Below are 144,179 nucleotides of genomic sequence, written 5' to 3' on the forward strand. Positions count from 1 at the left end.
ATTTATGTTAGCCATTAAAATACCACTGTCTTTAAAATAAAGGTGTCTGTTATGGTAATTTCTTATCAATATTGGGATATCTAAAATGTGTAACTAAATCAAAGGGGGGGATTGAGGTATTGTGCTAGAAGGGTATGGGTCGGAAATCAAACCCATACCGGTAGGCCTATACAGTTGAAGTCGGAAGTTTACATACTCCTTAAACTCAGTTTTTCACAATTCCTGACATTTAATCATAGTAAAAATTCCCTGTCTTAGGTCAGTTAGGATCACCACTTTTTTTTAAGAATGTGAAATGACAGAAAAATAGTAGAGAGATTGATTTATTTCAGCTTTTATTTCTTTCATCACATTCCCAGTGGGTCAGAAGTTTACATATCCTCAACTAGTATTTGGTAGCCCTGCCTTTAAATTGTTTAACTTGGGTCAAACGTTTCGGGTAGCCTTCCACAAGCATCCCACAATATGTTTGGTGAATTTTGGCCAATTCCTCCTGACAGAGCTGGTGTAACTGAGTCAGGTTTGTAGGCATCCTTGCACGCATACGCTTTTCAGTTCTGCTAACACATTTTCTATAGGATTGAGGCCAGGGATTTGTGATGGCCATTCCAATACCTTGACTTTGTTGTCCTTAAGCCATTTTGCCACAACTTTGGGAGTATGCTTGGGGTCATTGTCCATTTGGAAGACCCATTTGCGACCAAGCTTAAACTTCCAGACTGAGATGTTGAGATGTTGCTTCAATATACCCACATCATTTTCATTCCTCATGAAGCCATCTATTTTGTGAAGTGCACCAGTCCCTCCTGCTCTTCATACGAAGAGGAGGAGTAGTGATTCGACCAAAATGCAGCGTGGTTATGTGACATAATGATTTATTAAACAAGACGAAGACGAAACGAAATACACTTGATAAACTACAAAACAAATAAACGATGTAGACAGACCTGGACACGAACTTACATATAACGTGAAGAACGCATGAACAGGAAACAGGCTACATACAAAACGAACGAACGAACGATACCGAAACAGTCCCGTGTGGCGTAACATACAGACACTGACACAGGAAACAACCACCCACAAACAAACAATGTGACACCACCTACCTTAATATGATTCTCAATCAGAGGAGATGAAAACCACCTGCCTCTAATTGAGAACCATATCAGGTACCCATAAACCAACAAAAACCTCACGTCCTGACCAACTAACACATACAAAACTAACAGAAAACAGGTCAGGAACGTGACATAACCCCCCCCCCCCCCCCCCCCCTTAAGGTGCGAACTCCGGGCGCACCAGCACAAAGTCTAGGGGAGGGTCTGGGTGGGCATCTGACCACGGTGGTGGCTCAGGCTCTGGGCGAGGTCCCCACCCCACCATAGTCAATCCCAGCTTACGTCTCCCCCTCCGACTGACCACCCTCCTATTACACCCACTTAATTTACAGGATAACATCAAAATAAGGGGCAGCACCGGGACAAGGGGCAGCACCGGGATAAGGTAGCTCAGGACAGAGAGGTAGGTCAGGATAGAGAGGTAGCTCAGGATAGAGGGGCAACTCCGGGCTGAAGGGCAGCTCCGGACAGAGAGACAGCTCTGGACTGAGGGGCAGTTCAGGATTAATGGCAGCTCTGGGCTGAGGGGCAGCTCATGGCTGGCTGACGGCTCTGGACGCTCATGGCTGGCTGACGGCTCTGGACGCTCATGGCTGGCTGACGGCTCTGGACGCTCATGGCTCGCTGACGGCTCTGGACGCTCATGGCTCGCTGACGGCTCTGGACGCTCATGGCTCGCTGAAGGCTCTGGCAGATCCTGTCTGGTTGGCGGCTCTGGCAGATCCTGTCTGGTTGGCGGCTCTGGCAGATCCTGTCTGGTTGGCGGCTCTGTCAGATCCTGTCTGGTTGGCGGCTCTGGCAGATCCTGACTGACGAATGGCTCTAGCGGCTCCTGACTGACTAATGGCTCTGATGGCTCGGGACAGACGGGCGGCTCTAATGGCTCGGGACAGACGGATGGCTCAGACGGCGCTGGGCAGACGGATGGCTCAGATGGCGCTGGGGAGACGGATGGCTCAGATGGCGCTGGGGAGACGGATGGCTCAGATGGCGCTGGGGAGACGGATGGCTCAGATGGCGCTGGGGAGACGGATGGCTCAGGCCGGAGATGAAAACCACCTGCCTCTAATTGAGAACCATATCAGGTACCCATAAACCAACATAGAAACACAAAACATAGACTGCCCACCCAAACTCACGTCCTGACCAACTAACACATACAAAACTAACAGAAAACAGGTCAGGAACGTGACACCTGCAGCAAAGCACCCCCACAACATGATGCTGCCACCCCGGTGCTTCACGGTTGGGATGGTGTTCTTCAGCTTGCAAGCCTCCCATTTTTCCTCCAAACATAACAATGGTCATTATAGCCAAACAGCTATTTTTGTTTCATCAGACCAGAGAACATTTCTCCAAAAAGTATGATCTTTGTCCCCATGTGCATCTGCAAACCATAGTCTGGCTTTTTTTAATGGAGGTTTTGGAGCACTGGCTTCTTCCTTGCTGAGAGGCCTTTCAGGTCATGTCGATATAGGACACGTTTTACCGTGGATATAGATACTTTTGTACCTGTTTCCTCCAGCATCTTCACAAGGTCCTTTGCTGTTTTTCTGGGATTGATTTTCACTTTTTGCACCAAAGTACGTTCATCTCTAGAAGACAGAACGCGTCTCCTTCCTGAACGGTATGACGACTGCGTGGTCCCATGGTGTTTATACTTGCGTACTATTGTTTGTACAGATGAACGTGGTACCTTCAGGCATTTGGAAATTGCTCCCAAGGATGAACCAGACTTGTGGAGGTGTACACATGTTTTTCTGAGGTCTTGGCTGATTTCTTTTGATTTTCCCATGATGTCAAGCAAAGAGGCACTGGGTTTGAAGGTAGGCCTTGAAATACATCCACAGGTACTCCTCCAATTGACTCAAATATTGTCAATTAGACTATCAGAAGCTTCTAAAGCAATTTTATAATTTCCCAAGCTGTTTAAGGCACAGTCAACTTAGTGTATGTACACTTCCGACCTCTGGAATTGTGACACAGTGAATTATAAGTGAAATAATCTGGAAACAATTGTTGGAAAAATTACTTGTGTCATGCACAAAGTAGATGTACTAACCGATATTCCAAAACTATAGTTTGCTAACAAGACATTTGTGGAGTGGTTGAAAAACGAGTTTTAATGACTCCAACCTTAGTATATGTAAACTTCCGACTTCAACTGTAGGCTAGACCTACACAGTAAATCAACTAAGGAACCATGGATGGCACATGTATTTTTGGAAAACATTAAACTTTGAATCAACTCTCTCACCGTCATCTGTCCATCCTTGAGCACTTCACTTCTTGCTGCTGTTGCTCAGTCCCGCTTCGAGTGCCTCGAGCGCTATTGGCCAAGTCAGAGAGGGGGGAGACAGACGGGGGAAATTCCTTCGTGGTGCTCAAATTTCGCCAATCTAATTTTCCTATCCTCCTTTGTCTCGGTCTGAACACTGCCGTCTTTCCTCTGCCTTTGGGTCATCACCCGCTAACATGGTAAGTTTTCGGAAAAAAGGACATCTTAGTTTTCATCAATACTTAAGTTTCTTCAGTTTTGTTTTGACTGTCAAGCGGTCACTGTGTTATTTGTTTTCTCTGCAGATGTTCCGAAGTGTCCTTTTATGTCTACTAGTCGCAGTCGTTTGCTGTCATGCCGAGGTAAATGCTTTTTATTATTTAGATGTAAAAAAATATATACGCTCTAGAGGACGATTAGTCTGTTGACAAACGAATGTTTTCCTTTTTTTTCAACTGTATACTTTTTCATTATTTGGCTATTGTACATAATCCAACAGTAACGTGCTTGTCTGATTGGTCAATTTAACTTCGGACCGTCTGATGTGTGTACGTGTACACAGTAATTTAAAGAAGACAAAGAGTTCAGAAAAGAAGAGGCAGAGCCTTGCACATCTGTCCAACTTCAAAGATGCAATGTCAACGTTCACCAAACCAGTGCCTTCGAGTGCATGTTGTGTGTACATTATGTGCCAATGAAATAGCAGCCTATTCTAATTAGCTCCAAACCGTCAGTATCTCTATGAAACGTCTTTATAACACATACTTGATATGTAATATATTTTAGAGAACATTAGAAGATAATTAACGTGCTGTATGCCTGCCATTTACATCAAGCAAATCCTGATCACTGCTGTTGAATGTACTTCACTTCAGCATAGTTTTTTAGAGTTTTTTTTTTTTTTTTGGGGGGGGGGGGGGGGGGGGTAGTTTCCTGTAAACTACTTCTGATTGGTTGCCATGCAGGAACAGTTGTTCACACTTGTTTGTAGAGGTGGCCACTTTGGTCATTGACCACCAGTGTAGTGTTGTTGACATGTTGGAGGCTCTGGCTATGTTCATGGCACTTCTTAATGAACTGGTCTTGTGCTGTGGTGGCCAGAGAGGTGATTGATGGTCTCAGAGAAAATAGACCAATATAACAGACAATTGGAATTTTCTTGTTGTCACACCTCAACCACACACACACAAGCACTGCAGATAGGCAAGCGTGCACGCCCACACACACACATGCACAAACGTAGGCATGCGTGCGCACACACACACACACACACACACACACACACACACACACACACACACACACACACACACACACACACACACACACACACACACACACACACACACACACACACATACACACACTACCAGTTCCCTGCAATGAAAGACTCCAGGTGTTTTTTTTAGACTAGGTATTTGTGTGTGTGTTTTTTAACCCATCTCTACCTGTTTAAACAGCTGTGAAATACACAGCGTGGCAGCTCTTAGGTGTTGACAAACGCAGATGACAGATGTGTCAGTCTTTTCATCTACAGCCCTGGGGCCACATCTTCTATATTTGGATGTATGTGTGTGTGTGTGTGTGCCTGTGTGTGTCTATATCCTCATCTAGCTGCTCATGTACACTGAGTCAGAGAACATGCCCGAGACCTCAACATCCAAAGACATGCAGTCATGACAAGGAAGAAAGAGGAAAAGTGGTTGCTGTGTTCAATCATGTTGCTCTGTCTGTCTGGATATTCCAGTTGTTGGTTTAGATTTCTGAAGGTTCATTTCAAAGCCAGCCTCCTTTCCTACCTGTTTCCCTCCAGGTTATACAGTGGCGCAGACAGCAACGGCAATGTTGACTTTTTGAATACCATAGTAGTGAATGAGTATCATTGAATATGTTTTTTAAAAACATGCTGCTCCAAAAGCAGAAACTAGGTTAGTATTTCAGATGTCCTCATTTCAGTTGTAATCTGTTAGTGTGGACACGGAGTGTCAACATGGTCTCAGCTGTGCACAGTTTGTCCTGCTTCATCCATGCCCTCCCAGGCCCTGTTAGTTCATTCCCAGTCAGCCTGAGGGACTGAGTTATCCAACCCTGGACATGAACATGTAACGGCACTAGAGGAATACATGTCAAATCTGTCAAACTAAAAGCTGTATTTGTTGCAAAGGCCTTTGAAAAAGGATACACAGACAGGGCCATTTTCTATCGATTTCAGAATGGAAAATCAATGTGTTGTTGGAAGTAGGGCATAGCTCCATAACCTTTGACTGTTGTCTGAAAGAAAAATAGCTTTAGATACCAGCTACTGACTGGTAGCACAGTCCTTCTGTAATCTAAAAGCAAGCATTATAGGCAGTACCATGATGCCCATAATGGTGATATGAGCCATGGTGGCTGTTTGTCCTTCACCAGACTGAATTTACTGCTGTATGTCCTTTGGGCCGGTCCTACATTGAAGGCCAGGGTTCATGGTTTAGGGGTCAGAGTGGAGCAGGCTGGGATCTGACAGGCATGTGTGATGGCTGAGGAGCCAAATGCGCCTTAGACAATGAGGAGATCCAACTGCCTCTCTCTCTCTCCCTCCCTTCTTCCTTCTTGTTTTGTGAACATGGTTATTGTGTGTGTGTGTGTGTTGTGGTTGACAGGCGTGTGGTGTGGTGCAGTGCACCCATTCCCTCACTTCTGGCACTACTTCAGAGCCATCCTCAATGCCCTCAGTGGAAACGCTTGTTTGCTCTCCTACACAGAGCAGCTTGTGAAGCTCATTAAGGGACATATTTATGTTTTTCACTGTGTTTTATGCCAGTTTAAGGTTTCCCCCTCTCTTTCTTTATCTTTTGTCTCTGCCTAGTTTTCGCTCTCTCCCTGGCTGGCATGTTTCCCAGATTCATAGAGCGAGAGAGAAAAAAGGGAGAGAGAGAAGGAGACAGAGAGAAAACCAGACGATTTCTAGCCCTATTAGAGGGGGCAATTAGTCTCAAAATGTGATCTGGATGACTGAAGCTGTTGCCTGGACGGCTGATAAGGAACACAGCACAAATGAGTGCATAACCGCCAACTGATAAACACAACCTTGCAGTGCAGAAAGGCTATTTACAGCAAGGTTGTCTTGTATTAACACAATGGTCTATAGGTGTTTATAGCTGTTCATGGCAGTTTATACGTTTATTAAGTGTGCTAGCTTGGCCCTCCTCAAGAGTGTGTGATTGGAACAGTGCTCTGCTTAAGAATGCATGCCTTTTCCTAGAGTGTGTCTCCTTCTCCTCCTCCTCTAAACATCTGTCAGCCATTAGCTCACCCTCTCCGCCTGCACAGAGCAGCACAGGAACAAGCCCGTTCTGCCATGACACCACTCAGCACCAGCCAAGACTAGCCAGGAAGAGAGGGGGTAGAGGGAGATGAGTTATAGACAGAAAAAGAAGAGATTGAGACAGGAGGGAGGAAGAAAGTGGGTGGGAGAGAGAGAGAGAGTGGGATGAAGAAGTGAGAAACAAGAGTGGGAGAGAGTGATATAGGCGATGAGAGTTAGTCGAGAGACTAGCCGGGGAAAGAGGGTGGGAGGACGGGGGAGAGGAGTTGAATGGACTGAGCTTCCCAAGGATTTATGGGAGATGGTATATACAAGGCTTTTGGGTGGATGAGAGAAGCAATGTAATGACATTCACCTAGCATGAGAATGAACTTGAAACAATAAGGCTATAGGCTGATTAGGCTGTTAGAGCCCGCCTTTTTGCTCATGACATCACCTTGGCTTTTATTGGTTCAAACAGCCGTTAGGAACGAGACGCTCTATCTAAACCAATCACTTTTAATACGGTGAATGAATTAATGAATGAATCTGTAAATGAATGAATTTATGAATGAATTTGAACTTCCTCTCTCCTGAATTTGTCAGAGACCATCAAATAATGAATGCGATCCTGTGGAATGCTGTGGAATTTATAACCCCTCCAAGATCTCATGAATGAAAGCTTTTAATACATAATGCATGATGCAAATGCATCTACCAATATTCTAATTTAAATGCATGGAATTATTTAAATGCTAATTTTAGAGCGACAGACAAATAAAGAGAATAAGTTCTACAGCAGCAGCTAGGACACTGCAAATTCAGACGTGTAACCGATGTGAAACGGCTAGCTATTTAGCGCGCTAATAGCGTTTCAATCGGTGACGTCACTCGCTCTTGTCACGTTCCTGACCTGTTTTCTGTTGTTTTGTGTGTGATGGTCAGGGCGTGAGTTTTGGGTGGGCAGTCTATGTTTTCTGTTTCTATGTTGGTTTTGGGTTGCCTGGTATGGCTCTTAATTAGAGGCAGGTGTTTTGCGTTTTCCTCTAATTGAGAGTCATATTAAGGTAGGGTGTTCTCACTGTTTGTTTGTGGGTGATTGTCTTCCGTGTCAGTGTATGTGCGCACCATACGGGACTGTTTCATTGTCGTTAGGTATTTGTAGTCTGTTCCTGTTCGTGCGTTCTTCACGTTGTATGTAAGTTCGTGTCCAGGTCTGTTTACTTCGTTTTGTTGTTTTGTAAAGTATCAAGTGTTCTTCGTGTGTTTAGTTTCGTCTTGTTTATTAAAATTCATTATGTATTCACAACCCGCTGCATTTTGGTCTTTCGATCCTTCTCTCCTCTCCTCGTTTGAGGAGGAGGATTACGACACCCACAGAATCACCCACCAAACCCAGATCAAGCAGCGGGTTAACGGACAGCAACAACAGCAGCAGTGGGAAAAGGAGGATTGGACATGGGAAGAGATCCTGGACGGTAAAGGACCCTGGGCAGAGCCAGTGGAGTGTCGCCGCCCCAAAGCGGAGCTGGAGGCAGCGAAAGCGGAGAGGCGACGTTATGAGGAGGCAGCACGGAAGCAAGGCTGGAAGCCCGCAAGTACTACCCAAAAATTTCTTGGGGGGGGGGGTAAGAGGTAGTGGGCCGAGGGCAGGTAGGAGACCTGCGCCCACTTCCCAGGCTAACCGTGGAGAGCGGGAGTACGGGCAGACACCATGTTACGCAGTAGAGCGCACGGTGTCTCCTGTACGGGTGCATAGCCCAGTGTGGGTTATTCCACCTCCCCGCACTGGTAGGGCTAGATTGGGCATTGAGCCAAATGTCATGAGGCCGGCCCTACATATCTGGCCACCAGTACGTCTCCTTGGGCCGGCTTACATGGCACCAGCCTTACGCATGGTGTCCCCGGTTCGCCAACACAACACACTGGCTCCCTTGAGCACTGAGCCTGCCCAACCTTACCTGGTTGCATGCTCCCCGTAGCCCGTCCAGTGCGGGGAGGTGGAATAACCCGCACTGGACGGGCTACGGGGAGCATGCAACCAGGTAAGGTTGGGCAGGCTCAGTGCTCAAGGGAGCCAGTACGCCTACACGGTCCGGTATTTCCGGCGCTACCTCCTCGCCCCAGCCCAGTACCACCAGTGCCTACACCACGCACCAGGCTTCCAGTGCGTTTTAAGAGCCCTGTTCCTCCTCCACGCACTCTTCCTATGGTGCGTGTCTCCAGCCCAGTGCCTCCAGTTCCGGCACCACGCACTAAGCCATCTGTGCGTCTCCAGAGCCCTGTACGCACTGTTCCTTCTCCCCGCACTCGCCCGGAGGTGCGTGCCCTCAGCCCGGTACCTCCAGTTCCGGTACCACGCACCAGGCCTATAGTGCGCTTCGAGAAGTCAGTGTGCCCTGTCCCTGCTCCCCGCACTAGCCTTGAAGTGCGTGCCGTCATCCCGGTACCTCCAGTTCCGGCACCACGCACCAGGCCTACTGTGCGCCTCAGCAGGGCAGAGTCGGCCGTCTGCCCAACGCCTTCTGCACTGCCTGTCTGCCCAGCGCCGTCTGAGCCATCTGTCTGCCCAGCGCCGTCTGAGCCATCTGTCTGCCCAGCGCCGTCTGAGCCATCTGTCTGCCCAGCGCCGTCTGAGCCATCTGTCTGCCCAGCGCCGTCTGAGCCGTCCGTCTGCACAGCGCCTTCTGAGCCGTCCGTCTGCCACGAGCCATTAGAGCCGTCAGCCAGTCAGGAGCCGCTAGAGCCGTCAGCCAGTCAGGAGCTGCCAGAGACGTCAGCCAGTCAGGAGCTGCCAGAGACGCCAGCCAGTCAGGAGCTGTCAGAGCTGCCCTACAGTCATGAGCTGCCCTACAGTCATGAGCTGCCCTACAGTCATGAGCTGCCCTACAGTCATGAGCTGCCACTCAGTCCGGACCTGCCAGAGTCCCTCAGCCCGGACCTGCCAGAGTCCCTCAGCCCGGACCTGCCAGAGTCCCTCAGCCCGGACCTGCCAGAGTCCCTCAGCCCGGACCTGCCAGAGTCCCTCAGCCCGGACCTGCCAGAGTCCCTCAGCCCGGACCTGCCAGAGTCCCTCAGCCAGGACCTGCCGCCCCTTATCCCGGTGCTGCCCCTTATCCCGGTGCTGCCCCTTATCCCGGTGCTGCCCCTTATCCCGGTGCTGCCCCTTCATTTAGGTGGTTTTAGTTGGAGGGTGGTCATTGGGAGGGGGATACAGAAGCGGGGAGTGACTATGGTGGTGTGGGGACAGCGTCCGGAGCCTGAGCCACCACCGTGGTCAGATGCCCACCCAGACCCTCCCCTGGACTTTGTGCTGGTGCGCCCGGCGTTCGCACCTTGAGGGGGGGGGTTCTGTCACGTTCCTGACCTGTTTTCTGTTGTTTTGTGTGTGATGGTCAGGGCGTGAGTTTTGGGTGGGCAGTCTATGTTTTCTGTTTCTATGTTGGTTTTGGGTTGCCTGGTATGGCTCTTAATTAGAGGCAGGTGTTTTGCGTTTTCCTCTAATTGAGAGTCATATTAAGGTAGGGTGTTCTCACTGTTTGTTTGTGGGTGATTGTCTTCCGTGTCAGTGTATGTGCGCACCATACGGGACTGTTTCATTGTCGTTAGGTATTTGTAGTCTGTTCCTGTTCGTGCGTTCTTCACGTTGTATGTAAGTTCGTGTCCAGGTCTGTTTACTTCGTTTTGTTGTTTTGTAAAGTATCAAGTGTTCTTCGTGTGTTTAGTTTCGTCTTGTTTATTAAAATTCATTATGTATTCACAACCCGCTGCATTTTGGTCTTTCGATCCTTCTCTCCTCTCCGACAAAGAAATGATCAGTCTATAATTTTAATGGTAGGTTTATTTGAACAGTGAGAGACAGAATAACAACAAAAATATCCAGAAAAACGCATGTCAAAAATGTTATAAATTGATTTGCATTTTAATGAGGGAAATAAGTATTTGACCCCCTCTCAATCAGAAAGATTTCTGGCATCCCAGGTGTCTTTCATACAGGTAACGAACGGAGATTAGGAGCACACTCTTAAAGGGAGTGCTCCTAATCTCAGTTTCTTACCTGTATAAAAGATACCTGTCCACAGAAGCAATCAATCAATCAGATTCCAAACTCTCCACCATGGCCAAGACCAAAGAGCTCTCCAGGGATGTCAGGGACAAGATTGTAGACCTACACAAGGCTGGAATGGGCTACAAGACCATCGCCAAGCAGCTTGGTGAGAAGGTGACAACAGTTTCTGTGATTATTCGCAAATGGAAGAAACACAAAAGAACTGTCAATCTCCCTCAGCCTGGGGCTCCATGCAAGATCTCACCTCATGGAGTTGCAATGATCATGAGAACGGTGAGGAATCAGCCCAGAACTACACAGGAGGATCTTGTCAATGATCTCAAGGCAGCTGGAACCATAGTCATCAAGAAAACAATTGGTAACACACTACGCCGTGAAGGACTGAAATCCTGCAGCGCCCACAAGGTCCCCCTGCTCAAGAAAGCACATATACATGCCCGTCTGAAGTTTGCCAATGAACATCTGAATGATTCAGAGGACAACTGGGTGAATGTGTTGTGGTCAGATGAGACCAAAATGGAGTTCTTTGGCATCAACTCAACTTGCCGTGTTTGGAGGAGGAGGAATGCCATCCCCACCGTCAAACATGGAGGTGGAAACATTATGCTTTGGGGGTGTTTTTCTGCTAAGGGGACAGGACAACTTCACCGCATCAAAGGGACGATGGACGGGGCCATGTACCGTCAAATCTTGGGTGAAAACCTCCTTCCCTCAGCCAGGGTATTGAAAATGGGTCGTGGATGGGTATTCCAGCATGACAATGACCCAAAACACACGGCCAAGGCAACAAAGGAGTGGCTCAAGAAGAAGCACATTAAGGTCCTGGAGTGGCCTAGCCTGTCTCCAGACCTTAATCCCATAGAGAATCTGTGGAGGGAGCTGAAGGTTCGAGTTGCCAAACGTCAGCCTCGAACCCTTAATGACTTGAAGAAGATCTGCAAAGAGGAGTGGGACAAAATCCCTCCTGAGATGTGTGCAAACCTGGTGGCCAACTACAAGAAACGTCTGACCTCTGTGATTGCCAACAAGGGTTTTGCCTTGTCATGTTTTGCAGAGGCGTCAAATACTTATTTCCCTCATTAAAATGCAAATCAATTTAAAAACATTTTTGACATGCGTTTTTCTGGATTTTTTTGTTGATATTCTGTCTCTCACTGTTCAAATAAACCTACCATTAAAATTATAGACTGATCATTTCTTTGTCAGTGGGCAAGCGTACAAAATCAGCAGGGGATCAAATACTTTTTTCCCTCACTGTACATGTAGTTCAAGTTATGTGCTGTATGGAACGTAATTGCTGGAAAAATCAAGGATAATCAATGACTCAAGTAAAGGTGAAAGTCACCGAGTAAAATACTACTTAATTAAGAGTCAACAAGTATTTGGTTTTAAGCATACTTAGGTATCAAAAGTAAAATGTAATTCCTAAAATGTACTTAAGTATCAACATTAAAAGTGTAAATCATTTAAAGTTCCTTATATTATCCAACCAGACGGCATAGTAGTTTTTTTACGGCTAGCCAGGGGCAACATTATTTTGGCTACCATGGCTATGCCCCCATTAGATGACAATGCCCCCATCCACGGGGCACGAGTGGTCACTGAATGGTTTGACGAGCATGAAAACAATGTAAACCATACACCATGGCTGTCTCAGTCAACATATCTAAACCCAATTGAACACTTATGGGAGATTCTGGATTGGCGCCTAACACAGCGTTTTCCACCACCGGCAACGAAACACCAAATGGTGGAATTTCTCGTGGAAGAATGGTGTCGCATGCCTCCAATAGAGTTCCAGATACTTGTAGAATTCATGCTGAGGTGCTTTGAAACTGTTCTGGCTCTATTAAGATACTACGTTGGCAGTTACCTGTATATTCTCTCTGCAGGGAGACAAGAGGCCTTTCTTTGCTGTTTGTCCTTCTGTTTAGATGTATAAGGCCCCCTTCCCCAATAGCCACAGACATAGCCTTACATGAGACAGGGCTACGGTACAAAAACAACATTTCCTGTGCCTCCATCTCGATTCTTTTTTGGTCTGATTGCAAAGGACTAATGTGACTCATATGTTCAGTCCACTGTGGGTCCTCTGATTTGGGTCTTGGTGTGTTATGAAGTATAGACATTACACACACTCCTCTTCTGGAAGCACCTCAGAATTAAAGGTCTCAGCAGTCAGCCAGCTGGGAAGATTAGTCATAGAGTATAATCAGCCTCTACAGCCTTTTTACTGGCTTTCAAAGAAAAGTATGACATCGGCAATTACATTTTATGTCAAGTCTTTTGAAGCTTTGATGACGAAGGATCTTGAAGTTACACCTAGGGTGTGACTTTGGTTTGTCGTTGAACGGTATCTTTCCATTACTCATCCAAAGGAGTCCATGCATAAGCACACACACACACACACACACACACACACACACACACACACACACACACACACACACACACACACACACACACACACACACACACACACACACACACACACACACACACACACACACACACACACACACACACACACACACACACACACACACACAGAACAGAAAGGAGAGAGTATTTTCTTCCAATATGACATCTTAATGACCTAAATACAGTAATAGGTTATTATAACTCAAACCTTAACATTGTTGTTTATCAGTGACACTTCCTTTGTTTGAATCGAAGAAAACCGTGTTTGTTTGTTTTTGGGACTAGGTCTGTTTCTTGTCTACAGCTGGGCGCTGGAAGGTCTCTCCAAAGGGATCACTCACTGTTGTGCAGAATTGTGCACTCATTGTGTTTTGCTCACAGTCCGTCCACACTCACTTCCTGTGTTTGAGACCTACTGGTCTCTAGTAACTCTCTGTGTTGCTGGTATGAACCTCACAGAAACTCAGTGTTGGCCTTATAGTTCATTCTGTCTGTAAAATACCATTATCCAACATATATCCAATAAATTGACCTTTTGGTTGTCTGACAATGTATAGTCATTAGTCATAGTTTAGTGTAAGTCGTGGTCATCCACACTACAGTACATCCCAAACTCAATTATGGAGTTTTAGTCTTGGCACTGGTTTGAATATTTACCACCGTTGGAGAACACAGTTGCTCTCCTCACCCTGTGGAGTGACCAGACCAGGCCCGTGTTTGCTGTCTGTCTCTCTGCTAAAGTAATCACTGTTCCCTGTGTGTTCTTTCCTGCCTGGCCCCTTCTAGGCCTCTCCCTCCAAAAAAATCCAAAGCAGCTGTGAAATAAATAGCAGAAGCAGTTATACCTGTGTAGCCATTTTAGCATCTTCCCCTGAGTCACCTCAGAAGGTGCTGGTGGAGCCAGCCATTTTTTTTATTGTGAAAGCCATGTAGGCAGTGTGGTGTAGAATTGTGTACCCGTTATGTTTTGCTCACAGTCCATTCACACTCACTTCCTTTGTTTGAGCCATATGGGCAAAGATGGTGGATAAATAAACATAGTTCACTCAGGCCGTTTACCATTGGGGGAAAAGTTGTCAGTCTCCCATAGACACCAATGCAATAGCAGCTGGGTCTGGTCTAGTTAGTTCAGTGACTTTCATTGAACCAGAAAAAAAAACTGGGAAAAAAACAGCGATTGGGTGTCTCGCTTCCTTTTCCGTCTCTGTTATGGGTCTCAGTACTGGATACACCAGAGAGGAAGAGGCGATGCGTGAGCATTTACTCTGCCCAAAATCTGTCCACGAAAAATAATACCAAAAAGTGAGGGATTTTGGTATTAGGTCAATGAGAGAGTGTCGCATTTGGGGTTAACCGGAGTTAAGTTATACTCAGATAAGTAGGTCATTTAGAAACGAGGTTCCTTGGAAAACAGATGGAAGGCTCTCTCCCCAACTGATTGGTTCTTCTAGCGCTATTAAAGCCATGATTGGTTTGGTATGCCCCTGACTTACAGCTTTCTTTTTTCAGTGTCTTGACTTTGCCCTATAAAACAAGTTAGGATTGGATGGGAGAGTCACAGGTTGGACATGCTCCCAAATTCCTCATCTTGGCTCTGCAGGGGAATGTTTGCGCCCTCGTTTCCCTGAAGTGTCTTTCTTCTTGTTGTCTTCCACTCATGCTATCCATCTCCCTCTGGGCACACAGAGAGAGAAGTCAGTCCAGACCAGACCAGACACTCCAGCTGAGAATGCAAATCTGTGTGTGTGTTCAAGTCTGTGTGTGTGTGTGTGTGTTGATGTGTGTACAGCTCCTCTGTTAGACAGCTCGAAGATGAAAGTATTTTTTACCATCAGTTCTTGGCCTGTGGACCGACCCTGCCAAGTCTTCACGTGGACTAATGAAAATAACATGCCTGAGACAGGGGGTCTCGGCCTGACCTGCATATTGTACAGTGTGTGTGTGACTGCGTGCTATAGTGTGCACATACTGTACATGCCAGTGCGTGCATGTGTGGGTCAGGCCTAGGTTCAAATAGTATTCAAGAGAATTTCAAATGTTGGGTTTGATTGGGCTTGCCTAGCTCAATGGAACCAATAGAATCAAAAAACTGCAAACCCTCTTGATTGTTTAGCTTATGTATAAAAGAGTGATTATGTCTCTATAAGGAGGGATATATAGAGAGAGAGATTACACAAGGCTTCATATCTTTTGTCTGTGAAAATCTAAAAACACATGCCAGCTAAGCAGTGACATACCAGCAGATACTTATGATTGTTACTAATCATTTCCCGGGAAGTAGGGCTGTGTAGGGCTGTGCGGCCTGGCAGGAAGAGTAGCTGTGGCCGTGTGGACCCTAATGGGGATCCTAATAAAATACCCCAAAATATCAATGGTGAGAGGTCGGGGGTCACAAGGCTCAGGCAGCTGGTGCTCTCTGACCCTCAGTCATGCCTGTCATATCTGTGACACCAGGCTACAGTCTATACATGGTACCCCATTGGAGCCCCCTCATATATGCATAGAAAATATAATAACATATTGGTGCCATATGTTATATACACTACCGTTCCAAAGTTTTGGGTCACTTAGAAATGTCCTTGTTTTCCGGGAAAACATACATGAAATGAGTTGCAAAATGAATAGCAAATATAGTCAAGACGTTGACAAGGTTATAAATAATGATTTTTCATTTAAATAATATTTGTGTCCTTCAAACTTTGCTTTCGTCAGAGAATCCTCCATTTGCAGCAATTACAGCCTTGCAGACCTTTACGATTGTAGTTGTCAATTTGTTGAGGTAAACTGAGATTTCACCCCATGCTTCCTGAAGCACCTCTCACAAGTTGGATGGATGGGCAATTCTTACGTACCATACGGTCAAGCTGCTCCCACAACAGCTCAATAGGGTTGAGATTCAGTGACTGTGCTGGCCACTCTATTATAGACAGAATACCAGCTGACTGCTTCTTCACTAAATAAATCTTGCATAGTTTCATAGTTTGGAGCTGTGCTTTGGGTCATTGTCCTGTTGTAGGAGGAAATTGGCTCCAATTAAGCTCCATCCACAGGGTATGACATGGCGTTGCAAAATGGAGTGATAGCCTTCCTTCTTCAATATCCCTTTTACCCATTACAAATCTCCCACTTTACCACCACCAAAGCACTCCCAGACCATCACATTGCCTCCACCATGCTTGACAAATGGCGTCAAGCACTCCTCCAGCATCTTTTCATTTTTTCTGCATCTCACGAAGGTTCTTCTTTGTGATCCGAACACCTCAAACTTAGATTTTTCTGTCCATAACACTTTTTTCCAATATTCCTCTGTCCAGTGTCTGTGTTCTTTTGCCCATCTTATTTTTATTGTCCAGTCTGAGATATGGCTTTTTCGTTGTAACTCTGCCTAGAAGACCAGCATTCCGGAGTCGCCTCTTCACTGTTGACGTTGAGACTGGTGTTTTGCGGGTACTATTTAATGGAGCTGCCAGTTGAGGACTTGTGAGGTGTCGCTTTCTCAAACTAGAAACTCTAATGTACTTGTCCTCTTCCTCAGTTGTGCACCGTGGTCTCCCACTCCTCTTTCTTTTCTGGTTAGAGCCAGTTTGCGCTGTTCTGTGAAGGGAGTAGTACAGAGCGTTGTACGAGATCTTCAGTTTCTTGGCAATTTCTCTCATGGAATAGCCTTAATTTCACAGAACAAGAATAGACTGACGAGTTTCAGGCCATTTTGAGCCTGTAAACCCACAAATGCTGATGCTGCAGATACTCAACTACTCTTAAGAGGGCCAGTTTTATTGCTTCTTTAATCAGAACAACAGTTTTCAGCTGTGTTAACATAATTGCAGGGTTTTCTAATGCTCAATTAGCCTTTTAAAATGATAAACTTGGATTAGCTAACACAATGTGCCATTGGAACACAAGAGTGATGGTTGATGATAATGGGCCTCTGTACGCCTATGTAGATATTCCATTTTAAAAAATCAGCCGTTTCCAGCTACAATAGTCATTTACAACATTAACAATGTCTACACTGTATTTCTGATGATTTTTATGTTATTTAAATGGACAAAAAATTATCTTTTCTTTCAAAAACAAGGACATTTCTAAGTGACCCCAAACTTTTGAACGGTAGTGTATGTGTGGGTTTGTTTGTGTTCTTCAGTCACCTGGACACTCCATGACATATTATTCCAGTGTCTGTCTGTCTACCATCTGCCCTATAAAATTGTGGGTGTCTTTTGTCTGACTGCGTTGGCTGAGAGAACATGTGTCACTATGCGTGTGGGAGGGCATTTGCCGAAACATTGTTATGCTAAAGTCACTGTGGCTTAGCGGCCCTCGCTGTGAATGAAAGGTCACAGGTCAACGGGCTGTTCAGACTTCCAACTGCAACTGAGGGTCTGGAAAGCAGTCTGGGGGATTTAGATAGCAGACAAAAGGGGCAACACACTTCTCTCTCTCAATGTTGCTGTGTATGTGTTTGAGTGTAAAAATCGATATATATTGAAATGACGTAGTGTTTCTTAAAATGTAACATACTGTATATCAAGACATCTGAAACAGAACATAATTATAAGGGCACAAGGTGAGACCCAAATGCAGACACTGGAGGCAGATGGTGGAGCTCCGATTTTTATTATAACAAAGGGAGTAGGCAAAGGCAGGTCGGGGACAGGCGAGAGTTCATCAACCAGGTCAGAGTCCAAACAGTACCAGGCGATAGGCAGTCTCGAGGTCAGGCCAGGCAGGGGTCAGAAACTAGATCCGAGTCCAAAACAGCACAAGGGGATAGGCAGGCTGGTAGTCAGAACAGGCAGAGTGGTCAGGCAGGCGGGTTTGGAGTTAGGACAGGCAAGTGTCGAAACCAGGAGGACTAGAAACAGAGACTGGGGAAAAGTAGGAGCAAGGAAAACCGCTGGTTGACAAACAAGATAAACTGGCACAGAGAGACACGAAATACAGGGATATATACACCGGGGATAATAAGTGAGGGGTGGAAACAATAATGGGGTGGAAACATTCACAAGGACAGGTGAACCAGATCAGGGTGTTACAGTAATGGTATACACATTAGAAAACCCTACCGCTAGGAAGTGAAGGGCATTTCGCCATCTAGTGACAGCCTTCATGTCTGTCTGTCTGTCTGTCTGTCTGTCTGTCTGTCTGTCTGTCTGTCTGTCTGTCTGTCTGTCTGTCTGTCTGTCTGTCTCTCTGTCTGTCTGTCTGTCTGTCTGTCTGTCTGTCTGTCTTATACGCCAGTGAGTAAAATGTGGTCATTTACTTGTGATCACAGCAGAAAATTATCAATGTCAATAATATTATATTATTTTATTGATTTAATTGTGCAGTCTTTACAAATACAATGTTATCTGACTCAAGCCAAGTAGACCAGGTTCCAGTAAAATCACCCTTTTTCCAAATCTAACATTACTCAGGAGCTGTATAATAATGCATATTGCTCAAATAAACCTAAAATGATTGCATTCCGGTCAAATGTTATACCTGTAAATCTAGCTATTTTAGTCAACACTAGATGGCGATACCCACCTTCAATGAGATCGCTCTGTAGTTTACTTACGGCAGTAAAGAAGGACCCTTCCCTATTACTTATTATTGTTAATTCTTGTGAATTTCCTTAGTGTTTCCTTGTATCTTTCTGATCATGTAGATTAGAAGAATGCATGTAAGAAGTGTCATGTAATCTCAATTTCTTTGCGGGAGGAGATGTTAATTTGTGTTTATAGACATCATCACACAAGTAGAAGGCATCAGCTGTATAATCTCCCATGTCTTCTGTGTCTCTGTGTCCCTGTAGGAGGGGAAGAGCAAGTCCAAGGTGTGTGCCAATGTATTCTGTGGGGCTGGCAGGGAGTGTGCTGTGACAGAGAAAGGGGAACCTTCCTGCCTGTGCATCGAGGTGAGTCTTAGCCTATACACACACACAGGCATGCATGCACGCGCTCACACAAACACATATACACTTACGAGCATGCATGCGCGCATACACACCCACCCACACACATGCACACACACATACACCTTCCTGGCAAAAACCAAATGTCTCACTGCACAGATTGAAAACATGTGTACTCTCTCTCTCTGTCTTCAGCAATGCAAACCTCACAAGCGCTCTGTGTGTGGCAGTAATGGTAAGACGTACCGGAACCACTGTGAGCTCCACCGCGACGCCTGCCTGACCGGCCTCAAGATCCAGGTGTACCACGACGGACACTGTGAAGGTAGGGGACCCTGAAAATAATCCCTGGGTTGTCTTAAGGCATAGAAATGTATTACTAGAATGGACAAAGCCCCTCAGACCATGCACATTTCAATGAAACACATATGTACACTCAATATGACTGCTGCTCTTCCCATCACAGAGCATTACCTTGAATGGAACATCTGTTCTGGGAGTTCTATTTCTGTGTTCTAAGGAACATTCTGCAATAAAGAGGAGATTAAGCGAAGTGTTTGCAGTTGTTTTGATTGTGCTGTGATTTCTTTCAGAGAAAAAGACAGACAAAGCTGTTGCTGCTAGCCCAAGTAAGTATACTGCTCAAGGTCATGAGGCCCATTGTCTCAGAGAGGTTAATGAATAATTGATTAATAATAGCAGTATGTTCATTTTATACCATCCTTGCATGCATGTGGAAGATGTGGAAGATACACTGTTGGATATTCCTTTACACTATCACACGACAGCTATGCGCTCAAGGGAAACACACACATACACACTCACACCCAGCCCCCCTAACACACACACACACACACACACACACACACACACACACACAAACAGCAGTACTCTCACATATTTAGTTCCAGTAAAAACACGCAGTAAATATGAGCGAGTCTGTATAATCATTCAGCTGTCTGCAGTACTGACCCTCTCTACTCTCTCCCTCTCTGCCTGTGTAGTCGTGTGCTACCTGGCCAACAGGAACGAGTTGCGCAGCCGGGTCATCCAGTGGCTACAGAATGAGGTGGTCCCCGACGGCTGGTTCGCCAAGGGCTCCAACTTCTCCGACACCCTGCTCAAGTACTTCAAGGTAGGTCGGACTTGTGCGTGTTTGTGGGGTTGGGTGGGTGGGTGGTTAGGTGTGTGTGGTTGTGTGTCTGTGTGTGTGTGTGTGTGTGTGTGTGTGTGGAGAGGTAATGATACTTTCATAGTTTAACTATTGCTGTAAAATAATGGAAAACTGCAGGGGAAAGTACCGAACAGCTCACATTATTTAAAGTGGAATGGAGTTGTATTTATTTCTAGTCCTGTACTTCTAGAAAGTCCTCCTCTGTCCTCATCTTAATAAAACGGCTAAGATTACAATCCGTTAGCATGTATGGACTACTTAATGACTCCGTAAGCAGCAGAATGATACATTTCACTTGCAGCAGCTCTACTGAGACAGAATCTGTTGAAAGTTCACCGAGTTCTCCCCCTTCTGTCAGTTCGTTTTTTTTGGTTTGTTCTGTGGGCCAAGCTTCACAGCATAGAAAAGGCCCCACAGCAAGAACAGACTGTTTAACATTCTTCCCACTGCCCAGCACTTGAACACATAACAGCAGTTATGCAACAGCTCTCCTGCTCTGGCCCCCCAAAGAGTCAATATCATCTCCCACTGTTTGCCTGTGTGGTTAACACTTCTCACAGAAAGCCCATAGAGCTCTGATGGTCATCTCCACCATTTATTTTCATACTCCACAAAGCAAAAATAATCATACTAAAGAGTGGTGGAACTGCACTCCTTTAAAAAAAAAAAAAACATCTCCTGCATTCTCATAGGCTCAAAATAAAAATGTATGAATGAATATTCCTACAGGACTATGACAATGGAGACTCCCAGCTGGATTCCACTGAGTTCCTTAAGTTCCTCCAGCACAACGAAACAGCCATCAACATTACCTCATATGCCGACGAGGAGAACAACCGCCTGCTCAGGTGAGCCCCGACCACTGGCCCAGAGTCAGTAGCGCACAGTTGTCACTCGTCTGTCACGTTCCTGACCTATTTATGTTAGTTGTTATGTGTGTTAGTTGGTCAGGACGTGAGGTTGGGTGGGCATTCTATGTTTTCTGTTTCTATGTTGGTTTTGGTTTGCCTGGTATGGCTCTTGATTAGAGGCAGGTGGTTTGCGTTTTCCTCTAATCAAGAGTCATATTTAGGTAGGGCATTCTCACTGTTTGTTTGTGGGTGATTGTTTCCTGTGTCTGTATGTATGTTCGTACCACATGGGACTGTAGCGTTTGTTTCGTTTCGTTTCGATGTCGTCTGTTTCCTGTACGTAAGTTTATGTTTAGTTATGTAAGTTTATGTTCAGGTTTCGTCAACGTCGTTTTCTTGTTTTGTAGTTTGAAAGTGTTTTGTTTCGTTTCGTGTGGCCATCGTATTTATAATAAAGATGGCTTATTTCCCAAATGCTGCGTATTGGTCTGAAGATCCTTCTCTCCTCACCTCATCCGAGGATGAGGAGAGCACAAGCCATTACAGAATCACCCACCACGCTAAGACCAAGCGGCAAGGGAAAAATAAACGGAGTAAAGGACAGGAGAAAAACAAGGATTTCTGGACATGGGAACAGATAATGAATGGAGAAGGTCCCTGGGCTAAGGCAGGAGAAAATCGCCGTTCTCAGGAAGAGAGGGAGGCAGCTAAAGCCCAGGAGCGGTGGTTTAAGGAGGCAGCAAGGAGACGTGGCTGGAAGCCCGAAAAGCCATGGGAGCAGCTGGAGGCACTGGGGAGTGCAGAGGCTACCGGAGAGAGGAACCGGAGCTATGAGGGAACGCGTCTGGCACGGAAGCCCGAAAAGCCCGTAAGTAATTCCCAAAAATTTCTTGGGGGGGGGCTAGGAGGTAGTGGGCCAAGGGCAGGTAGGAGACCTGCGCCCACTTCCCAGGCTTACCGTGGAGAGCGGGAGTACGGGCAGGCGCCGTGTTACGCAGTAGAGCGCACGGTGTCTCCTGTACGAGTGCATAGCCCAGTGCGGGTTATTCCACCTCCCCGCACTGGTAGGGCTAGATTGAGTATTGAGCCAGGTGTCATGAGGCCGGCTCAACGCGTCTGGTCTCCAGTGCGTCTCCTCGGGCCGGCATACATGGCACCGGCCTTACGCATGGTTTCCCCGGTTCGCCTACATAGGCCGGTGCGGGTTATTCCACCTCCCCGCACTGGTCGGGCGACCGGGAGCATTCAACCAGGTAAGGTTGGGCGGGTTCAATGCTCAAGAGTGCCAGTACGCCTCCACGGTCCGGTATTTCCGGCACCACCTCCCCGCCCCAGCCTAGTACCTACAGTGTCTACACTACGCACTAGGCTACCAGTGCGTATCCTGAGCCCTGTTCCTCCTCCACGCACTCTCCCTGTAGTGCGTGTATCTAGCCCGGTGCCTCCAGTTCGGGCACCACGCACTAAGCCACCTGTGCGTCTTCAGAGCCCTGAACATACTGTATCTTCTCCCCCTACTAATCCTGATGTGCTTGTCCTCAGCCCGGTGTCACCAGTGCCGGTACCTCGCATCAGGGATAGAGTAGGCTTTGAGAGTACAGTGTGCCCTGTTCCTGCTCCCCGCACTAGTAGGAAGGTGCTTGTCATTAGCACGGTGCCTCCAGTTCCGGCACCACGCACCAGGTCTACAGTGCACCGTATCCGGCCAGAGCCATCCGTCTCCCCAGCGCCATCTGAGCCATCCGTCTCCCCAGCGCCATCTGAGCCATCCGTCTCCCCAGCGCCATCTGAGCCATCCGTCTCCCCAGCGCCATCTGAGCCATCCGTCTCCCCAGCGCCATCTGAGCCATCCGTCTCCCCAGCGCCATCTGAGCCATCCGTCTCCCCAGCGCCATCTGAGCCATCCGTCTCCCCAGCGCCATCTGAGCCATCCGTCTCCCCAGCGCCATCTGAGCCATCCGTCTCCCCAGCGCCGTCTGAGCCATCCGTCTGCCATGAGCCTGCAAAGCCGCCCGTCTGCCATGAGCCTGCAAAGCCGCCCGTCTGCCATGAGCCTACAGAGCCATCCGCCAGACAGGAGCCGCTAGAGCCGTCAGCCAGACAGGAGCCGCTAGAGCCGTCAGCCAGACAGGATCTGCCAGAGCCGCCAACCAGACAGGATCTGCCAGAGCCGCCAACCAGACAGGATCTGCCAGAGCCGCCAACCAGACAGGATCTGCCAGAGCCGCCAACCAGACAGGATCTGCCAGAGCCGCCAACCAGACAGGATCTGCCAGAGCCGCCAACCAGACAGGATCTGCCAGAGCCGCCAGCGAGCCATGAGCAGCCAGAGCCGTCAGAGAGCCATGAGCAGCCAGAGCCGTCAGAGAGCCATGAGCAGCCAGAGCCGTCAGCCTGCCATGAGCGTCGAGAGCCGTCAGCCTGCCATGAGCGTCGAGAGCCGTCAGCCTGCCATGAGCGTCGAGAGCCGTCAGCCTGCCATGAGCGTCGAGAGCCGTCAGCCTGCCATGAGCGTCGAGAGCCGTCAGCCTGCCATGAGCGTCGAGAGCCGTCAGCCAGCCATGAGCTTCGAGAGCCGTCAGCCTGCCATGAGCGTCGAGAGCCGTCAGCCTGCCATGAGCGTCGAGAGCCGTCAGCCAGCCATGAGCGTCGAGAGTCGTCAGTCAGCCATGAGCTGCCCTTCAGCCTAAAAAGGCTAGATACCCAGAACTGCCCATCAAGAACTGCAACGCTGCTGGGTTTTTCAACGCTCAACAGTTTCCCGTGTGGATCAAGAATGATCCACCACCCAAAGGACATCCAGCCAACTTAACACAAACTGTGGGAAGCATTGTAGTCAACAGCAACCATGTGGAATGTATTCGACACCTTGTAGAGTCTATGCACCTACGAATTGAGGCTGTTCTGAGGGCAAAAGGGGCTGGGGTGCAACTCAATAATGTTTTGTCAACGCAGTATATAGCTCCAGTGAAATGAGGGTAACAGTAGTCTGTTTTACTCTATTTCCCTCCTGTGTCTTATTGGCCCTATTGTTAATTCCCACACCTCTCCTGTTGGTCACTAGGAGCCTGTGTGTGGATGCGCTCATCGAGCTCTCAGATGAGAACACGGACTGGAAGTTGAGCTTCGATGAGTTCCTAAACTGCTTCAAGCCTGGCTTCAACCCACCAGAGAGAAGTAAGACTTACACCATATACAGTATCTTCCTGGTATGTTTTTTTTATGTCCAATGTTCAATCCTTACGTTTAAAAAAAAAAAGTGATTTGATTATTAGACCATTTTAAAAACACACCAAAAAAGACACGTTCATAAATAAAATACTGTTACCAAAGAAAATATACATGAAGATGTCCATAAACTGCTTCTCCAATCAAAATCCCAGATTACGCTTGTAGGCTATCTAAGGTTATGCGCAGAAACACATCATCGGGTCTAACGATGTGCAGGTCATCAAATCAAAAGCATTCCTTCGATATAAAGTTGTTTTTTACGAAAATGAAAACGTGTCAGTTTGTCACTTTCACAAAGTTGTAGTAATGACATGTTCAGCTTCAAACATTGGCTCGAATCTACTGTAGGATTTAAAGAAAATGTACAAATAAGGAAGAATTTTCTCCTACTGATTTCCCAAAACCCGGTCTGGTCCGTTGAGACTGCTTCGGAAGGCGCTCCCGAAAGAATTGACCACTCTCATCTCTGGGTTTGAAAACTGTGCTGTTACTGATCAACATGTAATTTCCTGTGATGTCCATTAACTTCCTGTTATCCACTTCCTGCTTCCTGTAGAGTGTGCCCTGGAGGATGAGACCTATGAGGACGGGGCAGAGACTCAGGTGGAGTGTAACCGCTGTGTCTGTGCCTGTGGGAACTGGGTCTGCACAGCTGTGACCTGCGAAGGTGAGACTAGCTGTCTCACACCTGCCGTTATAGTAGGCCCTTACTTATCTGGGTCATTGTGTGAGGGGATTTTGCGCTTAGATTAGTTATGTTCTTTCTCTCTCACTCTCTCTATTTATGTATGTTTGTTCCCTCGCTTTATCTCTCTCTTTGCTACTCTCTATCTCTGTCCATATTGGCTTGTGTCTCGCTTCCTCTGTACCCCCTCCTCTGTTTATTATTCTCTCTCTCTCTTTTTCTCTCTCTCTTTATTCCTCTCTCCCTCCCCGCAGGCACAGATAAGGTGCCTGCTGTGGAGAAGACTGAAGGTGCTGACCAGGAGATGACAGAGGAGGAGTGGACACGGAGAGTGGCTGAGCTCAACAAACATCAGGTTAGTCTTGCACCCTGAACAGCACATGACGTTTCACTGCTACTTGTTAAAGGGGCAATCTGCAGTTGCGACATCAATTTTTGGACTTAGAAATTAAGGATATGTACCCATTGATTCTTCAAGAGTATAGTTTGTAAATGCCTCATGAGCTTAGTTCAACTGTCACACTCCATCCGAACCCAACATATAAGCTTGTTTTACTCCAATGTTTGTGAGCAAAGTAAGTGTAAACAAACATTGTATCGCCTTAAAACATGGTTAAAACTATAATTCTGATATCATGGATGGTCTGTCCTTACATCCATAGCTCTGTCTATGAATTTGAGAGTTGTTACAGTACATTTCTCCAGCCCATCCCTCAGCTTTTAACCGAAACACTTGAGAAGTGTTATTGTTTCAATTGTGGATTGCCCCTTTAAGTAACAGTATAGGTCAATGAGGCTGTGTACTTATACAACACACACAGCTGAACTTAGAACTTTATGAGTCAATTACTGTAATAATCAGAGCCTATATTTGTCATAGTTTACATGCCCATGCTTCTAGGTATGTCTCACTTTTTGGCTGCATCTTTACTGTACATCAGACATAGGTTTTGCTTTATTTTTAGTACTAGGCACATTTGATTGAGCCTGCCTGAGGTGCCAGATTGGCGGGGTTTGCACATTTGGGACTATTTCATTGGTTCCATTGTGTCAGGCAAGCTCGATCAAGAGCAGCTAATGTATTTTAAAGAGGGAAAAACGATATGAAACCATGCTGTATACACTGTGTATCATAACTGTACTTGTACTACAGTAGCCAATAATCTTGTTCCTTTAACTTTTGTTAGGAAACTGTGGAGAAGATGAAAGTGAGCACTAAGGACATTTAAGAGAGAGAGAGAAAGAGAGAGAGCCCTCTTTCAGTCCCACCATCAACAAACACTATCTGGCTGAAGCTTTGGAGCTTGTACTGTTACTAAAGAAATGCATCGCTTGTTTTTAGTTTTTATATTTTACAATGTGAATTATTAAGATTTAAAAACTGTACCAATGTCTATTATAATATTATTGTGTAGAGGGGAGACTTGTGTGTACCTACAAACACAGTACTGTTATCCTATTTGAGTAACACTCCCAAGCCTTGGTAAGAATCCCCATCACCTAGTGGTGGGTTAATATTTGTATTCATTTGAGTTAATTTGTTGTTTTCGTTGTTGTTTCTGTCAGTCAAATTAGCTCATCTGTAGAAAAGAGAAGAGTGTGGGAATTGGAGCTATAAAGAAAGCACAAGTTGTAAAGAACTACTTTTCGCAGAAAATGACTTCACAGTGGCCACGTCACATACCCAACCACATCACAGAGGATTGAGATAAGCAATCCAGCGAGAAAGCATAATCAGATGCTTTGACCTTACAGGATGCTCTTCCAGACACCTGGGTATTTTATAGGGCCAGTAAATCACATGAAAGATGAACACATGGCTGAGTTGTAAATGTACCTGAATACCATTGTAAATCCATCTACAGTGCGATTACACTTTCCTGGCAGTATAGCTTCTCATATCATATCTGTAATATATACAGTAAAACCGACTGACCCATAACATCTGATGGTGCCAGGGTTCAATCTGTTAGGAAAAGGAAAATGAAGAGGGTCCGCACTCAGTCTTAGACAAGAACATGTATACCATCTCTATTTTCTTGTCTATGCACCAACAATATGACAAGAATCTATGATTAGATGTGTGCAGGGTTTCCTGCTTTTTCAAGGTAAAGCGATGATGCTAGGGTTCAACCTGTAGGCTTACGTGTCTACACTGATGAGGTAATGTTGTTCATCTATTTACAAATGGCTTTTCTATCATGAGGTTGTAGAGTTATTACGCCATAAAATGAATCTAATGCCAAAACACTAGCCTGGATACTTTTTAGGATTGTGAAGTGAAACTGAAGAATTCAGTATGGATCCAGGCTACCAAAACACATAGATGGTGCTTGTTTGTTTGTGATAACGCCTGTGTCTCCTCAAACCCAGCAATAAAGTTGATGAATTGTAGAATGTTCAGGGGGAAATATTTTGAGGATGCTGCAGATATGGACTAACTAATAGTACTAATAGTACTTGATAACACAAGTACTCCAGTGCTATGGGTCCCTCCTACTAGTTTGAAATACACAATTGTCTGGTCCCGTCTGAGACATACATCATCTGTGCATGCTTTGCCAACAGCACTGCAATCCGTTTCTTTTGGAAGCTGACGCATGTCGGTCTCTCAGGATATAGGTGCTTGGATTGGATGACTTTGTTAGGCACAAGGATTGGGAAAAACTGCCAAATCAACCACACAAAAAAACACATTTTAGATGGCATTACTTAAACCAAAGTTCAAATGCAAGATACCTGAAGTACAGTATGTGTCGTAACTTTTAGAAAGTAGGTTCACAGCTTAGACTTGAGCTTTCCTTCCTTTGTTCAGAGCTGTATGTCCTGCATGTCAATATTTGAATGTGGTGGATCTCATTTCAATGTCTTTATAATGTGTGGTATTCAGTGCCTTAAATGTTCCACTAAGACCTATGGGACATCCTGCTGTCGTTCTCTTAGAGCAATGACTGACACTATGAAACCATGCCAAATGGATGGTCTAATTGAAGTTAAAAGCCTGTGTTTCTTTTGTTTGTAATGTTTTATTGTCTCACTTTTAGAATAATACCAGCTCACGTTGTTCGCTGTTACAGTAGACTTTCAATAAAACATTTACTCCCTGTTGATTATTAACACTACTGTACTGTCAAAAAGGTATGCAAGCTTTATACATGTCAATAAATACATTTAATAGACGTACTGGAATGGTTAAGCACATTTTTACTGATACACTTTTGACTGAATGTGTGTGTTCATGCGTGTGTGCTTTGGATACTTAAGCTATAAGGTATGGGGGGGGGGGGGTGGTATACGGTCAATATACCACGGCTAAATACTGTTCTTAACCACGACGCAATGCAGAGTGACTGTATACAGCCCTTAGCCGTGGTATATTGGCCATATACCTCAAACCCCTGAGGTGCCTTATTGCTATTATAAACTGGTTACGAATGTAATTAGAACAGTACAAAATAAACGTTTTGTCATAACCGTGGTATACGGTCTCATATACCACGGCTTTCAGCCAATCAACCAGCATTCAGGGCTCAAACCACCCAGTTTATATTGGTCATTGTATCATTGCAAATGTATTTTATGATTTCACATGTCTCCAGACCTTTGTGACAATAAGGTCTACCACTAAAACTAGTAGGGCATATTACAAAATATTAGATATGGTTCCTCATAGGCTAATAGAAATGAGAGCTGTGGTTTCCTATTGCAAAGTTAATTGACCATATATTTCAGCGTGAAAACATTTACAAAGCATCCACACACGCGCAAACTTGATTTCTGGACATGGAGACCTGTGGCACCAGAGCAAGCAGGCATGCACGGGTTAATTTAAACTGGGGGCGGAGAATCCAAAGCTTGACCAGCCTTATAATACCGACGACATGTGAACTTGACGCAAATGTAACAGCTGTGCGTGTGCCTGTCTTTAATGGAAAAGGATTTGCACATGAGCAGAATGCATAAAGAGCCTTAATACGGTCGTGATCAGTGCTGAAAGAGCTTATACTTTGTAAAATCACATTGTAATTCATTCATATGTTTGAACTAGGTGGCTAGCAATTGGTATTGAATATGGAGCTATTTGCAACAGTTGATCAGGGGGGTTGCATTTTGGACATGTCCCATCTGAACCTGGAGAATTTAAATTTGGACACTGTCGGTGACGAACGGAGGAGAGTGACCCAACAACTCTACCTGTATAACAACCGACTGACAGTGTTTCCTGCTTCGGTATGTCTGTTCTCCAAATTGGAAGTTCTGGATATAAGCAACAATGGATTAACTGTTCTCTGTGAGGACATTCAACGTTTGTCAAACCTCAAAACACTCATAGCCAAGAACAACCGTTTGAACGAATTTTCGTTCCCGAAGGAATTTGGGTCCATGCAGATAAACACATTGAACTTCAGTGGGAACATGTTTGAAGAGGTGCCCATTCAGTTTCTAAAACTCCAGCGATTAAAATATCTGTCTCTTGGGGGTAACAGACTCAAAGCTATCCCCGCAGAGATAGAAAATATTACCAGGTAAGAATACCGATACATTATAGCGGTAACAATTTAGGCTAACGGTATTTGTTACAATGCAACTGCCTACACGGTAGTACCCCATGTAACGTTAATTACCATATATATAATCATAGGTTTTATAGCCACTTAATAAAGGGGGACTTTTAACAAACAACTATCTGTACACAGCTATGCATGACGAAGTGAGGTTGTTGAAAGTTAGATGAGCTTCTGAGCTTATAAACTCTTAGCTTCTAATAACCCAACGTTGGGACACTCAAATGTGAATAAAGAAATTGCCATATCAAGGTTATGTTGCCCTTATCATATATATTTTAGTAATTTAGCATACTCTTATCCAGAACGACTGAAAAGAGCCATTGGGGTTAACTGCCTTGCTCAAGGGCTCATCGGCAGATTGTATACCTAGGTCAGGGGTTCAAACCAGCAACCTGTCACTTACTGGCCCATCACTCTTAACCGCTAGGCTACCTGCCGCCCTACCTGATAATAGCATGCTCATAATAACCATTATGTAGTAGTAGGCTAGAATAATAAGCTCTGTTGGTGTCTTAATGAAATGACTGGGCCTCCAGTACTGCAGCCGTAATTTCATAGTGTGCATTCAGGAACTAGATGGTGAGGGTTAAGATAACGGGCAAATAAGTTTGCATTAAAATCAAAACTGTTGCTGTATTCACCTAGATAAGTTCCACATGAGCATGTGGTTCCTGATCATGTCCTGCATGATGGTACAGGAGGTCATAGTCTCCATCTTGGTGCTGCATCGACACACTTCTTTGGAGTCGGCTCATCAGTGTGGCTTAGCCTGTCTGGCTGGCTGTGTGCCATGTTACAAAATCAGGTCATTTGACATATTGCCTTACCACAGTGGGGGACTGGCACCGTGAGAGGAACATGGGGGTTCAGGATTTGGAACGAAGTGGAGAATAAGTTATAGAATAAAGACAAGATGAAAAGGTCCATTGGACACCCCCCAAAAGCCCACAGCATCCTTCAGACCGTATTATAGCTAAGTTAGCAGCTGTGCTTTGCATCACAAGGCCTTCCCTCTTGACGTTTCTATCATAGGATCTCTTTTTCTCTCTCTCGATCTTTCTAAAAAAGAGAAGACGTTTCAGAGTTATTTTTACAATCATCTCACCTCTTCTGTATATCTTCCGTTTACATAAAATTGTCAAACACTGGAGTTAAATTCCGAACGCTCCTTCTATCTCCTCTCTCTTTCTTCTGTTGTCAGCTTGATCAGAGAAAGTTGGCAGGTGTTCTGGAGGTGTTCAAGAGTGTAGTGTGTGTGTAAAATTATCACAGCGGTTCTCCAAAAACAAACAAATCACTCAGTCCAATACAGCCTGTCCTCCGGGATCTTTGAACCCTGGAATTTCAACATGCTTCTTCTGTATTTAGACTCAAACTGTTTGGCCATTCTTGACCTTTGAACATTGTGCATTATATAATCCACATGATTTTTTGGGGGGCTGTAGAAAACTGGTTCAATTTAAGATCCTATATCTGTATGTTAATTTAGCAATGTTCCCTGTCATTCCAAGTGTGAAGGAAAACACTTTTCTCTGATCTGATGCAGTCTGGAGATGCTTTATTTGGGTGGGAACCTCATCATCTCCATCCCCCCAGAGCTGGCCAACCTTCGCGGTCTCCGATACTTGGTCCTTTGTGACAACCGGATACAGAGTGTACCCCCCCAACTCACAAGGTGAGGGCCATCCCATAGGAGAAACACTGATTTTACTTTTAATTTGCTCATGTGACCAACAGTTTTTTGTCGTTGTTTTACTTAGGTCTCCTGTGTGTCATAAGACTGTGTTAGCCTGCTGAGCTAAAGCCATGATTCACGGTCATGTCTGAATATGTCTGTTTGTAGACTCTACTCCCTGCGCTGCCTCAGTCTCCATAACAACCTACTTACCTACCTACCACGGGAGATCCTCAGCCTGGTGCACCTGCAGGAGCTCAGTCTCCGCGGCAACCCCCTGGTGGTCCGCTTCATCAAGGACATGACTTATGACCCTCCCTCCCTGTTGGAGCTGGCCGGACGGACCATCAAGTCCCGCAACCTGCCCTACAACCCCAATGACCTGCCTGGAAACCTGGTGCACTACCTGGACCTGGCCAGCAAGTGTCCCAACCCTAAATGTACCGGTAAGTGGAGGAGAGGGGACAGGTTTAAGTTACATACTTAAGTACTAGTATTTGTGAGTGGATCAGAGGAGGCTCGTCCAGGGAGGAAGAGAAGGCTGGTCCTCCTTAATAATTTGAGGAAAAATTCAAATAAAACATTCTTTTTAAATAAAATCGCACCTTGAGATATTTCTATTGCTCTCATATTATTGTGCTACTTCTTCCTCTCAGGTGTGTACTTTGACTCGTGTGTGAGGCACATCAAGTTTGTGGACTTCTGCGGGAAGTATCGGCTACCCTTCATGCACTACCTGTGCTCCCCAGAATGCACCTCTCCCTGCAGCTCCAACCCGCAGAGCGACGCTGAGTCGGAGGACGAGAAGTGCGTGTCGGCCGACAGGCTGCAGAGAGTGCTCCTGGGATAGAAGAAAGTGAAAGGACCTCGAGTTCACTGACACACATACTGGATGATGGACAGTTTCCATGACTCCCCAACTGACCTGACTAACCCTGTGCCAAACACGATAAACACTGACACTGAGCTGTTCACCTATAATACAGTGCCACTTTCAACATGAGATGTAGGATTGCCTCAAGGACTGATTGTAACGTATATTAACCACAGTTTATTGTTGGTATTTCGAGCCGTAGTGTTTTAAACATCTAACTGAAGCTTATGGAGTACTGATTTTGTTGTAGAGCACTCATCAAATGTATTTTCATGTACATCCTCAGTTTGTAGTTTCTGTGTTAACATGAAGGGATGAATGAATTGTATGTAAAATTGATTTTCTTTACAATATAGATTCAGAAACACAGAATGTGTTTCATGCTTGTTTTAAATCACCTCTCTTAAGTTACCCTTTAATCGTCATACTTCTGTTGACACTTTGGCTGCTCGCACATGCAGTCCTAATATACAGTAGTCTCTGTCACATTTACACATCATGCATTAATGCCTTCCCTTACCTCACAAAACAACCATTTTTGTTGTTACTAACCAAGGGGAAAGATGTGTATGTTAATCTGATTTCTTGTTCAAAGAGACTAATCCAGAGCTTGTACTGTGAATTAAATGTTTGTTTGATCATTTATTTGAATAAATTGAAATGAATATTTATATATTCTGTTTTTTATACATACAGTGTATCAATGATATGAGTACTGTTCTGTTAACTGGATACATAAGATAATGCTGTTTTTTTTTTTTAAATGTATTGAACCTTTATTTAACTAGGTAAGTAATTTTAAGAACAAATTCTTATTTACAATGACGGCCTACCAAAAGGCAAAAGGCCTCCTGCGGGGACGGGGGCCTGGGATTAAAAATAAATAAAAATATAGGACAAAACACACATCACGACAACACTACATAAAGAGAGACCTAAGACAACATAGCATGGCAGCAACACATGACAGCAACACATGGCAACAACACATGGTAGTAGCACAAAACAGGGTACAAACATTATTGGGCACAGGCAACAGCTGCAGTGATGTGTCCTATAAAAGAGCATCGGTGTCAAATCTGATGACAGAATGGCAAAGAACATCTAGCCACATCTAGCTGTTCATACCCGTGGCAATAATTATTCCAATATGAAGAATTTAGCATGATCTACTTTCATTCATAAAAAAAAGTGTAGTATTTCATGATATTGTTTTTGTTTCATTTTATTCTATTTCTGTGTCCAGGTTGCGTTAAAGTTGGCCCTCAGGCAGCAAAGCAGCCCCAAACCAACGACTCTACCTTTGACTCATCTGTCTAGAGCACATTGTCCCAGTAGTTTTGGTCTTTACTCAGGTGTCTTCTGGAATTTTCTCCATTTGTAGATGATCTGTCAGATAGTGGAACGATGTACTTCGAATTGCTTAGAAATTGATTTGTAAACCCTCCCAGACTCACAGTGTCATGTCCTGACCATAGAGAGCTTTTTGTCGTTGTCTCTGATTGGGGATCAAATTTAGGTAGCCATTTCCCCAAAATTCCCCATGTCTTCTAGTTGCCTGTGAGCACTAGTGTTGAGCGTCATGTTTCGTTTATTTGCGTTATTGTTTTCCCTTTGAGTTTTCTATTCTAAATAAAAGGATGGAAACATACCACGCTGCGCCTTGGTCCAATCATTATGACGGACGTGACACACAGGCATCATTAATCTTTCTTCAGAGGGCCTCGGATAGGTATTTTGATCTTTGCATGATGTGTTACCACACACCCATATGGTTAAGACCAAACCAGACCAAGTTTCTAATCTTTATGGAAGGCTGGACCCTCCCAAGGTACTCTCTAATGATTCCCTAATCAGTGTCACCTGTTTTGGTGCACCTGATCCTAATTTTAGCCCTTTTAGGTAGGGGTGTACACATTTTTTTCTGCATATGGAAATTCCATTTTTGTTTATTTTAATTGCGTAACATTTTCAAAGTAAATGTTTTTGTGTGTGATTTGTTAAATTGGGTTACCTTTATCAATGAATGTGGTTGGAATTTAGCTCAAATATCCATGTGTACAAATACATTTAAAAAAATGAAGTTTTACTTTTTCACATGACTCTATTTCAGTTAAGTTATTTTGTCTTCCATATTGTTGATGAACATGTAAGGCAACAACAACAACAACAAATTAAGCTTTCATAATCTGATACCATGGCCATCCCTTTACCGTGTTCTTAAACGTCTCTTAATTGGGTGGTGAAGTAATCCTGCGGATAAAGAGATTGAGCTTGCAAAAATCCCCATTTCTCTGTGCCTGGCTTGCACTCTTCAACCCTACAGAACTGAAGTGGCAGTGCCAGTTGTATGATGACATCTCTATTGCGATATGCTTATAGGTGAGTGAAAAAATTCCCCATGTCTTCTAATTTGAAGGGGTGAGGATAGAAGTCGCAGGTGGCAAAGGGAAGTCAATAGACAATTGTATAAATGAAAAATAACACTTGCTTCTTTTGTTAAACTATCCACCGAAGGCTCTCACCAACTCTCATCAACTCCTGGAACTGTAGAATTCTGATATCAGGGAACTGTTATCTCATTATGGAGTTGAATTGCTTCATTTATGCATTCCAAAGCAATACTGTCACATTTGTGTCTGGGCTGAAGTACAGGACATCTATCTGGGCACTTTTTTTCAGTAGTGTTCAACTGGGAGGCAGCTGCGTGGGAAGATAGTTGAAGATGGTATGGCTCATAAAGATACCTGAGGTCATCTCGCTATGAGTTTCTATTGATAAGACAGCACTATGAATGTGTAGAACTGCATATATGGGAATGTGCTGACTACAGTGGGTGGGACATGTTACGTGACATTTTAAACTTAATGTGTAAAATCAGTGGTGGAACAAGTACTCAATTGTCATAATTGATAAAAAAGTAAAGATACTGTACCTTTTTAATAAAAAATGACTCAAGTAAAGTATAATTCACCCAGTAAAATACTACTTGAGTAGAAGTCTAAAAGTATATGTACTTAAGTACAGTGGTGAAAAAAAGTACTCAATTGCCATACTTCAAAATAAAAAAGTTAATGCTACATCAATTTCCTTATATTAAGCAAACCTGACAGCATGATTAACTTTTTTTTCTTTACGGACAGACGGGCACACTCCAACACTCAGACATAATTTTCAAATGCAGTATTTGTCTTTAGTGAGTCCGCCAGATCAGAGGCAGTAGGGATTACAACGTGTTATATTGACAGGTGTGTGAATTGGATCATATTGCTGTCGTCTGAGTAACGTTGTAATTCCCAGAACTGTAGTAGCCTATCACGTTTCCTCTTATGTTGTATCCAGGACTTCAATGAATGGAAAGCTGAGTAAATAATGCCCTCTTGTGGTGTAAAGGAGTCACGACACCACCACTGTAAAGTTGCAGCTCGACAGACCACGTGTTGTCAGATCCAGACCCTTTACCTGTCAATGGTTTGATCTTGTGAGTTGTAAGAAGAGGAGGTTTTTCCTATTGTTTAACAAAAACTACATCTCCACGCGCAGTGTCAAGAAGAGCCATGTCTCTAGCATATGTTCTCCAGTCTTTCTGGATCAATCAAGAGAAAAAAAGATCATAGCACCTGAAAAAGAATGTACCTTGTGTTGACTTGGGTTCTTATTCTTGTCCTTGAACATGAACCAATGGTAAATTAGCTGTACGACTCTGTGAAAAGAACCTGTCATTACGGTGCTTTGTTATGAGTTTCCCAAATTACATAATTAATATTCTCTGACAAGATACAGAGGGAAAGAGGAATGAGGAGCACACAGACATTGCAGGAGAAAGGATTGTAGCAACCTGGGGCACAACTTTCACTGGGGGCGGGACATGTCCCCCCCCACATTCTGAAATTGCGTTTCTGTCCCCCCCAGTTTTATAATTGGAATGTGATACAAAACGAGGCTACGGTGTACTTTAGGACCATGCAGACGCCTCCGAGCGGTCAGGGATATTATTTTAAAAATAATAATAAAATGTCCCCCCCCCCCCACTTCTAAAACCAAAGTTGAGCCCCTGGTAGCAACTATGCTTTGACTGTATTGAACAGCCTCACAAAGAGTCTGCATGGCATGCTGGGAAAGTATTCCTCAGGTCCTGCCACTGCATGAATACCAAGGCCTGTCTATGTAAAGCCTAGTTGTTTCACTGACTGACACCTCCCACTGGGCACACACTGGTTGAAACAACGTTGATTCCACGTCAATTCAATGAAATTATGTTGAACCAACGTGGAATAGACGTTGAATTGAAGTCTGTGCCCAGTGGGCTACGCTTCAGCAGCTCTGTAAATGTAAAAACACTATAATGAGTAGACCTACCAGACCTGACTTTACTGCAGCAGTCCACCCAAGTGAAAATATAGAGTAGGTCTAATCAGCACCATTTAAAAGCAGGTGCCCACCCATGATTTTATTAGGCTATACAATTCTTGGCAGAGTTTCCCTCTGTGGATTTTGTAGTACTCCCGGTTGGGATTGGAGATCCTCCTGGCATTTAAAAATGTTGATGGAATATGATTTATGGAACTCGTTGCTGCCCTGGCTCCATAATGACTCAGCAGGAATCCCACTCAATTACCTACACACATGGAGCTAAGCACCTAGTTACTGTGCAGAAGAGCCTCCTCACTCAAACTCAGTCTCATCTGCATCTGCAACACCTGGCAACACAATAGTCTCTCGGCAAGCCAACAACTAAAATACAGCAAATCTACCACTTATTGAACACTTTATTGAAATAGTGTGTCTTAGAGCATCAATCAACCTTGTCTCAATATACACTGTCCCATTGAATACTGACATAACTTGCCCAAGATCAAAATTATTATAGAACATTGTAGAGCCATCAATTTTGTTTTAGATTTTCTGCCATACTCCGGACAATGATTCTTTGTTTGGTTAAGGTGTCAGTTTCCATATATCTATCAAATAGAAATGTGACGTTACGAAATATACAAGCAATATTGCAGGAAAATACATTTTAGATACAAATGTTGCTTGTGAAAATTTACTGGGGAAGGTCAATCAAGATTTTTTTTATTCATGAATTCAAGACTTTCTGCGTTCCATTAGTCGTGTCCTGAACATCAGAAAACCCTCATATTAATTTCCTCAAGTGTTTTGCTTGATGGAATACCTTGACGTTTATTTCAAAAAGGTTTCTAAAATAATGACATGTCATTGTGACCAGAGCTTAGCAATTAGCCATTAGCTTTTCAACACATTTAGCTAAAGGTGGGTGAGAGAACTTTTTATAAAAATAAAAATAAAAATTGCGGGGGGAGTTTAAAGAGAGATGTGTTGATGATGATAGCTGGAGGCACTGTGTAACTATGAAGGCAACAGCTACATCCATTTACCCTGACTGCTCCCATTATGGATGCAGACTTTTTGTGCTGAATTATGATCGCCAAGAGCCAGCCTTAGAGACAGACATAAATATAGCCCACTGCTGCTGTGGGTTATGAGCATGTGCGTTTACAGCACTTGAATCTTAGATCGACTGGATTTCTTGGTCAGTGGGAATGTACGTAATTGTTTTCATAGGGCCTATTACACATTGGATAACTCAATAAAATCATGCATCTAAATCTAATATTTCTTCTAGTTTAAATGATCCTGTTGTCCAAGTCCAGATGTGTTTGCCAACAATGCCACCATAAATGGTCTAGCTAGCCTGTGTCCCATGCCATTTATAATCTGTAGCATAATGATAGGAACATTTCTCTCCCTTAAGATTTTCCATTCAACTTTAATGTGTCCCACATCTGTCATCCTTGAAGAGGACGGAAAGAGGAAACCCATCAACCTGCCTGTTACTCATACTAAGCTTACCTGAAGTAATTCAGGGTCTACTCACACCAGAATGGACAATGAATGGATGAATGAATATATCTGATTAATAAACTACACAGTTTACTTCTGGATTATCTTTCAGACTACAAGCTATTTAAAGAATGATGTAGTACAGAAACTAGCGCAGTCTGGCTGGTGCACCATCACCCTTCATGTCTACATCCTTCATGTAGCCTACCTGGTTCCACCGTTACAGTAGCGGTGTGTTGATATAATCACTGAGGAAGATAAACCAAGCCAGTAAAAGAGCCATATTACAACCTATGTTGTGATAATTGCGTTGTTTGCTCTATAACCCATTTGTTCATTAGCCACCGTGATATACAATAAGGCAGTGACAACAAAAAAGACAACTGTCACACAGTGGCAGAATATATTCAGCTACACACATAAGATTGTTTTATCCCCAAAAAACGGAGCGCAACATCTGTCCTGTGAAGTCCATAAAGCAAATATTTCATGTAACAAACAGCTATATCAGTTCATGTTTGACACTTTACTAATCAACTACTGATTTCGAACCACAGAGTTACTACAAGTCAGCACAAAGGCAACAGGAGCACTGCTTCCGCTATTCCAGCACCATTTTAACTTAAGCATCATCAAATCAACAAGGCTATATATGCTTCGTTTAATACACTGAAAACAAACTTAAAGATACCAAAAACAATTTAGTCAAATCAAGTGGCGATTTTAGCATGTCAATCTTGGTGGGGCAAAGCCACTACACAACACTACATTCATTGCACTATAATGGCAGGGGCGAAAATCTAATATCAACTTTGGAGGGGACAATTACATGAAATTTTCTCAAGAGCAATTCCTGAGGGGGACACCAAAAGTAGTGCTGTAACACATAGCCTACGTTGTAATATGTTTAATGTATATTGAGGAACCATAATCACTACTACTGGATAATTGATAGGTACAGTAGTTAACTGAAGGGTTGTCCCAACTTGTTCAAATGTTTAAATCATTATAATACTACTACTAATAATAGTTATAGCAGTGTTCCTTATCAGTCCAGTATGTATGCAGGTATTTGTGCTTACAACCAGCAATACCAAGAAAGGCCAGTAGGTGGCAATGGTACTGTACACTGTATGGGTGCAGTTTTCGTAACTACAATGAACATGGTGTGATCTCGTCTAAAATAATCTCCATTGAGAACCATCACAAAGTTGGTCTCCGTATTGAATTTACCTTTTAATTGTACTTTTTCTGATACATTTATATAGTCATTAAATATGTGCCACTGGCCTGAGTCTACTACAATAGCTTTACAAGAACAAAAAGATGCAAATAAGTACAGTTCTAAAGGCAAAATAACTACTTCAATGAATAACCAAAATAAATCAACCAAAATATCCTTCAGTCAGTGTCTCAACTCTTCAAACAGCAGCTATGGACAAGTATGTCACACAAAGTATGCAATTTTAAATAAAATAACATTAAATAAATAATTAGTAAGTGTACTGTCATGTACTGAAAAATACTAAACAAAAGAACAAATATCATACTATACACCAGGGGTTCTCAAACAGGGGTCCATGGACCCCTAGGGGTCCCTGGTGTAATTGCAAGGGGTCCGTGAAATAAAAAAGTGTAATGAACGTATTCAGTACCACAAGGTTCCCAGTAACTTTACATATAATATAGAGGGGGTGGAGGTCCCTGAGGACTGCTCAAAACCTTGCCTGCCTTGCCTCAAAATATGCAGGGGTTGTACCCCAAAAATGATTGAGAACCACTGCTATACACACTACTGAACAAAAGAACCGAACATATGTTTGTGGGTTTCAATGGATCCAACAAATTGCTGGCAGACATTTTCCCTCTTGAGACTGTCCAGCCTGTCTCTATGTACATTACAGACAACTACGCTGTTCAGTCTCTCTTGGCCCATGCTGGCCGGTAGCCAAGTCTTTAACCTGCAGAGTGCACTGAAACTCCTCTCAGCCTCACATGAAGACACTGGCACCACAAACAAAATTCTGATCAGCACCTCAACTTGGTCAAACAACCCCTGCACCTCCACTGGAAGCCTCCTGAGGACCTCTGCTGCCTCTCCACTGCTGCTACAGGGGTATTTGTTGTGAAAGAGAGGGATCTGCACTGAAAGAGAATCTATGTTCACCTCTGGGTACTGATCAAGAGACTCATCCAACTCCCCCGTGAGAAGCGCACTTTCCAACTTTTGCAGGACGTTTAGACTGTCCTGGTCAAAACAGTCGCCAAACTGAACCTCCACACCATCCAACACTTAAAAACATTCTGCCCTATAGTGATCCACTGCTTTGCCAGCAAATCATCTTGAATGCGTCTCAATGGATTCAATAGAGTCAATCAATGTTGTTGCTTTCTCATACAGTCAAAGGTAGCTTTCGTCATTTCTCTTGCCCCTAAGAGATGACCACACACACTCGACTGCAGCCTGCATACCAGAGACAGTCTGAGTTTTCTTCTGCAGTGAAATGTTTCGACATTCAAGCTCTCCAAGAACAACAGAGGCAAGTGTGAGGCCCAACACAGTCTTGCCTTTGCTGAAGTGCTCAAATATGCCACTGGCAGATGAAGCTGTCTTGGATGCAGTTTTTGCCATCTCCTCTAGGCTGCTTAGTACCCGCTCATACTGCCCTAGCACAGCTCTAATAGCAGTATTCTGCACAGTCCACCTTGTTGGACATAGGGGTTTCAGGGTGGTCAAATTTGTATCTTTGGACATGGCAATTGATTCAACATGCTCTTAAACTTTCCTGACTGGCCATAGAGGACACCTAACTGATGGACCCAAGAAAGGGAATCCCGGATCAGTGCGGAGGCTGAGCAGCCAGCCTGTGTAATCAGATTTACACAGTGTGCTCCACAATGTACATAGAGGGCTAATGGCTGCTGCCTCCTCATAATTGCCTTTGCACCTGTGTATTTTCCTGCCATGTTTGAGGCACCATCGTAACTCTGCCCACGTAAGCCAGACATGGGCAAATTGAGCCTCAACAACACATCCGTTGCCACTTTCGCAATGCCCTCGCCTGTTGTCTCCGACACCCTGTATAGCCCAATAAACTCCTCGTGAGGGACAAGGTCATGGTCAACATAACGCAGACAGACACTCTCCTGTTCAGCACCAGAGACATCTTGAGTACCATCAACAATTACAGAAAATTGTACAATCGGAAGAGACCTAATCTCAGCTGCAATGGCTCGAATGACTGTATTGGCAATGATGTTCAGAATTTCATTCCATGCTTTGGGGCCTGTGTACATTGTGGTACGCTCTGTTAACCACTTCAGTAAAATGGGATCATCCTCTTCTGCCCTAAGTTTCAAAAGCTGGTTTAAATTCCCACTGTCATCCGTGTGGCCTCTAAAGGCTTGTCCCTGTCTTACTACATGCCGCACCGAACTAACAATTTTCATCAAGTAATACCTTGCGTCCTCCTGCTGTTTACCCCACGCGCTGGATAACTGGACACTGATTGGATTTAGCTGGTGTGCTGTTACAGTTACAAAGTGGCGGTGGGTTTGGCAGTTTTGATGTGCTGTGAATTTTTCAATGGCTTTTCTCCAGTTCCTAAATCCTGCACTAATGAAGGCAGCATCTGCTCTTTGGCCAAAAGATGGCTGGCTTGAAAACCCTTGGCTACAGTGAAAACACAACACTCCTTTTATTGATGGATTATAATGTAGCCAGGGGAAATCGCGAAACCATCTCTCTTGAAACTTCAACACTCTGTTGGCAAGAGTTTGCGGTTCTATAAATTGTGGGTGTGGCTGATATAGTTTTGTGCCATCACTGAGGTAACTGGACAATGCTGTGCCACTGTCCCCTATACTGGTGCTGCTGGCAACAAGGGTGACACCTGGTCCTGCCGTGGCTGTGACATTGTTCTCTGAAGTCTCTCTCCCTGGCTCTTTCCCTTTCACCACCCTCACTGACTCAGTCTGTCTCCTAGAAAATAAATAAGGTGTTTGCCGTACTCGTAACTACCGGTACCCAAAACTACACAATTAATCACAACAGCAATACCATTGCCTTAAACTGGTGACTGAACTAAGATTTGTTTAAGTTGAGAGTGGGGGTATCCATGGAATTTTCAATTATGTCCCTATTTTACAACTAAAAAAAATTGAGAACCTTTCATAATGTTGCCAAACAAAGACTCAACAAACTTACCTGAGATTCCCTGTCTCTTCCAGTCTGTCCCTGCATATCTGTCCCCAACTCTGCTGTCTGTGTGCCATCTGTAGCCTGCTCTGCCTAATGACATCATTGTGAAACATTTTCCATTAGCATTTCACTTCTTTCTTATGAACATTTTATCAACTAGTCTTTGAGATATTAGGCTACTAGGGTTCTTACTTTGCGTTTTGGTGTACTGAAAAATACTCTGATGTCTGTCTTTTTTCTGCCATTTTTCTACCTGGCTGGCTGGCTGGCTACACACACACACAGTTTGTAGATTATTTACAGTAGGAGATGGGCTTCTATCATCTGATCTTCTATCATTCTATATGGGCTTCGATCTAAAAGGTAGCTATTGTGGGGTTTTTATAAGGTTTTTTGACATGCTTAACTAACTATTCTTATGCATTAAAGTTTGAATTACTGACTCTTGTGAACCTGCATTTTCCATTGTTCTCACTTTTACCAGTGCTCAGGGCCTAACCATGAACAAGCAGTCTGAAATGTGTGTGTGTATGAAATATGTGTGTGTATGCAACAAATGTATCAGTAGTGTGGGCGCTGTACTATGTGGCCGAGACTGTGCTAATCTTAGAGAGACACAGGAAAGGGGTGAATCAGGAGACTGCTGACCAGACAATAACAGATAAACTATACACACGAAAAACATATGTGAGGTTCTGAGTCATGCACTATAACCCAATACTATAAACGTGATCAGCAACTATATTATATGTGATTTAATACTATAACAAACGTGATTTGATATTGACAAACTGTTTGGGCACCTGGATGTCTGTGTGTGTGTGCTGAAAGTAACGGTTAGCTCAGATAAGAAGCTGGGAAGCTGTAGTTAGCCTTGAGCGAACAGTGGACAATGTATACAGGTGCAGATATCTCAGACAATGTTATAAAACTGTCTGACCTCAGTCTTTGGGGTGAAGGAGCGTAATCTACACAGCAACAGCGTCGGGACATCATATGCGCTAAGGGGCCAGGACTGGCTTAAGGCGCCAACATCAACGATAGGCTGGGTGAGTCTAAACCACGCCCAGTCTCTACTCTGACAGGCCGGCTCGGAAGCGGGAACTAATCTCTGTCACAAGTATAAAATACTATCTTTGTCAGAAACAAAGTAGTTGCTGTTGTTCCTTGTCCCACCCTGCGGGGTGGTGCAGTGACCCGGTATATACGAAAAATGTATTTGCCATTTATTAACTTTTGAATTAAACAAGTATTTTAACCAAGTTCAGGTGTACTATTGTTCCTATCTCAGTTGAACTTTCGCAACCCTAACACTAGCAAATGTGAAACGGATTGCAGTGACAAGAGTTGACAGCTGTATGAGTTCACCATTTACACAACATATGCTGCAACCTTTCGTAATTTTAACATAGTTTGTTTCATATTGGCTGGCTTCCAACAATAGCTGAATTTGCAAAGCTAGCGGGCACCAAGTCCGTTTCTGTGGTGTTTGCTATAATCTTTGCTACCTGGTTAAATAAAGGTGAAATTAAATAAAAATAAAAAAGTTCACTAGCGACAATTTAGCTTTTGCAACGAGACCATTAAATATATTTAAGACAATGGTAGAAGAGAGTGTAGTTCTGTTCAGTTTGGACTTCAGTTTATCGCTAACCTTATCACAGGGACTTTGAAGCACTCCAGCTGCATGCTGATCTTGGAATAAACTGACGATAGCAAAGATTCCATCTTTGACGACGCCACATAAATGGAATAGGTACTAGCTAGCTTGATGGTTAATGTTTGCTTTAGTTTGCGTGCTAGCTCTGCAAATTCAGCTTGTGTGTGTGTGAACCCTGCCAACATAAAAATCATTTCTATGGCCAATTGACTAGATAAACCTCACGTCAGTTACGTGCATTGAGTGCCTTTCACACAGTAGATACGAACCCTCTTTTACCTTGCCAGCTAAGGAGCTGGCAGTGGATCAAACCATTGTGAGAAAAAGGGCGGGGGTCGCAATCTTTTGAAACTTAAAAACGCGCTATTAAGTGTCTATAATCAGCATAAGTGCTTTCATTGCGTATTATTAATATTATTGAAATTACATAGTTATGTTTACAGTGATATATTGGGGGGGACAAATCATATTTTTCCCAGGATGGGGGGGGTCGTGTCCCCCCCGTCCCCCCTGGGATTTCCGCCTATGGTCCCGGTAACGGGACCGATATGACAACAGCCAGTCCAAGTGCAGGGCGCCAAAAACCAGAAATCTCATAATTAAAATTCCTCAGACATTCATGTGTCTTATATCATTTTAAAGGTAATCTTGTTGTTAATCCCACCAAAGTGTCCGATTTCAAATAGGCTTTTCAGCGAAAGCACTACAAACGATTATGTTAGGTCACCACAAAACCACAATAAGCATAGCCATTTATCCCAGCTAAATATAGCTTCACAAAAACCAGAATAGAGATAAATAATCGAAGGTTAGTGATTAATCTTTCATCAGATGACACTCATAGGACTTCATGTTACACAATACATGCATGTTTTGTTTGATTAAATTCATATTTATATAAAACAATCTGAGTTTACATTGAGGCGACTAGATTGACTAGTTGCAAAAACATCAAGTGACTTTGCATAGTCACATCGTTTCCACAGAAATACTCATAAATATAGATGATAATACATATATACACATGGAATTATAGATATACCTCTCCTTAATGCAACCGCTGTGTCAGATTTCAAAAAAACTTGCAATAATCCATATACCATGCAATAATCTGAGACGGAGCCACCATGTTGGACTCAACAGAAACCAGAAAATACATGATAAATGTTTCATTACCTTTGATGAACTTCATCAGAATGTAGTCCTATGAATCCCAGGTCCACAATAAATGCTTGATTTGTTTGTTCATGTCCGTTATTTATGTCAAATTAGCTACTTTCGAATTGTTTACCAAAACCCTAACCAAAGTCTCAAAGCGCGACCACTATAACGTGACGAAATGTCCAAACATTCCGTTATAGTCAGTAGAAACATGGCAAACGATGTACTGAATCAATCTTTAGAATGTAGTTAACATACATCTTGAATAACGTTCCAACCGGAGAACTATAACGACTTCAATTGAGAGATGGAACACAGCTGCCTCTCACGTGAACGCGCGTGGGGAATGCATGGTCACCTCATGGGACCTGATACTAAATTCTGTCTAATTCGACCCCCCTTCACATTAGAGTCATCAGACTTAGTTCTGTTGATTGCTGACATCTAGTGGAAGCCGTAGGAAGTGCAAATCCATCCACATCTCTCTGTATTTTGAATCAGCCCTTGGTTGAAAATTTGACACCCCTAGAAAAAATACAAACAGGAAGTGGAACTTCTCAGGTTTTTGCCTACCATATGAGTTCTGTTAATCTCACACACTTAATTCAAACAGTTTTAGAAACTTTAGAGTGTTTTCTATTAAATACTAATAATAATATGCATATATTAGCAACTGAGACTGAGGAGCTGGCCGTTTACAATGGGCACCTTTCATCCAAGCTACTCAATACTGCCCCTTCAGCCATAAGAAGTTAATAAACAAATTAGGCACATTTGGGCAGTCTCGATACAACATTTTGAGCAGAAATACAATGGTTCATTGGACTTTGCACATACACTGCTGCCATCTAGTGGCCAAAATCCAAATTGCACCTGGGCTGGAATAATACATTATAGCCTTTCTCTTGCATTTCAAAGATGATGGTACAAAAAAAGACAAAAGAACGGTTGTTTTTTTCTTTGTATTATCTTTTACCAGATCTATTATGTTATATTCTCTTACATTCCTTTCACATTTCTACAAACTTTGAAGTGTTTCCTTTCAAATGGGACCAAGAATATGCATATCCTTGCTTCAGGGCCTGAGCTACAATACAGGCAGTTAGATTTGGGAAAGTAATTTTAGGCGAAAATTGAAAGAAAAGGGGCGGATCCTTAAGAGGTCAATGAAAGTCATAACCTGTTGGGGATGGGGGCGCTGTTTAGACTATTTATGCTAATTTGGCTAATTTTTGAAACGGCTTCCCACAAAATCCTTGATCGTACAATATGCATATTATTATTATTATTGGATAGAAAACAGTCTATAGTTTCTATAGGAGTTGAAATTTTGTCTCTAAGTGGAACAGAGCCCATTCTACAGCAATTTCCCTGACATGGAGTCAGATTTGAGAAATGTTGGCCACTCTTCTGAAGTCAGTTAAAAGGGCACTGTCATTGCTATGACTACACGGACACTTCTTACGTCTTCCCCTGGATGCCTTTACGTGATGACGATTCCAATGGGGTCGATTGCGCGTTCACAGGCACTACAAATGAAAAAAACCTTTAGCTAGCAAGTCTTTTCTTGCTGCGTAACGCGCGTGGAAGACACCGACCCTCTCCTGTTCCAAGCGTTAGTTTAGCCTGTTATATTTCTCCGGTCATCTTTTCACTCGTTATAGGAGTTAAAAACATCATAAGGTAGTTAATTTAAAGCGTTTTATAGCAATTTATATCCGTTTAGTGCGATTTTGGGACATTTATTTTTGCAACGATGTGAAAAGTTGGGCACGCTTTTCAGTTCATCCCGAACGCAGTTGACATTTCCACATGGCAAGAGGACAGCTTTCCACCAAAAGACGATTTCTCCCAAGAAAGGATCCTTAGTAACAGCATAGTAACTAATATAAACAGATGTAGATCCCAGATACTACAATACGCTGATTATCTATGCCAGTTAGGATCTAAACCCCTGGTAAAGCTTAATTTTAAGAAGTTATTTGGCCACTTTAGTTGTGATACAAACTTTATCAAAACATATAAGCCCATGGGCTAGGCTAGATGAGGTGTGCGACTATGATTCGAAAAAGTTGCAAAAAAAGACATGCACTGTTTCTTGCCTTATGCTGGGCATCATTCACAAGTGAATATATAATTCACAAGTGATAGGCTAATATTGTCACCCATCAGACTATTCTTGATTTAATCTTGTCTTTACTCTAAATAATATATGTGTGAAGTTTGTTTTGATTTAGAATGGACTTGTCACGCCCTGACCTTAGAGAGCCTTTTTATTTCTCTATTTGATTAGGTCAGGGTGTGATTTGGGTGGGCATTATAGTTAGTCTATTTCTTTGTTGGCCGGGTATGGTTCCCAATCAGAGGCAGCTGTCTATCGTTGTCTCTGATTGGGGATCATACTTAGGCAGCCCTTTTTCCCACATTCAGTTGTGGGATCTTGTTTGTGTGTAGTTGCTTTCTGCACTGCATATAGCTTTACGTTTCTTTTTGTATTTTGTTGTTTTTCGGTGTCATTTTTAATAAAGAAAAATGTATGCCTACCACGCTGCACCTTGGTCTCCTTCTATCCACGAGCTTAACAGAAGATCCCACCACCAAAGGACCAAGCAGCGTGGCCAGGAGGAGCAGGGAACCTGGGCCCGGGAGAAAAGAGAGTGGAGGACATCCTGGACGTGGGAGGAGGTTATGGCAGGGAACAAGACCCTGCCATGGAAGCAGGTGGAGGCAGCGAGAGAGGAACGGCGACGAAACCAGGAATCAAGGAAACGACGGAAGCCCGAGAGGCAGCCCCCCAAATGTTTTGGGGGTGGCACACGGGGTGGCGAGCGGAGCAAAGGTGGGAACATGAACCAACTCCCTGTAATTACGATGAGGAGTTGATCACGGTTCAGATACCATGTTTTCCGGTTCTGTGCACCGTGCCTCCAGTGCGCGGTGCGTTCTGTGCCTGCTTTAGCCCAGTGCGTTCTGTGCGCTATGGACAATAACGTTGTCAATTTAAAACGTAAACAAGAAACGCACTCTCTCGGTCGCGCGCATGAAAAAGCTCTGTGACACTTTAGGGTCCACTCATTCAGACTGCTCTTACGTCCTCATTTTTCAGAATACAAGCCTGAAACAATTTCTAAAGACTGTTGACATCTAGTGGAAGGCATAGAAACTGCAATTTTAGTCCTAACTCAATGGATACTGTATTGGCATTGAATAGAAAACTACAAAACCAACACAAAAAACCTACTTCCTGAATGGATTTTTCTCAGGTTTTCGCCTGCAAAATCAGTTCTGTTATACTCACAGACACTATTTTATTAACTTCTCTAGGATAGGGGGCGACATTTTCACTTTTGGATGAATTGGTGCCCAAATTGAACGGCCTCGTACTCTGTCCTAGATCATATGATATGCATATTATTATTACTATTGGATAGAAAACACTCTAAAGTTTCTAAAACTGTTTGAATTATATCTGTCAGTAAAACAGAACTCATATGGCAGGCAAACTTCCAAACAGGAAGGGAAAATTCTGAAATGGGTCACTGTGAAAGTCATCGCCTATTCAATTCTCCCATATTTATGGATCTGTATGCACTTCATATGCCTTCCACTAGATGTCAACAGGCAGTAGAACGTGGAATGAAGCGTCTAGCTTGACGTGGGACCGGATGAGAGCCATTGGAGTGACTGGTCAGGCAGATTACCAGTTCTTGGTCACGCACACTGGTTATGTGATGTCCTTCTCTGCCATGGGTTATATAGACATGAAGAAATGCTCCGTTTGGGACTTTATTGGATATATATGAGAAAAACATCCTGAACATTTATTGAGTAAATGAATGTCTGGCTTACTGGTGCTCTTTCATGCCGTCCCTAGGAGGGGTGCGTCACTTGAGTGGGTTGAGTTACTGACGTGATCTTCCTGTCTGTGTTGGCGCCCCCCCTTGGTTTGTGCTGTGGTGGAGATCTTTGTGGGCTATACTCGGCCTTGTCTCAGAATTGTAAGTTGGTGGTTGAAGATATCCCTCTAGTGGTGCGGGGGCTGTGCTTTGGCAAAGTGGGTGGGGTTATATCCTTCCTGTTTGGCCCTGTCCGGGGGTATCATCGGATGTGGCCACAGTGTCTCCTGACCCCTCCTGTCTCAGCCTCCAGTATTTATGCTGCAGTAGTTTGTGTCGGGGGGCTAGGGTCAGTTGGTTATATCTGGAGTACTTCTCCTGTCTTATCCAGTGTCCTGTGTGAATTTAAGTATGCTCTCTCTAATTCTCCCCTTCTCTCTTTCTTTCTCTCTCTCGGAGGACCTGAGCCCTAGGACCATATGTCAGGACTACCGGGCATGATGACTCCTTGCTGTCCCCAGTCCACCTGGCCTTGCTGCTGTTCCAGTTTCAACTGTTCTGCCTGCGGTTATGGAAGCCTTACCTGTCCCAGACCTGCTGTTTTCAACTCTTAATGTTCGGCTATGAAAAGCCAACTGACCTTTATTCCTGATTATTATTTGACCATGCCTGTCATTTATGAACATTTTGAACATCTTGGCTTTCTCTAATTCTCTCCTTCTCTCTTTCTTTCTCTCTCTCGGAGGACCTGAGCCCTAGGACCATACGTCAGGACTACCGGGCATGATGACTCCTTGCTGTCCCCAGTCCACCTGGCCTTGCTGCTGTTCCAGTTTCAACTGTTCTGCCTGTGGTTATGGAACCCCTACCTGTCCCAGACCTGCTGTTTTCAACTCTTAATGATCGGCTATGAAAAGACAACTGACATTTATTCCTGATTATTATTTGACCATGCTTGTCATTTATGAACATTTTGAACATCTTGGCCATGTTCTGTTATAATCTCCACCCGGCACAGCCAGAAGAGGACTGGCCACCCCTCATAGCCTGGTTCCTCTCTAGGTTCCTTCCTAGGTTTTGGCCTTTCTAGGGGGTTTTTCCTAGCCACCGTGCTTCTACACCTGCATTGCTTGCTGTTTGGGGTTTTAGGCTGGGTTTCAACACAGCACTTCGAGATATTAGCTGATGTACGAAGGGCTATATAAAATAAACTTGAAAAAAGATTGATTCTCAACTGAGTTTGACCAGTTTATTCGATTTGTAATATCACTTTTTGAAGTTTTCGTTCATTAGCGTAAATGTGTATGGACACATGAACTACACATGCTAGCCAAAGTTGCTAATTCGACAGAAGTAATGGACATTGTAAAACAAAACAACGATTTATTGTGGAACTAAGATTCCTGGCACTGCATTCTGATGAAAGTTCATCAAAGGTAAGGGAATATTTATGATGTAATTTCGTATTTCTGTTGACTCCAACATGACGGAGAATGGCTGAGCGCCGTCTCAGATTATTGCATGAGATGCTTTTTACTAAAGTTATGTTTTAAATCTAACACAGCTGTTGCATTAAGAACCAGTGTATCTTTAATTATATGTAAAACATGTATCTTTCATCAAAGTTTTATGATGAGTATTTCTGTATTTCACGTGGATATCTGTAATTACTCTCGCTATTTTGGAGCCATTTCTGAACATGGCGCCAATGTAAAACCCCGATTTGTGGCTATAAATATGCACATTATCGAAAAAAACATAAATGTATTTGTCACGTTCCTGACCTGGTTTCTCTTGTTTTGTATTTATTTAGTATGGTCAGGGCGTGAGTTGGGTGGGTTGTCTATGTGTTGTTTTCTATGTTGGGGTTTTGTGCGTTCGGCCTGGTATGATTCTCAATCAGAGGCAGCTGTCAATCGTTGTCCCTGATTCAGAATCATACTTAGGCAGCCGGGGTTCACGTGTGTGTTTGTGGGTGTTTGTATTTCGTGTCAGTGTTCGTGCCACACGGGACTGTTTATCGGTTTGATTCTTTTTTGTTATTTTGTTTCTTGTAGTGTTCAGTTTATTTATAATAAATCATGGACACTTTCCACTCTGCGTTTTGGTCCGATCCCTACACCTCTTCAGACGAAGAGGAGGAAATCAGCCTTAACAGTATTGTATAACATGATGTCATATGACTGTCATCTGATGAAGTTGTTCAAAGGTTAGTGATTCATTTTATCTCTATTAGTGGGTTTTGTGAAAGCTATCTTTGCTGTGAAAAAATGGGGGTGTGTTTTTGGATATGGTGGTGAGCTACCATAAATATATGTTGTGTTTATGATGATGTTTATCTTTCATTTATATGATGTTTATCTTTCATTTGCTGTATTGGACTTGTGATTTCATGTTATTATATTATTTACCTGTGGCGCTATGCTAGGCTATGCTAGTCAGCGTTTCTGATGACAATGATCCCGGATCTGGGATGGGTGGTTCAGAGAGGTATTAAAACTGCCTGCTTCTCGGGCCCAGAAGATATGATATGCATAACTGGTAGATTTGGATAGAAAACACTCTAAAGTTTCCAAAACTAATTTGGGCATGCATTTCATCCAAAATGTCAAATGCTGCCCCCTACCCTAGAGAAGTTAAAGGCCAAATAGCATTCTAGTTTGCTCTGTTGGTTTGTTAATTCTTTCCAGTGTATCAAGTAATTTTTGTTTTCTCAAGATTAGGTTGGGTTTAATTGTGTTGCTGTCAAGGAGCTCTGTGGGGTCTATTTGTGTTTGTGAACAGAGCCCCAGGACCAGGTTGCTTAGGGGACTCTTTTCCAGGTGTATCTTTCTGTAGGTGATATCTTTGTTATGGATGGTTTGGGAATCGCTTCCTTTTAGGTGGTTGTAGAATTTAACAGCTCTTTTCTGGATTTTGATAATTAGCGGGTATCGGCCTAATTCTGCTGTGAGGGGTGAGGGGAACTGTGAGGGGAAATTATGTATGAATATTGATAGTTTACAATTAATAGGAAGATATTTTTTTACTAATGATGTGCTTCTGTAACGGAATGGTTCTCCTCTAGCTCCTAGCAGTTGGTCTGGGCGTATCGTCAAGACCATGGTGTGACTCGGGTTAGAGATAGTTTTACTAACAGAACAGACCTGTTATTGTTTCTGATAATCTTTGCTTCTGAGAAACTAAGCCATTGGGGGGGGGGGGGGGGGGGGGGGTAAACAACAACCGGTGCACATAACCACAAGAAGAACCCAAGGTAGTTTGTGATGCCCCGAGCTGCCGGGGAGTGGTGGAACCAGCCATGTGGAACCAGCCATGACAATAATTTTTTAGGTCTACTATATAAGACCCATGTATTCTTTGGATGTCTGAGTTCTCGGTCCAACACTCAAAAGTGTGGTGTCGACCAGCTTCATTATTGCAATAATTAATCAACATTAGGTAAAGATGATTGTTTGAAGAAATAACAAAGTCTCTCTTACTTGGTTAGAATTTCCACAACAAAACCTAGAAAGGAAACAGTCTCTGAGGGGTGCCCAGTCCTCTTCTGGCTATGGCGGTTGGAGATTATAAGAGTACATGGCCATTAAGGCCTGTTGTTCTTCAAGATGTTAAAACGTTCATAGAAGATCAGCAGGGTCAAATGGTTGTAGAGGGTGCAACAGGTGTGCCCCTCAGGAGTAAATGTTAGTTGGCTTTTCATAGCCGTGCATTCAGAGGTCGAGACTGCAGGTGCGGTAGAGAGAGAGAGACTCTCTCTCTCTCTCTCTCTGACTCTCTCTTTCTCTCTCTACCACACATGCTGTCTCGATCTCTGAATATTCGGCTATGAATAGCCAGCCAACTGACATTTACTCCTGAAGTACTGATTTATTGCACTCTATGCACGCGATGCACCCTGCACCCAACCACTTTTTCCTAGACACCGTGCCTCTATATCGGCATTGCTTGCTGTTTTAGACTGGGTTTCTGTGTAAGCACTTTGTGACATCTGCTGATGTAAAAAGTGTGTTATAAATACATTTGATGTGATGTATAAAAGGGGTATAACTGCAAAAAAATTGTAAATAAGGGGCTGTTTGAAAGGAGGTCATGTAAACATTGCCTTGTATTTTTTTGCAGGTAACCACTGTGTGAAATAGGTATAAGTGTATCACATAAGCTGCTACCTCCAGGATAGCATGATGGTCCTGGATCTGACACAGTTTGACAACGTTCTTGATCATCACATTGTTGTACTTCTCCATGTTCCACTTAGTGTAGAGGCCCATCAAGCTTTTCTTGGGGTGCGCCAGATTGCGCGTTATACCATTAGTAAAAATGTCTGAATTACAAGGACACAGATTCACATTAATGGGCACTCATGGTTGATCTATTTTTAAAACATTCAAACATCTACGCTGATCAAATAGAACATGAGTTGGAAGTGGCTGTTATAAATTGTACTGAAATCTTGTGTTAAAAATGAGACTGGAATGTAACATCGACTGCTCATGAAAGCTACAGTATATCCTTTCCAATTATTCATCAGGAGGCTGTAGCAGGTGCTGAATACTACCATAAATTGGCCTGGGCATATCTGTCAATTCATAATAACATTTATTAAGATTACTTTTCCCCCTGTTTTCTGGGCTGCAGTTTAGAAAACACTCTGGATTTTACATTTTTAAAATTGTTTATCCAGTTATGATTATTTTATTACATCTCTATGAAACTGACAGGAATAAAATATCACATAACAGAAATAGAATATAAATATTAAAAAAACGCATTACCTGGAAAGAAAGGAATATCTCTCAGTAGATCTTTATACTTTCTATATTTACTCATAATGCTGTGGAAGTATTTATCTTTCAGGGGTAAAAACAACAGAGCAAATAATTAAAGTCAAGAATTACACATATAGGAATCTTTTAAAGCAAAAGCATTCTGACAAGATTTCTTTAAAAAAAACAAATCCACAAAGACACAAGTCATTCTAATGTAGTCTACAAATGTTTGATTGAAATGGGAACAATGAATGATTCACTTGCTCAGACATTGATTGAATAAATACACGTATCAGGTAATATCTCACATCTAAACTGCTATTCTACACAGAGTTCCTAGTTTTGGGAATAAAAGGAAACTGACCTGATTGGTTTGAGGGGATCTGGGTTCAGTTCAATATGGAATCCCTCGTAGTAGCAGATCAGAGAAGACCGAACTAACACATAAAACAGAATCCTGGTTTGTCTGACTTACTGTCCTGTGAATGTCCTGTAGCATTCTTTAAAAACATGTATCAACTCTCTATCTCTGATTGTGCAGTCTCTTAAAGTTACATTCGGACAATGAAAATGTCTTCACATTATGTTCCTCCAATATGATAATATTGTAACAGTCAAATTTGCTTTGAAAGACAGCTTGTAGTACCCTCCGTTTGCCTCAACAGTCCTTGACTAATGAATAGCAGCAATACCCTGGTGCCATTTTCAACTCCGTTACATACATTGTATAGGTTGCGATTAATCTATATGATTAGACATTTACTGATGATATACACTGCTCAAAAAAATAAAGGGAACACTTAAACAACACAATGTAACTCCAAGTCAATCACACTTCTGTGAAATCAAACTGTCCACTTAGGAAGCAGCACTGACTGACAATAAATTTCACATGCTGTTGTGCAAATGGAATAGACAAAAGGTGGAAATGGCTACTTTCCACTGGAACACATCCAACTTTGAGCTAACAACAAACAGGGTCGTGCTCAGTAGGGAATGTACTGTAACAAATGTTTTGCAACGGAATAACAAATACCTGCATTCTTATACAAGTTCAAGTAACTCAGTTTCAATGTTTTCTCTGTTCCAAACACAACCCAGGTAGCATATGAGAAGGTAACAAAAGACATGACACAGTTTGTTCGTTTCCAGGCTAACCTACTGTTTATTTAATGCAAATTACAGTACCAGGTAACTATTTCTCTGAACCAAGTCACATAGAGACAGAAATATTTACAGGGAGAGGGGACATTAAGCATACCTTCACAGAACAAAAGGTTTATATTCAAAATTAAATCAAAATTTCAGTCACAGAGGCATTCAAGTAGTAGTAATGTTAGTTTTTTTCTGTTGTAAAGTCTTAATTTCTGAATATAACCCAGTCCTTTTTCCTTTAATTTTTACATATATATTTTTTTAAACATTGTGTTTTGTACATATATTATCCTTAAAGTCACAAGAAGTGGTCACATTGTTTGTTTTACAAGCCAAATGATTGGATAGCAACACATTTACGGATGCAAATATTACAAGCAAGCATACAAATATATGCTTTAAAAAATGTAATAAAAAAAACATGAAGGATCGGTGCTACATGACATCTCTCCCAGAGTGCTGTTGAGAATGTGGACACACAAATCCTACAGACAAATTGTTTATTGCCATAGTTGAGAAAGTAATACTGAATACGATAAGACTTCCCCCCCCAAACCATGTGGGGTTGTACGTGCATTGCTCATAAAACCATAAAAACACATTTTAAAACCCACCCCAAACCTTCCTGGAAAGAGAATGTATTTTTAAAGTGTCTGAGAAAATCAATGCTACAACTCCCCCAACCCACCACCATCAAAGGGGATCCCAAAGTCAAAGACACATAGCCAATCGTACAAAAAGAAACAGTGACGAGGTGGAGGGGTGATGTGATGAGTGTGGTCTGTGTGAAGCCTGGCTTTGCAGTGAATTGTGGAACATGAACGATCAGAGAGGTGGAAAGGGGAAGTCAACAGCACTCCGCGAAGGAATAGGGTGAAGCTGCCCTGTACGCTGGTCTCGAGTCAGTTTTGTGTTTTCACACTATGATTAGGATTTCGGGGGGCCAAGCTGATCCTAGATCTGTGCGTAAGGGCAATTTCACAACAGAGCCTCCAGGTAGGACCATAGAGGGAGGAGACCTGGGGAAGAGAGGAGTGAACGAGTGGAAGCAAAGGCACTCCAACCTATAGATACACTATACATTACTGGTTATCCTTACAATGATACAGCCGGCACCTACTGTACAGTCGAGATTGAACTATATGGCTGGAGGAGAAAAACAAAGCTGATCTACAGTTTGACTATACAATAACTTTTAACCTGAATGTTTTTTTCTTTTGTATTCTTCTTTATACCATTCATTTTTGTTTTGTTTTTACTCGTTAACAGTTCTTGGGTCTGCCTACTTACATACCATACATACCACAGGAAGACACGCACACGTAAGCCAGTTTGGTGAGGAGCATCTACTTACATAAATACATACACATTTGTGTGTACTTCTTGTATAGGTCTTCAAACTGTTGAGGGATGGGATGGAAGGACTTTCAGTTGCAAAAGGAGAGCAGGAAAGGGTGAAGTCAGAATGAGGAAGGACTTCCAACAGTGGTTTAAAATGACATGGGGGCTGCGTCTGAAATGACACCCTATTCCCTACTACTTTTGCCCAGAGCTATGTGGACTGTGGTCAAAAGCAGTGCACTAAATTATAGGGAACATTCGGACACAGAATGGTAACAAAGAAAGATTGTGATGAAATGCAGCACAATCAACAGCATACGCCCTCATCCAAGCATCCTTCATAGCCAGTCACCGAAACCCACCCCACCCTAACAAGAAATGGAACAATACCAGGCGTTACTAGTCATAATGTCTATCTGACAAGCAGCAGGAAAAGTAAAACAGAGGTCGTGGTCTTCATTGAAATCACATGAAAGACCAGCAGAATATCTTGCTCTTAGGTCTGTTCTGGCAAAGCTTTGTCGGTACGGCATTACCCTTAGGGGAAAAACGGGGTAAAACTCATTTCTGCACCGCTTCTGGCATCTAAAACGGGGACATGCGGAGGTGCGAGACAACTGTTGCCTTTCGAGCAGAATCACAAAATGGTGCTGCATACAGTAGCAGAATTGTGATTTCTGAAGCGGGAGAGAGAGAGTAGCTGACACAATTCTACAATATATCAACTTTGTATGTGTACATTGAACACAGACAGATATCGAGGTCAACCATTAAAAGTCACAATGTCATCAAGGTCCTCAGATGTATATGTATGAATGGGTGGGATGGGGTCGACAGGGGCCCCAAGGGGCCACAGTCTGAACGTAAGGCTGTTGCAGGAGGCATGTAGAGGCCTCCCCTACACAGAGAGAGTGGGTGACTATACCTAGCGTAAGAAAAAAGGAAGATTGTCTATGGAAACAAACACGTCAGAGTACTTTTGTATACTTATTTAGCTATACATTATCTCTACACTAAACACACCCGTACTCAGTCTTCTCCTCTTCAAAGCACAGAAAGATGAAGAGCAGCTCTGAGAACATATCGCGGTTGTCCTTTTTGTACAAATAAATAAACAAACATTAATACGATGGGAGAGGGTGGAGGTGGTAGGGGAATAACGAAGTTCCGATTCGGTTTTCCTTGCGTTCATCTTTATCGGGTGTCAGTTTTCTTGCTTTGCTTTATTAGTTGTTTGGTGTGCAGCCATGCCACTGTTGTTGTCCAGGAGCTGGGGCAGGGGCAGCGGGCAGACGGGTCAGGAAGAGGGCTCAGGTGGAGGCGTTGGAGGCCGAGGCAGCGTTGGTGGTATGGCCACGGTCTCCGTTGTTGGCATCTGGAAATGGAAGCAGTACGTTACACTACTCGCCTTTAATGAGGAGAGCTCTGGGCCCTTATTCACAAAGCGTCTCAGAGTAACAGAGCTGATCTGGGATCAGGTCCACCCTTTCCATATCATGTTATTAATTATTTTCTAAAGGGGAAATCTGGTCCTAAATCAGCACTCTAGACGCTATACTCTGGGACGCATTGTGAACACGGGCCCTGGTTAGTACTGAGAAGAGACTAGCCAGGAGTACTGAGAGGGAGGACAGAGAGGTTCCCAATCTTCCACTGACCCCTAGCCCCTGCCACAAGAACCCTAGTTTACACCTATCCAACCCTGTCAGATATACAAGCGTGTCTAGGGGTTGATTTAGGAATGGCAATAGTGGGAGAGGCAGGGTGAGAGAGAGACAGAGAGGCAGGGTGAGAGAGAGACAGGGTGAGAGAGACACGAGAGACAGGGTGAGAGAGAGACAGAGAGACAGGGTGAGAGAGACACGAGAGACAGGGTGAGAGAGAGACAGAGAGGCAGGGTGAGAGAGAGACAGAGAGGCAGGGTGAGAGAGAGAGACAGAGACACAGGGTGAGAGAGAAAGAGAAAGACAGGGGGTTGGGGGGTGTACTGACCTGAGGGTGCGGAGGCATTGGTAGGGGTGAAGGCCCCGGGCTGATTCCGGGCGTGGGCGGGGATGAGGATGGAGGCTAGGGAGGGGTTACTGGACAACTCTGGAAGCAGAGAGAAAAAAACACCACGTTAGACACAATCACCTATAGACAGAGAGCACATCTTAGATTTACAACTACAGACCCGACTATCACCACCATCCTACCGGAGTCACAGCATGCATTGATGACCACATCGTAATCAATCACCATCCTCAACTTCAGTAAGTCACATTCTGTGTCTATGGAAAAAATTTGCATACGCCCAAAGTTTACACTTGCACACTCCCCATCATGGATTTAAAAGAGTTGGATTGGTGTAAATAGTGACTAGAGGGTGTTTCCAACAATGTCACATCCACGACAAGAAGTGTGAAAGTGCACACTTTGTGAGAAGGGTGGAGAGTCAGGATACAACCACATCTACCAGTTACAACCACAGATCCAACTACCCAAATACAGTTACCTATAGACACACATTCTACCATTTGGCCTACAACCACAGATCCAACTACCCAACTACAGTTACCTATAGACACACATTCTACAATTTGGCCTACAACTACAGGCCCAACTTTCACATTCACCATCATAGCATATTTAGCCTTTATTTTAGCAGGGCCATTGAGACCAAGCTCTCTTTTACAAGGGAGACCTGCATTACAAAGCAGCAAGGAATAGTGACACAATTACATCAATCATAGTCACAGCATTAATTCGCTGTGATCAAATTTCAATCTTAATCACAATTATCTGATGGATTAATAGTCACATTCCCCATTATCAACCACCACGCTAATCAGGAGTCAAATTTGGCATGTATAGAAATATAATTACTAGAACAGACATTCCTATTCAAGTCAAAGTTCTCTGATGAGAAGACTGGCATCCATATTTAGTGGTCCCATGAGTGTTCCAGTCAAATTTGCAGTCGTCTGAGGGGCTTTGTCCATTCTAGTAATTCTGTAGGAGATACAGAGCTGTGTCTGAGCTCCATCCATACCCTGTGTGGAGAAGTTGAAGAGGAGGGGCTTCTCGCGCCCGTTGGGCAGCTTGAGGTTGGGGTCCCGGAGCTCGTCGAAAAAGGTGTGGGCACAGGCCTCCAGGGGCGTGAAGCGCGCTGTGGGCGTGTACTCCAGCAGCCGCGAGCACAGAGCGATGGCCTCAGGGGGCGTGCGCGGCCGGAACACCTGAGAGCCAATCACACAAGGCTGAAACCGGTCAATGACACAGGTTAGAGGTGACATGTCGGCTAAAGCTCCTGGGTGAAGATTACCCTAGGTACAGATCTAGGATCAGCTTCCCCCAATCCTAACCTTAAGCATTAGTGGGGAATATGCAAAACTGACCAAAGATCAGCGTCCAGAGACATCTTCACCCTACACCTGCTAAACCAATGACAGCTAAATATTATACAGTGCCTGTGCAAAATCCCAATTCATTTTTAATTAAAAAAGAAATCTAAGGCTGCAAAATGTGAAAACTGTGCAAGGGTGAAGACTTTCACTAGGCACTGTATATACACACGACACTACAAATGGAATGACAGGGTTTTAAAATCTTGCTCCACTTTAAACAACTTTACAAAGCCTTACATACACTATACATATAACCTAATATATATATATATATATGGTTCTTACATCTGGTGTATTTTTTGCCTATGAATGTTTTCTGAAGCATTTATAGACTTATAAAGGCTTCATTAAACCTTTGAAGTGACTGTTTAAAGTGGGACCTAAAATGTCTTGTAGATTCACTTTTATTCAGACACCAACAGGCCAGAGGACAGTGCAGTGCAGTACTACACCACCAGAGGGAGTGTAAACATATCTTAAAGGGGCTACATGGTCAATCCCGATCTCTGCATTGGCCGTGCAGCGTTTAAGGTGATATGGCCTCTGCATTCATACTTCTTGCGCTTCACTGAGCAGCCCAAAGCTGTTTTTAAGGAAGAAGTGAGTTTGTGTTTATACAGGACCTCCCGCCTTCACCTACCGTCAACCAATCATGTCAATGCGGAGCCATACGGAGCCCTCCGCATTGTTACAGAATTTGAGAGGCGCAAAGAGATACGGAGCTCAACTTGGCCACACCACCCACACGGCACCTCCGACCACATTTTCAGATCAAGCATAAATTGTCTCTTGCAGAGGAGAGCTGGTGTAAAACCGTGGGTCAAATATTGCGGTCCCAATAACCTCCCTACATGTATCTCTTCCCCTTGGCCCTAACATGCTGACCAAACCGCACGCGTACGCCATAGCGCGCAAGTTCATTTTGTTCACCCACACCAGAAGCAATCAGGACACGCAGGTTGAAATATCAAAACAAACTCTGAACCAATTATATTAATTTGGGGACAGGTCAAAAAGCATTAATCATGTACGGCAATTTAGCTAGCTAATTTGTCCTGGTATATAAACATTGAGTTGTTATTTTACCTGAAATGCACAAGGTCCTCTACTCCGACAATTAATTCACAGATAAAACGGTAAACCGAATACGTTTCTCGTCATCTCTCCTCCTTCCTTCAGGCTTCTTTGGACTTTATATGACAGTTGGCAACCATTTTTTCAATCACCCACGTGGGTATATGCTCCTAAAAACCAATGAGCATGTAACCCTTCGATGTGTGCAGATTTGTAAAGGTGGAATACTTATCCAACCCTTCAGATGTGGAAACACTCAAGGGTTAGAGCCTACGGGGAGAGCAATAGTCACCGAATTTGGACCAGCTGTCCCTTTTGTCACCAATGTGGTGAGGTACATTGTGAGTCCTGCACCCACTGAGCACATGCTGTTCAACCTGCAGATTCTAAAATGAGCTCTGTGTGAGTGTTTGTGTGTACACTGCTGTTCCTCTGCTTGCCCCTGGGGCTGGTGACCGTGTGAAAGTGTTTAACATGCTTATTTCAAAAACACTGGAGTTCACTGATGCATGAGTGAGATTTGAAGACGGGGAGAATCTGAACTTCCTCTTAAATTACATTTTCACTCAGCGACAGAGAAAGAGACACTCAGATGTAGGCGACAGATTTTAAAATAGTAAAAAACGGTTCCTGTACCTGTTGACTCACCTTAGTCCATGGGTGTGCCTTGATCTGAGGGAACTTAAACTCAGTGTAGTTGGGATTCATCTCTCTGATCTGTTCCCGAGTGGGAGTGCCGAGAACCTGGGGAGACACGGAGACAGAGGAACTGTTTTCCCATCGATATGTACAACTATGTACTTTTGAAGTATCAGGTGTGTACTTAGTACAACACAGAAGTTAATCACTTATTACATTAGTTACATTACCACCAGGGTTGTTCTCAATTCAGAATTTGGGAATTGACTCCCATTCAATTGATCAGCTGAAATTCTAATTGGACTGGCCACACCCCACAGGATGTAGAATTTGAGTGGCAGGAATATAATTTAACTCAAAGAAATTCCACTCAGTCATAGAACATGGGAGATTCATTGAATCTGACAGGTCACACAGACACCAAAGAATACATTGGTTTTCTCTGGAAACAATGTTCATACTCTTAACCTTAGTGCTTAAAATAGCCAATTATATTTCCACCACCCATTTCATTTCTTTGGCTTCTTTTTGAAGGCTCTAGGGTCAACTTGAGGGATAAACTGGGAAATGTAGTACTTAAAAAAATGTGAGTGATTAATGACATATAAACATTTTAAGAGTGTGTCCTGAAAATACATTTTTTCATCAATATTTTATATGCGAGTATATAACAAATATTTGATGTTTTATGTACAATATGTACACTGAACAAAAATATAAAATGCAACATGCTAAAATTTTAAAGATTTGAGTGAGTTACAGTTCATATAAGGAAATAAGTCATGAATAAATGAATAAATTAGGCCCTAATCTATCGATTTCACATGACTGGGAATACAGATATGCATCTGTTGTTTACAGATACCTTAAAAGAAAAGGTAGGGACGTGGATCAGAAAACCAGTCAGTATCTGATGTGACCACCATTTAACTTAAGCACACATCTCATGCACAAATCTCCTTCGCATAGTTGGCTTTTGATTGTGGCCTGTGGAATGTTGTCCTACTCCTCTACAATGGCTGTGCGAAGTTGCTGGATATTGGCGGGAACTGGAAAGAGCTGTTGTACAGGTTGATCCAGAGCATCCCAAACATGCTCAATAGGTGACATGTCTGGTGAGTATGCAGTCCATGGAAGACCTGGGACATTTTCAGCATCCAAGACTTGTGTACAGATCCTTGTGACATGGGGCCATGCCTTATGCTGAAACATGAGGTGATGGCGGCGGATGAATGGCACGACAATGGGCCTCAGGATCTCGTCACGGTATCTCTGTGCATTCGTTTGGTTGACGGTCCGGCTTACCGTCCGTCTGTCCGGCTTACCGTCCGTCTGTCCGGCTTACCGTCCGTCTGTCCGGCTTACCGTCCGTCTGTTGACATTTGAAGGCAGGTGTTTTTACCTTGATGATCTCCACCAGCTGATCCACCCCACTGTCGCCGGGAAAAATGGGTTGCCCTAGCAACAGTTCTGCTAGAACGCAGCCAGCGGACCATACATCTGCAGAGGATGGAGAAATACTGTGAGGACTCACACACAGACTCGCGCACCCACACATACACACTAGTAGTGGGAGTGTACATATGCTGGATGTATAGTTGGTGTAACGTGTAGGTAGTCAGTGTAAGGTGTTAGTAATGGGATGTGTAGTCAGTGTAAGGTGTTAGTATTGGGAGGTGTAATCAGCATAATGTGTTAGTAGTGGGAGGTGTAGTCAGTGTAAGGTGTTAGTAATGGGAGGTGTAGTCAGTGTAAGGTGTTAGTAATGGGAGGTGTAGTCAGTGTAAGGTGTTAGTAGTGGGAGGTGTAGTCAGTGTAAGGTGTTAGTAATGGGAGGTGTAGTCAGTGTAAGGTGTTAGTAGTGGGAAGTGTAGTCAGCATAATGTGTTAGTAGTGGGAGGTGTAGTCAGCATAATGTGTTAGTAGTGGGAGGTGTAGTCAGCATAATGTGTTAGTAGTGGGAGGTGTAGTCAGTGTAAGGTGTTAGTAATGGGAGGTAAAGTCAGTGTAAGGTGTTAGTAATGGGAGGTGTAGTCAGCGTAATGTGTTAGTAATGGGAGGTGTAGTCAGCATAAGGTGTTAGTAGTGGGAGGTGTAGTCAGTGTAAGGTGTTAGTAATGGGAGGTGTAGTCAGCATAAGGTGTTAGTAGTGGGAGGTGTAGTCAGCGTAGTGTGTTAGTAGTGGGAGGTGTAATCAGTGTAATGTGTTAGCAGTGGGAGGTGTAGTCAGCATAATGTGTTAGTAGTGGGAGGTGTAGTCAGTGTAAGGTGTTAGTAGTGGAAGCGTACCTATGCTGGAGGTGTAGTCAGTGGCCCCAAAGATGAGCTCGGGGGCTCTGTAGTACCGTGAGCAGATGTAGGACACATTTGGCTCACCACGGACCAGCTGCTTCGCACTGCCAAAGATAACCAAGGATGAAGGAAGGAAGGAAGGAAGGAAGGAAGGAAGGAAGGAAAGATGGTGGGTAAGGATGGTCAAAAGGAGGATTTGAGACTTCAAACTGCTCTTTCTTTTATGTATACCAGTTAGTAGTTTGCTCTATTCCTCTCAAAGGAAAACAGGATGGAGGAAGCAAGGTAACGAAGCTAGTAATGTTCTCAGACACATCTTCAGACACAGCCCTAACCTAGTCCATCTCATAAAAAAATTCTTACTAGAACTCAGGCCCAGACCACAGCAAATTGCTGTTGTGTAAGCCTGAGGGGCTTTGTCCATTCTAGTAATTATATTTCTATGAGCTGGGCTAGGTTGGGTCTTTGTTCCTCCATCAATATGGCTTTCAATGTTCCAGCCCACCTGCCAAAGTCACAGAGCTTGAGCACGGCTGTCTCCGGGTCCAACAGAAGGTTCTGGGGCTTGATGTCTCGATGGCAGATCCCAAAGGAATGGATGTAGGCCAAGCTCCGGAAGAGCTGGTACATGTACATCTGCAGAGAGAAATGTGGACACACACAACTTAGTACATGCTCTAAGCTAGCTACACATAATGACATGAGTGGTAGACCTATAGAGTAGAGGCAATTCCTGTTCCCTTGTATTCAATGGGCTAAAAATAACAGCGTGCCAGTGTCCAAATCCCCCAGAAGCCTCAGCCAGCGGTCCCTGGCTCTGACTCCAGTCCAGCCCTTTGTTTATGCCACTACTTCCACTTCCTTAAGTGGCAAGTTGGAAAGGCAGAGACGGCGGGGGCGCTATAATAAGGCCGCTGATGCCATCTCAACTGGCCGCTACATGATGACGCAGGACAGCATGGTGAGGAGGACGGGAGGGAAATGCCCAAAGGAGTCTGTCTGCCTGCCCAAACACACAACCATCCCACCACCACTCATTGCGCGAGACTATTCTGTTGGTTCTACAGTACCAGGCAAACATTTTTATTTGTACCCCTTTTCCCCCCCAATTTCGTGATATCCAATTGGCTTGTCCCATCGCTGCAACTCCCGTACGGACTCGGGAGAGGCAAAGGTCCAGAGCCATGCGTTCTCCAAAACAAGACCCCACCAATCTGCACTGCTTCTTGACACACTGCTCGCTTAACCCGGACGCCAGGCGCACCAATGTGTCGGAAGAAACACCCTACAGCTGGCGACCGAAGTCAGCAAGCACGAAATTGGCCCGCCACAATGAGTCGCTAGAGCGCGATGGGACAAGGACATCCCGGCTGGCCAACATGCTGGGCCAATTGTGCGGCGCGTAATGGGTCACAGCCTGGGATCGAACCCGTGTCTGTAGTGATGCCTCTACCTCTGCGATGCAGTGCCATAAACCGCTGCGCCAGTCGGCAGGCCCTGTACCGAGCAAACTAAATCAAGAACAGCTCAAGTATTTGACGTTTGTAATTGACCCAGGTTTACCACATATTGCATCTAAAGCAGTGTTTCTCAACTCCAGTCCCCAAACAGTACAAATTTTTATTAAAAGGCCTGGACAAGAACATCGGATTCAACTTGTCAATTAATCATCAAGCCCTCGATGAGTTGAATCGGGTGTTTTTGTCCGGGGCTACAACAAAAACGTGTGCTGTTGGGTGCTCGACCTGAGTTGAGAAACACTGAACTAAAAAGAAACATACAGAGAGTAGTATCTTGATGAAGCGATAGACTTGAGGGGGTCTTACCTTCACATAGACCATGGGGAGGGTCTGCTTGGCTCGGCTGTAGTGTCTAGCCACTCTGTACACAGTCTCAGGAACGTAGTCCAAAACCAGGTTGAGATACACCTCGTCCTTCTGTAACACACACGCAGAGACATTTAGAGTATGGGTCAGACTTGGGACAGTTGGCTGAGGAGGTTAGGGAGCATGTACGAATTCCTTTGGAGTGATCGCAATGTAACATGGGTCTTGTTCGTTAGGCACCAAATGGAAGAAAACGGACTGAAACGTTGAGGGGCTACCAATAAGAAAGGCAAATTTTCGTTTTCCGTTGCAAAACATATTTTCCATTGTGTGCCTAATGAACACGACCCAGGGCTCGCTGGATGACTAAGCAGGCCAGACATACAGTGAGAGAGAGAGAGAGAGAAAATAAGAAAAACGGTTACTGTATGATCTGGCAGAGACACGTAAGCTAGACTTAACATCAAGGGAGTCAGATGGTTGTTTTTTTTGGCAGGGCAACAGAGGAACAGATGACTGATCTAGTTAGGTAAATGGGATATCACACTTTGTCTACGAATCCGTCCCAGCAGATGTCTTTAATGAACCACTAAAATATTAAGAATGATCACATAACACTGAGTGTACAAAACATTAAGAACAGCGTCCTAATATTGAGTTGCATGCCCTCCACCCAGCCTTCCCGTTTGCCCTCAGAACAGCCTCAATTCGTCGGGGCATGGAATCTACAAGGTGTCGAAAGCGTTCCACAGGTATGCTGGCCCATGTTGACTCCAATGCTTCCCACAGTCGTGGCAAGTTGGCTGGATGTTCTTTGGGTGTTGGACCATTCTTGATACACACAGGAAACTGTTGAGCATGAAAAACCCAGCAGTGTTGCAGTTCTTGACACAAACCGGTGCGCCTGGCACCTACTATCATACCCTGTTCAAATCCCCCATTTGTCTTGCCCATTCGCCCTCTGAATGGCACAATCCATGTCTCAATTGTCTCAAGGCTTAAAAATCCTTCTTCAACCTGTCTCCTTCCCTTCATCTACACTGATTGAAGTGGATTTAACAAATGACATCAATAAGGGATCACAGCTTTCACCTGGTTAGTCTATGCTATGAAAATAACAGGTGTTCTAAATGTTTTGTGTATATGTTTTAACTGTATATCATCTGTTCCTACCACACAGGAAATTAAAAAGGCCAAGTCAGGCTTAGAGATGTTTGATCCCTGTGCCTTATTAAGTCTTCTCAAGACACACACAGTCACAGTCGTACACACACACAAACACTTCCTGATAGAGCCATGCTCTAAAATAAGCCTCACACAAAGGATGACTCACTCTCCTGCCTTTCTCACTACGGCAACAGCAGCCCCTATATTACACCTCTGATTGGCTCATCGGCTCACACAAAAGGCAGGTGATTGGATCCTTCTCTTGTTCCCTCCTGACCATGTAAATAACTGACTGGTTTGACAGCAACAGGTAGTGACTGCTCAGTGCTCTGCCCCAAGTAACAGCGTGTGTGTGTCCGTCTATTTTATACATTTGCCAGTATTCGCTGAATGAACTCAGAAAAATGTCATAACAATTTGTGATTTTTTAGATGGGGTATGTCGTTTATGTGCCAATTTGTGCCATGGCTGCATGTCTGCATGTTGTTTTCCAGAGTCTCACTACAAGCCTTGTATATGCTTATAAATGACACAAAGCTGTGCTTCACCAATCAAGAGAAAAGGCAAATCTGTTTCAACCAGACCACTTAGGACCCTGATTAACCATTAGAAGTGGGAATTAAACAGTATACAAGTAGCAATATACCACTAACTACCGAGGTGCCTTATTGCTATTAAGAACTGGTTACCAATGTAATTAGAGCAGTAAAATTACATGAAATAGCACGGCTTTCAGCCAACCAGCTTTCATGGCTCAAACCACCCAGTTAAAAAATATATAATAATCTGTTGCATGCCCTAATGAGCACCACCCTCTCCATGGAACGACAGTGACTCCCCTTCCACAGCAGACAGTCTCGTGTGTCTATGAAGTCACAGTCAGAAGAGGGGAAAGGGCAAGCAGGGACACAGATCAGTGTACAGACCTCCAGACACTAGGTCCTGGTGTTCGGTCTGGCTGGGGCTAAAGGGTCACATCTCAACAGTGTAAAGTGGCTTCCTCTCCTAGTCCACACCCAAAATAATTCCCTAATAACTGTATACATGTTTTCTCCCATCACAAGAGGAGGCGAGGAGATGAAGCCCCTTGAGAAGCACCCATGGTCAGCCAGAGAGACGTAATACCGTCACTGGGCAAGGCAGGGCAGAATAGGAGCCGGCTCTTCTAAGGTAGAGCAGCAGCCTTTAGTCTGGTGACATAGCAGGCTCCGTTTCCCTCTGGCCCACATCCAGAGGCCAGACACCCAGTGTCAGCATGCCCACCACTGTGCCAGGCTGCAGGATCACATCACATTAAACACACACTACAGGTCATAGTGGCAGACTGACTGTGTCACTTTATCTATGCAAATAGACCTACACTGCACACCATCATAGGCCACAATGTCAGTCTGTCTAGCCACAATGACACAAATATAAATGCACCACATGCCTTTTTTCTTTTGAACAGGTATTAATGCCACAACCCTAATGTCCCCTTGTTCACGTATATTCCAACTAGGGCTGACCCCCCCAAAAAAAGAAATATTGGTTGATCAAGAGTTGTCTGTTCCAATCGATGGGTCGAAATTTTAAAATGTGTATTTTTCCATATATTGACACATCCTATTTGTTTTAATCAAATCAAATCAATTCACTGAGCTTGTCTGATGCTTTAAGCACACTGTTTGATTAAATAATTAAGACACACAAATGACTAGAAGGAGTTCGACCAGCAATTGATTTGATTGTGCCGGGCCAGGCTCAGACTTGGTGTGCTGTGTAAAAAAAAAAGAAGCAGTAACTGTCTCTCTCTCCTCCCCGCTGCAGTGACCACCACTGAATATCAAAGTGTTTATCGTATTGTCCGTGTTGCTGAAGCTGCAATATAATTACAGCCATTTCTGACTGTAAAGTTATGTTACCAAAATCTGTCATTTGTTTAGGAAGAACATTCCCTATTCCCTCAACCCTTGCTCTCTTTACGTGACACATGTATGTATTGCATGCACTTGAACAAAGACCTATTGGCATGGGACTAGTATTACTAGAGAACATTGGTTATGTAATTATAACTCCAGAATGTCCGTCATTCCAGAGGACGATATGGGCGGGATTAGATTTTTTCAAAACTGCCCGCTGTAATTTTTTATTTTTATAAATACATGAACAGTTATGACAGAAGCCTGGAGGTTTTTATTCTAGGCATGAATATATAATATTTCAATATGTCCAGGTGATAGGGCCACACTGATAACTCGAGACTGGTTCCCAAGGATTTAAACCATACCAAACCATCAATAGGATATTTTAGCGATCCGCAGTACGTCCTAAATGTAATTGTTACTCCCCTGCCATGTAAAAATTACTAACATGGCAGATTTGGACGGGACTAAAATTACAGATGTGGTGTTTTGTGATCGTGCACATAATTACATTACCCGACCTCCCCCAGTAAAACTAATCCCGTCTGAATTGGGCACAATGGGGCCTGATTTATAGCATATCATAATCACATCAATACATTGGTCATAAACTCTGAACACCATAACAGCGAAACGGATGCAGAAGACACCCCAACCCGAGCACTCCATTCTGCCACCTCAGGTTCTCTTGGCCCTCCCACTCAGCCCAGTCCAAGCTCTTCTCAGTCCTGGCACCCCAACAGTGGAACCAGCTTCCCCCTGAAGGTAGGACAGCAGAGTCCGTGCCCATCTTCTGAAAACATCTGAAACCCTACCTCTTCAAACAGTATCTTAAATAATCCTTCTCCTCACCTCGACCCCCCCCCCCCAAAAAAAAACTATTATACACTTAACCAGCACTTGACCCCCCCCAACCCCCCTTCCAGCTCTTACTCTGATAGCTATGTTGAGGAAAAATGTACTTTCTATTCCTGTGATATGTGGTTGCCCCACCTAGCTATCTTAAGATGAATGCACTAGCTATAAGTCCCTCTGGATAAGTGTCTGCTAAATTACTAAAATGTACATTACATGGCAAATAAACTCGAAACAGGGGAATGTTTACTGGTTGCTGAGGAGGTAAAGGGCAATTCAGATGTGTGGAATAAATTTGACTAGTTGTGGATAACACTGGAGATCAAGAAAAAGAAGGTAAGGAGCAAGCGCTGCGTGTATATTATGTGTGCCAAACAGATGCTGTATAGAGTACAATATAATTTTTCTGACCGTTTGGAACAATTGTAAACAGTAAATAAAGTCTGTTGTAGCGTTTTTTTTGTTAGGCCTTTATTACAGCAAAGACTAAAAACAGTCGCATTCATTCGTGAATGCAATTTCCAAAATGGAACGTTTTATTTATTGTTTAAGCTAATTATTCAAGGCTCGCTTTAATTTGACTAAAATGCTTGACTGCAATTCAAATCGTGAATGACTCGTATGCTGTGTGATGACATGAACAATGAATGACTGATTGATAGATACAGTAGACTATAAAAGTATTGAAATATAGGCCTAAGTAAGTTACGATATTAAGACTAAACAGGAGGCGCTTTTAGGCCAACAGCTCAGTCACTGGTGGTTATACAAGGCTGCTATACTATGCCTTCCAATGATAATGACATTACTTATGATCATAATAATAACAATAAGGAGATCAAGAAAAAGGAGCCTTATAGTTTTGACAATTTGGAACAGTGTAAAAACTAAATGAATGATAATGTCAGAGGGGATGTTCTAACAAAAGAAAAGTGTAAAGCCTTTATTACAGCAAAGATTAAAATCAGCCGAAATTGTTTACTTGACATGTTGCGTGAGCACGGAATCAGTAGGCTATTAAACACTCAAACAGGTAACAAAAGCAGGACATGTCTTATTTCTGCAGATATATTGATGATTTATAAAGCCAGGCACATTTAAGAGTTAGGCTATTGATTATAGACCTAATTAAGTTGGGGTTTCTTCTCTCCTCACCTTTCTTAGACAATAAGGCAAGGGCTGTTGTCTCATCTCATTCTGCTGCTGCCTCAAACGCATTGTTCTCAACACCAATATGCTGGTTAACTTTGCTATTATGCACATATAAACATGGTCTAGGAAAAAGGCACCAATTCAACAGCCCATTGATGTGTTTCTGAACCGTGGACAGCGACCACTATCCAACGCGGGAGAAAGCGCATGTTATAAAATATTATTTTTATTAGTGTTGCACCATTGTTATTATGTAATATAACCATATACAATTTCAGGAGCATGTCTTAGAGCAGGGGTGTCAAAGTCAAATGGACGGAGGGCCAAATAAAAAATTTAGCTACAAGCCGAGGGCCGGACTGTTCGAATGTTCATTGAAAATTTTTTAAATGACGCATATAGTCTAGTGAACCTAATTGAACCTACTGAAAACCTAACAAATATATTCCAATATGATCAGATAAATAAAGCAATATTTTCTTATGGCTCTGTCAGTAATCTTTAATTTTCAACAGACACAAAAGACAAATTTCCTTTATATAAAAATCCCCATAACATGAACATTAAATGAAAGAAACCGGTATTCAAGGCACCATCAGTAGCCTATATTTTCTATTTTAGCAAAAGTGGGCTAAATTTACTTCAAAGAAAAAAACAATAATAGCAATTTTCTATCATCCACTCAACTGAAATATTTTTAAAATATAATTGGATTGAAATACAATAAAATAAAGTGCAAAAATCTATTAATCAAAAACAACACTTTGTTTAAGGAGAAGTAACATGCAGTGAAAACAAATATTAAACTTTAACTTTTAAACTTGAACTGAGTAAAAACTCTAAATATGTGATTGCACAGTAATGTTCACTTGTTTGAGGTTGAGGGTGATACTTGGTGGTGTCCCATCTTTTCCACAAGTTCATCAATGTTCGGGGTAAGGCTCTGAGCTGAGGAAATCCTCAGAATTGAGTGGAGGTGTTCAGCAGTAAGTCGACTTCTGTGTGATGTTTTGTTCAGGTTCATCAAAGAAAACAGTTGTTCACACAGGTATGTGCTGCCAAACATAGACAACGTTTGAGCAGCCTGGATGCGCAGCTGGGGCATTGTGTCGGGGAGGAAACGGGCGAACTCCGCAGCACCCACTGCCGCATATTTTGCCCTCAGTGCATCATTGCATTGGAGGTCAATCAACTCCATTTGGAGGTTTGGTGGTGAGCTTTCCACGTCAACAGCAAATGGGTTACCGAGCAGTTCCAACCTGCTTTTTTGTGCTTCAAAGTCAGCAAATCGGCGTCGAAAGTCAGCGGCAAGCATACCTATTTTATCAGCCAACTGTGCGCTCGGGAACGCACTGGTAGAGAGCTTCTCTTTCATGGTCTGGCAGCTGGGAAAGTGGCTCAAATTTTCTTTCCGCATCTGCATCTCCCACAGAGTCAGTTTGGTTTTAAATGCCTTCACTGTACTGTACATATCAGAGATGACATGATCCCGACCCTGCAGCTGCAAGTTCATTGCATTCAGATGACTCGTAATGTCACACAGAAAAGCCATTTCACACAGAAACATTTCGTCTCGGAGTTGTGTTGTGTCTTTCCCTTTGCTGTCCAAGAACAGACAAATCTCCTCACGAAGCTCGAAACATCTTTGAAGCACCTTTCCCTGGCTTAGCCATCGCACCTCTGTGTGATAAGGCAAATCACCATGCTCCGTTTCTAACTCCGTCAGAAATGCCTTGAACTGGCGGTGATTCAAACCTTTGGCTCTGATAAAGTTAACTGTGCGCGTGATGATGCTCATTACATGCTCCATTTTCAAGGCTTTACCGCACAACGCTTCCTGGTGTATGATACAATGATAAGCTGTCAGCTCACCTGTCGCGTTTTCCTCTTGCATCTTTTCCCGTATCTTCGCCACCAGTCCGCTCCTGTGTCCACACATCGCAGGTGCTCCGTCGGTTGTCAAACCCACGAGTTTTTCCCAAGGCAGCTCCATCTCATTTACACATCTTGACACCTCTTCATACAAATCATGCCCCGTAGTTGTGCCATGCATAGGACGTAAAGCCAAAAACTCCTCTGTCACGCTTAGGCTGGAGTCCACTCCGCGGATGAAAATTGACAACTGGGCAATGTCAGAAATGTCGGTGCTCTCATCCACAGCCAAGGAATATGCAATGAAATCTTTTCCCTTTTTCACAAGCTGCTCTTTTAGATTGATGGACAACTGGTCTACTCTCTCGGCAATGGTGTTTCTGCTCAGACTCACATTTAAAAAGAGTTGCCTTTTTTCTGGGCAAACTTCGTCACAAACTTTAATCATGCAGTTTTTGATGAAATCCCCCTCCGTAAATGGCCGGGCTGATTTAGCGATCTCTTCTGCCAAAATAAAACTGGCCTTGACAGCAGCCTGGCCTTGTGATTTGGCTTTTTTGAACAGAGCCTGTCGAGATTTGAGGCCTCGTTTTAATTCCTCTGCCTTTTGTAGCCTTTGTTCCATGTCCATATTCTTGTTTTTGTCCGCGTGTTTCGTTTCATAATGTCGTTTTCCAGCTACCTCCGTGAACATATACTCCGACTCCCACCTTGTTTGAAACCCCCGGTTCTCAGTGTCCACCTTCCGTTTTGCCATTTTTGATGGGTATCTGAAAGTTAATTTTACTGTGATGCTGACGACTGCTGTGCCAATAAATATTGAAATGAAGCAGCCTACTGCTCGGTGCGTCACCGTTGCATTGTGGGAAATGTAGTATTGGTGCGTGTAAAAGATCTGCGGGCTGCCGGCTTGCTGCGGTCTGCGGGCCGGTTCTAATAATAAATCAAGATCATCCCAGGGGCCGTAAAAAACCTTCTCGCGGGCCGGATGTGGCCCGCGGGCCTTGACTCTGACATATGTGTCTTAGAGTGATGGACCGTGCCATCACCATGACCTCCACAATGGATCAGTCAACTTCAGACAGGTGAGAAATCAGTGTCTTGTACACCATGATATATATAGTATCAATCAAAAGTTTCAGAACACCTACTCAAGGGTTTGAATTTTCTACATTGTAGAATAATTGTGAATAATGTAGTATCCCACAAAAAAGTGTTAAACAATTCAAAATATATTTTATATTTGAGATTCTTCAAAGTAGCCACCCTTTGCCTTGATGAGAGCTGTACATACGCTTGCCATTCTCTCAACCAGCTTCATGAGGTAGTCACCTGGAATGCATTTCAATTAACAGCTGTGCCTTGTTAAAAGTTATTTTGTGAAATTTCTTTCCTTCTTAATTCAGTTGTGTTGTGACAAGGTAGGGGTGGTATACAGAAAATAGCCCTATTTGGTAAAAGACCAAGTCCATATTATAGCAAGAACAGCTCCAATAAGCAAATATAAAACGACAGTGCATCTTTAAGACATTTAAGACATGAAGGTCAGTCAATACAGAACATTTCAAGTACAGATGCAAAAAGACGCAAAAAGCATTGAGCGCTATGATGAAACTGGCTCTCATGAGAGCTGCCACAGGAAATGAAGACAGAGTTACCTCTGCTGCAGAAGAAGATCAGCCTCAAATATCAGCAATTAACTGCACCTCAGTTTGAAGCATTTATTTGGGCTGCAGAGTTCAAGTAACAGACATCGCAACATCAACTGTTCAGAGGAGACGTGAATCAGGCCTTCATGTTCGAATTGCTGCAAAGAAACCACTACTGAAGGACTCCAAAAAGAAGAAGAGACTTGCTTGGGCCAAGAAAGATTTTTCGTTCCAACCGCCGTGTCTTTGTGAGACGCAGAGTAGGTGAACGGATGATCTCTGCATGTGTGGTGCCCATCGTGAAGCATAGAGGTGGTGGTGTGATGGTGCTTTGCTGGTGACAGTCTTATTTATTTAGAATTCAAGGCACACTTAACCAGCATGGCTCCCACAGCATTCTGCAGCAATACGCCATCCCATCTGCTTTGCGCTTAATGGGACTATCATTTGTTTTTCAAGAGGACAATGACCCGAAACACACCTCCAGGCTATGTCAGGGTTATTTGACCAAGGAGGAGAGTGATGGAGTGCTGCATGACCTGGACTCTACAAATCACCCAACCTCAACCCAATTGAGATGCTTTGGGATGAGTTGGACCACAGAGTGAAGGAAAAGCAACCAACAAGTGCTCAGCATGTGAGAACTTCAAGACAGTTGAAAAAGCATTAAAATAAAAATGTATTGGTCACATACACATGGTTAGCAGATGTTAATGTGAGTGTAGCGAAATGCTTGTGCTTCTAGTTCCGACAGTGCAATAACACCCTAACAAGTAATAACAATTTCACAACTACCTAATACACACAAATGTAAAGGGATGAATCAGAATATGTACATAGAAATATATGGATGAGCGATGGCCGAGCGGCATAGGCAAGATGCAATAGATAATATAAAATACAGTAATTACACATATGAGAACAGTAAGGTAAGATATGGAAACATTATTAAAGTGGTATTTTTTAAAGTGACTAGTGATCCATTTATTAAAGTGGCTAACGATTTGAGTCTATGTAGGCAGCAACCGCTCTGTGTTAGTGATGGCTGTTTAACAGTCTGATGGCCTTGAAATAAGCTGTTTTCAGTCTCTCGGTCCCAGCTTTGATGCACCTGCACTGACCTCGCATTCTGGATGGTAGCGGGGTGAACAGGTAGCGGGGTGAACAGGCAGTGGCTCGGGTGGTTGTTGTCCTTGATGATCTTTTTGGTCTTCCTGTGACATCGGGTGATATAGTTTGCCCCCGGTGATGTGTTGTGCAGACCGCACCACCTTCTGGATGATAGCGGGGTGAACAGGCAGTGGCTCGGGTGGTTGTTGTCCTTGATGATCTTTATGGCCTTCCTGTGACATCGGGTGGTGTAGGTGTCCTGGAGGGCAGGTAGTTTGCCCCCAGTGATGCGTTGTGCAGACCTCACTACCCCTCTGGAGACATTGACATTGAGTGAGAGGGTGTTTTCCTGACACCACACTCCGAGTGCCCTCACCTCCTCCCTGTAGGCTGTCTCGTCGTCGTTGGTAATCAAGCCCACTACTGTTGTGTCGTATTCAAACTAGATGAGTGAGTTGGAGGCGTGCATATCCACGCAGTCATGGGTGAACAGGGAGTACAGGAGGGAGCTGAGCACACACCCTTGTGGGCCCCAGTGTTGAAGATCAGCGAAGTTGAGATGTTGTTTCCTACCTTCACCACCTGGGGCCGGCACGTCAGAAAATCCAGGACCCAATTGCACATGGCGGGACTGAGACCCAGGTCCTTAAGCTAAATGATGAGCTTGGTGTTGAATGCTGAGCTGTAGTCAATGAACAGCATTCTTACATACATTGGCTTGCAAATAATATTCACCCCTCTTGGCATTTTTCCTATTTTGTTGCCTTACAACCTGGAATTTAAATACATTTTGGGGGGGGTTGTATCATTTGATTTACACAACATACCTACCACTTTGAAGATACAACATATTGTTTATGTGTGAAAAACAAGAAATAAGACAAAAACTTGAGCGTTCACCCCCCCAAAGTCAATACTTTGTAGAGCCACCTTTTGCAGCAATTACAGCTGCATGTCTCTTGGGGTATGTCTATTTAAGCTTGGCACATCTAGCCACTGGGATTTTTGCCCATTCTTCAAGGCAAAACTGCTCCAGCTCCTTCAAGTTGGATGGGTTTCTCTGGTGTACAGCAATCTTTAAGTCATACCACAGATTCTCAATTGGATTGAAGTCTGGACTTTGACTAAGCCATTCCAAGACATTTAAATGGTTTCCCTTAAACCACTCGAGTGTTTCTTTAGCAGTATACTTAGGGTCATTGTCCTGCTGGAAGGTGAACCTCCGTCCCAGTCTCAAATCTCTGGAAGACCGAAACAGGTTTCCCTCAAGAATTTCTGTATTTAGCGCCATCCATCATTCCTTCAATTCTGACCAGTTTCCCACTGCCTGCCGATGAAAAACATCCACAGCATGCTTCTGCCACCACCATGCTTCACTGTGGCGATGGTATTTTCAGGGTGATGAGAAGTGTTGGGGTTGCCCCAGACATGGTGTTTTCTTTATGGCCATAAAGCTCAATTTTAGTCTCATCTGACCAGAGTACCTTCTTCCATATGTTTGGGGAGTCTCCCACATGCCTTTTGATGAACACCAGACGTGTTTGCTTATTTTTTTCTTTAACTTCTTATGGCTGGGGGCAGTATTGAGTAGCTTGGATGAATAAGGTGCCCAGAGAAAACTGCCTGCTACTCAGGCCCAGAAGCTAAGATATGCATATTATTAGTAGATTTGGATAGAAAACTCTGAAGTTTCTAAAACTGTTTGAATGATGTCTGTGAGTATAACAGAACTCATATGGCAGGCAAAAACCTGAGAAAAAATCCAACCAGGAAGTGGAAAATCTGAGGTTTGTAGGTTTAAGTCCTTGCCTATCCAATATACAGTGTAAAATTTGGTCCGATTGCACTTCCTAAGGCTTCCACTAGATGTCAGTCTTTAGAACCTTGTTTCATGCTTCTACTGTGAAGGAGGAGAGAATAAGAGCTGACTGAGTAAGAGGTCTGGCAGAATGCCATGAGCGCAGTCAGGCGCTCGCCCGTGAGAGTTAGCTGCGTTCCTTTTCCTTTCTAAAGACAAAGGAATTGTCCGGTTGGAATATTATTGAAGATTTAGGTTAAAAACATCCTAAAGATTGATTCTATACATCGTTTGACATGTTTCTACAAACTGTAATATAACATTTTTGACTTTGTCTCGACTAAGTGCCAGCGCCTCTTGAATTTGGATTTGTGAACTAAACGCGCGAACAAAAAGGAGGTATTTGGACATAAATGGTCTTTATCGAACAAAACAAACATTTATTGTGGAACTGGGATTCCTGGGAGTGCATTCCGATGAAGATCATCAACGGTAAGTGAATATTCATAATGCTATTTCTGACTTCTGTTGACTCCACAACATGGCGGGTATCTGTATGGCTTGTTTTGGTGCCTCAGCGCTGTACTCAGATTATTGCATGGTGTGCTTTGTCCGTAAAGCTTTTTTGAAATCTGACACAGCGGTTGCATAAAGGAGAAGTATATCTTTAAATCCATGTATGACACTTGTATTTTCATCAACATTTATGATGAGTATTTCTGTTAATTGATGTGGCTCTCTGCAAAATCACCAGATGTTTTGGAAGGAAAATATTACTGAACATAACAAGCCAATGTAAACTGAGATTTTTGGATATAAATATGAACTTTATCGAACAAAACATATATGTATTGTATAACATGAAGTCCTATGAGTGTCATCTGATGAAGATCATCAGAAGGTTAGTGATTAATTTTATTTCTATTTCTGCTTTTTGTGACTCCTCTCTTTGGCTAGAAAAATGGCTGTGTTTTTCTGTGACTAGGTGCTGAACTAACATAATCGCATGGTATGCTTTCGTTGTAAAGCCTTTTTGAAATCTGACACTGTGGTGGGATTAACAAGTTTATCTTTAAAATGGTGTATAATACTTGTATGTTTGAGGAATTTTAATTATAAGATTTCTGTTTGAATTTGGCGCCCTGCACTTTCACTGGCTGTTGTCAAATCAATCCCGTAAACGGGACTTCATCCATAAGAATTAAGCAATGGCTTTTTTTTGGCCACTATTCCGTAAAGCCCAGCTCTGTGGAGTGTATGGCTTAAAGTGGTCCTATGGACAGATACTCCAATCTCCACTGCAGAGCTTTGCTGCTCCTTCAGGGTTATCTTTGTTGCCTCTGATTAATGCCCTCCTTGCCTGGTCCATGAGTATTGGTGGGCGGCCCTCTCTTGGCAGGTTTGTTGTGGTGCCATATTCTTACATTTTTAAATCATGGATTTAAATGGTGCTCCGTGGGATGTTCAAAGTTTCGGATATCTTTTTATAACCCAACCCTGATCTGTACTTCTCCACAACTTTGTCCCTGACCTGTTTGGAGAGATCCTTGGTCTTCATGATGCCACTTGCTTAGTGGTGTTGCAGACTCTGGGGCCTTTCAGAACAGGTGTATATATATACTGAGATAATGTGACAGATCATGTGACACTTAAATAAAGTCCACCTGTGTGCAAACTAACTAATTATGTGACTTCTGAAGGTAACTGGTTGCAACAGATCTTATTTAGGGGCTTCATAGCAAAGGGGGTGAATACATATGCACGCACCACTTATCACTTTTTTTTGTTGAATCTTTGAAACAAGTTATTTTTTTCATTTCACTTCACCAATTTAGACTATTTTGTGTATGTCCATTACATGAAATTCAAATAAAAATTCATTTAAATTACAGTTTGTAAAGCAGCAAAATAGGACAAACGCCAAGGGGGATGAATCATTTTGCAAGGCACTGTAGGTATTCCTCTTGTCCAGATGGGATATGGCAGTGTGCAGTGTGATGGCGATTGCATCGTCTGTGGACCTGTTGGGGCGGTATGCAAACTGAAGTGGGTCTAGGGTGGCAGTCCTTGACTAGTCTCAAAACACTTCATGATGACAGAAGTGAGTGCTACGGGGCGAAAGTCATTTAGTTCAGTTATCTTTGCCTTCTTGGGTACAGGAACAATGGTGGCCATCTTGAAGCATGTGGGGACAGCAGACTGGGATAGGGAGTGATTGAAAATGTCCGTAAACACACCAGCCAGCTGGTCTTCGCATGCTCTGAGGACGCGGCTGCGGATGCTGTCTGGACCAGCAGCCTTGCGATGGTTAACACGTTTAAATGTCTTACTCACGTCGGCCACGGAGGAGAGGGGGGGCCCGCAGTCCTTGGTAGCAGGCTGCGTCGGTGGCACTGTATTATCCTCAAAGCGGGCAAAGAAGGTGTTTAGTTTGTCTGGAAGCAAGACGGTGTCTGTGACGTGGCTGGTTTTCTTTTTGTAGTCAGTAATTGCCTGTAGACCCTGCCACAAACGTCTCGTGTCTGAGCAGTTGAATTGCGACCACACTGTCACTACACCGATATTTCACTTGTTTGATTGCCTTGCGGAGGGAATAACTAGTGTTAATATTCTACAATATTCCTAGTCATCTTTCCATCGTTGAATGCGGTGGTTTGCACTTTCAGCTTTGCGCAAATGCCGCCACCTAGCCACAGTTTCTGGATAAGCTAGGTTTTAGTCACAGTGGGTACAACATCTCTAATGCATTTCCTAATAAACTCACTCACCGAGTCAGCGTATAAATCAATGTTATTCTCCGAGGCTTCTCAAAATATTTCCCAGTCCGCGTGATCAAAGCAATCTTGACGCGTGGATTCCGATTGGTCAGACCAGCTTTGAATGGTTCTAGTCAACAGTACATCCTGTTTTGAGTTTTTGCCTATAGGACGGTAGGAGCAAAATGGAGTCGTGGTCAGATTTGCCAAAGGGAGGTCGGGGGAGGGCCTTGTATGCATCGCGGAAGTTAAAGTAGCAGTGATCCAGTGTATTGCCCGTGCAAGTGCTACAGTCAATGTGCTGATAGAATTTAGGTAGCCTTTTTCTCAAATTAGATTGGATAAATTCCCCAGTTACAATAAACACAGCCTCAGGATATATGGTTTGCAGGTTACATAGAGTCCAGTGAAGTTCCTTGAGGGATGTCGTGTTATCTACTTGGGGGAGATATACACGGCTGTGACTATAATCGAAGAGAATTCTCTTAGGAGATAATGTGGTCAGCATTTGATTGTAAGGAATTCCAGGTCAGCTGAAGAAAAGGACTTGAGTTCATGTATGTTGTTATGATTACACCATGAGTCGTTAATCATGAAGCATACACACCTACCCTTCTTCCCAGAGAGTTGTTTATGTGGGAGCAACGCATGACGAAACCCGGTGGCTGTACCGACTCCGGCAACATATCCCGAGAGAGCCATGTTTCCGTGAAACAGAGAATGTTAAAATCTCTGTTGTCACTCTGGAAGGCAACCCTTGACCAAATTTTGTCCACCTTGTTGTCTAGAAAAGGGACATTGGTGAGTGGGGTTGCACATTTTGGGGAATATTTAGAGATGGAAGCTTCCCGTGGGAAATTAATATTAATACCATTTAAAATGTTGATGTTTTTTTGCATTGGATATATTTACCATATCATTGGGAGACAAACCTTTTACCTTATCATAAGTAGACATAATTACAAATGATTAAATCCTTCCAATAGAAATAAAACAATTTAGTTACAAATTGTACTTTAAATGAGTTGACTCTTCACATGGGATGATTTCACTGAACAACAAAATGGAATATTGAATGATCCCCAATGATCCATCGCATCTCCCCAAAAAGTTTAACATATCTGTAAAATGATCGTCTAGAAACTAAAGCTTTGGTCGTCTTCCTCTCAGCCTTCCATGTCTTCTCCCTGAACCTCCTCAATGTCCACCTCTTGAACATCAGACTCTGAGGCCTCATCTTCACTGTCACTTTCCAACCTTGTTGAGGATGGCTTGTTGTCAGGCACACAAAGCCTCAATTTCCTGAATGGCCACCAATTTTTCAACCCTTGTATTGGTCAGCCTATTGCGTGCTTTGGTGTGTGTGTTCCCAAACAAGGACCAGTTGCACTATGAGGCGGCTGATGTTGGTGGGATTTGGCGGATGATGGAGGCAGCAGGGGAAAGAGTCTCAGAGCCTCAGATCCACAAAGTCCCATCCACCAGGTGGCTGATGAGATATGTTGGCACGACTGCCATATTGCATCTCCATCCCAAAGCCCTTGCTTGGAAGTGTACTTCGCCAGACTGCCAAGAACCTTGTCCTCATCCAGGCCAAGGTGGCGAGACACGATAGTGATGACACCATAGGCCTGGTTGATCTCTGCACAAGACAGGACGCTCTTGCCAGCATACTTGGGGTCCAACATGTACGGTGCGGTGTGTATGGGCTTCAGGCAGAAGTCTTAACGCTTTTGATGCATTTCAGAACTGCAGTTTCCTCTGCTTGGAGCAACAGTGAAGTGGGGAGGGCAGTACGGATTTCTTCTCTTACATCTGCAAGCAGAGTCTGAACATCAGACAGGAGGGCATTGTCTCTCTCAATCCATGCAATGGCTACTGCCATAGGTTTCAGGAGTTTCTGGCTGCTTACCACTCTCTCCCAAAATACATCATCCAGGAGGATTCTCTTGATGGGGCTGTCCATATCGGCAGACTAATATGGCCATTTCTTGGAGAGACTCCTTCCCCTCCAGGAGACTGTCAAACATGACACGACCACCCCAGCGGGTGTTGCTGGGCAGCTTCAATGTGATGCTCTTATTCTTCTCACTTTGCTTGGTGAGGTAGATTGTTGCTTTAACTTGATGACCCTTCACATACCAAACCATTTCCTTGGCTCTCTTGTGGAGTGTATCCATTGTTTTCAGTGCCATGATCTCCTTGAGGAGCAGATTCAATGCAAGAGAAGCACAGCCATGATGTGATGTGAGGGTAGGACTGCTCCACTTTAGACCAAGCAGCCTTGATGTTCGCAGCATTGTCTGTCACCAGTGCAAATACCTTCTGTGGTCCAAGGTCATTGATGACTGCCTTCAGCTCATCTGCAATGTAGAGACCAGTGTGTCTGTTGTCCCTTGTGTCTGTGCTCTTGTAGAATACTGGTTGAGCGGTGGAGATGTAGTTCATTATTCATTGCCCATGAACATTCGACCACCCATCAGAGATGATTGCAATACAGGCTGCTTTCTCTATGATTTGCTTGACCTTCACTCAAACTCTGCATCCAGCAAATGAGTTGATCAAGCATGTCTGGTTGGAGTGGTGTATGCTTGGCAAAGAACATTCAGAAATCCCTTCCAACACACTGCCTGTGAGCATCAGAGGTGAACCAGTTACATTCATAGCTTGAGCAAGACATTCAGCATTTCTCTGACTACATTCCTCCATTGAGTCAAAAAAAATAATCTAATTCCAGGAGGACCATGAACTGTTGCTATCGATAAGGTGTCGGATTCATCATTTTCACCTCGAACAGAATTCTGCATCTTGTTGCATTTTCATATATAGCTTGGCACAGTATTTGCAAATGTACACAGCTCTTCCTTCTACATTAGCTGCAGTGAAACGTCTCCACACATCAGATAGTGGCCCCGGGGCATTTTCCTGTGAAGATTAGAATAAAATTTAAAATAAATTTAAAATAAAACACAATTCCATGTACATATAAATAATTAAGCAGTTAGATTAAACAACTCCTTTGTAAGAAAGTTTATAAAAAAATGTAACCTGTATGGAAACAGGTGAATTAACAGTCCTCAGTTAGCAGGCTCAAGCAAGCTAAAACCCACATGGTAGCAAAACCTAACTAGCAGAAATTGTTAACAATTTAGAAATGATTTGAACACTTTGTTGTAGGCTACTATTTACTAGTTAACAAAAAAAGAATGTATGTCATAAAATATATTCACCCCACCCAGTATTGTAATCAAAACTTACCAGAAAGCAGTCCTTGGCTCAGATAGTGTAGTAATCTGGGCTCAATAGCATCTCATTAGTGTGCAAGATCTTGAGAATCAGCTGCACATGTGATGGAAGAATGCACTGTGCATGCAGAGGGTTGCAAGTCCATTGAATTGGGGAGTTTAAGCAAAATATGCCACAAGACCTAGAATTGCCTTGTGTAACCCGCAAAAAAGGTTCACTGTTATAAGTAAACTTTTTTCATGAATTTAAGCAAAATTCCCGGGCTTAACCTCCCATCAAAAATGTACGGAAATTTACTGGAAAGTGTCCGACCCTTTGCAACCCTATTGGCGAGTAATATACTCAGAAGCGGTGGGTGGTGTGCATGGCTTCGAAGTCTGAGCAGGAGGCTGCTCCGTCTACCTCTTCTATGAAGACATTGTTTTGGGCCGGCCTATAGGATTAGATCCAATGTCCTGGGTGGTGGTCCGAACAAAGGATCCACTTTGAGAAAATCGTATTCCTGGTCGTAATGTTGGTAAGTTGACGTCGCTCTTCTATCCAATAGTTCTTCCCGGCTGTATGTAATAGCCCAGAAAATCTTAAATGTTAACAATGTAAGAAATAATACATAAAAAAACGAAATACTGCATAGTTCCCTAAGGACTCGAAGTGAGGCGACCATCTCAGTCGGCGCCATTCCAGGCAAGTACCTCATGAAGCTGTTTGTGAGAATGCCAAGAGTGTGTAAAGCTGTCATCAAGGCAAAGGGTGGCTACTTTGAGGAATCTAAAATATATTTTGATTTGTTTAACACTTTTTTGGTTACTACATGATTCCATATGTGTCATTTCATAGTTTTGATGTCTTCACTATTATTCCACAATGTAGAAAATAGTAAAATAAAGAAAAACCCTTGAATGAGGTGTCCAAACCTTTGACTGGTACTCTTTAATATATATATATATATATATATATTACTTCTTTTTTTTTGTTACTACTTGACTAAAGAAATCTTGGTCGACCAACAGCTTATTGAACAAATAATTGACCAGTTTATTAAATGGGGTCAGCACTAATCCCAACAATATACGAGTATAAACCTAAACAGCTTACCTTAATATGAAAATATTCACAACGGAAAGCCTAAGAATGTAAGTGGTAGAAACAGAAGTTCAGGAGCAACATTTAGCCTAGCCAGTGTCAAACAAAAACTTGTTGAATAGGGTCTCCATCACCTGCAACAACACACAGACTGACATATGAGCAGCAACCACCCACCTTGTCTCCACTGGAATAGAAGAAGTAGCGCAAACGCACTATGTTGCAGTGGTCCAGTTTCCTCATGATCTGCAGCTCCCGGTTCTGAGACGAGATGAGACAGAGAAACATTGATCAAATCTGACAACCAGTGAGCATTAGACAAGTTAAACAGGCTAGAGAAGCTAGCTTCACACTGAGCTAGCTGCACTCTCCCAGAATAAACTTTGCTCTGATTCTGGACCAGTCAGACACTCTCTCTTAAATGAGTCTTAAATGACTTTTGAGGGTCATCTGAGATGGGATTAGAGAAAAGGCTGTTGAGAGCGCAAGAGAGGAAGCGAGCGTGCGAGCGAGAGAGGAAGCGAACGAGCGAGCGAGGAAGCGAGCGAGCGAGGAAGCGAGCGAGAGAGGAAGAGAGCGAGCGAGCGAGAGAGGAAGAGAGCGAGCGAGCGAGGAAGAGAGCGAGCGAGCGAGCGAGGAAGCGAGCGTGCGAGCGAGAGAGGAAGCGAGCGTGCGAGCGAGAGAGGAAGCGAGCGTGCGAGCGAGAGAGGAAGCGAGCGTGCGAGCGAGAGAGGAAGCGAGCGTGCGAGCGAGAGAGGAAGCGAGCGTGCGAGCGAGAGAGGAAGCGAGCGTGCGAGCGAGAGAGGAAGCGAGCGTGCGAGCGAGCGAGGAAGCGAGCGTGCGAGCGAGCGAGGAAGCGAGCGTGCGAGCGAGCGAGCGAGGAAGAGAGCGAGCGAGGAAGAGAGCGAGCGAGGAAGAGAGCGAGCGAGGAAGAGAGCGAGCGAGGAAGAGAGCGAGCGAGCGAGGAAAAGAGCGATGGAGCAAGAGAGCGAGCGAGCGAGGAAGAGAGCGAGCGAGCGAGGAAAAGAGCGATGGAGCAAGAGAGCGAGCGAGGAAGAGAGCGAGCGAGCGAAGAAGAGAGCGAGCGAGCGAAGAAGAGAGCGAGCGAGCGAGGAAGAGAGCGAGCGAGGAAGAGAGCGAGCGAGGAAGAGAGCGAGCGAGGAAGAGAGCGAGCGAGGAAGAGAGCGAGCGAGGAAGAGAGCGAGCGAGCGAGCGAGGAAGAGAGCGAGCGAGAGAGGAAGAGAGCGAGCGAGAGAGGAAGAGAGCGAGCGAGCGAGCGAGGAAGAGAGCGAGCGAGCGAGCGAGGAAGAGAGCGAGCGAGGAAGAGAGAGAGCGAGCGAGCGTGCGAGAGAGCAAGCGAGAAAGAGAGCGAGCGAGCGAGAAAGAGAGCGAGCGAGCGAGAAAGAGAGCGAGCGAGCGAGAAAGAGAGCGAGCGAGCGAGAAAGAGAGCGAGCGAGCGAGAAAGAGAGCGAGCGAGCGAGAAAGAGAGCGAGCGAGCGAGAAAGAGAGCGAGCGAGAAAGAAAGCGAGCAAGAAAGCGAGCGAGCGAGAGAGGAAGCGAGCGAGAGAGAGAGCGAGAGCGAGGAAGCGAGCGAGAGAGAGAGAGAGGAAGCGAGCGAGAGAGAGAGAGAGGAAGCGAGCGAGAGAGAGAGAGAGGAAGCGAGCGAGAGAGAGAGCGAGCGAGGAAGGGAGCGAGCGAGAGGGGAAGCGAGCGTGCGAGCGAGAGAGCAAGCGAGCGAGCGAGAAAGAGCGAGCGAGCGAGCAAGAGCGAGCGAGCGAGCAAGAGCGAGCGAGCGAGCAAGAGCGAGCGAGAAAGAGCGAGCGAGCGAGAAAGAGCGAGCGAGCGAGCGGAAGCGAGCGAGCGAGAGGAAGGGAGCGAGCGAGAGGAAGGGAGCGAGCGAGAGGAAGGGAGCGAGCGAGCGGAAGGGAGCGAGCGAGCGAAAGGGAGCGAGCGAGCGAAAGAGAGCGGAAGGGAGCGAGCGAGCGAAAGAGAGAGGAAGGGAGCGAGCGAGCGAAAGAGAGAGGAAGGGAGCGAGCGAGCGAGCGAGCGAAAGAGAGAGGAAGGGAGCGAGCGAGCGAGCGAAAGAGAGAGGAAGGGAGCGAGCGAGCGAGCGAAAGAGAGAGGAAGGGAGCGAGCGAGCGAGCGAAAGAGAGAGGAAGGGAGCGAGCGAGCGAGCGAAAGAGAGAGGAAGGGAGCGAGCGAGCGAGCGAGAGAGAGAGGAAGGGAGCGAGCGAGCAAAAGAGAGAGGAAGGGAGCGAGCGAGCGAGCGAAAGAGAGAGGAAGGGAGCGAGCGAGCGAGCGAAAGAGAGAGGAAGGGAGCGAGCGAGCGAGCGAAAGAGAGAGGAAGGGAGCGAGCGAGCGAGCGAAAGAGAGAGGAAGGGAGCGAGCGAGCGAGCGAAAGAGAGAGGAAGGGAGCGAGCGAGCGAAAGAGAGAGGAAGGGAGCGAGCGAGGGAGCAAGAGAGAGGAATTGAGAGAGGAAGCGAGCGAGAAAGAGAGGAAGCGAGCGAGAAAGAGAGGAAGCGAGCGAGAAAGAGAGGAAGCGAGCGAGAAAGAGAGGAAGCGAGCGAGAAAGAGAGGAAGCGAGCGAGAAAGAGAGGAAGCGAGCGAGAAAGAGAGAAAGCGAGCGAGAAAGAGAGAAAGCGAGCGAGAAAGAGAGAAAGCGAGCGAGAAAGAGAGGAAGCGAGCGAGAAAGAGAGGAAGCGAGCGAGAAAGAGAGGAAGCGAGCGAGAAAGAGAGGAAGCGAGCGAGAAAGAGAGGAAGCGAGCGAGAAAGAGAGGAAGCGAGCGAGAAAGAGAAGAAGCGAGCGAGCGAGAAAAAGCGAGCGAGCGAGCGAGAGAGGAAGCGAGCGAGAGAGAGAGAGAGAGAGAGGAGAGAGAGAGGAAGAGAGCGAGAGAGAGGAAGAGAGCGAGAGAGGGAGCGAGCGAGGAAGGGAGCGAGCGAGAGGGGAAGCGAGCGTGCGAGCGAGAGAGCGAGAGAGGAAGCGAGCGTACGAGAGAGCAAGCGAGCGTGCGAGCGAGAGAGCGAGCGTGCGAGAGAGGAAGCGAGCGTGCGAGAGAGGAAGCGAGCGTGCGAGAGAGGAAGCGAGCGTGCGAGAGAGGAAGCGAGCGTGCGAGAGAGGAAGAGCGAGCGAGCGAGAAAGAGCGAGCGAGAAAGGAAGCGAGAGGAAAGGAAGCGAGAGGAAAGGAAGCGAGAGGAAGCGAGAGGAAGCGAGCGAGAAAGAGAGGAAGCGAGCGAGCGAGAGAGGAAGCGAGCGAGCGAGAGAGGAAGCGAGCGAGCGAGAGAGGAAGCGAGCGAGCGAGAGAGGAAGCGAGCGAGCGAGAGAGGAAGCGAGCGAGCGAGAGAGGAAGCGAGCGAGCGAGAAAGAGAGGAAGCGAGCGAGAAAGAGAGGAAGCGAGCGAGAAAGAGAGGAAGCGAGCGAGAAAGAGAGGAGGCGAGCGAGAAAGAGAGGAAGCGAGCGAGAAAGAGAGGAAAGCGAGCGAGAAAGAGAGGAAGCGAGCGAGAAAGAGAGGAAGCGAGCGAGAAAGAGAGGAAGCGAGCGAGAAAGAGAGGAAGCGAGCGAGAAAGAGAGAAAGCGAGCGAGAAAGAGAGGAAGCGAGCGAGAAAGAGAGGAAGCGAGCGAGAAAGAGAGGAAGCGAGCGAGAAAGAGAGGAAGCGAGCGAGAAAGAGAGGAAGCGAGCGAGAAAGAGAGGAAGCGAGCGAGAAAGAGAGGAAGCGAGCGAGAAAGAGAGAAAGCGAGCGAGAAAGAGAGGAAGCGAGCGAGAAAGAGAGAAAGCGAGCGAGAAAGAGAGGAAGCGAGCGAGAAAGAGAGGAAGCGAGCGAGAAAGAGAGAAAGCGAGCGAGAAAGAGAGAAAGCGAGCGAGCGAGAAAGAGAGAAAGCGAGCGAGCGAGAAAGAGAGAAAGCGAGCGAGAAAGAGAGAAAGCGAGCGAGAAAGAGAGGAAGCGAGCGAGAAAGAGAGGAAGCGAGCGAGAAAGAGAGGAAGCGAGCGAGAAAGAGAGGAAGCGAGCGAGAAAGAGAGGAAGCGAGCGAGAGAAGAAGCGAGCGAGCGAGAAAAAGCGAGCGAGAGAGGAAGCGAGCGAGAGAGAGAGAGAGAGAGGAGAGAGAGAGGAAGAGAGCGAGAGAGAGAGAGAGGAAGAGAGCGAGAGAGAGGAAGAGAGCGAGAGAGAGGGAGCGAGCGAGGAAGGGAGCGAGCGAGAGGGGAAGCGAGCGTGCGAGCGAGAGAGCGAGCGAGCGTGCGAGCGAGAGAGGAAGCGAGCGTGCGAGAGAGGAAGCGAGCGTGCGAGAGAGGAAGCGAGCGTGCGAGAGAGGAAGCGAGCGTGCGAGAGAGGAAGAGCGAGCGAGCAAGAAAGAGCGAGCGAGCAAGAAAGAGCGAGCGAGCAAGGAAGCGAGAGGAAGCGAGAGGAAGCGAGCGAGCGAGAGAGGAAGCGAGCGAGCGAGAGAGGAAGCGAGCGAGCGAGAGAGGAAGCGAGCGAGCGAGAGAGGAAGCGAGCGAGCGAGAGAGGAAGCGAGCGAGCGAGAGAGGAAGCGAGCGAGCGAGAGAGGAAGCGAGCGAGCGAGAGAGGAAGCGAGCGAGCGAGAGAGGAAGCGAGCGAGCGAGAGAGGAAGCGAGCGAGCGAGAGAGGAAGCGAGCGAGCGAGAGAGGAAGCGAGCGAGCGAGAGAGGAAGCGAGCGAGCGAGAGAGGAAGCGAGCGAGCGAGAGAGGAAGCGAGCGAGCGAGAGAGGAAGCGAGCGAGCGAGAGAGGAAGAGCGAGCGAGCAAGAAAGAGCGAGCGAGCAAGAAAGAGCGAGCGAGCAAGGAAGCGAGAGGAAGCGAGAGGAAGCGAGCGAGCGAGAGAGGAAGCGAGCGAGCGAGAGAGGAAGCGAGCGAGCGAGAGAGGAAGCGAGCGAGCGAGAGAGGAAGCGAGCGAGCGAGAGAGGAAGCGAGCGAGCGAGAGAGGAAGCGAGCGAGCGAGAGAGGAAGCGAGCGAGCGAGAGAGGAAGCGAGCGAGCGAGAGAGGAAGCGAGCGAGCGAGAGAGGAAGAGCGAGCGAGCAAGAAAGAGCGAGCGAGCAAGAAAGAGCGAGCGAGCAAGGAAGCGAGAGGAAGCGAGAGGAAGCGAGCGAGCGAGAGAGGAAGCGAGCGAGCGAGAGAGGAAGCGAGCGAGCGAGAGAGGAAGCGAGCGAGCGAGAGAGGAAGCGAGCGAGCGAGAGAGGAAGCGAGCGAGCGAGAGAGGAAGCGAGCGAGCGAGAGAGGAAGCGAGCGAGCGAGAGAGGAAGCGAGCGAGCGAGAGAGGAAGCGAGCGAGAGAGAGAGGAAGCGAGCGAGAGAGAGAGGAAGCGAGCGAGAAAGAGAGGAAGCGAGCGAGAAAGAGAGGAAGCGAGCGAGAAAGAGAGGAAGCGAGCGAGAAAGAGAGGAAAGCGAGCGAGAAAGAGAGGAAGCGAGCGAGAAAGAGAGGAAGCGAGCGAGAAAGAGAGGAAGCGAGCGAGAAAGAGAGGAAGCGAGCGAGAAAGAGAGAAAGCGAGCGAGAAAGAGAGGAAGCGAGCGAGAAAGAGAGAAAGCGAGCGAGAAAGAGAGGAAGCGAGCGAGAAAGAGGAAGCGAGCGAGAAAGAGAGGAAGCGAGCGAGAAAGAGAGGAAGCGAGCGAGAAAGAGAGGAAGCGAGCGAGAAAGAGAGAAAGCGAGCGAGAAAGAGAGAAAGCGAGCGAGAAAGAGAGGAAGCGAGCGAGAAAGAGAGGAAGCGAGCGAGAAAGAGAGGAAGCGAGCGAGAAAGAGAGGAAGCGAGCGAGAAAGAGAGCGAGCGAGAGAGAGAGCGAGCGAGAGAGCGAGCGAGAGAGAGAGCGAGCGAGAAAGAGAGCGAGCGAGAAAGAGAGCGAGCGAGAAAGAGAGCGAGCGAGAAAGAGAGCGAGCGAGAAAGAGAGCGAGCGAGAAAGAGAGCGAGCGAGAAAGAGAGCGAGCGAGAAAGAGAGCGAGCGAGCGAGAAAGAGAGCGAGCGAGAAAGAGAGCGAGCGAGAAAGAGAGCGAGCGAGAAAGAGAGCGAGCGAGAAAGAGAGCGAGCGAGAAAGAGAGCGAGCGAGAAAGAGAGCGAGCGAGAAAGAGAGCGAGCGAGAAAGAGAGCGAGCGAGAAAGAGAGCGAGCGAGAAAGAGAGCGAGCGAGAGAGAGGAAGCGAGCGAGCGAGAGAGAGGAAGCGAGCGAGCGAGAGAGGGAGCGAGCGAGCGAGCGAGGAAGCGAGCGAGCGAGAGAGGAAGCGAGCGAAAGAGAGAGGAAGGGAGCGAGCGAGCGAAAGAGAGAGGAAGGGAGCGAGCGAGCGGAAGAGAGAGGAAGGGATCGAGCGAGCGAAAGAGAGAGGAAGGGAGCGAGCGAGCGAAAGAGAGAGGAAGGGAGCGAGCGAGCGAAAGAGAGAGAAAGCGAGCGAGCGAGAGAAAGCGAGCGAGCGAGAGAAAGCGAGCGAGCGAGAGAAAGCGAGCGAGAGAGAGAAAGCGAGCGAGAGAGAGAAAGCGAGCGAGAGAGAGAAAGCCAGCGAGAGAGAGAAAGCCAGCGAGAGAGAGAAAGCCAGCGAGAGAGAGAAAGCCAGCGAGAGAGAGAAAGCCAGCGAGAGAGAGAAAGCCAGCGAGAGAGAGAAAGCCAGCGAGAGAGAGAAAGCCAGCGAGCGAGCGAAAGCCAGCGAGCGAGCGAAAGCCAGCGAGCGAGAGAAAGCCAGCGAGCGAGAGAAAGCCAGCGAGCGACAGAAAGCGAGCGACAGAAAGCGAGCGACAGAAAGCGAGCGACAGAAAGCGAGCGAGAGAAAGCGAGCGAGCGAGAGAGAGAAAGCGAGCGAGCGAGAGAGAGAAAGCGAGCGAGCGAGAGAGAGAAAGCGAGCGAGCGAGAGAGAGAAAGCGAGCGAGCGAGAGAGAGAAAGCGAGCGAGCGAGAGAGAGAAAGCGAGCGAGCGAGAGAGAGAAAGCGAGCGAGACCTGGTTCAACGCCTGGTTGGTTAAATCAGGTGTGCTAGTATTAAAATAGATCAAACAAGTGGAATGGCAAGCGGTACTCGAGGAGAGATTTGGGAAACAGCTAAAACACAACCATGTGTGTCCATCACACAGCTAGTGAAACGTTCAAGATAAGAAACTGAGAATAGCTAGGCTGAGTTTGGCACCCTGTCACTGTCTTAAATTAGAAGCCCACACATGGTTAATTTAGGCCAGCTACAACTATCATAGATCGTTGTAAAACAGTGACAGCCATAACTGAATGGGGGTCAAATCATGTCAGTGATATCTGAACAGGGAGCAAATTTACCCAAAGAGACTAGTAGTGAGGGACGAGACTCCGCATTGTTTCAGCTCCAACAGGAAGGGCCGTGTTCTCATGAGAAATGACATCACTGGGGGCTAGGGCATCATGCACAGGCAGACTGCCAGGATGATTAACCAAACGCCTATCAGTGTGGTACGGCAGGCTACGATCACCACGACAGAGCAGTCTCACAGCGGTAAGTGACCTGACAAACCTAGTGTTTTCAGTCGAATGACAGTAGAAATGTGAGCCCATTTAATGTGAGACTCCAGTTAGGGATCTAGTTTCAGTGACGTCATACTGACAGCGACTCAATGACCTCAAGACAAAGAACCGTCGTTACTCAAAAACACACGGTGCAACAAGAACTCCTAAAAATACAAATAAATACTCTGATGTACTCGCCTCTGCAGTCAAATGGTCTCACCTTGAACCTTTTGTCCTGCAGAACCTTCTTGATGGCTATTAGCTCCCCGGAGTCACATAGTTTAGCCTGGTAGACCACGCCGAACGAGCCGTTGCCGATGACCTTAGTGTCTGTATAGCTGACCTCCTGCGGCCGGTCGGGGCCCTGGCCTGGGGTCGCTACAACTGTGGTCACCTTACTGCCGTCTTTGTCTCCTGAGAGAAAGAAAGATAATAAGCAATGTCACACAAGAGACGCAGTATAGGACAACTCATTCAGCTGCACAGCCTTTTACACCAAGAAGCTCCTGTAACATTTCTCATCCTTTCTCGTTTACTGCATCTCCAGACGTAGGCTCAGACTGAAGCCTGTAAGCCAGAAATTAGAAGCTGTACTAACCCACTTTTTAGCTATGAGTAATTTCCTAGGAGCAGGGCTACCCATGTTAACGGGCTCTGGCAAACACCGTAATGACGACAGCCTGAAAGTACAGTAGAAGGATAAAAGGTATAGTCGTAAAGGTTGTGGTAAAAATGAGGATGTAGTTTTAGTCTAAGATAATGTGTGGGTGGGTGCACTGCAAACGGCTAAGCACTTTCCTAGTACTGTTCCTATTTTGAAGCAGCGCTGCAGGCCCCAAATGTTTTCCCACATAACAGCTCCAATTCAACAACTGCACATCGCCATCGCAACTTTTGACAACATGAAAATAAAAGTCTACTGGAGGTGTGAGTTGACAGACCAAGACGAACACTAACAGCCGGTCCCAAATCACTCTTTACCCATCCCGCTTGGCCCTAAGCCTTCATTGTTTGCAGATCGTAAGGGCTCTTCTAACCTACCGTTATGGCTGGCACCTGGCCGTGGACCTCAACACAAACTCAAAGAGCACCAGACAATACTAGATTGCACTGCTTTAGGACCGCACATTTTTTGACTTGTAAACTCGGACAAAACAGAGATGCTAGTTCCAGATCCCAAGAAACAAAGAACTATTCTGTTGGATCTGACAATTAATCTTGATGGTTGTACAGTCGTCTCAAATAAAACTGTGAAGGACATTGGCGTTACTCTGGACCCTGATCTCTCTTTTGATGATCATATCAAGACTGTTTCAAGGACAGCGTTTTTCCATCTACGTATCATTGCAAAAATCAGAAACTTTCTGTCCAGAAAAGTTAATTCATGTTTTTGTCACTTCTAGGTTAGACTACTGCAATGCTCTACTTTCTGACTACCGGGATAAAGCACTAAATAAACTTCAGTTAGTGCTAAACATGGCTGCTAGAATCCTGACTAGAACCAAGAAATTTGATCATATTACTCCAGTGCTAGCTTCTCTACACTGGCTTCCTGTTAAGGCAAGGACCAATGTTTTTCCTCATAATCCTGGACTATCGGACCACCATTTTATTACGTTTGCAATCGCAACAAATAATCTGCTCCTTCACAGTTTTATTTGAGACGACTTTACAACCATCAAGATTAATTGTCAGATTTAACAGAAGATCTCTTTGTTTCTTGGGACCTAGAACAAGCATCTCTGTTTTGTCCGAGTTTAAAAATAGAAAGTTTTCAGCCATCCACTTCCTTATGTCTAAAACACAGGCTTCTAGCGAGGGCAATTTTGGGGCTTCACCATGTTTCATTGAAATGTACAGCTGTGTGTCATCCGCATAGCAGTGAAAGTTAACATTATGTTTTAGAATGACATCCCCAAGAGGTAAAATATATAGTGAAAACAATAGTGGTCCTAAAACGGAACCTTGAGGAACACCGAAATGTACAGTTGATTTGTCAGAGGACAAACCATTCACAGAGACAAACTGATATCTTTCCGACAGATAAGATCTAAACCAGGCCAGAACTTGTCCGTGTAGACCAATTTGGGTTTCCAGTCTCTCCAAAAGAATGTGGTAATCGATGGTATAAAAGGCAGCACTAAGGTCTAGTAGCACGAGGACAGATGCAGAGCCTCGGTCTGACGCCATTAAAAGGTCATTTACCACCTTCACAAGTGCAGTCTCAGTGCTATGATGGGGTCTAAAACCAGACTGAAGCATTTCGTATACATTGTTTGTCTTCAGGAAGGCAGTGAGTTGCGGCGCAACAGCTTTTTCCCAAAAAATTGAGAGGAATGGAAGATTCGATATAGGCCGATAGTTTTTTATATTTTCTGGGTCAAGGTTAGTTTTTTATATTTTCTGGGTCAAGATTTGGCTTTTTCAAGAGAGGCTTTATTACTGCCACTTTTAGTGAGTTTAACCACCGGATGTGTACCAGAGAGCCGTTTATTATGTTCAACATAGGAGGGCCAAGCACATGAAGCAGCTCTTTCAGTAGTTTAGTTGGAATAGGATCCAGTATGCAGCTTGAAGGTTTAGAGGCCATGATTATTTTCATCATTGTGTCAAGAGATATAGTACTAAAACACTTAAGTGTCTCTCTTGATCCTAGGTCCTGGCAGAGTTGTGCAGACTCAGGACAGCTGAGCTTTGGAGAAATACGCAGATTTAAAAGAGGAGTCCGTAATCTTTTCCTCAAAGAAGTTCATGAATTTATTACTGCTGAAGTGAAAGCCATCCTCACTTGGGGAATGCTGCTTTTTAGTTAGCTTTGCAACAGTATCAAAAATAAATTTTGGATTGTTCTTATTTTCCTCAATTAAGTTGGAAAAGTAGGATGATCGAGCAGCAGTGAGGGCTCTTCGATACTGCACGGTACGGTGTGGCGCCATTTCCGTTCCAATTTTCTGAAAGCTTGCTTCAGAGATCGGGTATTTTCTGTTCTGTATACCAGGGAGCTAGTTTCTTATGACAAATGTTTTTAGTTTTTAAGGGTGCAACTGCATCTAGGGTATTGCGCAAGGTTAAATTGAGTTCCTCAGTTAGGTGGTTAACTGATTTTTGTCCTCTGACGTCCTTGGGTAGGCAGAAGGAGTCTGGAAGGGCATCAAGGAATCTTTGTGTTGTCTGAGAATTTATAGCATGACTTTTGATGCTCCTTGGTTGGGGTCTGAGCAGATTATTTGTTGCGATTGAAAACGTAATAAAATGGTGGTCCGATAGTCCAGGATTATGAGGAAAAACATTAAGATCTACAACATTTATTCCATGGGACAAAACTAGGTCCAGAGTATGACTGTGGCAGTGAGTAGGTCCAGAGACATGTTGGACAAAACCCACTGAGTCGATGATGGCTCCAAAAGCCTTTTGGGGTGGGTCTGTGGACTTTTCCATATGAATATTAAAATCACCAAAAATGTGAATATTATCTGCTATGACTACAAGGTCTGATAGGAATTCAGGGAACTCAGTGAGGAACGCTGTATATGGCCCAGGAGGCCTGTAAACAGTAGCTATAAAAAGTGATTGAGTAGGCTGCATAGATTTCATGACTAGAAGCTCAAAAGACGAAAACATCATTTTTGTTTTTGTAAATTGAAATTTGCTATCGTAAATGTTAGAAACACCTACGCCTTTGCGGGATGCACGGGGGATATGGTCACTAGTGTAACCAGGAGGTGAGGCCTCATGTAACACAGTAAATTCATCAGGCTTAAGCCATGTTTCAGTCAGGCCAATCACATCAAGATTATGATCAGTGATTAGTTCATTGACTATAACTGCCTTTGAAGTGAGGGATCTAACATTAAGTAGCCCTATTTTGAGATGTGAGGTATCACAATCTCTTTCAATAATGGCAGGAATGGAGGAGGTCTTTATCCTAATGAGATGGCTAAGGCGAACACCGCCATGTTTATTTTTGCCCAACCTAGGTCGAGGCACAGACACAGACTCAATGGGGATAGCTGAGCTGACTACACTGACTATGCTAGTGGCAGACTCCACTAAGCTGGCAGGCTGGCTGGCTAACAGCCTGCTGCCTGGCCTGCACCCTATTTCGTTGTGGAGCTAGAGGAGTTAGAGCCCTGTCTATGTTGGTAGATAAGATGAGAGCACCCCTCCAGCTAGGATGGAGTCCGTCACTCCTCAGCAGGTCAGGCTTGGTCCTGTTTGTGGGTGAGTCCCAGAAAGAGGGCCAATTATCTACAAATTCTATCTTTTGGGAGGGGCAGAAAACAGTTTTCAACCAGCGATTGAGTTGACTCTGCTGTAGAGCTCATCACTCCCCCTAACTGGGAGGGGGCCAGGGACAACTACTCGATGCCGACACATCTTTCTAGCTGATTTACACTCTGAAGCTATGTTGCACTATTGGGGAAAACCGGTTGAAGTTTCTGTCGGCTGAATAAGCGACACCAGTTGAGCATTCCTACAGCATTTCCCTCCAGAAGCCATGAGAAAGTTGTCCGGCTGCGGGGACTGTGTGGGGGGATTTATACCACTATCTGTACTTACTGGTGGCACAGACGCTGTTTCATCCTTTCCTACACTGAAATGACCCTTGCCTAACGATTGCGTCTGAAGCTGGGCTTGTAGCACAGCTATCCTCGTCATAAGGTGATCGTGCTCCTGTATATTAGTACAGCGACTGCAATTAGAAGGCATCATGTTAATGTTACTACTTAGCTTCGGCTGTTGAAGGTGCTGACGAACCATGTCCAGATAAAGCGTCCGGAGTGAAAAAGTTGAATGAGGGAAAAAAGTTGTGAAGGAAAAACTAAAAATATAAACGGTAATTAAAAAGTAAAAAGTAAAAAACGTAAAGTTGTCAGCTAGCAAAGTAAGGTTGGCAACAAAATGCACAGCAACATGTCTGCAAGTTCAAGAGGAAGTGACGACAATGGAACAGCGGGTTCAAGGCTGTAATCGCTGCTAGCAAACTCCAACAGCATGCCCCATCAAATCAAATTGTATTAGTCACAGGCGCCGAATACAACAAGTAGCCCTTAGTGAAATGCTTAATTATGATCCCCTAACCAACAATGCAGTTTAAAAAATACAGATAAGAATAAGAGATAAAAGTAACAAGTAATTCAAGAGAAGCAGTGAAATAACTATAGCGAGACTATATACAGGGTGGGGGGTAAAGATACAGAGTCAGTGTGTGGGGGAACCAGTTATTTGGAGGTAATATGTACATCTAGGTAGATTTATTAAAGTGACTATGAATAGATTACACCACTGCTACTCTCTGTTGTCAAGAGGGGGTGGGTGGGGTGGGGGGGGGGGGTGGGGGGGCACTGCAAATAGTCTGGGTAGCCATTTGATTAGATGTTCAGAGTCTTATGGCTTGGGGGTAGAAGCTGTTTAGAAGCCTCTTGGACCTAGACTTGGCGCTCCGGTACCGCTTGCCGTGCGGTAGCAGAGAGAACAATCTATGACTAGGGTGGCTGGAGTCTGACAATTTTTGGGGCCTTTCTCTGACACCGCCTGGTATAGAGGTCCTGGATGTAAGAAAGCTTGATGTAGTGGGCCGTTCGCACTACCCTCTGTAGTGCCTTGCGGTCGGAGGCCGAGCAGTTGTCATACCAGGCAGTAGGCATGCAATAGTCATGCCACATTCCAATTGGCATGAAGAGAATGAAAGACACCAGTGGTGAAGTATTTCGTAAAGTGAATGATATGACGAAGGAGTTTGGTCTTGAAACATAATGAATGAAAAAACAGATCTCACAAGAACAGCTGGAGCTCTGTCCATGAGTGACTTCACAGAGTCCCCCTGCATAGGAATTAGCAACATGAGAAACGGAGAAGATCCATTATTACCATTGAGCCTTTCTACGCCACTGTTTGCAAGGAAGACACGTGGGGAAGTTTAAAATCCATGACTTGCTTGGAAAATATTAGTCCTGGGTATCCATTAGACACCAAAACAGAATAAATAGAAAACACTCTGGAACAAGGAGACTACCTGGACATGTTCAATAAGAAGGAAAAAAAAGCCTAATTTTTTTCTTTGGCTAAATGTTTTAAAGCATTCCAGTTGCGAGTCCTAATGAACATGACCTTGACCTGGCAGCCACTCTCACCGATTTACTAGAGATAATTTATCATCTCAGATCTTGCAAGGAACGTAGGGGAGTGGGCTTGATGGTTTGTTAAATACAGGGGGATTCTTTTTCCCAGTCGCTTTAAAATGGCCACTCCATACTTTGAAGATTTAGCTCTAGGCCTATATATGACTGATTATACCTTGTAGGAGTGTTGGTGTAGCACTGACCTCTTAGCACCCTGCAATCTGTTTTACAACCAGCACTTACATATCTCTGTGGTGTGCACACACACACACACACACACACACACACACACACACACACACACACACACACACACACACACACACACACACACACACACACACACACACACACACACACACACACACACACACACACACACACACACACAGGGTGCCCTTATGACCCTCTAACACTGACCTCTGATATTACTGCCTTGGCTACTGCAGAAGCTTGACGAGGGAAGAGACATTGCAGCAGCAGAATTTCACAACAGCTACGTCGGGGGATCCAGCACTGAACTCTGCACTCTCTACAGCGTTGCTACCGCCTGGGTCAGAAGTCAAGGGATAGAGGAAATACTAGAGTTTTAACAACATGTTAAATACACATTATCAATGTGCCAATCCTGTCTGAACACGCTGCATCTCTTATGTAGGAAGCCACTGAGCTCGTAATGCGGTAGAATATATGGGAAATTGGTCTCGCGGGTCAGACCACTCCAGGTCACGCACTTCCTCCCTTTCTCTGCTGAGTAGCAGGAAAGTGGAGCAAAATGTCAGAGCTGCCAAAGCCTGACGGGGAAGGGAGGGACAGCGCAGAGAGTACTGCCAAATTAGGCATCTCCTCCTCCTCTGAACACACATGCACAGAAAACAAGCACCCAACCGGAAGCCTGACACCATGTTACTACTGCATGGGGATGGAATTGTAATGAGGACAACGTTGATTATAATGGTGATCACTGAAGTTAAAGACTGACAATCAGAGATTACAGATTTGACGAGAGTGTTCATTATCCTAATGCGTTTGACAGTGTCTACAGTCAGTGACTATTGTTTATCCTTGAAATGTCAAAAGAGAAACCCGACACCAAGGTGTAGGCCTCAACACCTCTTCCTGTGGTAAATCCTCTAACAACACCCCCGTACTCATCCCTGGGTCTGAAAGGAGAGACAGAGCAAAGCACATTAGAGCAAAAGGCCCTTAATTTCTTGACGCTAGGGGCCAGATTTATTTATTATTAAATAAATTTATTATATCCCAAGGTAAACAGACTATTTCTCAGACTATTTCTCAGGCCCAGATCGTAGAATATGCATATAATTTACAGATTAGGATAGAAAACACTTTAAAGTTTCCAAAACTGTCAAAATATTGTCTGTGAGTATAACAAAACTGATTTTGCAGGCGAAAACCTGGGGAAATCCAACCCGGAAGTGCATTTTAATTTTTTTTTATCCCCGTTTCATTGTCTGACCCTGTTCCATTTAAAGGGGTATCAACCAGATTCATTTTCCAATGGCTTCCTCAGGCTGTGACCAGGCTTTAAACATAGTTTCAGGCTTTTATTTTGAAAAATTAGTGAGATTTTTCAAAACGAGTCAGGTGTCCTTTGATTAGTTCCTGCGCGCAAGAGGGGTAGCTCGACATTTTCTTTCTCTCTTTTATTGAATAGGTTACCGTCCGGTTGAAATATTAGCGATTATGTATGTTAAAAACAACCTGAGGATTGATTATAAAAAACGTTTGACATGTTTATACAAACATTACGCATACTTTTTGGAATTTTCGTATGCCTTTCAGGAACGGAACGAGGCTGTGGTTTTCTGAACATAACGCGCAAACCAAATGGCGGTTTTTGGTTATAAAACTAATATCTATCGAACAAAAAGAACATTTATTGTGTAACTGGGAGTCTCGTGAGTGCAAACATCTGAAGATTATCAAAGGTAAGCGATTAATTTTATTGCTTTTCTGACTTTCGTGACCATGCTAATTTGGGGCTAGCTGTTCTTACTGTTTTGTCTAGTGATTGATACTCACAAACGCTTGGATTGCTTTCGCTGTAAAGCATATTTTCAAAATCTGACACGATAGGTGGATTAACAACAAGCTACGCTGTGTTTTGGTATATTTCACTTGTGATTCCATGATTATAAATATTTGTTGTATTATTTTTGAATTTGGCGCTCTGCAATTCAGCGGTTGTTTAGGAAAATGGTCCCGTAATCGGGATCTGTGCGCCAAGAAGTTAATGAAAATCCCTACCCTGACCGCTGCATCACACTTTGGGCAGCTGTGCAATAATCCTCTAGTCACACACAGGAACGTCAATCCAGTGGCTGCTCTCTCTCAGCTTAGCACTGCATGAAGAGATTGGGTCTGATAGACTGGCCAATTGGATTCCTACCACAGAAATACAATTACTAGAACAGACATTCCTAAGTCCTGTTCTGCGATGAGTATTGAGTAAAATTGCAGTGGTCTGATGGGTCTTTAACCCTCCGAGTAATTATATTTCTGTGGACCTGCCCCTGACTCCTGAACAACTCTTTAATTATTTGTTATTCTTCTCTCTTAATTGTTTTAGGTATTTTCTTAAAATGGAAGAATTGCATTATGGGCTCTAAAAGCACAGAAACAATGTCCCCTGCATGTATACTTCGTATTTTGGCCAATTTAGTACGACATCCGGGAACTTTTGGCATACTAACTATATCTATACTATGACTAATAAGCATACTATATATTCAATTCACGTCACAAATAGTACGGTTAGTATGAGTATTTGAACACAGTTAGGCTAGCCTACAAAGAAAAGATGGCGCCGAAGAACATGGCTGACATTTTACATTCTCCCAACCAATTGTGCCATTTTGTAAATCTTTTTGTGTAACTTATTTTTTTACTTATTGTGTACATAATGTTGCTGCTACTACTGTCTCTTATGACCGGAAAGAACTGTAAGAAATTGTATTAGATATTGGTAACTTGTTCTAACAACTTCTCAACATTACCTATAAGTTGACACAACATACACACCCCCTCTTTCTCTTGGACATATGCTGGACACATAGGACATATACACGGCACCCACAATTCCCCTCCCCCATGACAATCACACAGACACACCCAACCCATGGTTGGACCTCAGGACAAAGAACTCTCAGGAACCAATGGAACGTGGTCACCAGGCCTGATCAGGACTACCCAAGACCCAGACCGACCAATCGGAAGGCCAGACTCGCAGATCAACCTACTTTGCTTGTTGTCTATATATAAAACTGTATGACTGTGGAAACTCGCTCTTTTCCAAATGACCCCATACGGATCGGATAGAAAAGAGCCGTGCTGCACGCTTTGCATAATATTTTTACACTTGAATAAACCTGCCTTATTATAAAATTATCCACCTCGTCCTATGTCTCCACTTGGTCTCCTGTCTCAAGTAAAATAATTATCATCAACAGAACCTCGGGACATCAGAAAAGCGATTACTCACTGCGGACTGGAAGAAACTTTTTCCTTTAACGAGCGATGAGAAGGATATCCTGCTTTCCCTGGAACAGGCCCAGATCCACGCCTTTTGCGTGAAGAAAAGACGCCGGAAAAGTGGTTGCAGATCGGGCATCCATCTGAAAATCTGGAGGCGAGCAAGTAAACTCCCACTGCCTCCCATTCTTCTTGCTAATCATTGGACAATAAAATGGACGACCTACGATTAAGATTATCCTACCAACGGGACATTAAAAACTAACATTTATGTTTCACCGAGACGTGGCTGAACGAAGATAAAAACAATATGTGAGCTAGCAGGATTTTCCATGCACCGGCAGAACAGAGACCTCTGGTAAGACGAGGGGTGGGGGTGTGTGTCTTTTTGTGAATAACAGCTGGTGCGCGAAGTCTAATATTAAAGAAGTCTCGGGGTATTGCTCGCCTGAGGTAGAGTACCTTATAATAAGCTGTAGACTGCACTATCTGTATTATTCGTAGCCGTCTATTTACCACCACAAAAACAAAGCTGGCACTAAGACTGCTCTCAACCAACTCTATAAGGCCAAAAGCAAAAAAGAAAATGCTCACCCAGAAGCGGCGCTCCGGGGCCGTTAATGCAGGCAAACTGAAATCAGTTTTACAAAAAAAAATTACCAGCATGTCACATGTGCAACCAGGGGGAAAAAAGTAATAAAATCGTAGACCACCTTTACTCCACACAGAAAGATGCATACAAAGCTCTCCCCCGCCCTCCATTTGGCAAATCTGACCATAATTCTATCCTCCTGATTCCTGCTTACAAGCAAAAACTAAAGCAGAAAGTACTCATTCAATACGGAAGTGGTCAGATGACGCGGATGCTACACTACAGGACTGTTTCGCTAGCACAGACTGGAATATGTTCCGGGATTCATCCAATGGCATTGAGCAATACACCACCTTAGTCATCGGCTTCTCCATTAAGTGCGTCGATGATGTCGTCCCCACAGTGACTGTACGTACATATCCCAACCAGAAGCCATGGATTACAGGCAACAGCAGCATTGAGCTTAAGGCTAGAGTTGGAGACTAATCTGGATGCTTATAAGAAATCCTGCTATGCCCTCAGACGAACCATCAAACAAGCAAAGCGTCAATACAGGATTAAGATTGAATCTTACTACACCGGCTCTGATGCGTGTCAGATGTGGCAGGGCTTGAAAACTATTTACGGGCTACAAAAGGGAAACCCAGACGCAAGCTGCCCAGTAACGTGAGTCTACCAGACGAGCTAAATGCCTTTTATGCTCACTTCGAGGCAAGCAGCACTGAAGCATGCACGAGAGCACTAGCTGTTCTGGATGACTATGTGATAACTCTCTCGGTAGCTGATGTGAACAAAACCTTTAAACAGGTCAACATTCACAAAGCTGCTGGGCAAGACGGATTACCAGGGCGTGTACTCAAAGCATGCGCAGACCAACTGTCTTCACTGACATTTTCAACCTCTCACTGACTATGTAATACCTACACGTTTCAAGCAGACCACCATAGTCCCTGTGCCCAAGGACGTGAAGGTAACCTGCCTAATTGATTACCGCCCCATGGCACTCACGTCGGTAGCCATGAAGTGATTTGAAAGGCTGGTATTGGCTCACATGAACAGCATCCTCCCGGACACCCTAGACCCACTCCAATTCGCATACCGCTCCAACAGATCCACAGATGACACAATCTCAATCGCACTCCACACTAAAGGTCGACCGATTAAATCGACATGGCCGATTAATTAAGGCCGATTTCAAGTTTTCATAACAATCCGTAATCGGCATTTTTGGACGTCGATTATGACCGATTACATTGCAATCCACGAGGAGACTGCGTGGCAGGATGACCACTTGTAACGGGAGTGCAGCAAGGAGCCAAGGTAAGTTGCTAGCTAGCATTAACCTCTCTGGGATAGGCGGGACGCTTGCGTCCCACTTGGCCAATAGCCAGGGAAAAAATGTAGAGCGCCAAATAAAAAAAAATGATATAAAATCAAACTTTCATTAAATCACACATGTAAGATACCAAATTAAAGCTACAATCGTTGTGAATCCGGCCAACATGTCATATTTCAAAAAGGCTTTTCGGCGAAAGCATAAGATGCTATTATCTGATGATAGCACAACAGTAAACAAAGAGAGTGTAGCATATTTCAACACAAAACGCAGAAATAAAAATCATGCCTTACCTTTGACGAGCTTCTTTTGTTGGCAATCCAATATGTCCCATAAACATCAGAAATGGTCCTTTTGTTCGATAAATTCCGTCCATATATATCCAAATTGTCCATTTATTTGGCGCATTTGATCCAGAAAAAAACAGCTTCCAATTTGCGCAACGTCACTACAAAATATCTAAAGAATTACCTCTAAACTTTGCCAAAACATTTCAAACTACTTTTGTAATACAACTTTAGGTATTTTTAAACGTTAATAATCGATCAAATTGAAGACGGGTCTATCTGTTTTCAATACAGGAGGACAACAAACTAACGCTACTTTTCTAGTCTTGCGCAACTCTCAAACAGTACACATAACGTTACACTGATTCCAGATGGCCGTACTTCTTCATTGCACAAAGTAATAACCTCCACCAATTTCCAAAGACTGGTGACATCCAGTGGAAGCGGTAGGAACTGCAAACAGGTTGATTAGAAATGTAGTATCCCAATGAAAACTCATTGAACAGACAGTGACCTAAAAAAAAAATCTGAATGGTTAGTCCCCGGGGTTTTGCCTACTACATAAGTTCTGTTACTCACAGACATGACAAACAGTTTTAGAAACTTCAGAGTGTTTTCTATCCAAATCTACTAATAATATGCATATCTTATATTCTGGGGATGAGTAGAAGGAAGTTGAAATTGGGCATGCTATTTATCCAAAAGTGAAAATGCTGCCCCCTATCCTAGAGAAGTTAAACTTATCTTATAAAAAACAAATCAATCTTAACATAATCAATAGTTAACTACACATGGTTGATGATGTTACTAGTTTTACTAACTTGTCCTGTGTTGCATAAAATCAATGCGGTGCCTGTTAATGCATCATCGAATCACAGCCTACTTCGCCAAACGGGTGACGACTTAATAAAAGTGCAATCGCGAAAAAAGCACAATCGTTGCACCAATGCACCTAACAATAAATAATGCCTTTCTTAAAATCAATACACAAGTACATATTTTTTTAAACCTGCATATTTAGTTAAGAAATTCATGTTAGCAGGCAATATTAACTAGGGAAATTGTGTCACTTCTAAGGCGTTCAGTGCAAGCAGAGTCAGGGTATTTGCAGCAGTTTTGGCCGCCTGGCTCCTTGCGAACGGTGTGAAGACCACTTCTTCCTAACAATGACCTTAATTAATTTGCCAGAATTTTACATAATTATGACATAACATTGAAGGTTGTGCAATGTAACAGCAATATTTAGACTTAGGGTTGCCACCTGTTCCGTATTCCACTGAAAGAATAAATGTTTTGTTTTCGAAATGATCGTTTCTGGATTTGACCATATCAATGACCTAAGGCTCGTATTTCTGTGTGTTTATTATAATTAAGTCTATGATTTGATAGAGCAGTCTGACTGAGCGTTGGAAGGCAGCAGCAGGCTCGTAAGCATTCATTCAAACAGCACTTTACTGCGTTTGCGAGCAGCTCTGAGCAATGCTTGATGCACAGCGCTGTTTTTGACTTCTAGCCTATCAACTGCCGAGATTAGGCTGGCAATACTATAGTGCCTATAAGAACATCCAATAGTCAAAGGTATATAAAACACAAATGGTATAGAGAGAGGTCCTATGAACCACCAGCTTTCATATGTTCTGAGCAAGAAACTTAAATGTTAGCTTTTTTACATGGCACATATTGCACTTTTACTTTCTTCTCGGCACATATTGCACTTTTACTTTCTTCTCCAATGCTGTTTTTTTGCATTATTTAAACAAATTGAACATGTTTATTTGTTTATTTGAGACTAAAGATTTTATTTATGTATTATATTAAGGTAAAATAAAAGTGTTTGTTCAGTCTTGTTATAATTGTCATTATTACAAATATATATATTTTTTTAAATTAAAAAATATTTAAAAAAAATAATAATAAATAAATCAAATAAACAAAAAAATTCTATATAAAAAAAAAAAGGCGATTAATCCGTTTTTTTTGGTCCTCCAAAAATCGATATCGGCGTTGAAAAATCATAATCGGTTGACCTCTACTCCACACTGCCCTTTCTCACCTGGACAAAAGGAACACCTACGTGAAAATGCTGTTCATTGACTACAGCTCAGCGTTCAACACCATAGTGCCCACGAAGCTCGTCACTAAACTAAGGACTCTGGGGCTAAACACCTCCCTTCGCAACTGGATCCTGGACTTCCTGATGTGCCGCCCACAGGTGGTAAGAGTAGGCAATAACACGTCTGCCACGCTGATCCTTAACACTGGGACACCTCAGGGGTGTACTTAGTCCCCTCCTATATTCCCTGTTCACCCACAACTGCGTGGCCAAACACGACTCCAAACACCATCATTAAGTTTACTGACGACACAACAGTGGTAGGCCTGATCACCAACAGCGATGAGACGGCCTATAGGGAGGTGGTCAGAGAACTGGCAGTGTTCTCTGACCAACAACCTCTCCCTCAATGTGAGCAAGACAAAGGAGCTGATCATGGACTACAGGAAAAGGCGGGCCGAACAGGCCCCCATTAACATCGACAGGGCTGTAGTGGAGCGGGTCGAGAGTTTCAAGTCCCTTGGTGTCCACATCACCAACAAACTATCATGGTCCAAACATACCAAGACAGTCGTGAAGAGGGCACAACAAAACCTTTTCCCCCCCTCAGGAGACTGAAAAGATTTGGCATGGGTACCCAGACCCTCAAAAGGTCCTACAGCTGCACCATCAAGAGCATCCTGACAGGTTGCATCACCACCTGGTATGGCAACTGCTTGGCATCTGACCGTAAGGCACTACAGAGGGTAGTGCGAATGGCCCAGTACATCACTGGGGCCAAGCTTCCTGCCATCCAGGACCTATATAATAGGCGGTGTCAGAGGAAAGCCCATAAAATTGTCAGAGACTCCAGTCACCCAAGTTATAGACTGTTTTCTCTGCTCCAGCATGGCAAGCCAAGTCTAGGACCAAAAGGCTCCTCAACAGGTTTCTACCCACAAGCCAGACTATAAGACTGCTGAACAATTCATAAAATAGCCACCGGACAATTTACATGGACCCCTCCACGCATCCCTTTTGTACACTCGCTGTGTTTGTTTGTTACCTATGCATAGTCACTTCGCCCCCACCTACATGTACAGATTACCTCAACTAGCCTGTACCCCCGCACACTGACTCGGTACCGGTTGCCCCTGTTTATAACCTTGTTATTGTAATTCTTGTGTTACTTTTATTATTACTTTTTATTTTAGTCTACCTGGTAAATATTTTCTTCTTCTTGAACTGCACTGTTGGTTAAGGGCTTGTAAGTAACCATTTCACGGTCAAGTCTATACTTGTATTCGGGCGCATGTGACAAATAACATTTAATTTGATTTGATCACATGACCAGATCCATTAGTTCAATGATCTACTGCAGGGCTCTCCAACCCTGTTCCTGGGGGGCTACCTTCCTGTAGGTTCGCTCTCCAACCCTCAGTTAATCAACCAGCTAATTATTACAATCAGGTGCACTAGATTAGGGTTGGAGCAAAAAACCTACAGGATGGTAGCTCTCCAAGAACAGGGTTGGAGAGCCCTGGTCTACTGACAGCCCAACCCTCCCTTCATTCCTATAAGGGACTGACTGACTGGCCCCTAACACTGACGGCTTCCCATTTCCTAAGTCGGGGCTAGGATGTGGGTTATGGAGGGTCAGCCCCACAGAAAACATGGAAAGAATTGACCAGATAGAGCTCTGTACCATTTCTGAACAAAGGGTTTAGTATTATTGCTCTGTCAACAGGTTTATACCCCTTGTTGTGGGACACCCTTAAGGCTTAGATTGGAAAGGTTTAGTTTAGACTGTCTTAAATCCAGAGAGAAAAAATACCTCTTGCTGAACAGACAGAGATACTGCCTGACTGACAGTCAGACAGTTACAGGACTGTCTCAAACAGTGTCACAGGATTTTTTTGACATATTATGTTGATACCTTCAGATTAATGTGATCCCCCATTAATCACCATTGGGGTTAATACTACGAAAATATTATGTTTGAAATTGTTATGTTACTGATACACTTTCCATAGAATGCCCAACATTCTGCTATGAACTACACATGAAAGCCAGGCATCTTACAACTTTTAATTAGACATTTTACAGAGTTGTGTAATGGAAAGGTAATGCGAAACCTCTTGGATTGCAGAACTCATGTAATGTGTTCCCGGTAGTACCGAGGCCTGAGCACAGATACCTAAATTTTCCTCGCACATTCCAGAGCCTGGCTGGTGGTGAGCCATTTCCCCTCCCTACAGGGACCAGAGGCTCGGCCCACGTCAACATCAAAGCCTTTCATTTCCTTCTGTACACTGACTCACACTATCATCATAACATCACACTGGCTACCATTATCAACACTGAGTCGATACACTACCCAGATGCACATTATCAAATGTACGCAGGGAGGAATGCAAGCAGAGAACCATTCACAGACTTGCAGGCGACGCAAACAAGCGGACACAGACAACACATGATGCTCTTAGGTTGGAAATGATAGAGATCTGGTTTCAGAGACACAGCTGTCATATGGTCACTCAGTTCTTGAAAACAAGCTTCGCAATCAAAACAATCCTCCTCACACAAATACAGGGTTGGGGAATGAATTATTACATGTAATCTGACTACGAAACAACTAACCAGCTTTGTTACCAGCTAAAATATTGTAATCAGATTAGACACTTGAAAAACTAGATTACTTCTTGGATTAAATGCAGAAAGTATGTTTGTGAAAAAATATACTATCCCACCTTTGTTTTCTCAATGACATTAAATTCAGCGTTGAAACAAGGCCCAAGTCAGACACCACTATGATGACACACCAAGTACATTTGATAGATCATTTTTGTCTTCTTCTAATGCCTAATGGAAAGTAATCCAAAAGTAACTGAAAGTGATCAGATTACGTTACCGAGTTTAGGTAATCCAAAAAATTACATTACTGATTACAATTTTGGACATGTAACTAGTAACTAACAGATTACATTTAGAAAGTAACCTACCCAACCCTGCATACACAGTACTGCCATTGACTGCAGTATAGATTTCATTTAAAAAAAATCTTTATAAGGGCAGGCGATAAAAGCTAAATACTTTTTTTGTTCTTGGCCAGCTGCTTTGGAAACTCCTCAGAGGGGGCAGGATGCAGAGCGAGTAACTAAGCAAGCGAGCGAGTCACAAGCTGTTCTAGGTTTGCAGTTGCGTCATGATGCTGCTAATACCAGTTCTTCATATCTGGGGCCACATTCCCAGCCGCCACGTTCAGCAGACAGACTGAGACTGATGCGTTCACACAGACAGACAAATACAATTACGATTGGAGCGCAGGCCTGCAGGGCCTGAGCACTATATGATTAGCTGTTATATTACAAGGGTCTACCTTCTGCACGCACTGTAGCAGGGCAGTACACTGGGGAGAAAGTGAAGCCCATTGCACACAACAGCTTATCCACGAGGAATAATGTGTCACTTCAACGTGGCGAGGGGGTGAATGCAATGAGGGTTTGATTTGCTTGAGCAATCCTGTAAAGGAAAGTCTTGTGTTTTTGTGTCTTAGCCCAATACTGCCAAAAGCTGGTGTGTGTGTGTGTGTGTGAAGAGATCTGAAACAAGTTAGTGATACTACTGTAGGTGTGGGTATGTGAGTATTCAACGTTGCCTTACAGCATGTTTGATTAGGGCCTCTAGATCAAAAGCTGTTCCTCGGAGAACAAGGTGAGCAGAGTGACGAGGAGCCTGATACTGGCTCAGCACTTTGCTATGTGATGAGTCAGAGCAGAGCCTGTGACAACACAGGCACATTTCCCACCCACCCTCCCTCTCTGACACACACCACACACACAACCTTTTTCATACACCTTTACTTTTTTTTAAAGAAAGTATTGCCATTATCATCCAATTCCCTAAAAAAAATTCAGTTTAGCTGTGAGAGATGGGTGGAACCAGACTTTTTTTCCGTCATTCAGAATGTTGATGAGCAATACTCATAAGCTATCAACTGGCAGAAATGTATAGAAATTATGAATTTCAGCTTTTTTTTTATGAGAATGTGTCTTAACACATTGGCATTCCTTCTCCAACACAAACCACAACCAGGAGAGGACATATCCTAACGCTGCTTGATTTGTAGGTTGCCATAGTGCCTCTGCCACGGTGAGTCAGCACGTGATTCCCTCTGATAAGGTGCGGTTCAGCACAACGGGGAGGGAAAGAGCACCCGTGCCACTAAGTATAGTGTTGTAAGCGGAGGATGCTTCACTGTTGCTACATACACACACTCGGCCCAAAATACTGCCCTGTAGGTGAGGCCAATCCCATGAAATAAACACAGACATAACCCACACACTGAGACCAAGGGCTTAACACCTGAGGGATGTAACGCAGTAACTGCTCCCCAAAATAATTCCCAAACCCTTTTCTTTGACATTGTGTAATGTGAATATTCAGCTATACTTTGCTTATGGCTACATTAGCTGATGTCAAGACTATCATGTGCACGAGTCAAATATATGTATGCCGGTGGCACAACCGCCAATAAGGACATAGATTTATTTGAGGTTCCTTACCAGCGGAGTTAATCCCAAAGGCCAACGGGAGAAGCCCTGATGCCGGAGCAGCAGTAGCTCAGCCACAGGAAGGAAACAGGACACCAGAGGAGACGCACAACCCACTGAACTGGTCACAAGACCCTTGGCATGTTCGTGACAGTCGGGCCGTAGTAAGCCTGCTGAGAATAAACAGCAAATGTAATCCTATTTTTCATTGAGGGGAGTGAGTCGGTGCAGTCCAATTCGTATTAAAAAACTTAACACTAAATTGGTCCTTTGACCAATCACATCAGGTTCTCACATCAGATCTTTTTCAGAGCTGACCATCAGAAATGTGCTGCCTGTGTAAACGCAGCCCAAGGCATGTCAACTGACCTTCATTACCATGTTTAATGTTCCGTAGGACACCATAGCAAACAAATGAACATTTGTATTTCTAAATTGGGCAGGTCCAGGAAGTTCCTCCCGCTTTAGGGAAAGGGGATACCTAGTCAGTTGCACAACTGAATGCATTCAACAAAAATGTGTCTTCCGCATTTAATCCAACCCCTCTGAAATTAGAGAAGTGAGGGGGGCTGCCTTAACCTACATTCACGTCATCGGCGCCCGGGAGCAGTTGTTGGGGGTTAACCGCCTTGCTCAAGAGCAGAACAGCAGATATTTCCACCTTGCCGGCTCTGGGATTCCAAAACAAGCAATTTTTCAGATACTGGCCCAACGCTCTTAACCGCTAGGCTATCTGCTGCCAAGATTAGGGTTTACTCCGTTTTCAACTGTTTGGTGCCTACTGAACGTTTCCCTTGGAAATGGAGAACACCCACCCGCATATCACCCAGTCATCCGTCCATGCTCACATACTCAGTCTTCACGTCCTCCTTCTCCTCCCCCCAGCTGGATATTACATCTGATGCTTTCTTCTCCAGATCCCTATTTCCATTTCCTCCTCGCTAGTACACAATAGATTATGTAATACACCACTAGGGGGCAAAGTCTTCTCCGAATACAAATGAGGGCTAACAAGGTAATCTTATGGTGAGCTATTTCCCAACATCTTTGTCCAGGTTCTTTAATTTGTACATCAGCAAACAAGCAAGCAAACACCAAGGCATAGCTTGACATTAATGCTTGTCCTCTTGTCCGGGACAAGTAAAAATATAGATTTTTGTAAAAAAAATATATATAAATCACAATATCAAACAATTACTCCGATCAGAATAATATTCAAATCAATTTTTCATATTAAAAATGTCTACATTTTAAAGTGTAGGTGATATGCATATCGGCTAGTCTAATGTCCAAAACGATGCTGATACGAGGAAGGCGGCAGAAAATGTAGGCAAACTTTAATGAGACTTTTAATAACATAAATATAAGTTAAACGCCAGTCATGTTTGACAAATATAATGAAGGATAATTAACACTGTCTCAAGGCTTGATTAATATGCTATTGAAACCAGCATTTCTCATGTTCCATTGGTTTTCAAATCAACTTTCTTTTGTTGTCCAGCAGCCAAAGGCATAATTCTAGTCATATTAGTAACCCATGCTAGTTGACGCATCTTTAAAACTCCCCTATTTCTTAATTTCTAAAGGATATTTTCATCTCTGTCACATTAAACAGATTGTCTCAAAAGCGTACCGCACGCAGTGTTTCCCCCATATTGCATTTTGGAACATTCATGCATAGCCTACAGCCATGTGCGCATTGTTGAGCTTATAATATGAAGTAATAAATATTTATCAACATTTTAAGCTAAACGGTCTGACCTGCTGCATCAGCCTCATTGCTGTTTATAAAAAATATATGTGCAGTGGTCCCATAACTGTCCCAGAGTCTGTTTTGGACTGTAGACATGTTTTTTCATCGTCCCAGGGATGGCAGGACGCTCTTAATTTCGAGCCCTGGAGGGAATTATTTCATAAAAACATAAGTACTTGGTTGTCATTGTAATGTTGCAATATTTTATAGGCTAGCTACTACCAAGGGGGGCCAACCATCCTCCAGGAGAGCCTTAAAAAAAAGCCAATAGGCTGTGTGTTGCCTATATTTTTGTCTGATTCTCTATGGTAAGAAATATGTTTTGTATTTTGTAAAGAGGACAAGTGACTTGATCTTTTGGAAAATAAAAAAAATGATCTGTCCTAGGACAAGTGGCTAAAAAGTTTATGTCAAGCCCTGTAAGTCTACACTGATGTGAGAGAAAAGAGCATAGCCCACTGTCATCTTATGTGCACACATAAACAGGATGACTCTCCAAAGATGGGAACTTGGTTTTGGCCTATTTATAATGTAATTAAGTCGATGTGTTGAAACGAGACAGTTATTTGCTCTCCAAGGGTTGACCAGGCTTTTCAGTAAACAGACATTTTAAAAAGCACTAGCAGGTCAGGACTGACTGGAGTCATATGACCAACCATGGATATCTTCAGAGACGTAGGCAGACACCAGATGCTGCGGCCCAATCAGAAAGTCCCGGTGCTGCCCCCATTTTCTGGGGTCTGCTGATGCTGCACGGCAGAGCAGGGGCCAGCAGCTCTCCATCCGCTGAGCAACTTGTCAATTATTGAGCTGAACAAAGTGCTGATGAGCTGTGTGACCTGGCTGGCCGTGTGTGAAGCTCCAATAGTAGTAGTAGTCAGAACTGGCCTCATTTACCAGATGTTGAAGCTTTACTAGAAGTAGACCTATGCAGCCAAAGCATCCAGTATAGAGAATTTAGATGAAGATCAATTAATTTGGTGAAAGGCTGATGCTCCTATGTGCCAGTTATTATTTTGATGAACCAAGCAATCTTATATTGGCATTAGATGTGAGTATAATGAAATGGAGCTACAATGGAATCCTACAGAAAAGTTAAGCAGGGTTTTAGGTTTTTATCCCACTTTCACAAACCCTTTGGCAAAGACCAATGATACGGTGGGTCACACCTGACCCAACAGTCTAGCAAAACCGACCTGCAGTACGTACTGTAGGCTCTCCAATCCAGTGGACAGTCCTCTCTTTAAATTTACTGGTCTGGATTAATTCTGCAGCCTCGGGGCTTCATCTGACCTAACCCTGCTCGATACCCGAGAGAGCTCGATCAACACTACCAATGGTGTGTCTGCCTCAGAGCTGCAGGGTGGGGAATGAGTGGATTGGACATGACAGTGTTCCCCTAGGCATGCCCTATCAGCGCTTTCACCAATCCATTGTTTTGGTACTCCCAAAAATCAAGGGGTCAATCTCTAGAGTAGAGGTAAGGCTCAAATGCAGTGATCACTCCTCCTGCCAGAGGCATTTTGACTAGCTTACACACTGAGCACTACAAGCAAAGATACTTTCGCATCTAGGCTATTTTATGGTCGTTAATAATATGATCAGTGATCATTTGGAAAGCTCCAATGATATCTTACCATCCATTTACATTTTGTATGATCACGTTTCTCAATAATCCCAGACATAATGCTAATAACGTCATGCAAAATACCAGACGGTGGCTCTAAGTGCACTGGTTGGGTCTAGGTGACAACGGTTAACTCAGCAAATGACTTAGACAGTGAATGGGAGAGTAACGTTACTGTCTGAAAATGTGTGGACCCATATGGCATTTCAGTATTAAATGTGAATTAGGCTAGGCCTAGTCCACTCCAATATATCAATAATGTACCCTTGTCTCATAATAGCAGCAGCAGAGCATTATGACAAAAAAGCACAGAGAACATTTCAGATTTTTCGTTGTCGTAAACTAGCGTTTAGCTCTATGGTCATACTTACTGCTGACTTTCATACTGCCAAATGCTGAGGGCTGCGGCACTGTCTTGCAGCTCTCCGCAAAGGAGGTGGTTCTGGGCCGGCCCGACATATTCCAATCCAAGATATCCCTGCTTCGTTTTCAGTCGAATCGTACTTTTTTCCAGTACTATTAGTGTTTTGACTTTTCCGTTCTATTAGTCTTCGATTTAAAAGAAAATCGGTAGCCAATTCCACGATAGAGGTCTGCTTCTTCTTATATCGTTCTAGCACGAGCTAGCCAGCCAGCTAGCTCGCTCGCAAACTAATTTCGAACCGGTCAGCTGTGTCAGGTCTCGAGCTGTCGTCCAGCCACATTCAGCAAGAATCTGTCATTCCTTTTATTTTGTATGTTCTTTTCACTTACCTAGGCTAACGTTATAAAGGCATTCTATAAAATAACGGCCTGAGTCAGTACATTAAAAAAGAAACCGTAAACAGGAATAGGCTACATACAGTGGCATGAACGATAGGTCTGCTTACGTTGAATGATTCCCCAAATAAAACAATATTAGGTCCAATAGCAAATCTTCATATTCTTATATGGAGACTAAAGGATCCGACAACACCAGCCATGGCGGCTCCCAGTCTCAGACCGACCAACATTCAAATCGGACACAAATGAACAAAATTCACGATTTTAGGCCGAAAGAAACGCACGGACGTTTCTGTGACAACTTCGCCCCCATAAACACGGAAGCAATTGTCGATAGTCCTTGCTGGCTGACGGCGACGTGAAAGACTATCGCAAATGTATTTTTTTGTTGAAAATAGTCATGATAGAGCTCCACTAAATCTGAAATTCTCTTTAGATTCCTTCTTTCTCTGTCTGCTACTTCTCTTTGTCAGACTACGACCAAAACAACGCAAATTACTTAAACTATTGAGTGGGTGAATCTCTTTTCACGATTTCCACTAGATAGCACAGCCACAAAGTCAAGCGCCACTATTGTAAATATTCATGAAAAGAAAACATACATTTTTTTCTTATTTTCAGGCCATGATTAGGCCATACGGTTGAGATTAAAAACACATTTTAAGAAAATACATTTTAGAAATGGGCGGGGTTTATGACTTTGTGACTGTAGTAACTAGTGACGACCCTCTACGCAAATCTTGAACTACGGGAATATCGAATTGTGCACGCTCAATCAGACGCGAGGAGGTCACGTCGACCAATCCAAAGTGAATCCATGCGAAATTTGTGTAGAGAACGCAAGCCCATTGAGCGCGTTTATGTCTGTAGTCAACTGCCGCTACTGTCAAGAAAAAATGTATTTAAAGGTATTTCGACATACCACATAATGGTGCAGTAGAGTGTATTCATGGGTGCCAAGGAAAGCCAGGCTTAGCCGAATATTTGACAAATAAAACAAATTTAAAAAACATTCCCTTTCGTTTCTCGCTTTCTTTTAATAATGTTCCGTCAATTCGCAAGTGTCTGATTCTCACCAGAGAAAGCGTCCAAGCGAGCGAAACAGCTCCCTTCTGTTTCAGTATGTGTTCCTTCGGAAAGTATTCAGACCCCTTGACTTTTTCCAAAATTTGTTACATTACAGCCTTATTCTACAATTGATTAAATCGTTTTTTCCATCATCAATCTACACAATACTCCACAATGACAAAGCAAACAATTTGTTTTTAGAAATGTTTGCTAATTTATTAAAAATAAAAAAGTGAAATATCACATTTACATAAGTATTCAGACCCTTTACTCAGTACTTTGTTGATGCTCCGTTGGCAGCGATTACAGCATAGTGTCTTCTTGGGTGTGACGCTACAGGCTTCGCTGCAGATCCTCTCAAGCTCTGTCAGGTTGGATGGGGAGATGTTCGATCTGGCTGAAGTCCGGGCTCTGGCTGGGTCACTCAAGGACATTCAGAGACTTGTCCTGAAGCCACTCCTGCGTTGTCTACGCTTTGTGCTAAGGGTCATTGTCCTGTTGGAAGGTGAACCTTCGCCCCAGTTTGAGGCCCTGAGCACCCTGGAGAAGGTTTTCATCAAGGATCTCTCTGTACTTTGCTCTGTTCATCTTTGCCTCGATCCTGACTAGTCTCCCAGTCCCTGACGCTGAACAACATCCCACACCATGATGCTGCCACCACCATGCTTCACTGTAGGGATGGTGCCAGGTTTCCTCCAGACGTGACGCTTGGCATTCAGGCCAAAGAGTTCAAACTTGGTTTCATCAGACCAGAGAATCTTGTTTCTCATGTTCTGAGAGTCTGTCGGGGCCTTTTGGCTAACTCCAAGAGGGCTGTCGTGCCATTTACTGAGGAGTACCTTCCGTCTAGCCACTCAACCATTAAGGCCTGATTGGTGCAGTGCTGCAGAGATGGTTGTCCTTCTAGAAGGTTCTCCCATCTCCACAGAGGAACTCTAGAACTCTGGCAGAGTGACCATCGGGTTCTTGGTCACCTCCCTGACCAAGGCCCTTCTCTCCCTATTGCTCAGTTTGGCCGGGCAGCCAGCTCTAGGAAGAGTCTTGATGGTTCCAAACTTCTTCCATTTAAGAATGATGGAGTCCACTGTGTTCTTGGGGACCTTCAATGCTGTAGAAGTTTTTTGGTACCCTTCCCCAGATCATGGCTTGGTTTTTGCTCTGACATGCACTGACAGGTGTGTGCCTTTCAAAATCATGTCCAATCAATTGAATTTACCACAGGTAGACTCCAATCAAGTTGTAGAAACATCTCAAGGATGATCAATGGATACAGAATATTCCTGAGCTCAATTTCGAGTCTCAAAGCAAAGGGTCGGAATACTTAATAAGGTATGTGTCACGTTCCTGACCTGTTTTCCTTTGTTATGTATTTGTTTTAGCTGGTCAGGGCGTGAGTTGGGTGGGTTAGTCTAGGTTTTCTATTTCTATGTGGGGTTTTGTGTTCGGCCTGGTATGATTCTCAATTAGAGACAGGTGTGTATCGTTTGTCTCTGATTGAGAGTCATACAAAGGCAGCCAGGGTTTCACTGGTGTTTTGTGGGTGTTTGTTTCCTGTGTCAGTGTTTGGGCCACACAGGACTGTTTGAGGTTAGTCACGATGGTGGTTTTGTATTTTATAGTGTTTTCTTGTTATTTACATTAAACATGTACAATTACCAATCCGCATCTTGGTCCGATCCATGCTCCTCCTCGTCTGAGGAGGAGAACGACATTGACAACCTTAACAGAAACACCCACCACAACAGGACCAAGCGGATTGAGGAAGGAAGGAAGGAACTAAAGCAATGGAGAGAAGAGGAATGGACTTGGGAGGAAATCCTGGACGGCAATGGACCCTGGACTCAGCCAGGGGAATATCGCCGTCCCAAAGCGGAGCTGGAGGCAGCGAAAGCGGAGAGGCGGTTTTATGAGGCAAAGGCAAGGCAGAGTGGCTGGAAGCCCGAGAGGCTCATCCAAAAATTTCTTGGGGGGGGGGGGGGGGGGGGGGGGCTAAAGGGGAGTGTGGCGAAGCCGGGTTAGATACCTGAGCCAACTCCCCGGGCTTGCCGTGGAGTGAGAGGGCGTCGTACTGGTCAGACACCGTGTTATGCGGTAAAGCGCACGGTGTCCCCAGTACGCGTGCTTAGCCCAGTGCGGGCTATTCCACCTTGCCGCACTGGGAGGGCTAGGTTGAGCATCGAGCCGGATGCCATGAAGCCGGCTCAACGTATCTGGCCTCCAGTACGTCTTCTCAGGCCGGTGTACATGGCACCAGCCTTACAGGTGGTGTCCCCGGTTCGCCTGCATAGCCCAGTGCGGGCTATTCCACCTCGCCGCACTGGCAGGGCTACGGGGACCATTCAACCTGGTAGGGTTGGGGAGGCTCGGTGCTCAAGAGCACGTGTCCTCCTTCACGGTCCGGTATATCCGGCGCCACCTTCCCGCCCCAGCCCAGTACCACCAGGGCCTACACCACGCACCAGGCTTCCAGTGCATCTCCAGAGCCCTGTTCCTCCTCCCCGCACTCGCCCTGAGGTGCGTGCCCTCAGCCCGGTACCTCCAGTTCCGGCACCACGCATCAGGCCGATTGTGCGTCTCAGCCGGCCAGAGTCTGCCGTCTGCCCAGCGGTGCCTGAACTGCCCGGCTGCCCAACGCCGTCTGAGCCATCCGTCTGCCCAGCGCCGTCTGAGCCATCCGTCTGCCAAGCGCCGTCTGAGCCATCCGTCTGCCACGAGCCATTAGAGCCGCCCGTCTGTCCCGAGCCGTTAGAGCCGTCCGTCAGTCAGGAGCCGCCAGAGCCGTCCGTCAGTCAGGAGCTGCCAGAGCCGCCAGCCAGTCAGGAGCTGCCAGAGCCGCCAGCCAGTCAGGAGCTGCCAGAGCCGCCAGCCAGTCAGGAGCTGCCAGAGCCGCCAGCCAGTCAGGAGCTGCCAGAGCCGCCAGCCAGTCAGGAGCTGCCAGAGCCGCCAGCCAGCCAGGAGCTGCCAGAGACGCCAGCCAGCCAGGAGCTGCCAGAGACACCAGCCAGCCAGGACCTGCCAGAGTCCCTCAGCCAGGACCTGCCAGAGTCCCTCAGCCAGGACCTGCCAGAGTCCCTCAGCCAGGACCTGCCAGAGTCCCTCAGCCAGGACCTGCCAGAGTCCCTCAGCCAGGACCTGCCAGAGTCCCTCAGCCAGGACCAGCCGGAGTCCCTCAGCCAGGACCAGCCGGAGTCCCTCAGCCAGGACCAGCCAGAGTCCCTCAGCCAGGACCAGCCGGAGTCCCTCAGCCAGGACCAGCCGGAGTCCCTCAGCCAGGACCAGCCGGAGTCCCTCAGCCAGGACCAGCCGGAGTCCCTCAGCCAGGACCAGCCGGAGTCCCTCAGCCAGGACCAGCCGGAGTCCCTCAGCCAGGACCTGCCGGAGTCCCTCAGCCAGGACCTGCCGGGGTCCCTCAGCCAGGACCTGCCAGAGTCCCTCAGCCCGGAGCTGCTGCCCCTTATCCCGATGCTGCCCCTTCATTTAGGTGGGGTTAGTTGGAGGGTGGTCATTGGGAGGGGGATACGGAGGCGGGGAGTGACTATGGTGGGGTGGGGACCTCGCCCAGCGCCAGAGCCGCCACCGTGGACAGACGCCCACCCAGACCCTCCCCTAGACTTTGTGCTGGTGCGCCCGGAGTTCGCACCTTAAGGGGGGGGTTCTGTCACGTTCCTGACCTGTTTTCCTTTGTTATGTATTTGTTTTAGTTGGTCAGGGCGTGAGTTGGGTGGGTTAGTCTAGGTTTTCTATTTCTATGTGGGGTTTTGTGTTCGGCCTGGTATGATTCTCAATTAGAGACAGGTGTGTATCGTTTGTCTCTGATTGAGAGTCATACAAAGGCAGCCAGGGTTTCACTGGTGTTTTGTGGGTGTTTGTTTCCTGTGTCAGTGTTTGGGCCACACAGGACTGTTTGAGGTTAGTCACGTTTGTTGTTTTGTATTTTGTAGTGTTTTCTTGTTATTTACATTAAACATGTACAATTACCAATCCGCATCTTGGTCCGATCCATGCTCCTCCTCGTCTGAGGAGGAGAACGACATTGACAACCTTAACAGTATGTCTGGGTTTTTTTTATTGCGAAAATTTCTAAAAACTTGTTTTCGCATTGTCATTATGGGGTATTGTGTGTTGATTGCTGAGTAAAAAAAAAAATCTAATTTAGAAAAAGGCTGTAACGTAACAAAATGTGGAAAACTCTCTGAAGGCACTGTATCTGATGCTGTCTGGACCAAAAGAGTATGATTGATGCCAGCAAGCATTTGGCCTCCCTTGATAAAATAATTAGCCAATCAGCATTGAGCTGAGCTCAACTGTGGGTTGTCCTGGTGCAGAAAAACGCCCCCCAAGAGAGGCCAGTTTGGATTTGGCTTTACACCAATAAATCGGCCATTTCCTAAGCCATGGATGGAGATGGGGAGTTGGACTTAATTCTCTGTACAGGCCAATGATTGTGATGGTGATTCTGATCTAACCATGAATTAATATGTTTTGCCACTGGGTTCAGACAATTGAAGTTCAATATGTGGCCTACATGTAGCCTAGTTAGCTAATTTAGCAGGTTCATTGTTGCCCATGCGAGAAAATTAGGCTAGCAAGCATTTTAGCTAGATAGCCTATGACAACAAAAACTAAAAGTGTACTGTATGACAGAGCCATAGATCGTTTTGCCAACATGAAAGAGGAGGATAGCATTGGTGTTCAACTAGTTTATAAGTAGGGTGTTTTTACTTACACACAGAGAGAAATAAATCAGTACCATGGACTACCACATGATATTTAGCTAAATTGATTGGACCAGTGGCGACCCATCATTCAGGGCAGAGCCCCACCTGTTTAGCTATAAGATAAATATTTTTAAAAAACATGTCATTAATACATTTCACATATCAGTTCGCGAACAGTGTAAAAAAAACAAAAGAACTTTGAGTTAATAAAGCCGCATACAAACATGGTATTTTTTTTGCTTTCTTGAGTAAAGCAGCTCCAAAATGCAGGCGTTTTAGCCTAGCTCAGTGCTTTCTGTGGTGATGGGGCAGCCAATGGAAAATACGGAGCGTAGGGGTTGATAATGTTCTCTAGTTGCGCCGTAATTGGCTCAGTGTTCTGTCACTCATGGGGACACTACGTCACAACAAGCCCCCTGGTTGCTGCCATAGACTTACATTAGAAGTGCCCTTCCAAGAAGACTCAAGGTCATTAGCCACAGATAAAACTACATCAGATCACATTATGTCTACCATAGCTTTGATTGGACTGATCATGTCAACATCATACTTTCAAAATCTTAGCTAGCAAGCTAGCAGTAATCATCATGCATCAAGTTGGCAATCTACTGGCAAATTGTTTTCAAACCTTGTCATATGAAGAGAAATTATATATAAAGCGTATCGGGGTGCTCATTGGTCATACACATTACACAACAAGTTGGAAATGGTCAATTCAACAATTAGTGCTAAGGCACCACTGCAGCCCCCGGTTTGATCCCAGGCCATGTCACAGCCGACTGTGACCGGGAGACCCATGAGGCGGCGCACAATTAGCCCAGCATCGTCCGGGTTAGGGGAGGGTTTGGCCGGCCGGGATGTCCTTGTCTCATTGTGCACTAGCAACTCCTTGTGGTGGGCTGGGCGCCTACAAGCTGACTTCGGTTGTCAGTTCTACAGTGTTTCCTCCAACACAGCGGTGGAGCTGGTTTCCGGGTTCAGCAAGCAGTGGGTCAAGAAGCAACGCGGCTTCGCTCTCGACCTTCACCGAGTCCGTAGGGGAGTTGCAGCGATGATACAAGATCGTAACTACCAATTGGATATCACGAAAAAGGGGGTAACGCTTTAGATCAGAAAAGTTTCAATACATTGGCCATGCTGTCAATCCAGCATGACTTCTGCCGCGTTTTAAACAACTGGAAACTCGGAACTAGGAAATCTCAGACTTCAGTGAGTTCAAGACAACTGGGAACTCGGATAAAACTAGCTCCGACTGGGAAAATACAGAAAATAATTTTGAACGGTCATCCAACTCGGAATTCCAAGTCGGGATTTCAGGCCTCTTTCTAGAGCCCACAAGAAGGACCGCCGTGCCACCTTCCTGTTCAAGTAACCACAGCACAACAAGGTGAGTCCAAAAATGTATTGTATGCTGCTGCATAAATTATGCAATATGCCAGGGAGATATGCATACTGTAACCAAGAAAGTAGTACTAAGTGTATGTTGTGTAGTAAACTGTTAGTAGCCTATGTGCCTCACCCTAATAATTTGGTCCCTTTCCTCCCTCATAACTTAGCCCACTGTTCTGAATGGATGGTGCATGTAGTGTCTTAGCTCGTATTACTTATTTATATAATAAGAAAGACTCTGAATACAATGAATGGTACTGGAGCTTCACATTTTACTGGAATCCGTTAGTACCAGAATAACATAGAACAACACTGCGCATGACCAAGGATGCTCCATTCTTAAAGGGGACATCAGTAATTAACAGAACATAACAGTGCACATGTAGCCTAAAGCCTGTTTTAGAGAAATATAATCATCAAATATTGTAATAGCTTTCATTGTCTGATAATGTTCACCCTTTATTTATCCTACGTTTCTGACTTGGTGTACAGGGAGAATACTGTAAAAACGGACCATGTTCTGAATTCTGTCCCTGTACATTTCAAAAGTGCTGAACACATAGTTCTATTGACTACGTCCATCCTAGCTTGCTTAGTAATGTCTTAATCAAAATTACGGATTGCCCCTAATCCGCTCATCTTTCCCTTATGTCATAGTTTGTACATCTCAAATGTCAGTAGAAACTACATTTATTTAAGCAAGTCAGCCATATCAGCAATGTTTTTTTTTAAAGGCAGTAAAGGAGGCTGAATGAACTGTTTCACTGCCAGACAAGGTTCCGCGGGTAGAAAGGTGTAGCGGTGGTAAGGATTCACTCCATGGTGCTGAAAAGAAAGCTCTCATATTGTGGGCACCATTTGTCACCATTATACATAGGCGGAAATCCCAGGGGGGACAGGGGGGACACGACCCCCCCCATCCTGGGAAAAATATGATTTGTCCCCCCCAATATATCACTGTAAACATAACTATGTAATTTCAATAATATTAATAATACGCAATGAAAGCACTTATGCTGATTATAGACACTTAATAGCGCGTTTTTAAGTTTCAAAAGATTGCGACCCCCCCGCCCTTTTCCTCACAATGGTTTGATCCACTGCCAGCTCCTTAGCTGGCAAGGTAAAAGAGGGTTCGTATCTACAGTGTGAAAGGCACTCAATGCACGTAACTGACGTGAGGTTTATCTAGTCAATCGGCCATAGAAATGATTTTTATGTTGGCAGGGTTCACACACACACAAGCTGAATTTGCAGAGCTAGCACGCAAACTAAAGCAAACATTAACCATCAAGCTAGCTAGTACCTATTCCATTTATGTGGCGTCGTCAAAGATGGAATCTTTGCTATCGTCAGTTTATTCCAAGATCAGCATGCAGCTGGAGTGCTTCAAAGTCCCTGTGATAAGGTTAGCGATAAACTGAAGTCCAAACTGAACAGAACTACACTCTCTTCTACCATTGTCTTAAATATATTTAATGGTCTCGTTGCAAAAGCTAAATTGTCGCTAGTGAACTTTTTTATTTTTATTTAATTTCACCTTTATTTAACCAGGTAGCAAAGATTATAGCAAACACCACAGAAACGGACTTGGTGCCCGCTAGCTTTGCAAATTCAGCTATTGTTGGAAGCCAGCCAATATGAAACAAACTATGTTAAAATTACGAAAGGTTGCAGCATATGTTGTGTAAATGGTGAACTCATACAGCTGTCAACTCTTGTCACTGCAATCCGTTTCACATTTGCTAGTGTTAGGGTTGCGAAAGTTCAACTGAGATAGGAACAATAGTACACCTGAACTTGGTTAAAATACTTGTTTAATTCAAAAGTTAATAAATGGCAAATACATTTTTCGTATATACCGGGTCACTGCACCACCCCGCAGGGTGGGACAAGGAACAACAACAACTACTTTGTTTCTGACAAAGATAGTATTTTATACTCGTGACAGAGATTAGTTCCCGCTTCCGAGCCGGCCTGTCAGAGTAGAGACTGGGCGTGGTTTAGACTCACCCAGCCTATCGTTGATGTTGGCGCCTTAAGCCAGTCCTGGCCCCTTAGCGCATATGATGTCCCGACGCTGTTGCTGTGTAGATTACGCTCCTTCACCCCAAAGACTGAGGTCAGACAGTTTTATAACATTGTCTGAGATATCTGCACCTGTATACATTGTCCACTGTTCGCTCAAGGCTAACTACAGCTTCCCAGCTTCTTATCTGAGCTAACCGTTACTTTCAGCACACACACACAGACATCCAGGTGCCCAAACAGTTTGTCAATATCAAATCACGTTTGTTATAGTATTAAATCACATATAATATAGTTGCTGATCACGTTTATAGTATTGGGTTATAGTGCATGACTCAGAACCTCACATATGTTTTTCGTGTGTATAGTTTATCTGTTATTGTCTGGTCAGCAGTCTCCTGATTCACCCCTCTCCTGTGTCTCTCTAAGATTAGCACAGTCTCGGCCACATAGTACAGCGCCCACACTACTGATACATTTGTTGCATACACACACATATTTCATACACACACACATTTCAGACTGCTTGTTCATGGTTAGGCCCTGAGCACTGGTAAAAGTGAGAACAATGGAAAATGCAGGTTCACAAGAGTCAGTAATTTAAACTTTAATGCATAAGAATAGTTAGTTAAGCATGTCAAAAAACCTTATAAAAACCCCACACTAGCTACCTTTTAGATCGAAGCCCATATAGAATGATAGAAGATAAGATGATAGAAGCCCATCTCCTACTGTAAATAATCTACAAACTGTGTGTGTGTGTAGCCAGCCAGCCAGCCAGGTAGAAAAATGGCAGAAAAAAGACGGACATCAGAGTATTTTTCAGTACACCAAAACGCAAAGTAAGAACCCTAGTAGCCTAATATCTCAAAGACTAGTTGATAAAATGTTCATAAGAAAGAAGTGAAATGCTAATGGAAAATGTTTCACAATGATGTCATTAGGCAGAGCAGGCTACAGATGGCACACAGACAGCAGAGTTGGGGACAGATATGCAGGGACAGACTGGAAGAGACAGGGAATCTCAGGTAAGTTTGTTGAGTCTTTGTTTGGCAACATTATGAAAAGTTCTCAATTTTTTTTAGTTGTAAAATAGGGACATAATTGAAAATTCCATGGATACCCCCACTCTCAACTTAAACAAATCTTAGTTCAGTCACCAGTTTAAGGCAATGGTATTGCTGTTGTGATTAATTGTGTAGTTTTGGGTACCGGTAGTTACGAGTACGGCAAGCACCTTATTTATTTTCTAGGAGACAGACTGAGTCAGTGAGGGTGGTGAAAGGGAAAGAGCCAGGGAGAGAGACTTCAGAGAACAATGTCACAGCCACGGCAGGACCAGGTGTCACCCTTGTTGCCAGCAGCACCAGTATAGGGGACAGTGGCACAGCATTGTCCAGTTACCTCAGTGATGGCACAAAACTATATCAGCCACACCCACAATTTATAGAACCGCAAACTCTTGCCAACAGAGTGTTGACGTTTCAAGAGAGATGGTTTCGCGATTTCCCCTGGCTACATTATAATCCATCAATAAAAGGAGTGTTGTGTTTTCACTGTAGCCAAGGGTTTTCAAGCCAGCCATCTTTTGGCCAAAGAGCAGATGCTGCCTTCATTAGTGCAGGATTTAGGAACTGGAGAAAAGCCATTGAAAAATTCACAGCACATCAAAACTGCCAAACCCACCGCCACTTTGTAACTGTAACAGCACACCAGCTAAATCCAATCAGTGTCCAGTTATCCAGCGCGTGGGGTAAACAGCAGGAGGACGCAAGGTATTACTTGATGAAAATTGTTAGTTCGGTGCGGCATGTAGTAAGACAGGGACAAGCCTTTAGAGGCCACACGGATGACAGTGGGAATTTAAACCAGCTTTTGAAACTTAGGGCAGAAGAGGATGATCCAATTTTACTGAAGTGGTTAACAGAGCGTACCACAATGTACACAGGCCCCAAAGCATGGAATGAAATTCTGAACATCATTGCCAATACAGTCATTCGAGCCATTGCAGCTGAGATTAGGTCTCTTCCGATTGTACAATTTTCTGTAATTGTTGATGGTACTCAAGATGTCTCTGGTGCTGAACAGGAGAGTGTCTGTCTGCGTTATGTTGACCATGACCTTGTCCCTCACGAGGAGTTTATTGGGCTATACAGGGTGTCGGAGACAACAGGCGAGGGCATTGCGAAAGTGGCAACGGATGTGTTGTTGAGGCTCAATTTGCCCATGTCTGGCTTACGTGGGCAGAGTTACGATGGTGCCTCAAACATGGCAGGAAAATACACAGGTGCACAGGCAATTATGAGGAGGCAGCAGCCATTAGCCCTCTATGTACATTGTGGAGCACACTGTGTAAATCTGATTACACAGGCTGGCTGCTCAGCCTCCGCACTGATCCGGGATTCCCTTTCTTGGGTCCATCAGTTAGGTGTCCTCTATGGCCAGTCAGGAAAGTTTAAGAGCATGTTGAATCAATTGCCATGTCCAAAGATACAAATTTGACCACCCTGAAACCCCTATGTCCAACAAGGTGGACTGTGCAGAATACTGCTATTAGAGCTGTGCTAGGGCAGTATGAGCGGGTACTAAGCAGCCTAGAGGAGATGGCAAAAACTGCATCCAAGACAGCTTCATCTGCCAGTGGCATATTTGAGCACTTCAGCAAAGGCAAGACTGTGTTGGGCCTCACACTTGCCTCTGTTGTTCTTGGAGAGCTTGAATGTCGAAACATTTCACTGCAGAAGAAAACTCAGACTGTCTCTGGTATGCAGGCTGCAGTCGAGTGTGTGTGGTCATCTCTTAGGGGCAAGAGAAATGACGAAAGCTACCTTTGACTGTATGAGAAAGCAACAACATTGATTGACTCTATTGAATCCATTGAGACGCATTCAAGATGATTTGCTGGCAAAGCAGTGGATCACTATAGGGCAGAATGTTTTTAAGTGTTGGATGGTGTGGAGGTTCAGTTTGGCGACTGTTTTGACCAGGACAGTCTAAACGTCCTGCAAAAGTTGGAAAGTGCGCTTCTCACGGGGGAGTTGGATGAGTCTCTTGATCAGTACCCAGAGGTGAACATAGATTCTCTTTCAGTGCAGATCCCTCTCTTTCACAACAAATACCCCTGTAGCAGCAGTGGAGAGGCAGCAGAGGTCCTCAGGAGGCTTCCAGTGGAGGTGCAGGGGTTGTTTGACCAAGTTGAGGTGCTGATCAGAATTTTGTTTGTGGTGCCAGTGTCTTCATGTGAGGCTGAGAGGAGTTTCAGTGCACTCTGCAGGTTAAAGACTTGGCTACGGGCCAGCATGGGCCAAGAGAGACTGAACAGCGTAGTTGTCTGTAATGTACATAGAGACAGGCTGGACAGTCTCAAGAGGGAAAATGTCTGCCAGCAATTTGTTGGATCCATTGAAACCCACAAACATATGTTCGGTTCTTTTGTTCAGTAGTGTGTATAGCAGTGGTTCTCAACCATTTTTGGGGTACAACCCCTGCATATTTTGAGGCAAGGCAGGCAAGGTTTTGAGCAGTCCTCAGGGACCTCCACCCCCTCTATATTATATGTAAAGTTACTGGGAACCTTGTGGTACTGAATACGTTCATTACACTTTTTTATTTCACGGACCCCTTGCAATTACACCAGGGACCCCTAGGGGTCCATGGACCCCTGTTTGAGAACCCCTGGTGTATAGTATGATATTTGTTCTTTTGTTTAGTATTTTTCAGTACATGACAGTACACTTACTAATTATTTATTTAATGTTATTTTATTTAAAATTGCATACTTTGTGTGACATACTTGTCCATAGCTGCTGTTTGAAGAGTTGAGACACTGACTGAAGGATATTTTGGTTGATTTATTTTGGTTATTCATTGACGTAGTTATTTTGCCTTTAGAACTGTACTTATTTGCATCTTTTTGTTCTTGTAAAGCTATTGTAGTAGACTCAGGCCAGTGGCACATATTTAATGACTATATAAATGTATCAGAAAAAGTACAATTAAAAGGTAAATTCAATACGGAGACCAACTTTGTGATGGTTCTCAATGGAGATTATTTTAGACGAGATCACACCATGTTCATTGTAGTTACGAAAACTGCACCCATACAGTGTACAGTACCATTGCCACCTACTGGCCTTTCTTGGTATTGCTGGTTGTAAGCACAAATACCTGCATACATACTGGACTGATAAGGAACACTGCTATAACTATTATTAGTAGTAGTATTATAATGATTTAAACATTTGAACAAGTTGGGACAACCCTTCAGTTAACTACTGTACCTATCAATTATCCAGTAGTAGTGATTATGGTTCCTCAATATGCATTAAACATATTACAACGTAGGCTATGTGTTACAGAACTACTTTTGGTGTCCCCCTCAGGAATTGCTCTTGAGAAAATTTCATGTAATTGTCCCCTCCAAAGTTGATATCAGATTTTCGCCCCTGACCGGGACTGCAGCCTTAACACGCAGGCATCACGCAGACGTTAGTAAGGCATTGGTATGATGACATGTTAGCTAACGTTACACGCAGGCGTCACACAGACCTTAGTAAGGCAGCCACACAGTGGTACGGTTGCCTAGGCTTAAATAACACAGACGTTAGTAAGGCAGCCACACGGGCAGCCACACAGTGGTACAGTTACCTAGACTTGTCTGTCTGTTATCCCCCCCCATACCCCATCCTACATCGGCCGGTCTAGCATGTATACATTGGGCAGACGTAGGCGAGATGTATGTGTGCTGTAACCCTTGATAGGCTTTCAGCAGGACAATAGACTCTTGCCAAGTTTAGGGACTTTAAATGTATTGATGGATGTTTGCGAGGCATGACACTTCACATATCTCTTTGTATTTCCCACCAAATGCATTGTTTTCTAACCACATATTGATGGATCTGTAACAAGTTACTATAGGAATAAATATCACTGAATGACAGAAATATTGGAATAAAGTATTTGAAGGCAACAAATTGTTGCTTACTGAAACACCCAAAGTCATCCAATTGTTATAATATGATTTGAAACAATAGACTACCCATGTGTGGTCAACTATTTCAGCACAGTTTGCGCTGCTCTGAGACAAGCATGGGGACTGGTCTTGATAAATCAATCCAATTTTTATTTTCACTGAATCTCCATTTGGGTGTGAAATTAGGGTGTGGAAATGTTAGGATTATTTTGCTCTTCACTCGCAGTCACTTAGTAGCTTAAGCCTACTCCCGACAGTCATGTTGTACATGGCAATATTTTCCTACCGGAAACCCTGAGGCCTACATAGGCTAATGTAAAATGCATTTTCGTTTTTCTGAGAATAGAAACACCATAATTTTAAATAAATGTAAGCGAAATTTCTAACAGTTTAAACAGCACAGTAAATGCAATAATAATTTACAAACAAATTATAATCAATCCCATATGGTCTGTTCTAACAAAAAAGATTTTAAAGTTTCTAGTACAGCCATTATTAAAAACAGTCAAAAGCATTCGTGAATTCAATCGCTTTAGCTGACATGTTGCGCTATATTCATTGTTTAGTTATTCAAGGCTCCTTTTGTTATTTTGTTTTATAACTAGAATGCTTGACTGTATTTTAAAGACATGGATGACTTGTATGCTGTGTGATGACATGCACAGATGAATGAATGATTGATTGATATACAGTATTCTGAAGTAAGCCTTTATGCCAATAAGTACGTTATGCTAAAACAGCTACAGTAAACAGGACTCTTAGCCTACAACTCCATGTAATTTCAATAAATTAGATTCTCAAAGATGCCCTCTGGTGGTCAAACTAACATTAATGGCAACAATGGCTGACAGTAAAATATTATGACGTCATGCACTCAAACTTGCCATACCATTCCGTAGCATCGGTATGACGCAACTTTTAAAGGAAGAACCACTGTAGGAGGGCCAAGCATAGGAAATAGCCCTTTCAGTAGTTTAGTTAGAATAGGGTCCAGTATGCAGCTGGAAGGTTTAAATGCCATTACTATTTTTGTGAATGTGTCAAGAGATACAGGATTAAAAAATGTCTCCATTGATCCTAGGTCCTGGCAGTTCTGTGCTTGGATAAATATGCAGTTTCAAAGAGGAGTCTGTAATTTGCTTTCTAATGATGATCTTTTCATCAAAGAAGTTCATGAATTCATCACTGCTGAAGTGAGAGCCATCCTCTCTTAGGGAATACTGCTTTTTAGTTAGCTTTGCGACAGTATAAAACATTTTTGGGAGATTGTTCTTATTCGCATCAATTAGGTTCGAGCAGCTAGTCGCAAAATTTCCAGTTTGGTGGAGGGCCATTTCCATTCCAAATTTTTGGAAGCTTGTTTCAGGGCTCAGGTATTTTTTGTATACCAGGAAGGTAATTTCTTGTGACAAATGTTTTTTGTTTTTAGGGGTGCGACTACATCTAGGGTATTACACAAGATTACATTTAGATCCTCAGTTAGGTGGTAAACCGATTTTTGTACTCCGGCGTCCTTGGGTAGGTGGATGGAGTCTGGAAGGGTATCTAGGAATCTTTGTGTTGTCTGAGAATTTATAGCGCGGCTTTTGATAATCCTTGGTTGGGGTCTGAGCAGATTATTTGTTGCGATTGCAACCAAATCCTGGTCCGATAGTCCAGGATTATGAGAGAAAACATTTAGATCCACAATATGTATTCCACGGGACAAAACTAGATCCAGGATATGACTGTGGCAATGCGTAGGTCCGGAGACATGTTGGTGAAAAAACCCACTGAGTCAATGATGGCTCCAAAAGTCTTTTGGAGTGGGTCTGTGGACTTTTCCACCAAATAATGTGAATATTATCTGCCATGACTACAAGGTCCGATAGGAATGTAGGGAACTCAGTGAGGAACGCTGTATACAGCCTTAGTAGGCTTGTAAATAGAGCTATAACAAGTGATTGAGTAGGCTGCATAGATTTCATGACTAGAAGCTCAAAAGACAAAAACGTAGTCATTTTCTTTTTTGTACATTTACATTTATCTACAAACGTATATATTTTGGGAGGTACAGTAAACAGTTTTCAACCAGCGATTGAGTTGTGAGACTTTGTTGTAGAGCTCATCACTACCCCTAAATGGGTGAGGGCCAGAGACAATTACCTGATGCCAACTCATCTTTCTTGCTAATTTACACTCTGAAGCTATGTTGTGCTTAGCAGTGGCGATTTTAGCATGTAAATCTTGGAGGGGCAAACTCCCCCCAACTGTATTTTTATACATGCCAGCAAAGTCACAACACAACACTTAACAATACATTCATTGCACTATAACGGTGACAAGCGGTGCCCACAAACGTTTAGGGCCTACATAAAGCTGTCCCAACAGCAGAGCTTTCTTTCCAGGACCATGGAGTGAATCCTTACCACCGCTACACCTGGCTATCAGCGGAGCCTTGTCTGGCAGTGAAACAGTTCATTCAGCCTCGTTTACTGCATTTAAAAAAAAACATAGCTGATATGGCTGACCATATCTCCCTGGCATATTACATTATTTATGCAGAAGCGTATAAGACATTGTTAGACTCACTTTGTTGTGCGCAGCGGTCCTTCTCGGGAAAATTTTGTCATCAAAGAAAAAGGTTTACAATTACGTGTCGGATGACGGTTCAAAACATATTTTCCCAGTCTGACTTCCCAGTTGCAATGCTTGCGGTTAGCCACTGTCACCGATTCTTTAAAAACGACTCATTGTTGAATTTGCTATAGGTTTTATCTATATTTTCTCTTCATATGACAAGGATTAAAAAGAATTTGTCATTAGACTTGATTCGTGATGACTGCTTGCTAAGATTGTGAAATTAAGATGTTGACATGATCAATCCAATCAAAGCTACTGTACATTTAATGTGATTTGATGTAATTTCTGTGGCCAATGACCTTGACCCTTCTTGGAAGGGCACTTGTAATATAACACTAGGACCCAAAGGGCTGAAATGTTGGATATCTACCCTTACAAGGACTGCAGCTAGGCGATTGCACAAGGTCCCCATGAGTGACAGAATACTGAGCCAATCACTGCGCAATGCTCCTATTTTCTGCTGGCCCGCCCCACCACCACAGATAGCACTGAGCTAGACTGAAACACCTGCATTTTGGAACTGCCTTACTCGAGAAAACAAAAAGGAAACCATGGTTGTATACTGCTTTATTAACTAAATTATATATTAATTTTTTTACATTGTTTGCAAACTGATACGTGACACGTAATAAGGCCAAAATAACATGCATGCTCCCCCACCAATTTTTTTTGTATATATTATAATTATTTTAACTTTTTTTGTACAAAAAATAAATACAAATGTGTGTCTCAAAACAGGTGGGGCAGAGCCATGAATGACTAGTCGCCACTGGTGCTTAGTGACCTCTGACTGTTTTATCCTAACATTATTGGTGCCGACGTGGATAACAATAACCCTGTACTCTCTACACTCGCCAGTTTTAGCATTAACCGGCACCCTCTTCAGATTAGCCTTAAAGTCGGTAGCCCTGCCCCCTGGTAAACAGTGTAGGATCTCTGGATGATTCTTTTTAAGTCTAATACTGCAGTTAATGGAGTAGCCAGTGACTAAGGTTTTCTATTTGTCAGAGCTAATGGTGGGAGGCTTTGGCGGCTTAGACCCTGTAACGGGTGGAGGAGAGACCTGAGAAGGCTCGGCCTTTGACTCCGACTCGTTGCTTAATGGGGAGAACCAGTTCAAAGTTTCTGTCGGTTGGATGAGTGACACCAGTTGAGCATGCCGACAGCATTTCTTTACAGAAGCCTTGAGAAAATTGTCTGGCTGCGGGGACTGTGCGGGGGGATTTATATTACTTTCTGTACTTACTGGTGGCACAGACGCTGTCTCATCCCTTCCTACACTTAAATTGCCCTTGCCTAACGATTGCATCTGAAGCTGGGCTTGCAACTCGGCTATCCTCACCACAAGGCGATAGTTCTTCTGTACAGCGACTGCAATTAGATAGCATCGCGTTAATGTTAGCTTTTTCGGCTGGTGGAGGTCATGTGGAACCATGTTCGAGGTGAAAAATTTTAATGAAAAAAAGTTGAGCGAGGAAAAGACTATGAAGTTGGTAAATGTATTAAATGCAGAGTTTTGATTAAACGGTTTGTCGGGTTGCCAAGTAGCAACAAACATCCCAGCAGTACGGAGACAACGCGGAAGTGTGCCATTAGCTGGGGAAGCTCTTACCTATCAGTTGCCAATTGGGAGAGGTGGGGCATTAAACCATGGGGTAGTTTGCAATTCAAATTAGGGACGTGTTAAACTTTGGAAGTGTTAATGAATTTACCTGCAAAAAAGCTGAGAAAAAGCTATTCACACAGACCCAATACCTGTATTTTGGTTACAGGGTCTGTGAAAATGTAGCTTTCATGGCTCGGTCTTGAGGTGGGATTTAATATACCTTGTTTTATGACACCACATCTCTTTCAGATACACAAAAAGCAGGTAGAAAGGAGATGGGATTTCTGTCTGTGTATGAAAGGGGTATTACTGTCCCGCTCGCTATCCTCAAACTCCCTGTCATAAATCGACCGAGGCGCAGCGTGCATGTAGTTCCACATCTTGAAAGTGAAACCAAAACAACCAAAAAAACAAAATGGTAAACAGCAACGAACGTGACGCAAACCGAGGTGCACACAAACACACGGAAAATAATTACCCACAAAACACAGGTGGGAAAAGGCTACCTAAGTATGGTTCTCAATCAGAGACAACGATAGACAGCTTCCTCTGATTGAGAACCACACCCGGCCAAACACATAGAAAAAGAAAATCATAGAACATAGACTGCCCACCCAAATCACACCCTGAGCAAACCAAAATAGAGACATAAACGCTCTCTACGGTCAGGGCGTGTCAATTACTTTATAGACACACAGACACACTTAGATTTGAGTCATTTAGCATACACTCTTATCCAGAGAAACTTACAGTAGTGAGTGCATTCATTTTCATTCTGGTCCCCAGTGGGAATCGAACCCACAACCCTGGCGTTGCAAGCACCATGCTCTACCAACTGACACACACACACACACACACACACACACACACACACACACACACACACACACACACACACACACACACACACACACACACACACACACACACACACACACACACACACACACACACACACCAATTGATCCAGTGCCATCAAATCTACTCTGTCCGCCAGGTTGGCTTTGGTCCAGGCCTGGGGCTCCAGGAGGCTTTGAAGTACCTGAACCCCAGGGGCAAGTTGTTTGGCCTGGACGTCTCAGAGTACATGCACAAGGTGTGCCGGGAGCGTCTGGGCCCTCAGCTGGCTTCGGGGAAGGTCCACCTGCTCCAGGGCAGGGTGGAGTGTATTCCCCTCCCGGACAACTGCATTGACAGAGTCTTCCACTCCAACTGCCATCTCTACTGGCCGGACATGGCCATCGCCACCGCCGAACTGCTCCGTGTCATGAGGCCAGGTTAGTGGAAGCACGGCACACACATGCATATGCCACAGGCACACACAAGATGCAATTCTTTATTGCAAACAGTAGACGGCAATGTGAGTGCAGCCAGAGCCATACTATACAAGCTGTATAACAACATGCACTAAACGTTTACTGCATCTCCACAGCACTGCATATCTATAGAGTTATCACAGTAGCCTATACAGGAAGACAGTATTGCAGTGCCCAGAACCTGTTGTTGTTGTATCTCTCTGTATGATGGTTATAATAGAAATAGAAGGATAGTTCTAATGAATACAACCACCTCCTTTTCTTCCTTCCCGGTAGGAGCGAGGATGTTGGCAACGTGTGACCTGGGCTTCCTGCGTCATGGTATGACACAGGGCTTCTTCAAAGGTGTGATGGTGGAGCCTGAGCCCTACATGCAGGCCCTGAGGGCTGTGGGCTTCCTGGGGGTCAGCATGGAGGACCTGATGGACGAGGGAAAGAGCTTCCAGGTCATCTATGCTACCTCTCCACCTCCCTCCACCACCGAGACTCAGAACAGTTAGGAACACGTTCTGTATGTACACTCTGGATGTGTTTGATGGATATAACAGGATATTGTATCATAAAAACGAATGTTACTTCCAAGGAGAGTACGTCTGTTCATACTCAAGGTTTTATATTGAGCACTTGTATGTTACTGTGATGATTGGTTGTCAGAAATAAAGTATTTACCTGTCATTCACTTTGCATGGGAGGGTTATACACAGTACAAGCCTTGACTAGTAAGGTTTTTTGGTGACCACAGAGTGCCTAGTGTTAAATAGCAGGTTTACAGTATAGACATATTGAGGATTTTGTTATAGGTGACAAATGCACGCATGTTCAGCAATCCATTTGATTATAATTTTCACTTATTTGCATATGACAGATTTCTGTCAATAAAAAGCAATCAATCAATCATTCAAACAGGGTCTCACAGTCCCTTCTCCAAATAGACTACATTTGAAGGAAACAAAAAGATCAAGACATTAGAATATGTGGGTGAGCTATTTTATCTATCTGAAGCCAAGACAAGACCTTGGTTTTCAAATGCAATGGTTGTATTAGAGCGCTTTTTCTGACCTCCAGCAGACCGTTTGGCACCACTCAGTGGGCCGTAGGGAACTCGGCGATGGAGGTGGTGTTCAGGTATGCGGATCACGTGGCCGAGCTAACAGAGATGTCCTTCAGCTTGCTTCAATGCAGGTCGACTTGGGTCTCGATTCAATCCGTATCGCTGTTCAGCGCTGTGGCGCGATTGAAATGTAAAGGTGATTTCCAAATGAGCCGACATATGCAGCGTTTACCGTGAACGCAGTCTCCGCTAACGTGGGAACACTGCCTTTACATTTTCATTGCGCTGTAGCACAGCTCAAGAGACTGAGAGGAGGTAGTGTATAAACACATCTGATTACTCCATAGAAATAGCGAGATAAAAGTTCAAAGGAAAGGAGGAAAGACTAAGAGAGTGGTCGAGTCTGGTCCTTGGTTGTTTACCAGAGTTCTTTGTTCAGACTGTTCGTCTAGAGCATGGTTCTAACAACATTAAAATGGCTGCCTAGCTCTAGTGTGCCACAGAGGATAATGTTTAACAATGGTCTAAGTAAAAGATATATTAATTAATATGCATTGATGTGTACGTGTGTGCATTGTTGTGTATGTTTTCCATATCCATCCCACTGGTCACCGATGTCAGTTCAACATTTAGTTTTGATTTACTTTTGGTTGAGTTGTCAACTAAAATGAATTCAACATGAAATTAACAAGAATTGTCACCATGTCAATGGATTTAGGTTAGAAGTTGTGTGAAAAAAAAATACAAAATTCCCTTTTTGCAAATCCAATCAGTTTTCCACATTGATTCAACGTCACCACAATGAATTTCTTTGTTGAAATGATGCAGGAAACAACGTTGATTCAACCAGTTTTTGCCAAGTGGGATTGTCTGTCTGCAGTACAATGAACTCCATTAATGGTCAAACTGAATATTTATATTAGGTATTGGACGTACCTGCGCTGGAGGACTGCAATTTCCCTCTCCTTCAACACATCCATAGCAGCACAGGCTGAAAATATAAAAGGGCCTCCCGCGTGGTGCAGCGGTCTAAGGAACTGCATAATAGTGCTAGAGACATCACTACAGACCCGGGTTCGATCCTGGGCTGTGTCATAGCTGGCCGTGACCGGGAGATCCATGAGGCGGCGCACAATTGACCCAGCGTTGGTCCAGCGATGTCCTTGTCCCATCGCGCTGTGACTGGCCGGGCGCCTGCACGCTGACTTTGGTCGACAGTTGCGTTTCCTCCGGCACATTGGTGTGGCTGGCTTCCGGGTTAAGTGAGCAGTGCGGCTTGGCAGGGTCGTGTTTCGGAGGACGCATGGCTATCAACCTTCGCCTCTCCTGAGTCCGTACGGGAGTTGCAGCAATGTTGACAAGACTGTAACTACCAATTGGGGAGAAAAAAGGGGTAATATGCAATTTCTCAAGTGGGGAAGGGAAAATTTTAATTGGTTGCTATCAGCAGAGAGGTTTGGAACAGTCTTTGTTATTGGTCTGTTAACTAATCCCACTAAAACTCCATCCCACCAAAACAGGCTCTTTTCAAAAAGCTCTTTTCACAAATTCACAGTATTATTCCAAGCTCATAGTGTGGAATATATATAAAACACAGGAAAATCACATATTTGACTGCGCTGTGCCTTTAAAGTCTGTCAGTTCTTAATCTGCCAGAAAAACAAGTAACAAACATTATTAAAACATTTCTGCTTAATTTGACCCAGATGTGATTGAACCAGTTTAATGTGTCAGTATTCATTAGGGGTTGAATCCTGACTGACCGATTTTCACTTAGTCCTGTATTGATGTCAATGGGAGATTGACACTTAGAAGCATGTCCTTTACACCAATCACACTTAAGCTCACAACTTCCAAGAATAACTTCTGAATACCTCTTACTAACAACCTACCACCTACGAGGGTGAAATCCAGAAGTTACTTTAAATGACTTGCCCTGAACTCTGAAACAAACACAAATAATGTTATCACAGAGATTTGTAGTGAATAACTTAATGTGTAACTCAAAAGATCCTTCCTTGGCTACACTTACAGTATCAAGTTAACAATTGGTGTACTGTATGAACTTTTTTTGAGCTTCACACCTGCAAAGCATCTAACGGTCAACGTGACAATGTCACAGCCTGAGGAGACTCACCAAAGGTGTCTCTAGTTAAAAGAGTGGTGGGCTCGATTGGCTGATGCTATGAAAAAAAACATGTTTTAAGTCAGCTGTTAAATCAGTGCTTTTAAACCGGGACAGTTGTTGCTCAATATGTGATAATTTGACTAGAATGATGTTGGAAACAACAGCCTATTCTGGGACATAGACATATCTTATATGGGTAGAAAGCTTCCATTCTTGTTAATATAACTGCAGTGTCCAATTTACAGTAGCTATTACAACAAAAAATACCATGCTACTGTTGAGGATAGTGCACAACAACAAAACACTTATCACAGCAACTGATTTGATACATTCACTTCTGAAGGTAAATAATGTACTTACATTCAGTAATCTTGCTCTGATTTGTCATCCTGAGGGTCCTAGAGATAAAATGTAGAGTCGTTTTGTTTGAAAAATATATATTTTTATATTCAAATATAGGAACTGGGTTCTACAGTTTAACCCCCTGTTGTCTATGGCTCCACACCCCCCAGCCAAGATCTTTATTTCGTCAGTCATCTCCTGGGTGATCATACCAGGCTGATTATGACAGCATTGCTCAGGAGTCTGGCCTCCTTCAGAAGAGCTCAGAGCTTTTTCAAAACAAAATCAAATCAATCATGTCACTTGCACCGAATACAACAGGTGTAGACCTTACTGTGAAATGTTTACTTACAAGCCCTTAACAAACAATGCGGTTGGTTATACAAAGTGTGTAAGGGGGGGGGGGGGTCAATGTATGGCTTGGAGGTAGAAGCTGTTAAGGAGCCTTTTGGACCTAGACTTGGCGCTCCAGTACCGCTTGCCGTGCGGTAGCAGAGAGAACAGTCCATGACTTGGGCGACTGGAGTCTTTGATAATTTTTTGGGCCTTCCACTGACACTGCCTAGTATATAGGTCCTGGATGGCAGGAAGCTTGGCTCCAGTGATCAAATAAAATTTGATTTTATTTGTCACGTGCAGAATACAACAGGTGTAGACCTTACAGTGAAATGCTTACTTACAAGCCCTTAACCAACAATGCTGTTTAAAAAAATATATATATATAAAAAAAATATAAGAAATAAAAGTAACAAATAATTAAATAGCAGCAGTAAAACAACAATAGCGAGGCTTTATACAGGGGGTACCGGTACAGCGTCGATGTGCAGAAACACTGGTTAGTTGAGGTAATTGAGGTAATATGTACATGTAGGTAGAGTTATTAAAGTGACTATGCATAGAAAATAAATAGAGAGTAGCAACAGAGTAAAAGGGGAGGGGGAGGGCAATGCAAATAGTCTGGGTAGCCATTTGATTAGATGTTCAGTAGTCTTATGGCTTGGGGGTAGAAGCTGTTTGGAAGCCTCTTGGACCTAGACTTGGCACTCCGGTACAGTCTATGACTAGGGTGGCTGGAGTCTTTGACAATTTTTAGGGTCTTCCTCTGACACCACCTGGTATAGAGGTCCTGGATTCAATCTTAGTCCTGTATTGACGCTTTGCCTGTTTGATGGTTTGTCTGAGGGATTAGCGGGATTTCTTATAAGTGTCCAGAATAGTGTCCCGCTCCTTGAAAGCGGCAGCTCTAGCCTTTAGCTCGGTGTGGATGTTGCCTATAATCCATGGCTTCTGGTTGGGATATGTACGCATGGTCACTGTGGGGACAAAGTCGTCGATGCACTCATTGATGAAGCCGATGACTAAGGTGGTATACTCCTCAATGCCATTAAATGAATCCCGGAACATATTCCAGTCTGTGCTAGCAAAACAGTCCTGCAGTGTAGCATCCGTGTCATCTGACCACTTCTGTGTTGAGCGAGTCACTGGTAGTTCCTGCTTTAGTTTTTGCTTGTAATCAGGAATCAGGAGGATAGAATTATGGTCAGGTTTGCCAAATGGAGGGCGGGGGAGAGCTTTGTATGCGTCTCTGTGTGTGGAGTAAAGGTGGTCTAGAGTTTTTTTCCTCTTGTTGCACATGTGACATGCTGGTAGAAATTAGGTCAAACTGATTCAAGTTTGCCTGCATTAAAGTCCCTGGCCACTAGGAGAGCCACTTCTAGAGAAGCATTTTCTTGTTTGCTTATGGCCTTATACAGCTCATTGAGTGCGGTTATAGTGCCAGCATCGGTTTGTGGTGGTAAATAGACGGCTACGAATAATATAGATGAAAATAATCTTGGTAGATAGTGTCAGTCTGTACACGTAATACCACAGAGACAGAAAAAAAGACAGTCAGTATGATGACACATCAAATGGTACCATCTAGAGCAGGGGTGTCAAACTCATTCCACGGAGGGCCTAGTGTCTGCAGGTTTTTGGTTTTTCCTTTCAATAAAGCCCTAGACAACCAGGTTTGGGGAGTTCCTAACTAATTAGTGATGTTAATTCATCAATCAAGTACAAGGGAGGAGCGAAAACCCGCAGACACTCGGCCCCCGGTGGAATGAGTTTGACACCTGTGATCTAGAGGATTGGATTAATATGCTACCCTTATGAAATTGAAGTCATCAGTCTAAATAACAATAGCTTGTGAAAAGCACTGTGTGTTTGAGGTCCGCTATCTGGAGAAGTGCCTCATTCTTCTCCTTAAGAACTTTGCTGTAACACTGTTCCTGCTTTTCTTCTTTTACTATAATGACACAGTAAGAGAGATTTGACACTAGCTCTCTTTAACTCTTGATTAAAGGTCACAAAGAAGCTGTATTAACATACTGATGTTACTGAAGATGCCTGACAGTGGAAACTCACACAGGTGGTACTTGAAATTGACCTGAGACAACAACAAAAAAAAAAAAACAAAAAAAAAAACATGATTTGCACTAGTACTGAACAACATGAAAAGTAAACAAAAACAACAACTTTCACTCACAAAGAAAGCACTGTGACTATGATTATAACAGTTATGAAGACATATTGCTAGCACATCAACGACTATTGCCATCACAGCTACAACGTTAATAAATTCCCAAATGAGCGCTGTGATTAGTTCTTATCTGCAGGGCCTGAGCACCCTGGAGGTCATGGACAGACCTGGGCAGGGACTCTGCAATCCGGGGGTAGAGCAGGGCTTCTTCCAGGACATGACGGTATGGGAAAACCATTAAAGTGTGGAAAACTGGTCGGCCTACTCCACACACAGTGACGTAGGTGTCGTGAGAAATAGGTGGTCCAGGAGTGATCGGATACGATTGGTGGCTGGTGTCCATTCCTCGGGCAGTGTGGCAACCTAGAAACATACACACCCAGCCAAAAACACATTCCAGGGTGGAGGCAGCCCCAGAGAAGACACCAATTCAACTTCAAATAAATCAAACAGTGTAGGTTTCAAAACATTGTGCAGCTGAAGTTGAGCACGATAGACAACTAGGCCTACTGGGCAATGGTAGCCTATTAACTGTAGGCTAGTCGGCTTAGTATAGTCAGTAGCCTATAGTAGTTGAAACCCCTTCATTTTCAAATAAGTCTTCCTTAAATAGTGAGAATTTCATGGTAATTTTGTCATTCAGTCATCATAGATAAATAATAGTACTAGGCATATACGTCCACATAATAGACTACACATACAAGAGCGATGACAAACCATTCTAGTTAAGAAAAGAAACCACAATGGCTCAAAATTGTATCACTACACATACACTTTCCATCTGCAACACACGGAGACAGCATTGCTTATGCAGTATCAGAAAGCGTATTTATACATAAACTATGCTGCAATACTGACATCAACAAAGAGTAAAAGCCAACTTAAGCTTGCTCCGAAAATGAGTTCCACAGGCTACAAGTGAAGACAGACACATCGTGGCCGTGTCCTTATCCAATTCCGAGATACATATTAAAGATATTGGAAGAACTGTGAACTGATGGATAGTTCACAGGTCAAAAGCAGAGAGACATGCTGTAGCGTTTAGTCAATTATATAAAAAAGTGATCTTGTACAATGTTGCAACTTGCATGGGGCACATAACTGTCGGTCTCACGTAATTGACCGTGAATTAACAAACATATTTAACATCTCTTAGCTTCCACACATGCAGTGATGCAGACCTTTGGAAAGCAGACCACTGATGCAGACCTTTGGAACATCAACATTTTAAAAAGTCTAATAAATCCATGTAATATAGTCTACACCTTCAAGCAGTTAAATAAAGGTTACATTTAAAATGAAATTAACTTGATAATGCCTCAAAATTCACGGCGACATCCCCTTTGTGTGGCCGTAATGCACCCTAAAAATAATTCATGGCATTTGTGGCCAGGCCTTGTGCCCTTGTCACTGAGTGCTGCACCTCTCACTCACATGGCTCTCCATCACGTGATAGGGTCTTTCTCACAGGCTACAAGTGAAGACAAAGACATCTTGGACGCAACTGCGCGTGTCCTTATCCAATTCCCGAGATGCATATTGAAGATATTGGAAGAACTGTACTGTACACATTTACTTTTCGTCAGCCAACAAGATGAGTAGGCCTAACTAACATCAAAAGCACTAGTCTATGTCAATCTACTATCCCCCATAGTACAAAAGTTGACCTATTCTATACTGTGTGAAAAATGAATATTCCAAACATAGTCTGGGACAGTTGGGGATACGATAGATCCTGAATTAATACAACCACTAGCATCAAAAAAATTACAGATCTGAATATTTAGATTAAAATGTTGATAAACTATTAGGCAATTTCTGAGCGCACATTATGAGCGCATCAACGCACACATGGCAGTAGGCTATAAGCACGAATGTTCCAATAGCGGGAAAACACCTTCATTATTGTTTCTTGCCTTATGCTGAGCATCATTCACAAGTGATAATATATAATTCACAAGTGATAGGCTAATATTGTCACTCAACAGATTATTAAGAATTTAACAATTTTTTTTTGTATTCGTTGTAGTTATATATACAGCTCTGGAAAAAAATAAGAGACCACTGCAAAATTATCAGTTTCTCTGGTTTTACTATTTATAGGTACAGTTGAAGTCGGAAGTTTACATACACTTATGTTGGATTCATTAAAACTCGTTTTTCAACCACTCCACAAATTTCTTGTTAACAAACTAGTTTTGGCAAGTCGGTTAGGACATCTACTTTATGCATGACACAAGTCATTTTTCCAACAATTGTTGACAGACAGATTTTTTCAATTATAATTCACTGTATCACAATTCCAGTGGGTCAGAAGTTTGCATACACTAAGTTGACCGAGCCTTTAAACAGCTTGGAAAGTTCCAGAAAATGATGTCATGGCTTTAGAAGCTTCTGATAGGCTAATTGACATAATTTGTGTCAATTGGAAGTGTACCTGTGGATGTATTTCAAGGCCTACCTTCAAACTCAGTGCCTCTTTGTTTGACATCATGGGAAAAACAAAAGAAATGAGCGAAGAAAAAAATTGTGGACCTGTACAAGTCTGGTTCATCCTTGGGAGCAATTTCCAAATGCCTGAAGGTACCACGTTCATCGGTACAAACAATAGTGCGCAAGTATAAACACCATGGGACCACACAGCCGTCATACCACTCAGGAAGGAGACGCGTTCTGTCTCCTAGAGATTAACGTACTTTGGTGCAAAAAGTGCAAATCAATCCCAGAACATCAGCAAAGGACCTTGTGAAGATGCTGGAGGAAACGGGTACACAACTATCTTTATCCACAGTAAAATTAGTCCTATATCGACATAACCTGAAAGGCCACTCATCAAGGAAGAAGCCACTGCTCCAAAACTGCCATAAAAAAGCCAGACTACAGTTTGCAACTGCACATGGGGATGAAGATCGTACTTTTTGGAGAAACGTCCTCTGGTCTGATGAAACAAAAATAGAACTGTTTGGCCATAATGACCATCGTTATGTTTGGAGGAAAAATGGGGACGCTTGCAAGCCGAAGAACAACATCCCAACCGTGAAGCACGGGGGTGGCAGCATCATGTTGTGGGGATGCTTTGCTGCAGAAGGGACTGGTGCACTTCACAAAATGTGAAGGGTTGGAGCGAGTAGTCGCATTCCGCTTCGCTCCACAGGTAGTATTACATTTCATTTCATTACAGTACAACGGTTTGATTTGTTTGATCTTAGCTAGCTACATAGCCGTCTTTGTATCAAAGATAATTGTGTAGTTTAGAGTAATTATCTAGGTTAGCTAGCCAGCTATTTTCGTCCTTCTAACGTAACGTAACGTAGTCAACACTGCTAGCTAGCCAGCTAGCCACCGAATAGCAGCACTGTAGAAACTATTACATTCAACGGAACAAAGGAACGACTTGATTAGTGTAGTGTTAGCTAGCTACATAGTTGTCTTTGCATCTAAGATAATTGTGCAGTTTAGAGTAATTATCTATTAGCTAGCCAGCTATTTTCGTCCGCCGCGCTGCCGTTCTCCTACCTAGTCAACACTGCTAGCTAGCCAACTTCTACCGAATAGCAGCACTGTAGAAACTATTACATTACAACGGAACGATTTGATTAGTGTAGTGTTAGCTAGCTACATAGTTGTCTTTGCTGTCCTTGTATCTAAGATAATTGTGTAGTTTAGAGTAATTATCTAGCCAGCTATCGAGGTTACCTAGCCAGCTATCGAGGTTACCTAGCCAGCTACACTTTCAAACAAAGTCAACAACGCAGCCACTGCTAGCTAGCCTACTTCAGCAGTACTGTATCATTTTAATCATTTTAGTCAATAAGATTTTTGCAACGTAAGCTTAACTTTCTGAACACTCGAGACGTGTAGTCCACTTGTCATTCCAATCTCCTTTGCATTAGCGTAGCCTCTTCTGTAGCCTGTCAACTATGTGTCTGTCTATCCCTGTTCTTTCCTCTCTGCACAGACCATACAAACGCTTCACACCGCGTGGCCGCGGCCACCCTAACCTGGTGGTCCCAGCGCGCACGACCCACGTGGAGTTCCAGGTCTCCGGCAGCCTCTGGAACTGCCGATCTGCGGCCAACAAGGCAGAGTTCATCTCAGCCTATGCTTCCCTCCAGTCCCTCGACTTCTTGGCACTGACGGAAACATTGATCACCACAGATAACACTGCTACTCCTACTGCTCTCTCCTCGTCTGCCCACGTGTTCTCGCACACCCCGAGAGCTTCTGGTCAGCGGGGTGGTGGCACCGGGATCCTCATCTCTCCCAAGTGGTCATTCTCTCTTTCTCCCCTTACCCATCTGTCTATCGCCTCCTTTGAATTCCATGCTGTCACAGTTACCAGCCCTTTCAAGCTTAACCTTATCATTTATCGCCCTCCAGGTTCCCTTGGAGAGTTCATCAATGAGCTTCATGCCTTGATAAGCTCCTTTCCTGAGGACGGCTCACCTCTCACAGTTCTGGGTGACTTTAACCTCCCC

General features: G+C 44.2%; 3 protein-coding genes and 1 long non-coding RNA gene across 9 annotated transcripts; 2 read left to right on the plus strand and 2 right to left on the minus strand.

Annotated features, from left to right (window-relative positions):
• Positions 1-3,462: 3,462 nt before the first annotated feature.
• On the plus strand, positions 3,463-28,195 carry LOC129859537 (follistatin-related protein 1-like). 2 transcript variants are annotated; one of them, XM_055929414.1, is made up of 11 exons: positions 3,464-3,599; positions 3,705-3,761; positions 18,973-19,074; positions 19,267-19,396; positions 19,665-19,700; positions 20,076-20,206; positions 20,975-21,093; positions 24,161-24,273; positions 24,884-24,994; positions 25,267-25,367; positions 26,200-28,195. In XM_055929414.1, exons 1-11 carry the CDS (start codon positions 3,597-3,599, stop codon positions 26,239-26,241), a joined length of 945 nt encoding a protein of 314 aa, XP_055785389.1. In that variant the 5' UTR covers positions 3,464-3,596; the 3' UTR covers positions 26,242-28,195. The 2 variants fall into 2 exon arrangements, with proteins under 2 accessions (XP_055785390.1, XP_055785389.1); XM_055929415.1 differs by lacking the exon at positions 19,665-19,700 and having other exon boundaries at positions 3,463-3,599.
• On the minus strand, positions 17,772-20,076 carry LOC129859538 (uncharacterized). The gene is made up of 2 exons (XR_008760188.1): positions 19,546-20,076; positions 17,772-19,428 (listed from the first exon to the last, which is right to left on the minus strand). It is a non-coding gene; the product is annotated as an uncharacterized LOC129859538 (long non-coding RNA).
• Positions 28,196-28,887: 692 nt separating the features above from the next.
• On the plus strand, positions 28,888-32,800 carry LOC129859540 (leucine-rich repeat-containing protein 58-like). Its single transcript, XM_055929416.1, has 4 exons — positions 28,888-29,538; positions 31,127-31,255; positions 31,424-31,701; positions 31,912-32,800. The coding sequence occupies exons 1-4, from the start codon at positions 29,084-29,086 to the stop codon at positions 32,103-32,105; spliced, it is 1,056 nt and encodes a 351-aa protein (XP_055785391.1). The 5' UTR covers positions 28,888-29,083; the 3' UTR covers positions 32,106-32,800.
• Positions 32,801-54,758: 21,958 nt separating this feature from the next.
• On the minus strand, positions 54,759-114,447 carry LOC129859541 (glycogen synthase kinase-3 beta-like). Of its 5 annotated transcripts, XM_055929422.1 has the most exons (12): positions 113,550-113,621; positions 97,924-98,053; positions 91,602-91,795; positions 84,104-84,187; positions 65,335-65,445; positions 64,014-64,144; positions 63,506-63,612; positions 62,619-62,716; positions 61,214-61,321; positions 59,149-59,356; positions 58,110-58,208; positions 54,759-57,492 (listed from the first exon to the last, which is right to left on the minus strand). In XM_055929422.1, the coding sequence occupies exons 2-12, from the start codon at positions 97,973-97,975 to the stop codon at positions 57,428-57,430; spliced, it is 1,257 nt and encodes a 418-aa protein (XP_055785397.1). In that variant the 5' UTR covers positions 97,976-98,053; positions 113,550-113,621; the 3' UTR covers positions 54,759-57,427. The 5 variants fall into 5 exon arrangements, with proteins under 5 accessions (XP_055785397.1, XP_055785396.1, XP_055785393.1 ...); XM_055929421.1 differs by lacking the exon at positions 97,924-98,053 and having other exon boundaries at positions 59,149-59,335; positions 61,226-61,321; positions 113,550-114,447; XM_055929418.1 differs by lacking the exon at positions 97,924-98,053 and having other exon boundaries at positions 61,226-61,321; positions 113,550-114,447.
• Between the last annotated feature and the right edge of the window lie 29,732 nt (positions 114,448-144,179).

The sequence above is a fragment of the Salvelinus fontinalis genome, chromosome 7 (genome assembly GCF_029448725.1).
Source record: "Salvelinus fontinalis isolate EN_2023a chromosome 7, ASM2944872v1, whole genome shotgun sequence".
NCBI lineage: Eukaryota > Metazoa > Chordata > Actinopteri > Salmoniformes > Salmonidae > Salvelinus > Salvelinus fontinalis.

Bases quoted from the DNA above. Each gene is read 5' to 3' on its own strand.
- LOC129859537 (XM_055929414.1), top strand. The intron at 19,075-19,266 runs GTGAGTCTTAGC...CTCTGTCTTCAG, and splicing joins CTTCCTGCCTGTGCATCGAG to CAATGCAAACCTCACAAGCG. The intron at 25,368-26,199 runs GTTAGTCTTGCA...AACTTTTGTTAG, and splicing joins CTGAGCTCAACAAACATCAG to GAAACTGTGGAGAAGATGAA.
- LOC129859540 (XM_055929416.1), top strand. From the start codon at position 29,084: ATGGAGCTATTTGCAACAGTTGATCAGGGGGGTTGCATTTTGGACATG. The intron at 29,539-31,126 runs GTAAGAATACCG...GATCTGATGCAG, and splicing joins GAGATAGAAAATATTACCAG to TCTGGAGATGCTTTATTTGG. The intron at 31,256-31,423 runs GTGAGGGCCATC...GTCTGTTTGTAG, and splicing joins GTACCCCCCCAACTCACAAG to ACTCTACTCCCTGCGCTGCC.
- LOC129859541 (XM_055929417.1), bottom strand. From the start codon at position 113,637: ATGTCGGGCCGGCCCAGAACCACCTCCTTTGCGGAGAGCTGCAAGACA. The intron at 65,446-84,103 runs GTGGGTGGTTGC...TGTGTGTTACAG, and splicing joins TCTATTCCAGTGGAGACAAG to AAGGACGAGGTGTATCTCAA. The intron at 63,613-64,013 runs GTGGGCTGGAAC...TATCTTTGGCAG, and splicing joins AAGCTCTGTGACTTTGGCAG to TGCGAAGCAGCTGGTCCGTG.